The sequence below is a fragment of the Pelecanus crispus genome, chromosome 9 (genome assembly GCF_030463565.1).
Source record: "Pelecanus crispus isolate bPelCri1 chromosome 9, bPelCri1.pri, whole genome shotgun sequence".
Lineage (NCBI taxonomy): Eukaryota > Metazoa > Chordata > Aves > Pelecaniformes > Pelecanidae > Pelecanus > Pelecanus crispus.
In genome coordinates this window covers 9812473-9927733 of record NC_134651.1, presented here as the reverse complement: position 1 = coordinate 9927733, position 115261 = coordinate 9812473, and the positions used below count along the sequence as shown (strand labels likewise).

The following is a 115261-nucleotide window of genomic DNA, read 5'->3' as shown; positions in this document are numbered from 1 at the left end:
ACTTTAACTGTCCCTCATCAGCAGTATCTTAAGCACAAATTTGAAGAAGGAAAAAAAAGCCCCCACCCAAAACTTGCACTATATATTCTGTCATGATGTCTTACATTATGCTATGCTACACAATCATACCTTTCGCATCGTGGAGGGACAAATTCAGATCCTGTTTTATGTACAACAGACAGAGATGAATCAGCCTGTGCAAAGGACACAGTGAGATGTCCCAGAGTGAGCCTTATGAAATTAGTCAGTGATGAAGGAAATGCATTCTCTGCCATCTCAGATGAGGCTTCAGAAGTATTTACTGGAACCAAGAAACAAGTCTCCACCTCTCCCACAAGCCAGTGGCTAGAGCATTCATCTGGAACACGGGACTGTGACACAAGCCACACACCTCGTAAATAATCAAGCATTTCTACAAATTAGAAACACTCCTAAATAAAAGAACAGAAAATAACTGTCTCAATGTCAATACCCTGAGAAACGGTGCGTTTGCCAAAGATGCGTGAGACCAGCAGAGCAAGTTTTCTGATTTTGTACTACTTCTCCTGCCGTTGGTGGCCACGCTTACCACTGGGTTGTCTTAAATACTCAATTCTGCTTCCAAAGAATGGTCTGGTAAGGCCCCACTTCCCCAGTGTCCCTACTACTAGGAGAGATTCAGAGGTGTCCCTAATCCTTTCCCCTCCTTCCCAAATGAGGTGTTGCAGAAGAGCTACACTACCCTTCCAGCTTCTCCCAGACAAAAAAAAAAAAACCCAACAGTTGATGCGCTGATCTCATCCTCCTCCCTTTCCACTCACTGGCAGAATGTCACTGCTGAAGTGGGGAGAGCAGGATGTACTTGGAGCAGTACCCTGCGCTGGCTAGCAGTCCATCAGAGAGGAGGTTTCTTCCCAAGTGAAATTCAGATAAACTTGCATGTTTCAAGAAAAAAGAAAAAAAAAAAAAAAAAACCAAACCCCACAACCAAAAAACTTAGAACATTGCAGACACATCGTATCCTCTGTTCCACATACGCCAGTCTCTCAGCAGCACTTTTATTAAATAATCCTATCAAAACAGAACAGTAAAAAGGGTTATACACAAATTATGTCTTGTCCACTATGTATTTAGAGGGTAGTGTTTTCACATAAACAAATGTTTAACAGCCTTATATAGGCAATTAACAGGTACATCACAAACCTTCTGAAAGAACAACTGTCTATTTCACCTTCTGTCCAGTTTGTGGAAGATACAGTTAAGAGAAAGTACTGCCAGATTTCTGCAGAAGTAGTCTGCTTTAATGGAGATGTTTACTTATGTACTACATACCAGATGCTTTGGATAGTCCAGTAAGATAAAGCCTCCAAAAGAAAAATAAACTTCTCTCATGAGGTATTTTAACTCCAAAGTGGAAAACCTGAAGATAGCAGTAGGATAAAACTCTTGACAGAAGAAGCTACAAAAGCTTCAGGGTTTCTCCTGAAAATAGAAAGGAAGCAGTTTAGAAACACAGTATGCAAAATAAAAGGTTTTATACTCCAACTGAGAGTGTATTTCTTAAACACTTAGTAATTTTGCCTTCCTCCTGATTTCAACAACAGACATTCTGCAGAAGGGATAAAACCTGTAGCGCATCTATTTCATTTGAGCCCATCAGAGCTTATTAATCTTCCCCTGTGAATGACCTTCCATACACCACCACAAGGCTGACGGATAGAACATCCAGAGGAATAAGGTGCTATAAAATGAACTAATCAAGCAAACAGAACAGAACTCTGATTTCTAAATAAATGGAAACTCTGATGGCAAAAGAAGTCACTTCCAACTTTATTTGTGGGAAAAAAAATAATTCTGGTTCCATGAGGCTTTCTGCATTTTCTGTTTTTGTTTGATTTTGATATTCCTCATGATGCCCAATTCCTGCTTCCTATAAATCAGCAGTAATAACTATTATTTCAGCATCGTGCCCCTGCATCTACATGGCCACCAATGTGGCCATAAAGCTCTAGCTGTAGTAGCTTGAAGGACCAAGGCTTCAAAACCATGAAGCTACCTGTTGTGTAACAAGCACAAGATTAATATTTATGTACAGAACCTGAACAAAATCAACATTCAGCATTTGGCAAGACTTAAAACACCATTTGCCAAGAGGGGCATCTAGATGATTAGTTTCTGGAGAACACAACCTATATATAGGTAATAATTCATAAACTTTACGGTTTCAGAAATAATATATCACAGCTCCGATCCTTCAAGCACTTGTTATTAAAACTACTCAGATACATAAGTGCTTGCTTACTTTGTGTGTTGAAATGTGAACTGACATGAACTTAAACACAGCTTTAAACACCCCGTCCCTTTCTGCACTGCATACAGGTTTCCTGAGCAGCAGAGGAGGAAAAAGGAATAGATTTAGGCAAGATTAGAGCAGCTACTTGCAAATTTATGCACAGAAACCTATTTTAATTCTGATACAGACTTGGAAAGCTTAGTGGCAGCATTTAGGTACTGTGGTCAGTAAAGAGATACAATAGCTGACACCCATCACCCATGCCAAGGTACTGTAGAGACGGGCAGGGCTAAGGAAGGGAAAGCAACTGTTTCTCCCTTCAGCTAGCAGAAGGTAGAATATTTTGTGTATCATATACCTCCTAGAAACACATGGCACATAAAGAAGCCCTGAAAAAAAGACCATATTCAAAACATGGTAGAAGTCTCCAAAATATCCTCTTCCTTAGCAAGCGTGGCATTTTGTAACTCTGGCTTTGTTTTCTTCATCCAACATAACATGCCCACAGTGATGTCCAAGCTGGGACACATCTAGCTCTCCTTTAGTTCTGCTAGGGAAGCGCAAGAAACTGTGGGAAGAAACAAAGTTTGGATTGTCTCCAAATATATACAGCGTATTTTAAAAGAATGATGGCATTTCATCTTCGAATGCTGTACTATAAATTATTTCATCTAATAATAAAAATATGAATTATTCCACCTCTAGGCTCAGACAACAGTCTTGTCCAATTGCTGGTATTAAATGTACCAATAATGCAAATCCCTCCGTCCCACCTGAACTCTCGCCAGGCCTTCCCACTTACTGGTAAAAGTTCCCTTTCTCCTCAGTAAAGACGAAATCTCTCTCTTAAGCAAGCAGACGCTTCCCAAGATCTCCATTTCTGGCTTTTCTTTAAAGCGCTGTCCCAGGAGAAGGATTAGGTAGCAGTTATTAACCTGTTCCCAACCCATGTGGAAGTTTGCACATTTCATAATGTCTGTCTTTTTTCTCTAAAAATGAGAAATTTCACAGTAGAAAGAACTACTAAGTATAAATCTGTAAAATCCCCTTTGTGAGTAGAGCTATCAGACCTTCTAAACAGGGACTGGGGAAAACGAGGAAAGAAAAAAACCTCCCTTTCAGGATAGTTTTCTCCTGAAAGCCACTAAGATCTGGATGTAGCAAAAGGCTCTGTCAAGACGGAAGAATCAAACCTCATGTAATTAATTACAGGGAGGGAGTCCCTGCGTCTTACTTTATTGGTTTAGATGATATGAAAAATTAAACACTAGTCATGCCGCAGTGAAGTCATTAGCTTGCACAGCTCTACCCCCACCCCTGTTTTGATAGAAAAGGGACAAAGAGGAAACCATCTTAAAACCAAATCCTCTTCTACATATGAAGAACCTCTAGTTAGCTACCAGACCCATACATCTCTACAGACTTTTTTTGTTCCCCAGTAAAAGACACATCTAGTTGTTTTCCACTTGCTAGCTCCCCTTTCCATATTTGAAAAGATCTTATAGGCTGTCAGGGTCCTTGTGCTCTGCAATGAATGGATTTGATTCCTTTGTCAAATAGAAAAGTTTCCCTTTATTTCCATCTCATGAAACACTTGTACACAGTCCAAGTGCCTTAACCAAAACCTTTCTTCTATCGTCTTTAAAAGGCAGCAGGTTATTTTCTTGTAGTGTTATTTGGATGACAGGGAAGGAAAGAGACAGGAGACCACCTCCAAACGTTATCTCAGAAGACATTAAATCAGGCACTTGAAATTCTAGTAAAAAAACAATTCAAGCTCAAACTGAAATCATGACATATTCAAAGTGAACACAGTGCTCACAGAAACTATGCAGCAGAAAAAAAAATTCTATCTTCCACTGCAAGAGCCAGCAAAATTACAAGCTGCTTAGCCAACGATCAGCTCTCATACTGAACTGCTCACGTGAGGGCTTGTGAGTCCAAGGCCTTAAGCCACCAAAAGCTGGCTGCCTTTGATCACTAGGTCCTCCAGGAGCCCATGAGGACACGCACACGTTCTGCAAGCACAGAGGATGACACTAAAGCTTTTCATTCCTGCAAACTAAGTATCAATCAGACAATCGCACTCAGAGCTTTGAGTTGTGATCAGTTTGAAGCAGTACCTTAAGGCTAAAGGCTGGCATGGTCTCACTGCCGCGTTACTCAGTTTCCAAAACTGTGACTTCAGACTAGAACTGCAGCCAGACGGATGGACACTGAACTGTTGTGCTGCATACGACACCGTATTATTAACAGACGACACTATGTTATTAATAATACTCAAATACAAGTGCCAGGCCTGTAATTCTCCCGCATCTCGCAGTCATCTTCAGCAAGCAAATGACTGAGCTTGTCTATCTGGAGCCAGTGCCTGACTCGACACCTCCGCAGACCGCAGAGCAGTCGTGCCCCGGGCTGACAGCGTGGCGGGGAAGGCCCCATCAGCGCCGAAGCCTTCGGAACTGGGAGTAATGCACAGGGAACAGAAAGGAGACGGCAAGAGCACAGCTCACGGGGAAATGGGATGGTCAGGGAGGGGGAGTGAATTACTAGAATAAAAGACAAGAAAAATGGAAGAAAAAATACTTTTTCTGAAAAACGAATCCGGTGTGTGAGAAGGCTCTAGATCAGGAAGGCAATCGCTCATTTACATCGGGAATAAGATCTGTACTATCATTTTCGTAACGCCGTAACGCTGCGCTCTGTTCCTCTCGCAGCAATCGCTGCCTGAGGCCGAAGCAGGGGCCAAAGCCGGGGCCAAAGCCCCCTCCCAGAGCAACCCCCCCGAGCCACCCATCCGTGCCACCCCGGCGCCGGACCGCGCCATGCCGGCGGCTGCCGGGCACTGCCCAGGACCGGCGGTCCCCAGCCGTGCCCCCGGCCCCCTGACGACACTTTCCGCAGGGAAGTTCCCCGCGGGCTGCCCCGCTCCCCTCCGGCCTGCGCCCACCGAGCCGCTCCCGCCCTCCGGCCGCGCCCGCTTCCCCCGCAGGCAGCACCCCCGGCCGGCTCTGCCCCGCCGGGCCCTGCCCCCGTCCCCTGTCCCCTGTCCCCTCCCGCCCCGGCCCTGCCCCCGGCCCTTCCCGCCCCGCCGGGCCCTGTCCCCGTCCCCTGTCCCCTCCCGCCCCGCCGGGCCCTGTCCCCGTCCCCTGTCCCCTCCCGCCCCGCCGGGCCCTGCCCCCGTCCCCCGTCCCCTCCCGCCCCGGGGCGGTGCCCGCAGCTCCCTCCCCGCCCCGCGCCGCTTTACGACAGCCGGTGGCAGCTTTGCGGCCGGTCCGGGTGCCGTACGGCGAGCCGGGGCCCACCGCCAGCTTGGCCCGGCGGTCGCCAGTGCGCGGGGCCGGGGCCGGGGCGGGGCCGCCATGGTGAGTGCGGTCGGGGGCCCGGGCCCGGCGGGTCTCGCCGTAGGAGCCGGGGGGACACGCTTATGTCTGGGCCGGCAGCTCCCAAGCCCTTCCCCGGGCCGAGGAGCTCGGCTCGTCCTTGGCCCGACCCGGCCGTGGTTCCTGGGGGCCCGGTGCCCTGGGCCGCCCGCAGCCCTGCGCAGGCCGCGGCGGGGCCGCTGGCTCCCGCCTCGGCCCCGGTGCCTCCGGGGTTAAAGCGGGGCCGCCGAGCGGGGCGGTGCGGCCGGGCTGGGCGTCCCTCGGCCCCAGAGCGGGGGGTTCCCGCCTCCGCTGGGCGCGCCGGGGCCCCGGCCCCGCTGCCCGCGGCAGCCGCGCTGCCATCCCTGCGCCGCTGGCAGCAGCGTAGCCGACGTAAATCGTACTACGACCGCTTTTCCGCAAGTCGTGTTGTTTTCAACGTATATACTAGTCCGACCCCTGTAGAGGTGGGCGGTGGGCTTTTCTTCTTTTCCTTTGGTAAACAAGCGCTCTCTGTCTTCCCTGTGTAGGCCAGCACAATGGTGGCGGTTGGCCTGACCATAGCGGCAGCTGGATTTGCAGGTTTGTAGGTGATGGGGGGACACCGAACACCCGGTCGTACTCGCCATTGCCTGCTGCAGTACTGGTGAATTCTGAGGTAGTTTAATAGCTGATACAGGACACTGTTGGGAGAGCCTGTATTGAGAAACACGGCTGTAATTAAACAGAAGGTCAAAGTGCTTACTTCTTTCTGTCCCCAAAAAGTCTATTCCACTTTCTAATCCACAATTTACCAGTTGCACTGAATTGCTAAATCTTTATGGAGCTTTATACTTATCCTTGTTCAACACTGATTTCTTTAAGGTCGCTATGCACTAAAAGCTATGAAGCAAATGGAGCCACAAGTAAAACAAGCACTTCAGAATCTACCAAAACCTGTAAGTTTTTGTTTTATCAGTACTGTCTTTTTACTTAAAAGCTTACTTGGTGAAATAACTACAGGCTATTGTCTCTGTATAGCATTGCTATATTTTCTTCTAATACTAAACATAATTTTGTCAGTCATAACAGAATTAATCTCAGCGATTTCTGGTGGTGGTTGACTAATAGAGAACTTGTTTTGGCAAGTTTAAGTACTCATTTAAATAATGATACTCCTCTTCAACTCAATTTCTTATTACAAGCGCAAAAGAAGCTTTGCAGTATTCTTACGGCTTAAGAGCAAATTGGTGTTTTTTTAAACTAACATGTTTTCTCTTTCAGGCCTTCAGCGGTTATTACAGAGGTGGATTTGAACCCAAAATGACTAAACGAGAAGCAGCTTTAATACTAGGAGTGAGGTAAAAGGAAATTTATTAGAAATGAAAAGTAAAAAGGAGGTTACGTTGTTACCTAGTTGCTGGCCTGGTTTGAAAAGGACGTAATTCTCGGTGCTTAAGGCTGCCCTATGCCCAGCTTCCCCTGGGAATGTCACTGCCAAGTCAGGAAATACGAAGCAGCCTTTCAGGATTTTCTGTACTTACTTGGGATTCTTTGCTGCATGTCAGCTTGCTTAAAGCTAACTCTGGCTGGACTTCCATACATCTGCAAATCCCCAGCACATTCAAAAGCCACGTACAGGTCCAGGTAAATTCACCGTTTTCCAGAAACTTTGGGGTTTACTCAGTGTGGGGAACACAGTTGCGCTGTTTGCTTGTGGTTCCTGTCACTGCCGGTGAATGTCAGATAGATGCAGTGTGAAGGTGCTGCAAACCCAGCTCTTGCATGTGGAGTATATTCATCACTTATTCTAGAATGTCTTGGGTACGAGTATGGTTAACTAGCCCTGCCAACACTTAGAGAGACTTGAGACTAAATATGCAAATTTATCTAAGATGATACAGAATAGGAACCAATTCTCTTTGAAGGCACCTTCCAACTGTGAAGTTTGTATACAAACGGTTGGTTGGTTGGGTTTTTTTAAATAAATCAAGGGCAAATTTTATTTTATTTTTTTCCTCCAGCCTTTAGGAAGTTGTCCCAGTAAAAATGTTACAACATAGTTCTGTTTGTCTTCAACCGTTTGAATGTCCCCCACCGCAGTAGACTGCTATAGCTTGTCTTCTTCAGTGTGCAGTATTTTGGAAAAAATCCTTAGAAACCCTCTCCAGGACTTACACGCTACACATCAATAATAGGAAAGGAAAAACACACATCTAAGCTAAAGAGGTTATGGATAAGACAGAGTGCTTGCTTGTTCTATGACGTCTTTTAAAGATCTGGGGGATTTTATGAGGTTCCCTTAAGTCAGTTTTTCCTCTCTCTTTTTAAAGCCCTACAGCCAACAGAAGTAAAATTCGAGAAGCCCATAGACGTATCATGCTTCTGAATCATCCAGATAAAGGTAAGTAAATTAAGTCACATTGATTAATACATACATGTTTTTAGCACAGATTAATAGAACTGTGTAGGGAAGAAGTGACTGACATATGACTACTTCAGCTACTAAAAAAATCCCAGAAAACTGAGTGAAAACAAATTTTGGGGTGCCTTAATCCTTACGGTTTGGAGCATATTTTTATGCTTGCATGCTCTAAATCAAGCAGACAGGATTCAGCAGGTCAGCTTGTTACTTGCTCTATCTTCTGCACGCATCAGATTAAAATACGATTTGTTAAAATGAGACTTAAAATTGCCTTAATTTTAGATGAAAGCCCAGCGTATATTTGTGCACTTTCTGCGCCATGTGAGTTTGAGTTCATTTGAATGCACTGGGAATTCACCGTACATGGCAGGTAGTGGGCCTTCTGCGTCTGTTGAAGACCCTAATCATGAGGTGTTTCTGTTTGTGGGACTCTGAAGGCTCAGAATTTAGTTATGCTTAAAGTTAATGACCTGAGACATCTGTACCTGTTCTAAATACCTTTTACTTCAGTGAATCACAATCATGTGTTCGTGCTTGGCATTCAGCTTTTTAATTGTCACTTAAAAGGTAAAGTGGCTTCCTTTAAAGTGACTGTTGGACTTAATGACTTTTAGGTGCCAAAACCCAAAATAGTCCTCGGGGATCATAGAATCATAGGATCGTTTAGGTTGGAAAAGACCTTTAAGATCATCCAGTCCAACCATTAACCTACACTACCAAGTCTACTCTAAGCCAATCAAGGGTAGACTGGACTAAACCATGTGCCGAAGTGCCACGTCTGCCCGTTTTTTGAACATTTCCAGGGATGGGGACTCCACCGCCTCTCTGGGCAGCCTGTTCCAATTCTTGACCACCCTTTCCGTAAAGAAATTTTTCCTAATTTCCAACCTAAACCTCCCCTGGCGCAGCTTGAGCCCATTTCCTCTCGTCCTATCGCTAACTACATGGGAGAAGGATATGCCTTTCATAGGTAACATCTAGCAGAAGTTAACTTCAGAATGAACTTTATTCAATATATGCAGAACCTAAAAGACTGCTAGGACCGTTTCACATGTTTTACATGACCTAAATAAGTTGAGTTAAGCTTCAAGTACTACTAAATGGTATACACGCTACAGATCTTTGCACCTCATGGTCAGTTACAATTTCAGTGCGTTTGCATTGTGGATTCTGTTTTCAGTATCTTTGTTAAGTCATTTGTATGTCATGTTTAAAAACTGAACTAGTCCGTTGGTACAGCTGTTCATATGCTGGCCTTGAACTAGGCGGGGAAAGACTTGTTAGTTTAACGCTTCTGTGTTCACAACAAAATTTATGCTAAGTCATTAGTGACCAATTTATTTATGACTGATAAAATTGGAGAGAAAAACCCCACTCCAATAAACTAAAAGCAATGTTAAGAGGAAGGAGTTGTCTGCACATTTAGCTACTGCAGTGACTTTATGTGTAAGCGTACATGGCTTCAGTCATAATGCAGTTTGTTCTGTAACTTGAGTAACTTTCAGACCATACGCTCACTTTTTTTCTTGTGTACTGTGGCATTATTAACAACACAGAAAGAAAATACTTGTTTCATCTGACGTGACATGAGGTTATCTTTCTTCTAGGTGGCTCTCCGTATGTAGCAGCCAAAATCAATGAAGCTAAAGATTTGCTGGAAGACCAAGCTAAAAAATGAATGAGAAAAAATCAGAGGGTTTGTCCATGCAAATGATTATTTTTGATAAATGGCTTAAGGAATGTTCTAATGTCAGTCTTTGACTGACTTAATATAAATGAAGCTGGAACTATGAATCCAGGGAGGTCCTGCCCTCCCCACTCACTTCTTAGTCACTTTTTGGGGAAACGTGAGGGAGTGAGGCTTAAAGGTTTTTTCATAGCTGTTCTTTAGTAAGCAGCAAAATCTGCCACTCTGAAATATTTTCAGTGTAAGAGAGTAACAACACAGTTTGGCCAATGCATGTTACCAGGTACAGGTAGACTTATAAGCTGTTACCTAATTTTTGTTAAACTAGCTATGTTTAAAGGTCATGCTGCTGTTCTTTCATATGCCAGAGTTAGCATGATGAATTTGGGGAGGGGGGGGTGGGAAAAAAATCAAGAGGATTTATTTGATGGGAAGAATTGGGACAGATGTGTGGTTGTCTCCAAATGAAGAAATAAAGTTCAGGAAATGGTGTACTCGGTTGTCTTTGCCTTGTGCAAAACAAGGTTAGCTGAGCTCTTTAAGTGATACTGATAGGCCTGGAATGTCCCAGATTTTTCAGTAACTTTCAGTTTTTAATGGATTTTATAGCCTTTAATAAATTTGAAACTTGTAATATAAGCACTGTAGCTTTATACGCTAGCTTACACTACCAAGTTAGAATTCACATAATAAGGCTTGCGTTAATAGCAAACAGGAAACAGGGCCTCTTTACATAAGCCATTGAAGATACCCGAGCTGGAGTTGCTGTGCTGCACGACGCCCAGTGTACCCCAGCAGATGTCCTTTTAAGTATCTGAATTAGGGCCAAAGAGGTGAAGAACAACCTTGCCAGCCTTTCTGCAGCTGCGGTAAAACTGCTGTACAGCACATGTAATAATTAACACTCATCTGTTCATAAATGCAATGGATGTCAGAGCTTTCATTTTTCCAGAAAATGAGAGAGGCTCTAACAACCCTCTGCTTCAGAGTAGCGTTAAGCTGTCTTACGTCCTCTGCCTGAACGCTGCCCCTCTGTAGCTGCGCTTCTGTAGCCTAGCTCTAGGCCACTTACTACTACCAGACCACAGTAAGGGAGAGTCCCCTGCCTTCAGAGGAGAGGATGAAATCAGCAGCATGGTTATGAAACAGAACATGTTTAGAACCTCTACAGAGAGAGGGATAAGGTGGCTTTACTGCAGATTTTAAAGTGGCCTGAAAAAAACGGCTGGCACATCGCCACACAGCAGCTCCAGCATATGCGTTTCGAGCCATATGCAGAGTGTTACTGAAGTTTTTCTCTGCCAAGTAATACTGTTTAAACATAGCTTTTTTTTTTTTCCTTCCCTGTTTTTTAACTTTTCTCCACTCTTCTGGCTGCCTTATCAGTTGAGATGCTTGTGCACACTTCAGCATTATAAAAACTTAACTTTGTTCTCCAGGAGGAACACTGTTGATGAGTGTTGACACTTAAGTCATATTAAAAACTGCCCATCACCTTAAGTGAAATACGTACCCAAACCTAGTTGGTACAACTCTTCTGTAGCTGTATCAGGTGTAGCAGCTGGAGTCACAGGTGGCTCAGAACACTTTTGTCCTTAGTCACTTCTGACAAAATCAGGTAAGACACAACTTTTTTCTTTCAAGTCAGCACAACTTTTGCTCTGCCTTCTTACAACATCTCCTTCCTACCCAGATATTTTTCCAACCTGTGGTTTCTGCTTCACTGCTCTCGCTCATGTGCCTCAAAAGATGGGTTTGTGTCATGCTTCTAGCTTCTCAATTAAAAACTACGTCTGCATTAATTCCTATATATGTTAGTCAGGTTAGGTGATTCTCCAAGACAAGTCTGTTTTTAGACTTTTTAACTGATGTTTCACATCACCTTCAAGAATGGAAGATTAGCATGTTAGAAAACTCTTACAAAAGAGTTAAAGGTTCAAGCTGCCTTGCAAGTGAGTCTCAATTGTTAGTGTTAACAGCTTGAAAACCTTAAAGTCAATAGTAATTTAAATTTCTGATAGAAACAGTCAACAGATGGAAGATCAAAGTTTATTTTTGTTTACTACCAGCATACAAAAAAAACATATTGCACATCAAACAACCAAAACAAAAATAAAAATACTCTACTAAGGACTAACATATGTAGTTTATACAGAATAAACTTTCTGGAAATTGATCTTTCAGTAGTTCAGGTTATGTCTTAATGGACATGACTAATTCAGCTTAGTGTTAACTAAAGCTATGTTTGATTTTTAAATACTGTACAGTTTAATAAATAAACCAAACAAAGCCTCAATGTAGAACAGTCACTGCCAATGTCACCCAGTATCCCTGCAGATTATGAGAATTTAACAAATGTATTCCAGTGGTCTGCAGATTTTTCCTCTACATACAGCATTTAAAAAACATGTATTAAAACAGACCAGTTTCCAGACTAAACTAATGGAGAAATTACATTTCAGTGCAAAATATTTTAGACTGCATTTCTTTCTAGTATTCCTCAGGTGAAGAAGTGGTTGCATATTATTAAAAATGTAACAAAAGCAGCTAATGCTTTCATAAAGAGTATTATGTTAGGGATCCCCCTCACATCTTTGCCATATTTTGAAAACAAAATAACATTTCCTATAGCCAGCAATTTTGTTTATTTAAATGTTACATATACTATCTCAAGGCACATCTGATGATATATTTATAACACAGTAGGTGTCAAAGTATGTTTAACATATGATTTCTTCAGGATCCCTCCCCTTTCTGTATTCCAAAATGGAGGAACTGAAAGTGCGGTGTCAAGACTGGCGATCCATATTCTATCTTTGGCAAGCTTATACAAGCACTATTTTAAATGTAATGTAGAAGAACTGTAAACTAGGAACTTCAGTTTATGAAACACCATTCAGCACTGCTTCTTCCTGATTATTTCCATCCTCTTGAACGCTAACTTTCTTTTCATCAGGACTGTGCTGTAGTTTAGAAGGCTCATCCCCAGAAGCTGTAGCAGGACCATTCACTGCCTTTTCGGAAGGGCTGTTTTCATCAATCGCCTCTTTTGCCTTGCAAAACCAAAACCAGGATAATGTTAACAATTCTGTAACACACACTGTAATCCAAATTTCCCCTGGCTCTCCCTCACAGCAGCTTTACAATAGGAAACCCCTCTTGTCCGTCTGCGCCGGTATCCTCTCACTTACAGCAGCCCATTACTTACCTTGTCCTGTATGGGATACTTCTGAGGAAATCACACCAGGGTAACCCCATACCCAGAATGCTGTATTTCACAATTTCAATTTTTCTAAGCCAATGAAGAAGTTAACTGAAAAGTTGAGTTTTACACCCCTTTCAAAGTCTATAGTAAGATTAGATTTTGTTAATCATACAGCAATGGATCTTTCTTATTTTGCTAAAGTCAGACATAACTTGCGGCAGTAAGTTCAATGTTGCTTTAGAAGTAAAGGAATTCTGCTTTCTTTGGTTCTGAGTATTATTTTTATGCTATGTAATATCACTCTCATCCTTTAAGGAGAACAGATCTCAAATCTACAATCTCTGTAACATTAATTCTTTCTAAAATCATTTGTAGAAGTCACTAAACATGCTACCTAGTATCCTCTGAAGTGTTTTAAGGATTAGTTCTCAAGACTCATCCATGGATAATTTTCACATTTTATTATGTAATGCTACATTAGTAAGTGTAATATTTTAAAATGTGTAAGGGCTTAATCTGAGCGTTACACTTGGACACCAAAATCTGCAATGCTAGTCTATGAGCCAGTGTCAGTTCTGTATACTCTGGGCCATTTTTGCTTTTAATAATTTATTCTTAAACTCAAATGCATTTATAGTCAAATGAGGGCAATCTAAATGAAGCATTCCTTTACTGTTTTGCTGCAAGGGAAGAGAAAAAACCAAACCCCATACATTTTAAAAAAAAAAAAAATCTTACCGTTTCTTTCTTGGTTTTGGCTAGTGTCTCCTTTGGAGGGTTTCGCTGTCTACTTTGAGATTCAGCTCGTGATATATAATCAGCTACTGTTACTGTTCAAGGAAAAAGATTACAGTGATGCTCACATCAGCAGTCTAATTTAGCATTAAGCTTCATATGTCTTTTCTGTACAAGTTATGCTCTAACTGGGAGACATCTCACAAAAGGCCTTCACACTTACAGGTATCAACTGCATAGCAAGGATCAATTTGTTTGTGTTGTTAAATACAATTTTCACTAAAATCAGTGGTAACGTGACAATCTGAAGGTGGAATCTTAATAAAATAGTCATTTTGGTCCAATTGTAAATTTTTTTGGAAAACAAGGGCTTTCTGTACTGGGTTTGAAGAGATCAGACTGCAGGCTCTTTAAACTACAGACTGAATTTGTCATTGGGGTTTTACTATCTTGAGTAGTGAAGAATTTCACACTAACGAAATGAAAGTTAAGTTAAAATACGAAAAGAATGGGGGGAGGTTCAGAGTACGGTATCACTTACGATAAAGCAGCATTCAAATCTTTGTTACTTCATGAAGCAATTGGCAAGAGAGCTCACCCTCCTCCTGGTATTCAAAATGCAATCCACACAGTTAACTCCGGCTCGTGGGTGGGTGGATTAATTGTGGTGTGTGTACAGACACTTGAAGCGGCGCTGTATGCGCGAGCCCGTGCTCAAAAGCAGGACAGCCATGTTTGCACTGTTAGGGCTATGCTGACTGGATGCCGGCCAGGGGTTTTCTGACCTCTTTTCTTACCACCTCAGCACATGTTCTTGTGGCCTGGTTTTGTCTTATCCCGCCCTCTTGTAACCGCACCAATTGAGAGTCAATTCTATCTTTAGAATACATACTACTACAAATTTAAATATACACTTGTATCTTTGATGAGTTGGCAAGCATTATCTATGGAACCGTACAGTCAATTATATTTAGTGTCTCATGCATTTAGGTGAACTATTTTTCTGGATTTAGGAATGATCATGCATGAAACCTACATGAGAATAAGACAGCACATGAATTTTGTGTTACAGTAATTGGGCTTCTTACAAATGGTCTTGACAATTATGCAAGGACCCAAGTAAGTTTCTGCACAAGGAGAATTACTTCTTTAAAAAGAGGTTCTGTACTCAGCTCCTCTAAGGTAAAGATGAAGCATGTTTTATGCACACAGCGTAAGACACCAATTCTTAATATTCATATATGTAGTAGGAACCCAAAACATATGGTGATGTAAATCAAATAATACAACTAAATGACTGGAGCACAATGTTAGCATTGGAGGGGGGGTGGGGGGGGGGCAGTTCCTTCCATCGTACTTTCACTTGCTATACACTTAGTAAGTATTCATGAAGAGATTAAATTATTAGAGCATTTTTCACAAAGACAGTATAACTACCAATGCTCTTAACGGTTGTATTTAAAAATATTTATTGTGCAAACTGAAAATGGTATCTTGAACAAACCCATCAACAGGAAAAAAGCCTGAGAAATCTTGTTTGGGAAATTTTGTTTTGTTCTGAGAATTTAAAAACTTAGATTAATTAAACTTAGATTTAAAAGAAAAATATCATCGCTTTTGTAGAGATGTAAGTCTTTATGTTGCTGGCTGAAATGAGTTTCTTAGAAGTAAAAGCTGAAATCCATTTTTACTTTTTCCACCCCTTTATAAACTCGCATCACTGTTACAAAACTAGAATGTTGAGAAGTAAGGGGTTACTTTGGGTTTGGTTTTTTTTAGGGGGTGGGGCATTTCGGGTTTTTTCCTTCCCCCAAGTTTTAGTTAGTGTAAAGCAGCAACTTTTTTCTTCTTAATCAAATGCTGTACGAGCACCACAGATATACAAATATGGGTGAAATTTTGAACCTGTCAATCTAGAAGACCTTCTGTTACTACCTTATGCCATGTACGTACAAGCATTTTCTAAATAAGGCATTATATAGAAAATTAGCTAGTTCACCTTTAACATTTCAAGTGTTAGTACACACAAAAGAAATGCAACAAGCCACAACAACAAAAAAATTGGAAACATGCAATTTCATTTAAATTCCTCCTCCTTCCCACCCTCAATTTGCAGATGACTTACAAATATTCACAAAAAGCCGAGGACTGATAGCAGCAGTTTGATACAGGCACGGGACTGGCAGGTCCCATGTGAGTTCCCTCACAGTGCTCTGCCAGGGCACCCACATCCCGCCATTCCAACGCTTGGCTTCTCAGCCAGTGCCGAAAAGGTTGTGTCACATTCAGTGCAAGCGCACAGATGCAAGTGAGTGCGGGTCACGAACTTTCACATTTGTCTTGATCCTGGACCACAGAAGTCAACAGCAGTTTGGCTATTGGCTTCAGTGAGAACAGGATCAGAAGCAGAACTCATATGTCCAAGCAAAAAGTTAGACATTATAAATTAGTTTCATTAGACAGATTAAGAACTTTTATAAGTTCTCCTAGTAGAAATGTCTTTCACCTTTATCTAGTAGTCTTATTAGTTATTGAGTAACCTTTTTATATTATGCAGCTATATGTAAAACAGCAGACACAACATTCTCTCATGCTTTTGACCTGAGATTACCCACAGCTCCACTCGAATTACCTGGCTGTCTATCTTCTGCCTGACCCCTGAAGCGACGCCTGCGGCTACGATTGCGTCGCTGGGGTTTTTTGTCACTATCATCTGCAATTGCAAAGTTTACCATCAACTATTTCTGATGATAAAATGAATGAATAAATAAATAAATTCTTCAGCAGTTTCAGCATGGGGCATTTAAAATTGCTTCTGTTAAAGAGACAGGCTAAATAAGACAGGCTGAAAGAAAAACATAATTTTATACTGAAAGCATACACAATAATGCAAAAGCTAGGTTTTACTTTTTTGCTCTTGGCTCATTAAAACATTTAGGCATATGCTTAATGACCTCAGATTTCATTTATTAAATAAGTAACCATATGTCAAATTTTAGCCACATAACGCATGAAAGAAAAGGGTTTTTTCCTGCATTATTAAGCAACAGATTATATTCTTGTCCCAGTGAGTATCAAGAGAATTTACTGAGGGAAAATTACTTAAGCAGAAGCTGGGTAGAGACAAACGATCAGCTACTTAAGTAGCTTCCCTACACTGAGACTGAGGTTACCAAGGAGAAAATAGAATGCTGAGCCAGCAGTACTAATGGGAAACAAGAAGTCACTCTTTGGTGTCTCCATCAGACACTTTTTACAAAAGAGGCATATGAAAATATAGTGGAGCTTAGTAAACAGGAGGTTTCATGGCAGAGCCATGGAGGAAGTCTTTCTTTAATCAGACAGCAGCCTTTAACAGAACGACCATTCGTCACTAACAAAAATGAACAAGTGTTTCACTACACTTACATGGACAACACATTTTTTCTTAGCTTGTTCTGGGACTATCATCCAACTGTTTACATACCTAAACCATTCTCATTAACAGAAGCTGTATCAGACTCTGTCATTCCATCCATTAGAACAGCATCTTCATCGGTCCTTCGCCGGCGTGACCTCCTACGGCGGTTACTACTGTGGTGAGATTCACTAGCATCGGTATCCACAGTCTGGTCTGACTCTGTGTTATCAAGCAAGCTGTAAGGGTTGCTGTCTGGATCTTTAAGCACTAGACAAACAAAAAGTTTCCATCTAAGATACTATAGTTACACGTAATTTCATTTCCAGGCTGACTTACATCTGTGTTTGAAAGTTTCAAAATGTAAAGCAGCCTTACAAAAAGGTATAATACACATAACTACAGTATTTATGATTTCATACTGCTTCCTCTCTGATTCTAATCCAACAGTAAGTATTCTGAGGCACCACAACAGGAACTTGTATTACTTCATCACAGAGGTTTCCAAGGTGACATTTAGAGACCTTTTACTCAAAACTGCTAAATGCATAAAATATACCTTTCACTTCATAGCAACATGGTACTTTTCACACATAAGATGACTTCCATTCCATGATTTCGTCTCTCATTCTGTATCTAACCACAAGCTTAACTCAGAAGGCAGCCATAGGTAACACGCCAAAGATTTATACGCTTTGATAATACCATTACTGTGCATGTGTAGTAGAGGAAGGAAACGAAGATCATTGTGAGCGGAAGATAAACAAATAAAAATCTAGTGTATGACAAGAAACTATCACACAACTCTCCTGAAATCCCCATGTATTAAGATGTAAATGTAAATATGGAGTATTTTAAAATACTAAGAGGTTATGCAGAAAATTGCCAGAAACAAAAACTAAATTCAAAAGACATCTGAAACACAGTACCAGAGCTAATGGATGACTTGCCACCACGAGGTCCGCCACGCCCACGACCTCCAGATACACTACGTCCTCGTCCTCCAGGACGTCGTCTATTGTCACGCTGATGTCTGCTTTCTCTGTCATCTTCTCCTGCCAAGGACCAGTCACTAAGTTCATCTTTTCTCTCAGATTCTGTTTCAGAGGGGTTGGAGAGCTCAGAGTTCGTACCTTGTACAAGAAGGAAAAGAAAATTGGACGTGAGTATGAAATTTGGGATTAGATTCTGGTTTCAGATTCTCACAGAAGTCTTCCAATCAGCATGGCTGGTTATATATACATATATGACTTTTATATATGTAAAAGTATAAATATAGACATGAAATAAATTTATTAATATTACTTGTACAAGTATAAAACTTTATGTATTATTTTATATATATACTCATATATAAAAAATATATGCACATAAAAAAATTATATAGATAGAGTGTAAGTTACCTAAGTTTCTAAGATTCTCAACTTAAGTTTGTCTGTAGTAACATGAGAAATAAGGGCTCAAAGATTACCAGAACTGTAATTTATGTACACGGATAAATCAAGGATTAAACAGTATTTCCTCTCTTTGTGTATACACTGCAGGCATTTGGTGCAGTTTCTAGGCAACTTCTCTGAAATTCCCAAGGACAACTTTATAGCTGATGGCTGTTGCTAAGCAACCTCTGCTGGCTGTTGTAATGCTGCCTGAACAATTTAACTGTTTATATTAAATGGCATCCATAATATCCCACCATCTCTGAGCTAACCAAAGCCACACAGCTTTTTTACTACTTAAAAATTCAACACCTACTATTTATTTTAAACATCCAGGAACCCTCTCTACTAAGCATTTCAGAATAAAGCAATTTAGACCCATGTGGTTCTGACACACAATTCTTGCCATTAGCAGGGGGAGGGGGAGTTTTCCAAATGAACATCTGTGGATATATAAACAAACTGAACAACCTTCATTACAGTTTAGTCAAACAATTCACTGAGAAATAGCAAAAAAAAAAAGTTACAAACATGAGTGTTATCATCAGAATCAACCTGACCAACATGGCATGGTCCTGGAAGCTACAGTCTGTGACAGACTATAAAATCCAGAAGAACTTGTCTGATTTTGTAGCAGAAGTGATCTACGGGTAGATGATCAAGAATAATTTACTGTATTGAATAAACAGATTTTTTTTTTTTTCTGTTTACAGGAGCACCTATGTTTCTTTGTGAAATACATCTATATTCAAATGCAGACTGTCTCCATTTGGAGAGCTGCTGCTGAATGAAAAGGGGATGTGCCCACCTCTAGGGAACGGAATACCAGTTCCTTGTTAATTTAAAGACACATCAGAACATCTCACTATATCTTAAACAAATCCAGTTAGTTCCCGACCAAATTAAAAAATAAAACCACAGGATTTTGTGCTGTCTCAATTTTAAATTATTTTGCTTTACTTTTCAAAAACACATTCATAAGATGGCCATGATCACAGACAAGTGTTTTTTATCCTCCTCATCAAAACAGAGAATGCTAATTCCAGGTGTTTGGTTCCCCGCTCCCCCAGCCTTTTTTCTCCTGAAGAGTGTCTGTAGCTCTTTCTCCTTCCTAGCCCTATATGATACAATTACTACTGTTGAAGGACAAGATCTTAGAGTTCAGTTCATCCCTGTTTCAATTTAGAACTTAACTTCAACAAAAATGTCAATCTAATTAGGTGTTCTGAGCTATGCAAAAAGTAAAATACCAATTCTAAATTTTCAACCCTACCTTCACTCAACTACGCTGAACACAAAGAAATCTAGAAACAGTCATGATGCAAAAATATACTGAGGACTCACTCAATAGATGCTCAAAAAAACTCACCGTAACCAGATGTGTAATTGGGGCCTCTGCGGCCTCTCCCTCTTCCGCTGTAGGATCTGGAACCTTGCACTGAGGAGAGGGTGCTCTCATCAGTTGTGTAACCCTTTTCTTTTTCAGGAACCCTAGCAGAAGAAGGTCTGAAACCCATACCAATCTGACGCAACTGTTCATCAATCTGGAGCCTTTCCAGTCTTAGTTGTTCTACCTCCTATGTAAAAGGAAACAAAAAAAAGTTGCTGATAAAGAAATGTTCATTCCCCTCACAAAACACCATCGTCTATCCAGTCATCTTACAAACTACCATTCCTGTAGGACAGTTAACCCCACCTTGAAGGTGACTGCATATAACAGAATTCAGCTATGAGTTCTGCAAACTCTAAAACCTAAAACCTTTCTCTTAAATCACCATGCTGAAAGGCTATTTTTAAGATTATTATTACCTTTCTTAACAACACTTCACCACACGTTTTCTAGTCAAATTAAAAAAAAAAAGCAAACTGACACAGTAACATGATTCAAAATTCATTCATTATTTCTGTTAAGTCAACACCACAACTCCATACAAAGCCAACTAATCTAAATGGATAATTGTTCTAATACTACATGGTGTGTTGCTGTTAGAAATCCATCCTACCCCAACAGAACATTAACCTCGGAACAGAACACTAACATAGACAAAAAATTGCCTATTACTTCTCAAATGCCACTTCAGTGTTCTTTACAGTCCAATCCTTTCAACACCAACAATACTAAGTAACCATGATAATGTACTTAAAGGCCTACATAACACCTATGGGCAAGGGGTGGGTTCAAGGCACCAAACCTTAAATTCTGATCTATTGAGGAACAGTTTATCAACTTAAATCCCACCAAAGTTGTTGCTCAAAAATTCTGTTACTTCAACCAACGTTTCCTCTACAGAGTCCTTCTGAAATACACTTACCTTCAGATACGCGATGTGGTATTCTAAAAGAACTTGGACATTTCCAATGCTTTCTTTAGTACCAACAAATACGAACGGTACCATTCCCTACAGGAACAAAATGTCAAATCTTATTTTCAGGAAGAATATTATCATCAAAACAATGCTTTCTGTTTAAATTATAAAAGAATCTGTTTAAATTACAAAAGTGAGCTAAACAAGCAGACATAGTAACTGAATCTTGGGCTGCAAAGATGTACTAGCCATAGCTCAGACTGGGGTGAGGGCAGGGGCTTGTATGTTAAGGACTTAAGACTATCCAGCTTTCCCAACAACCTATTCTGGCAGTTGAGGTAACTTGACATGTAGTGTTTATATTACCCCACACACAACAAAACTGCTGTGCGTCTTTATCACAGTAGGTGTGTAGAAGCATCCATACTTCACCAAGAAGTGTCCAGTGGTTAATTAGCACCTTTAGAAGATTTTATCTTATGTTCTCATATATTTGAAATATGTGAACGCTATTAACACTACCAATCCCAATTTAATTACGCAGTTAAGTACATACAGGGGAAAGATTAAAAAAAAAAGTCTTGCTTCAGCAGAAAAAAAAAAACCACCACCCCCAAAACCAAACTGTCTTGAACTATTCCATACAAAATTTACTGCAAGATGCCAGGCTGAAAAAAAACTTAGAAATTGCTCTTTCTATACCCACAGAAAAGTTACAAAACTGGCTTTGTTAAATATTCACAAGCATCTATCCTAGAAAGCTACCCAAATCACAGACACCCTGTCTTTGTAACATGGACATCACCACCATTACAGGTTGGCCATGAAAAAAAAGAATGCATAGGCCACAAAGGCTGTATTTATGAACCGCACAATAATGTGGAGATGAAACAGTGATCCCATTCTGATGCCGTAAGGTGGCACTAACTCATTTGAGTCATGCCCCAGAAATTCTCACTGTCTGCATTATTTTCGCACACATTCTTTGTTAAAAGATTCAACATGACTCATTTTGAAAACAAAAACCTAATCATAGGAAGAAAGAATAAAGTACTTACATCTTCACGGGGCAGTTTATTTTCATTATCTCCTTCAATTCTCACCCTGACGACTCCAGACTTGTCTACAATCTCCTGAATCACTTTTCCATTTTTTCCAATAACTTTTCCTTCAGAGGGCAAGAATGGTTAATTTTGCACCCGTGTGCAAAATATTTTAAGTTATGTATAACATAATTGTAACAGCCACCTGACTCTCCTTTACCATTCACTGTTTCGAAGTTTTATCTTACTTCACACAGGTACAAAAAAAACCAAAGAAAAGCCCACACTGTGCCAGAAGAAAGCAGTGAAAACCTCCAAAATTAAGCTCTATATATACACGTATGCGTAGAATGACAAGTATTGATGAAGATCACCACTACACAAAAGTTTCAAACAGAACCAGACTAAGAGTAAAATGGCACAAGAGTTTTGCAAATGCCTATTTTAAATTTACTCCAACTTATTCAATCTTTCCTGACGTTTTGACAGGCATATTCAATATACATTCGTTGGGAGCCTCTTAAAAAAACACCTAAGTAAAAATCTACATAACTGTTTTCTGAAAATTAATTTTGCCTTTACAACAAAACATGAGTACTACCCATACTTCCCATAGTACCTTCAAAATATTCATTTTGAGATCATGTGTGGGATGTAAACCAAAAGGTTCTTCAGAACTTCTATGTTTACATCTCAAAAAAAGTGACTCCTTTGCTCCCTTACTAAAAGATTTTAGCTCTTCCTTAACCTAAAGTTATGGAGAAACATTTCTTCATCCCAAATACAGGTATCTGGCACTTAAAAACATTTATGTTTAAATTATGAGTAAAGGAAGACAGAGCCTCTGAAAAAAGGGTGTAACAGCCAAAAGTGTGACAGAGTACTCCATAAAGAAACATTCTTTACAGCAGGTATCAACATGATACAAAGTAAAGTAATAAAAGCATTAAAATTGTTTCTTTTCCTCAACAGTTCAAATAATGCAGCAGCGTTTTTTTTTTTTAATCTTTTTGTCAAAAAAAAAACCAAAACATGCTACAGCTAATCATTCTGTATGCCTACAACTTCATTTTGCACAGTGATCCTGTTACTACTACTAAAATAAACCACACATTATAGTGTTAAACATTTTTCTACAGATAATGGTTAGGCAGTATTTTGGAAAAAGTCCTCGGTCCCAAGGAGCTTCAGTAGTTCAAAGTGGCAATTCAGCAGATGGCACTCTTCTCTCTTGGTACAGAAAGAAATGCATTGGGCATAGTGCGGTGTCTTCAATTTGAGTCATTAATGATCACTACTTTACTGTTAACCTGGGTGTCTTCATAAAGTGTAGCTAAATATGTCTGTTTACATATATGACCATAGGTGATTTGGGCAAGATGTCTGCCTTCATCACAGACTGGTATTCTAATTGTTTAAAAGTAGCATTTTCAGTTAAATGCATTACTATGACTAGTGCCATAATTCCTATATAGGTATATTCACATTAGGTAGAATGCTATCCAAAATCCCCCAAAACTTCAGTTTGTAAAACATTAGATTTAGTGAAGTTCCTTGGTTCAACTAGGTTTACTGAATGAAGTTACAAGAGAAAAAAAAAAAAGGTGCTGAATGTTAAAACAAGCTTTAACATTTGGTAGATGAGAGAATCATCAAATTGCATCAAATACATGATTTGCAGAGGCCCTATTAAAAAAAGGGCAACAAAATGCTACACCTTAACTTGCTCAAGTTATAAAACCTTGAAAGTCTAATTTTTAGGAGTTTGCACATGAATTACTGAAATTACATAGTCTGTAATATGCAAGCTCTAAGACCAAAACTATTGGAAGTTAAAGCACAGCTTGTAATTTCTGCTTTGGATAATCCAAACTGCTGTTGAATCAGGCACACCACCTGCACTCTTAATACCCCCTTCAGGTCTGCACTGCCTGTGAGCTGGTAATGTAGAGGAGGAACCTGCCAGACTCGGAGAGAACAAGGAGCAGGCCAAGAGGAATAGAACAAGGGAAATGGAAAAAGTACCCTGTGAAGACTGGACGAGGGAAAGACATGTTTTTCTCTTGAAGGGCAACAGAGATTAACCCCACCTTTAGGTAGCTTATGAGACAGAAGCTACCACACATGCATTTACAACTTTTGGGAAGCTACACTTTCATAAAACTGAAACATGGAAAAATGCCCATTTCTAGACTGAGGACGAGACTGACAAGCACTGCTGATGTATACAGCAGCTCAACACCATCCAACCACCACCGCTACCAAACCTGAACCCAGGCGGGAACAATAACATGAGAATTGTTTTGCATCATTCCTGCAACTCAACTGTAGTACTTCCATATTGAATGTTGGAATTTAGTTTCAGTACTTCTAAGTAGTCAATTTAGCAAATAATATTTTTTACTAGAATCTGAACTTCAAATATTACCATTAAATTACATCGTACAAGTCTGTAATCAAACCATTAAGTGTTAAAATCCTGACAAAGTATTATTCAACAATAATATATATAATTTCTTACTAATTCCCTGATGCATATAGTTTTAAAAGATTAATCACTTTCCACTTAAATGGAGAAATCAAATACCATACTGACATCTAAATCTTCTTTGCAGAGTCATGCTGATTAGGTTCCCTTTCCCCAAGTTTTCAAGTTTTAGCAGTATTACATACCAACAAGATTTCTGGGAACTTGAATAAAATCCTCCACAAATTCCAAGTAACTTCTAGCCTTTTTTACTGCATCAGCAGTCTGGAAATGAAATTAAAAAAAAAAAGTTTATTTGTGAATATAATATGTTAAAAATAAAACCTTGTAGCAACAGCAGCAAGTCTTCCAAATGTCAAACCTATTTTCAAAATGAGAAGAATAGAGACAAGATTAATGTAGTTTTGAACTAAATGTTAAAGAATAATTGGGTAAAATGCCCAAAAACCAAATTCAGTAGCAAAGCAAAGCATCAGTAATGAATAAAACAACTTTTTCCATGCTATTTTAAGACATTTTAAAATATTATTTGCAACTTATCATAAGTAAACCCCCAGACATAAAATATCTTACAGATATATCTTGAGGCAGTTTCTGGTAGACATTAGTTGGGAAAAAACAGCTAATTATATTCTTTTTCTCCAAAACCAAGACATAATTTTCAAATCTAGAATCCATTTATTAAAAAAAGAATCAATATAACAACTATCACAAAGATTCTGTACTGAAAAGAAGTAAATCTGTAAGAGGTCCTACCAGCATTCATAGAAACTTCAGCTTACAAGAATACTACATTAAAAGGAACTTTGGATCATGTATCTCGTTTCACCTGACCCGCAGTGAATGAGTAGTTACATGGCTATAATTAGATGGGCAAGCCATAAAACTATAGTTTAACCTCTGCATTTTCCTCTAAACTGCTTTGGAAGCATCCAGTTTTTCTCCACAGAAACTGTGCTACCATCGATACTGTCAGCAACATAAATTTGCTTTTGCAATTTTTAACGTCATTTTTTAACATGTAATGCACTATTACATTTCCCAGAGGGCCACATGTGGAAGAATGGGGAGGGAGAAATGAATTTTAGACTCGTTTGTCTCTTGACAGTATCTAAAGGTTATGTCACCTGATAAAGATAAGACATTTTCAAGGTTGAAGGGCAATCTCTCCACAGAACTTTACAGGCTCACTGTAAGCAGCGACTGGCTTTACAACCTTTTCCGTAAGAAAGGTGTACCAATTTTTCAGAACAGCCTAAATAGAACAGCTGTTAGAAGTTCTCTCCTCTATGAAGTTTCTGTTGTCTTACTCAGTATTCAAGAGAACGGAAAGAAAACTCTTACTCAGTATTCAAGAGAACAGAAAGAAAACAACAAAATCAGTCACAGAACCTTTGTTGTAACAGATAGATCCATTTTGCACACAAGTCTTAATACCAAGCACAGTTTGCAAATACCCATTAATCTTCAGTGAATAAACACTGCCAAAATGGCTTGCCCAGGACACAACCCACTTGTATCTTCAGGAAAGGGACTCGCTGCAGAAAGGTTGGGAGGCCATGTTCAGAGCATAGCGCTCTACAGGAAAATTAAGCAGTAGTCAGGCAAACTGGGGATTCAAAGGAGCGACAGCGCTGCAGGAAGGTATAGAAGCATAGAGACACAGCACACCAAGCCTGTTTACAACTGGTTACAGGTAGGAAGTTTTCCGTTTTCTCTCGAAAAATTCTTCTACTTCTGTTTCTCTCCTGTCTTAAGCCTGACAGGAAACTAAGCCTGAATAACCAACACCTTCAGAGAAACTCTCCCGTAACTGCAGGCAAATCACACTAGTGCAGCCTGAACTCTGCAGCGATCACTGAAATGGTGTACAGCACTAAGGAATCTGTCCTAATCGTACCACCTCTGCATTGTAAGTAGTATTACAAGCAAGGCACTCTCCTTCCAGAACGCTGGTTTCTAGCCACAGTTCATCTACAATGTTTTCCAAGATAGGACAGTGTCATTGGTTAGTGGGGAGAACTATAAATGCTCTCTTACAGTTTTATTATTAAATGACAGAAATTAATTGACAGTTAATTGAGATTATACAGTCGCTGAAACAAGAAACAAAGCTTCAAATTAGCAACACCAGAAGTGCAGAATTAAGGGACGAATATCAGTATCTAGTCACTAATGATGGCTTTGGGCACAGTTTCAATTTTACACTAATGTGTCAGCCCTTTCATCTGTCATTTTTTTAGGCAACACATGAAATAAGAGTACGACCAGCTCCCATCTTTCAATCAAATCAGGGAAGTCCTAGAAGAACAAAAAATTTATAAACCTCTACTTCTGGCAGTAGTCAGAATGATAGCAAGAGAAACATGCGTGAATTGGATTTCAAGATAATGAAACAAGCAATAAATATATAATAAAACAATATATATATAATAAAACAATAAATATATAATAAAACAATATATAATAAAACAATAATGAAACAAGCAATAAAGCATGGGAAACAGACAAACAGGAGAGGCAGCAGTCTTGGAAGTTCCTAGAGCATGTGGGGGATAACTTTCTAATGCAGCTGGTAAGCGAGCCTACCAGGGGAGGTGCCCCGCTTGACCTGCTGTTTACCAACAGAGAAGGGCTTGTGGGAAATGTCGAGGTCGGAGGCCGTCTCGGGCTTAGCGACCACGACATGATAAAGTTCTCAATTTTGGGTGATGCTAAGCGGAGGGGCACCAAAACTATTACCATGGACTTCCGGAGGGCAGACTTTGCCCTCTTCAGGACCCTGGTTGGGAAAGTCCCTTGGGAGGCGGTCCTGAAGGGCAAAGGGGTCCAGGAAGGCTGGGCCCTCTTCAAGAAGGAAGTCTTAAGGGCGCAGGAGCGGGCTGTCCCCGTGTGTCGTAAGACCAACCGGAGGGGAAATCGACCGGCCTGGCTGAATAGGGAGCTTTTGCGGGGACTCAGGGAAAAAAGGAGAGTCTACCGCCTTTGGCAGAAGGGGCGGGCAGCTCAGGAGGAGTACAGGGATCTTGTTAGGTCCTGCAGGGAGGAAATTAGAAAGGCAAAAGCCCAGCTAGAACTCAATCTGGCCAGTGCTGTAAAAGACAATAAAAAATGCTTTTATAAGTACATCAGCAATAAAAGGAGAGCCAAGGAGGATCTCCATTCTTTGCTGGATGTGGGGGGGAACATTGTCACCGAGGACAAGGAAAAGGCTGAAGTACTTAACGCCTTCTTTGCCTCTGTGTTCAACAGCCAGACCGGTCATCCCCAGGGTACTCAGGCCCTTGAGCAAGAGGATAGGGATAGGGACCAGAATGGAGCCCTCATAGTCCAGGAGGAAGCAGTTAATGACCTGCTATGCCACCTGGACGCTCACAAGTCTATGGGGCCGGATGGGATCCACCCGAGAGTACTGAGGGAGCTGGCAGAGGAGCTTGCCAAGCCACTTTCCATCATCTATCAACAGTCCTGGTTAACAGGGGAGGTCCCTGATGACTGGAGGCTTGCCAATGTGACGCCCATCTATAAGAAGGGCCGGAAGGAGGACCCGGGGAACTACAGGCCTGTCAGCCTGACCTCGGTGCCGGGGAAGATTATGGAGAGGTTCATCTTGAGCGAACTCCACAGGCAAGTACAGGTCAACCAGGGGATCAGGCCCAGCCAGCATGGGTTCACAAAAGGCAGGTCCTGCTTGACCAACCTGATCTCCTTCTATGACCTGGTGACCCGCCTGGTAGATGATGGAAAGGCTGTGGATGTCATCTACCTGGACTTTAGCAAAGCTTTTGACACCGTCTCGCATAATATCCTCCTCGGGAAGCTGGCAGCTCACGGCTTAGACAGGCATACTCTTCGCTGGGTAAAGAACTGGTTGGGTGGCCGAGCCCAGAGAGTAGTGATAAATGGTGTTAAGTCCAGTTGGCGGCCGGTCACGAGCGGTGTTCCCCAGGGCTCTGTTTTAGGGCCAGTCTTGTTCAATATCTTTATCAATGATCTGGATGAGGGGATCGAGTGCACCCTCAGTAAGTTTGCAGACAACACCAAATTGGGTGGGAGTGTCGATCTGCTCGAGGGTAGGATGGCCCTGCAGAGGGACCTGGACAGACTGGATCGATGGGCCGTGGCCAACTGTATGAGGTTCAACAAGGCCAAGTGCCGGGTCCTGCACTTCGGTCACAACAACCCCATGCAACGCTACAGGCTTGGGGAGGAGTGGCTGGAAAGCTGCCTGGCCGAAAAGGATCTGGGGGTGTTAGTAGATAGCCGGCTGAACATGAGCCAGCAGTGTGCCCAGGTGGCCAAGAAGGCCAACAGCATCCTGGCTTGTATCAGGAATGCTGTGGCCAGCAGGAGCAGGGAGGTGATTGTCCCCCTGTACTCGGCGCTGGTGAGGCCGCACCTGGAATACTGTGTCCAGTTTTGGGCCCCTCACTACAAGAAAGACATTGAGGTGCTGGAGCGTGTTCAGAGGCGGGCAACGAAGCTGGTGAAGGGTCTGGAGAACAAGTCTTATGAGGAGCGGCTGAGGGAACTGGGGTTGTTTAGCCTGGAAAAGAGGAGGCTGAGGGGAGACCTTATCGCTCTCTACAACTACCTGAAAGGAGGTTGTAGTGAGGTGGGTGTTGGTCTCTTCTCCCAAGTAGCTAGCGATAGGACAAGAGGAAATGGGCTTAAGCTGCGCCAGGGGAGGTTTAGACTGGAGATTAGGAAGAATTTCTTTACGGAAAGGGTGGTCAGGCATTGGAACAGGCTGCCCAGAGAGGTGGTGGAGTCACCATCCCTGGAGGCGTTTAAAAAACGGGTAGATGTGGCACTTCGGGATATGGTTTAGTCTGGTCTACCCTTGATTAGTCTAGAGTGGGCTTGGTAGTGTAGGTTAATGGTTGGACTGGATGATCTTAAAGGTCTTTTCCAACCTAGATGATTCTATGATTCTATGATTCTATGATTCTATGAAGCTGTCGGAGGGAGCAGAGGCTATGCTGCATACTCAAAGCAACTGCTAAAATGATATAAACTTCACCACACTAGCAACTTTTCCACCTTCAGTGAACTCTACAAATAGGAGACAATTAACTAAGGAGTTCACAATGTCCTGCCTCAGAGGTGGGTTTATCAATTCTTTCCCAAATAAAGATGAGGGAACAGCAACTGCTTTCACAGAAGCAGAGTCAGGATGAGAAAAACAACTGCCTGTAACTGGAGTTCTCTAGTGCACCCATACGCATATCAACACTTTGCCACAAGCACTCAGAATTTTTGTCTAAGTACAACCTATATGACTCATTCACACCCCAACATGAGATAGCATACAAAGCTGATGTAGACAATGTATTCTCAGTTCCTCACAGTCAGCAATTCAGAAAAGGACAAGAAAAATAATTTCTCTCTCTCAAGAAAAAAAAAAACAAACAAAAACAAACCCAAACCAGTGTGCACATGGATTAAAGACCTCAAAGAATTCCAGTTACTAGTAACTACCCCTCTGACTTTGAATGACAGTCTACACATCCATTCATGCTTTGGTTACTTCATATAGTAGCCCATATAATCAAGACACATCCAGGTTACCTGAAGAGTCTTTAATAGAAAGATTAAATGCCAGCTATTTTTCTAAACTCAGCATTATACCTTCTGCAGCAGGACAGTTCTAAATGAGAGTGTCAAACAAGAACTGTTATGGCTGCAGATTTTAGGGAAAATGTTTCGTAACACAGTCACTAATGTAGATCTAGTGGCTACACGCTGGTGGAGTGCACTCCTATTACAAATGGTGGATCTGTCTCAGAAGTCTCACACCAGTTTGAGACAAGGTTTCAAAAGTTTCTCCAAAGTCCTGGTAGCTCTTTTAGACCTTCCCTAATGGAAAAAACCAAAACTACTGCTGGGAATCATTTGAAAAGCCTTATCCCATGCAGATAAAGACAAAGCCCTCCTAAGTCATGGCAGGGAACAATGTTTTTTCCATTGTGATACAAGTCTTTTTTCAAGAAATAAAATAAAAGGCATATTAGTCTCCTAGTTTAAATGAAACCAAGCTCATGAAAGCTCCAAAGGGAAAACTAGTTTTCTTGTTTTCTCCAAAGGGAAAACAAGAACTAACAGTCTCCTGAAAAAGCTGGGATAGGATCTTCCTATCCTTCTACCCAAAGTGAACGGTTATCATACAGTTAAGTGTCTTAAAAAATGGTGTAAGAGGAAAGAAGCTCAAGTGTTAAGAATTGCACAAGAACTGAATGCAATTCAGTTTAGCCAGTAATGAAGGTTTAAGAAAAGATTTTCTGTTTCTTTTCTATTTCTGATAAGGCTCTCCCCTCTGGGGAAGCACAAAATTTCAAAAGTAGGAATAGCCACTCACTGTCCAAGCTCTGAAGTTCATAGTACTGTGGTCTCCAGAACAGGTAACACAAGCAGCAGTTCAGGCAGAAGGGGAAGGGTCTTGTCTTGGAATCAAAGTGGTCTTGACCAGGCCAGGAAAAAGCACGAACCGTTTAGCTTCCTTCTAATCATACAGCTCTCCAATATTATTTAAAACTTATCTCCCTGTTCCCTCCCTCAAAGATTCTGGCCCTGAACAATGAACTTTTATTTGTATGCAAAACGTTAGCAATGGGAGACCCTCAGACCCTTGCTGCAATGTCAAGGACACTGGATCACTGCTCCCACACATCTCAGCCTAAAATGGTTGCCTGTGTATTCAGCCATTAGGGCCTGTCGGCTTGCCAACTTCAGCTGAAAAAACGGCAAAAAGAGTAGACAAGTATACCTAGATGCTGAAACCCTCATCATGTGGAATATTTAGGTTGCCTGGCTTTTTTAGAAGCAGCTATCGCTTCTAGGAAGGCTGGATGTGTCTAAAGGCATTTTTATTTAGGGGGCATCTGGTATTTATAATCGTTGCTATGCACTACTGTAAGAGGCTGGTGACAGTCATAACCTTTCCACGAGTTTCAGCATCACATCGTTCACATTAAAGAGACTGAAACTAGAATATGCTAGTCATTCTACTGCGTTTAAACTTGTCTGATTCTTCTCCATAAACTGCAAGATGGGATTTACTGGTAGCACTAAGTCAAAGAAGGATCTGTTGCTACTCTGATACCCTGGAAGCATTTAAGTTTTCCAAAAAAAGGACACAAAACTTCAGAGATACTGAAGAATACAGAAGTCTGTCCTCCCCTCAGCAACATCAACTTCATCTGACCCCTGGATCACAACCAGGTTCTACTCCTGACATGCATGAAGCACAATTCAAGACCACAGATTCCCGAAACAGTAGTCAAACAAGGGTTTCTAAAAGTGTTAACGCCAGACTGCAGTGTTAGTGGCACCTGCAGAGTTGGTAACATAGGATAAAAACCCTCAAGAAATGTCCTGACAGGGCCCTGGTGACAGTGGCATCTTTGTCACTACTCTTCTGCCTCCTGAACGGATCGTTTTGGTCCAAAGACCAGCTACATTTCAAGGCACATCAGAGTCACACAAATGGAATTAACTTGGAATAAACCAGCATTATTTTGCCAAAATCAGCATTAAATTGCCAAAATAAAAGGGTTAAAAGTAGCAGATACATGCTTTAACACATCTGGCTAGGTCAGAGGAGCAGACACCACACAGCAAAACACACAGGAACTAGAAAGGGGGAGAACCAACAAGAACAGCACATACAGTCTGAAGAAGAAAAAAAAACTGATCAAGTAAAATAGCAGCAAATGATACTTCTCTCAGGTTGACCAAGATGTACAGTGCAGTTACAGAATTTGTGCATCACCAAATGGAGTGATTAGAACAGAACACGTCTTACAGAAGTCACCACTGCAATGAAGTCTTGTATTTCACACATAGTACAAGCTGCCATAGTGTGAACACACATATAGACACTCAGATGATGACTCAGCTATTTCCAGTTCTTAATTCTGGGTACAGCTCGCACCACTCTAAGGCAGGTAAGAGTGATAACGTTCATCAGATTCATTCCCCCTTACCTCTCCATAGATTCTGAAAGTACCAGTATCCTCCTCAAGTTCAATGGCAGTAACTCCTGGAACCTTTCTGGCTTGTTGTATGTTACTCCCATGTGTTCCTATAGCAAGTCCCATTAAATCTTCTCTGACTACAAATTCCTCATGAAATGCTGCAGCAAGCTGCTTTGTGCACTGAAGGGAAAACAACGTAAGACTCAGCCACACGCACTCAATGTAATGTACAGTTATGTGCTCAGTTTCAAGCAACAAGAATTACAAGCTATGGCTTACTTCTAAGTGTTTTGTAGCTTCTTCGTTTCTTGACATAAGCATAAGCTTCGTACGAATGCTGCGCAAATGCATGTCACTCAGTATATTCACTCGCTTCACTGTTGCTTCGCTGGCAGACTACAGAAGAGAAAGAACATCAAGTTTCATTTTTTAAGCAACTCCACATTTAAATAGGTTCCTAATTTATCTTTCAAACTAAATCATAAACATGATCTAAATTTTCAGTACTTACATGGACATTATTCTTCCTCAAAACAAAGCATGAGAAATTCAGTACCACCTCTGCAAGCCAGCAATTTTCTGTTCTCACAGCATATTTTACACTAAAGATTTTGCTGCTGGATATACACAGTAACTCTTGCCCCTTGGTGTTCCCCACGCAAACAAATGAAGTATCACTCTACCATATACATACTTGTCACTCACTGTATGAATGGCAGAGCTAAGGAAATAAGCAAGGAAAACACAATTCTGGAGAGTGAGGTTGAAGTGGATAATTTTAAGTAAACACAACTGTGAAGAGAAACTAATGCTGGGAAAAGTCTACATAATAAGAAAAAACTGTCACAGAAGAATTTAAGTGAACAATTCCTTAATGGCTATGCTGAACTGGTGCAGTTCTTCATGTGGAAACCCAGCTGTAGGTCAAAGCAGTACCAGGGGCAATCTATTGCTCCAGAGCAGAACAAGCTAGAGCTAGCTTTGAGCCATCTGCACAAACCAGTGAAACGGCACTCAGTTGTGGATGACAAAAATCATAAAAACCATGAGACTTTGCACCTTTCAAGCTGCTCCTAAATTTAGGCTGTATGCAGTGCAGTACTTGTACCCCCTCCAAAAGGCCTACCCCCAAAGATTAAACACATCTACTTATGTTAAATCTCTCACAATTTATATAGCTTGATAAGTTAAACAATTTTCCATACAAATATACAGCTGGCTATATACTTCCCATAAATAATACACTGCAAATTCATGCAACATTTACATAGAAATAATTACTTACCAGTATTATTAGTTGAGCAGTTTCAGCATGATAAAAAATTCTACACGCTCCCACAGCTTTCTTGAAATCTTTATGTGCATTTTCATTAGCGCACCTAAGGAGAGAAAATGTTATTTCAACGAGATGCACCAAAACAGAACAAGTAATATCATGAACAGAACCAAGAACATTTCAGAGTAGTTTATGACAAAGACTAGTCAGAAACTGGAAAACTCCCGTTCTCCTTAACATGGTTCCAGAGCTTATTCCTCTGTGGACTGTGTGCCATCATGGTTATTTGGCAAGTCTCAGTACCAGAGGCCCGCTCTGAGTGCGTCATCTGTACAAGCCTAAAGCAAGACCTGAAGCTCCCATGTCAGAGCTTGTCCCCATCCCAAAAGCTCAGCAGGGATCCCAGTAGTTTCTAAACCAGCTACTGCAGCCATAGCCACCCTTAAGGATCTTCATGGACCTGTAAACTGGCCTCTAAAACATAAGCCAAGTGGGTTTTTTTCCCCCTCAAATACAGTAAATGCCTTATTAAAGTGCGCAGAGCTACTCACGCATCTCTCAGATCCTCAGGAACGTCCACTGTGCACTTGAAAAAGGTGTTCTTTTTGACAGTTTTATTTTGATTCACAGGTCGGAGTCGTTCATAAGTGACAATTTCATTGTAAGTGGCATCACAAGCAGCATATTCAATGACATAGAACTATGGAAGAATTTTTTTTTTTTAAATAGCAACTTCAGTAAGGAACAAAGACAACATAGTAACATTACCAACATCACCAAGAAAGTACAAAATATGAATATATAGACTAAAACATAAATCTGAGTTGAAACAATGCTACAATTCTACACAAATGAGCCTGGACATATTTCAGTACCCATCCGATACCTCAGTGAAGTCAGGGCACCATACCAGCATAATTTCAGCCCCCCACAAAAGCATCTTTGATTGTTCTTTCTCATGCCCATCCCCCTTCAAATACCTACTTTAGTCCAGTTCAAGTTCCAAAACTCAAAATATTTACTGGAGCTCTAATTCTAAAAAATACTTAATAGAGAAGCAAACATAACTCATTCTTCATAGAAATATCTGCTCTGCAACAGTTAAAAAAAAAGCAAATCCACTGATTCAATAGGCAAAATACCTGCGAATCATGCAAGATCAAAACAAAAATAAAAATTCAATCTTTTGGATACACACTACCCCAAATTTAGAAAGGCAAGAGAATTAAGAAGATTTAATGGCTACCAATAATCTACTCCTACACTTCCACCCAATACATGCAAGTATAAAGAAGCTTGTGTGCACAGTATCCCTGAAGCTCAGGTGTCTGCCTAATCATATAAAGCTGCTTTGAAACATATCACAAAACAGGTTAAGTAATAATAATGAAGAATAAATAATAAACAGACAACTAAATTTAAGAGAACTACCCCTACATGCTTTAAAAAATTGACTCCTATAGTTAAAGATAATTCTGGTTATCGGAACAATCACAAAGCTATCATTCCATACATGGGTTGTTTGTGAATTGCACATTTAATTTGAGGAAAAAATTTTGGTACAGAACCATGTTAAAGACTGTACAAAGAAGCAAAAATTGAACTGTGAGGTTTTTTGGGGGAACAATTCCATAAAATAACTGATTTGACAATGCTGTATAAAGACACCAGCCATCTGAGGATGAAAAATATTCCCCCCCGCCCCAATCAAAAATACTAGAAAATTAAGGATTGGATAAAACGAGTTTAAATTCAGAATTTTTTTTTTTTTTACACTTTTTTGGAATAAGCAGCATAGCAAGGTAATTGATAGTAAAATTCCAAATTTCTGTGACATAAGAGAAGCAGATTAGCCCCAAATGACAAACTCTTATCATTTAAATCAGTTTGTCTCCTTTTCTTGTTTTCTTAACAATCTGTTCATCCACAAGGATCAAGACACAGAATCTTCCTTTGATAACTGCTTACCACCACCCTGCCCTTACAGAGGTCAACAGCAGTTACTATTTGTTGACAGTTTTTAAACAATACCAGAAATTGGACAATTTTTTTCTCTCAACCCTGTTTCCTTTGGTTTTAGGAATCTAATACAGTAGAAGCATCAAAACACGGGACCCTTCCTACTACAAAGTTAAATTCTCTTGCTGTCATTTCACAAAATAAAGCATTAATGAGACCACATCAGACACTGCCACAGCTCCATACACTTAAGTGTCTGAATCTACAAGTTAGTTTGCAGCTGCAACTCTTAACAGTCAATGGTAAAATACAAACCTGACATACATAAAAGCAAACCAACCAGTGTCTTTCCACTACACTCAGTAGAAATACATACACAAAAAGAACCCACAGCAACACACATCAATAGCTACAGCATGCTTAATTTATGGAGTTTAAACAGACTTTAACCACGGGTGAAGTGTACCGCTTTAGTTAATTTTTAGCACCAAGTTCAATTCACAAAGTAGGTTTGTTGAAAGTCCTGTTCTTATGCATGCACACAGTCCTCCAGGCAATTAAACTGCTAATAATGGAAGTGACTTGCTCAGCTATAAAAACACAACCCTCAGCTGTGTAATGCAGCATGGGTCATTCCAAAGCGATCTCAACTCACAATTCTGTTTTATCATGTTTTTGTATTTGTAGTACTTTATTCCTAGTTTTTCCATCATAGAGACCTTTCATACTTACTGTATTTAACACAACAGCATGAAATCAGTAGGTTTTAAAATAATTTACCTCTCCTTTCATCATTCGAACTTTTGCCAGCCACCAGCCACAAGGTTCTTGGTCATTTGCCCTAGAATAAACCTGAAAATGAAATTAGTAAGAAACACTGAAAGCACATACAGACATAATTCACTTGCCTGCATGTATAATGAAGGAAAAACACCCCAACTTTTCTAATTCTCATTAAAATGGAACAGTATTCTACACAAAAATTACTTTTGTGTAAGTTATCCAGGCACATGCTTCTTGCACAAATTTTTACTATTTTGCACTACAAGGATTGTGAACAGATTTCCTTTGCATACATTACTGACAATTCAACTGACATTTCTAAAAAAAGATAAAACCTTGGCTCAACGCTTATTCAGGAGCAATTCCTCACTAAATTCAAATACTGTCTTCACACTGAAAGGTCACACATAGAAGTAACTCCACAATTAAGATTTTGGTTTTGTCCTTGGCTTACCTGATATACCTAGGACTACTGAAATGAACCAAGTCATCATCACATGACTATGCATTCCATATTTAACAAACACTGCCAAGTTAATGCAAGATCAGATATAGAACATATAGACTGACTTCTGAAACTTTTGTTTTCCTCATCTTCTGTAGGTTTCCTTTACTCCTTATACATTTCTGACAGGCCAAAGTCATTTGCATGCAGACTAAACACAAAATTTTGCAACAGCAAGGAAGTAGAAAATAATCCTTTACATTTAACCTCTAACAAAGCCAACAAACAGCACGTATTTCATGTAAAATAACAGAAAACCCCAGCACCTATACTATATTGTTTCTTAGATTACTAGCCAAAAAACTATAAAGGTATCCCAAATAAACTCATTACTATGATTTTAAGGACAAGTAAAAAGCAGAAGTTAAACTAATGACTAAAGATACTACAATGAGCTGGCAACAGAACAGGCACCTTTTAAATTTCTGTTTAATACATCATTTCTAATTAACACTGTTTCTCTGTAAAACAGTATAATTCACACAGTTTCCTACCAGATTGTTTTAGAATTAAAAACAAAACTGGGCAATTTTCATTTTTTATCTGGAATGTAACTGTCAGAAATGTTTTGATGTGAAGATGTAATAAAGCTCTTGTAATAACAAGAGTTTTAACCCAGGTGAAATATCTGGTACATTCTCCGCTATTTTAAGTTTTAGATTTTGAGAAAGTTCCATTGGTAGCTCTGTGAAAAAACTGAAATGTTACAGTTTCACCGAAAGCCTAATAAATCCATTACTACAGACATGCTCCATTTTACGTCTTCACTTCAGTCATGTACTTACAATCATCATCACTGCCTTGAACGGACAATCAGTTATGTGTCAGGACAGTTCATCAGGATAAACTCACCTCCACTTCATCTCCTTCACCAATTTCTTTCTTGATATCAGGGGGTGGTGGTAATCTGACTTCATTAAAGGGTACCTGGCGCTCTGGCTGCCAGCTGAAAGTTGAAGAGACATTACATATTATTTCTGCAGTTTTTCTGTTGTTTTCTTAGTTTTATTTTTAGAACTCTGCATTTAGTTAAAACTCACTCTTTCCATATAGTCAAGTCTGTTTATTCATTGCTAGAAAGCAAACCTTATAAGCAAAGGAACAAAATAATCCTGTCAAGACAAAACCAGTATCTGCAAAGGTAATAATGACAAAACAATTTTTAAATTAACTAAAAAATATTTAACTTGACTGGGTTCAGTAAATGACATTCATAAAACCCCAGTGAAAAAATTATTAGATGATGTACTTATATTTCTACTGTTCAAGTCATAAAGCCTTTATACAGATGTAAGCTTATCTTGGCAGTCCACCATAGGGTTCATCCATTTCTTCACCTCATACTTAACATTTCAACTGCTTACCATTGACGTTTTAAGTATTCCAGAAAAATCTGACTCTGATCATTAAGAAAACTTTACATTTCTACCTACAAGCTTCTTAACACTCCCCAATAAATGTCTGGGAAACAGCTTCAGTTCAAAACGTACCTTTATATATGCTTATCAATATCAATTATTACTAGGTATATAAAATTAAAATTTTACCGTCTTGTACAGAAAAGCTACTTATTTTACCACAGCTGGCTCTACAAAGCATTTTACTGGTAGAATTGTATATTTTAGGCGCATTTTGCAAAGACTACTGGAGTAATTCACATCCTCTGTGTTCTCCTGAAATTCCTTTTCCTTCTACTCTGTGAATGTCACAGAATAGCGGCTGTTCCTCACTCTTTTAGCCAGAAGCTCAACTGAAGACTCTACACAGGCTGAAATAAAACCAGGGGGAAAGAAACACCTCCCAAAAAACCTTATTAACTTAGAATATCTGAGGGACTTTGACAATATCTGTCAAAGTATTCCAGTGTCCATCATTTATGCCCATCGTAATCAAAGCTCACATCAGGTACAGACAGGACCCAGAACTAACTTGCAACAGTAAGGATTACTGCAAGTAATTTGTTTTGCTTACTTCCAATACATGCAGACAGAGCAGCCTAATTCAGTGGAGTAAGTCTCAGCCTTGAGAGCAAAGGGTACTTCTGCAACTTTTTACAAGATGGATACTTTTATATGTTTTCTTTGAAAAGACAGCCTATGCTCAAGTACCTCACTTACTAAAGATGTGAGGTATCCATACAGTTTTGCTCTAGCCATTATATACACTTTCTTCTAACTATAGTGGAACTTTGAAAACCAAGAAAAACCCATGAAGATTATGGGCAGCTTTTGTTGAAGTGGGAAGGTATTTTGGCCATAAAATGTTATTTAAATCTCATCCTATTTCTGAGAAATGGTGAAGGGGGCTGCCAAGAAGCACTTGCAATTCAACTGCCCTCATTGCAACTATAATGGTCACTAAATTCAGTGTTTGGGTTTTTCCTTCCCCTCCTCGCCTTTGTGAAGTTACTACTCTCACAGATGCAAAGGCAAACAGTAAGACTTGAGGACAACATACATTCCTTAAATTACGGGGTATATAAATCTTCAGTTTAGAAACAGTGTGAGCATAATAATCATAACTGAACAACAGGATCAAAAGTGTTCCAAACTCAAATGAGCTGCTTAAAGTTCTCTTGAGAATTTCAACTGTGCCATGTAGCATGTAGTTAAGAATCTAGCAAGTGGGAGCTTACAGAAAGTTATCACTGCCCATAATGAGATGCTATGATCAAAGAGACCTTGTACCTTCAATAAAATCCACTTGGAAGTTGCAGTAGGCTAATTTTGGTTCCATCTCTAATCACAGAATGGTTGGGGTTGGAAAGGACCTCCGGAGATCATCTAGTCTAACCCCCCCCCCACCAAAGCAGGTTCACCTAGAACAGGTTGCATAGGACTGCATCCAGGCAGGTTTTGAATATCTCCAGAAAAGGTGACTCTACAACTTCTCTGGGCAGCTTGTTCCAGTGCTCTGTCATCCTCAAAGTAGTTTTTCCTCGTATTCAGATGGAACTTCCTGTTTTGGTTTGTGCCCGTTGCCCCTTATCCTGTCACTGGGCACCACTGAGAAGAGTCTGGCCCCATCTTCCTGACAGCCACCCTTAAGATATTTGTAAACATTGTAAGATCCCCTCTCAGTCTCCTCTTTTCCAGGCTAAAGAGACCCAGCTCTCTCGGCCTTTCCTCGTAAGAGAGACGCTCCAGCCCCTTAACTGTCTTCGTAGCTCTCCAATGGACTCTCTCCAGTAGTTCCTTGTCTTTCTTGAACTGGGGAACCCAGAACTGCACACAGTACTCCAGATGCAGCCTCACCAGGGCAGAGTAGAGGGAGAGGATAACCTCCCTTGACCTGCTGGCCACACTCTTGCTAATGCACCCCAGGATACCATTGGCCTCCTTGGCCGCCAGGGCACATTGCTGGCTCGTGGTTAACTTGTTGTCTACCAGGACTCCCAGGTCCTTCTCTGCAGAGCTGCCTTCCAGGTCAACCCCTAACCTGTACAAGTGCATGGGGTTATTCCTCCCTAGGTGCAGGACTCTACACTTGCCTTTGTTGAACTTCATTAGGTTCCTCTCTGCCCAACTATCCAGCCTGTCCATGTCTTACTGAATAGCAGCGCAGCCTTCTGGTCTATCAGCCACTCCTCCCAGTTTTGTATCATCATAAAACTTGCTGAGGGTACACTCTGTCCCTTCATTCAGGTCATTGATGAGTACCTGAACAAGACTGGACGCGGTATTGACCCTTGAGGAACATCACTAGCTACAGGCCTCCAGCTAGACTCTGCACTGCTGATCACAACCTTCTGAGCTCTGCCATTCAGTCAGCTCTCAATCCATCTCACTGTCCACTCATCTAACCCACACTTCCTGAGCTGACCTATGAGGATGTTGTGGAAGACAGTGTCAAAAGCCTTGCTGAAGTCAAGGTAGACAACATCCACTGCTCTCCCTTCATCTACCCAGCCAGTCATGCCATCATAGAAGGCTATCAGACTGGTCAAGCATGATTTCCCCTTGGTAAATCCATGCTGACTACTCCTCATAACCTTCTTTTCCTCCACATGCTTAGAGATGACATCCAGAATGAGCTATTCCATCACCTTTCCAGGGATGGAGGTGAGGCTGACTGGCCTGTAGTTTCCTGGGTCCGCCTTCTTGCCCTCTTTGAAGATTGGAGTGACACTGGCTTTCCTCCAGTCCTCAGGCACCTGTCCTGTTCTCCATGATCTTTCAAAGATGACGGAGAGTGGCTTAGCAATAACATCAGCCAGCTCCCTCAGCACTCGTGGGTGCATCCCATCAGGGCCCATGGATTTGTGGGTGTCCAGTTTGCCTGAATGATCTCTAACCTGATCCTCCTTGACCAAGCGAAAGTCTTCCTTTCTCCAGACTTTCTCTCCTGCCTCCAGGGTCTGGGAATCCTGAAGGCCAACCTTAGCAGTAAAGACTGAAGCAAAGAAGGCATTCAGTAACTCTGCCTGTTCTGTATCCTCTATCACCAGGACACCCACCTCATTAAGCAGTGGCTGCACATTTTCCCCAGTCTTCCTTTGCTACTGACGTTACTTGAAGAAGCCCTTCTTGTTATCCTTGACATCCCTTGCCAGATTTAATTCCAAGTGGACCTTAGCCTTCCTCACCACATCCCTGCATACTCTGACAACATTCCCATATTCCTCCCAAGTGGCCTGTCCCTTATTCCACATTCCATAAACTTCCTTCTTCCATTTGAGTTTTGCCAGAAGCACCTTGTTCATCCACACAGGTCTCCCGCCCCCTTTGCTCAATTTCTTACTCACAGGGATGCATGGATCTCGAGCTTGGAGGAAGTGATGCTTGAATATTAACTAGCTCTCTAATCCACTAGAAGTGGATGGGCCAATGACAACTTACCCCTACCCCTATCAACTGCAAGATTTTTCAATAAAACACTGGAAAAGTGCACAGAAGGTTCAGTTCTCAGAATATGAGGAGTCAAAGTTTTGATGGCAAAAAGTCCAAAATTGGAGCATCTCACTGGTGAAATGCAAAACAAGATGTTTTAAGAAATTACTTGTGACTCACTACAAATTACCTACTAAGAGGATCTGACAGAACTGACACCTAATAGTCAGAAGGATTATCACAAATATCTGGCACAAATTACAAAAAAGGGAGGTACTTGCTTCTTACATCAGAGAAGTCTTTGTTTCAATATGGCTGCTTCAAACTCCAGTAGGCCTATATGAAAGTGCACCTCAAGATCCAATTTTCTGTCTTATACAATAACAGAAGTTTCCAGTTCCTGAAGCTTCTGTGTTCATTCTCCACCTCCTGACCTCCAAAAAATGTCTCTTAAAAGAATCAAGGATATCTGCCAGAGATTAATTATTCCTATGGCCACAAAATCATCATTAGCAGTCTGTGCTAGTACACCAACTTTGGGAACCTTACAATAGCTGTAGATAAAGACTGATTAACAATAGCAGAAAACGCAAACTGACAATTCAGACTGCCTTCAGCAGAGGAGATGTGTTTACTTTGTTAGTGCTGATCACTATCACAACAGAATGATGTATTCAGGACAGGACACTTGCCAACTTCAGTTCTACGAAAGCCCTTATGAATTTAACTCAGTAAAAAGGGTAATAATTTATCAGATTTTCATCACAGAATAATTTGACTAGAACTGTATACACAATTCCTGATAAGACCTATTTTTGGTCAACAAAACACTCAACATATATTGTAGCCCAACCTTTTTGGAACATGGCTGCTGCTGCCAGACTTTCTTTAAAACACATGGATGGCATGGATACTAAACACTAGAAATACGTTTGACAACAACTGGCCCCCTGCTGTGAACCACAGGCACTTCCTTTAGCTTATGAGGTTTCTGGCATGAAAGTCTATGTTTTGAAAGCAAAGAGCCTTCTACTTTAAAGTAACATGGATGTTGAATATGAAACCTAAGATTTGCCACATCTCCTCAGACCATGGATAGGATGAAGGACCCAATTTGTTTTTTCTGTTTGTTGGGTTTTGGGGTGGGGGTATGGAAACCTAGGAGACAGTAATAACTTCCATAACCACCTCTGTAAGTGTTAGTACAAATTATGATTGCCACCTCATCTTCTAACTATTTTTCATAAAAGAAGGACTAGAAAACACAGGTTAGAAAGGAACAAAGATTGGACTTTGCATGGTAAACCCTAGGATTGCTTATTTTCCTCCCCTAGGATTTAGTTTTATACACACGTATATATGTATACACATATACATGTACACTCATATATGTATACACATACACACCCTAGGATTACATATTCAGGATTACAAAATACTGTTTATAAACACACACTGGCATGCTCCCTGGTATTACCTTTAATACCCAGCAATCATTCTTGAAGAAAGGCTCAAAGACTAATCTACAGGTTGGTGCTGGCAGAGTTTAGTAACAATTTTCACAACAAAAGCTGACACATTTTTGGGATCTCCACCTAGCAACTGGAAGGCAAACAGGAGAGAGGCTGTAGCTCCCAGAATATCTTAAATTAGCCCTGGCATCTCCTAAGTAATCCATGGTGTTAGTCTGAACACTGAACCACAGGTATTCATCTGTACTTTACCATCCCATGGATTACCTTCAACTTGCCACTGCAAGTCCCTAGGAGCACTGCTGTGTTTATACATTAAATGAAGACGGCCTCATGGATAATTCTTTCTCCAGGTTTGCTTACAGATTTGCACTCTTTTCCACTAAAAAGAAAAATCGGGTCCTCAGACTGGATATGTATCTATATTTATTGTCTTAATAATGAAAAAGAAAAATCAATCACCGTCAGGATACTTCTACCTGTTCCTCTCCGGCTGAGAACACTGATCAGCATTCCACAGATCAGACATATAGAGAATTGTTTATTTAATAGAAGTACTTTGGTATTTTCCATCATCTTCTGCTTTAGTGTAAGCGCATCAGGCCTCTGCCACTGATTACTATTTTAATTAAATCTGTCCATCACATCTATGGGCATCTCTAAAGATACCAAAAAAACATAAAGGACTGTGTAAATGATGAGCTGAATTCTGATACAGTGATTCAAGAAAGTAGTTCATGGAGACTGTGACAGAATAGTGAGCCTGTACTTCTAGAACTATAGCTTTTTAATGAAATCTGCTTCCTCTTAATGTCAAAACAACCAAACAAAACTCACCAAACCCACAAAACCAAACTAACGACCTAATACTCAAATGATTATTTTTTAAATAAAATACTTACTTGTTTTCAAATACAACTGTGAGCGAGTCCTCATGAACATCTTTGATAAATCCCTAAAACAAAAACATTTTTGTTGTAAGAATGCAAGTGAAATCAAAACAAGGCAGCAATTTCAATACAGCCTGAAATTAAGCCAAACAGCAGATGACCGCTAATACTATGGTTCCAATTTAGGAAAGTTCCAAGACATGATCCCACTGTTTGCACAAGGTTGCTGATATTCTTAGTTGGCTATTCTAAGTAGTACATTGCACATGGATTGTTTCAAACGACTGCTCAAATCAGACCAGAACATTTACAACTGAAAACTCACTATCAGAGTTTATTATTTTATCTATAGGTGTGCATGACTGTTTTACAGGAACAAAATGAGAGAGATTCAGGCCCAGGCAATTAGTACAACTCACAATACAACATCAAAAAGCTGTGCATAGCACTATTTGCCTTATAGTTGTTCTTCTCAACACCAAACTGCATCCCAAACTGTCTTTCAGAACATTGTAACAGCCAAGTTTGGCTAAAATTTGGCAATACAGGCTGCCCTAGAGCTAGTTATGGTGTCATCTTTCAAGTACCAAATTGAGGACTGCATGAAGCCAAATACCTGCAGGACCTCACAGGGAACCAAAGAAAGACTACAGTATTTCACAGGTTTTTTGTCTCACATTATTATGATCTCAGGAACAATTGAGATGGAATCCCACTTCCCTTTCTTTCTTTTGAAAACAAAGGGCTTCTTTAGGGGGCACCGATTATGTCAAAAACCTAAAGACAAAGAATAACCCAATACATATAGTTGTACGCAAATCTCCATGCAGAAATTAAGTTCTTACATCTCTTGGTTAAGGAAGGCATGCATGTTGCAAAAAAAACAGATAAAGGGACCAGAACAATCTTTCAAACTACTCCTGCTTTTGCTGTAGCCTAGTATTTGCCCAAGCACAGGACATCAAAGAGGCACCTGCAGTTTTAAAGGAGTAAGAGAGTTGCATAGCTATGTTAATCTGCTGAATGGATTATATCCTCATAAGAAACTGCCAACCGAGGAGGATGAAGAACGTATCAACTGTGCAAGGAGCAACTAGCCCACAGGGGTATTATGTGTCAGCTCAGGGAAAGATAAGTTTTGACACAGGAGATCCCTCAATGTAACAACAGACAGTAAAGGAGCCCATACTGACAGCTGGTTGCGAAGTGCCTATGTAAACAAATCTTCTTTCACCTGAACTTGTACTTGGGCAATGCTGTGAAGGCATTTGCTCAAAACCTGCTTTTCTGCTCCCTGAGCTTCACTCAAAACCAACTGCCAGCAGCACAGAAGACTGCTTCTAGCAGAAAGCATACTAGCAATCCTGAACAAAGCAGGTCAGCAGAAATTACCTCCCTGAACCACCTAGTGCGTTCCTAATAAAATGAACCCTTTCAAAGGCTGTCCTGCCACTGCAAGGGAAGGCAGGCAAATCTCTTTCTTTGAAAGGTAAGTAACTGAAAACAGTTGGCAATAAAATACACCTGTAATCAGAGACTTTCAGTTTCAAGAAAGTTTCTGGACAGGTAAACTGGACAGGAATACTGAAGTTATGTCTGTTTAAAGACATAAAGAGCATACAAAGTTTTACTGCCTGAAGTGTGTGTTAGCTAACAACAGAGGTAAAGCAGAACTTTTACTAAATTTATGCCAGCAACATCCCCTTTAAACACACCCCAACATGGGGATGAATTAACATGGCAAGAAGTGCAGAAAATAAGAGTTGTTCTACTACAACTCAAGCTCTATCCAGGGACAGAACACCCAAGTCAAAGCACTGCGCATCAAGTTCATGCAGTCCAACATTCTGCCGAATGACAACTTATCAACAGAAAGCAGTATTTACAGAAAGAGATTTAACTCCCTACTATGGACAGCCATTTATCTGTATTCCAAGAGTCCGTGATTCAATATTACTCTTAGCCCCATTACGCTGCTTTATTTCATAGCTGAACCTTACCTCTTATTTATGTTATTACATGCTCTCACAGTGCTCAACATGGTGTTGGGGGGGAGGAATATATGTTTCATTTCTAAGGGCAGCCTATAGTAGCTAAAATTTTATTCTGCAGATCTGAATTCAGTTATCTTTCCTCTGTTAAAAACCAGAACTTTGGAATCTCAAGAGATATTCAAAATCAGGTACCATAAAACACCTGAAAAACATTCACAACATAATGCTCTGCAGAGTTTAGAAAATCCTGAATCCACTGACTAACTGCAGGTTTCATTAATAAGACAAAAGTAGTGGAAAAAAGGAATCTCAACAACACCGAATTTCCAGGATTTCAGACAATTATTCCATTACCAGGTAAAGTCTGGCTTTCTATGTAATGGTACAAACAGATTTAATATTCACAACTGATTTTCAAGCTAACGTCTGGCTGAAGAATTGGAAAGCTGAAGCAGAACAATAATGCAGAGATACGACTAGCAGCAGACTAACAGCTGACACTGCACAAATGTCAGCTGCATAAACAGAAACATTGAACACTTTTTAATAAAATCAAAAGTACAAATTCCAACAAAGAGTCTGTACATTTTACAACACCATGTGGGTTCCAGGAACTTCTTCGCACAAGGAAGTCTTTCAGTTCAAAGCGTGCACACTGCTCTTCCCCTATGAGAATATATTGCAGACTCATAGCTAGCAGACAGGTATGCAGTAACTTACTGGAAATTATCTGAATAGCATTTTCAGTTGGCATTCTCAAACTCTTTCACTCCACAGCACTTACATATGAGATACACTCAAAATCAAATATAACATTTATAAGGTATGCATCTCAGGTCACAAACGGACATATGCAGAGCATTAAAAAAAGTTACATAATTATTTAATTACATTGGTGTGAGGCCCGAAAAAAGTCTGATCAGAGTCTAATTGTACAAACACAAGATGAATAGTGAAGGAGTAACATAGAAGTCAAAAATCCCAAGTATAATTCTTCCTACTGTTATCAATTTCTCTACAGCTGTGGGGAAAGAAATCACGTTTACAGTAACCGAAGCACAGAGGTCTATGAGGTATCATAGACTGTATGAGTCATTTGTAATACAGCTAGAAATAATCAGAATTCAATATAGGTTTTAAATACAGTCTTATAAGAAATTATTCTATTATTGCCAAGAAACATGCCAGAAGTATCATCAAAACATTTGTCAAAAGTAAAAATTCCTGCATACTACTTTCCTACCTACAACCCTGACCTTTACTATAAGCATTATCAGCTGTCACTTACAACTCCAAGATAAAAACAGAGAAAAATTTCATGTATGTCAGGATGAGATTTAGTGTAATTTTTAAAGAAGTATGCCAAGAACCTAGAGATTTTTTTTTAATAAAAGGTTTTACAAAAACACTGTGACATTAAGATATTTTGCAATACAAAGCAGATTTTTTTTTACATTAAGAGTTACATTAAATCCTATAAATTCACAAGGATTTCTTCAGAAAGGGCATGATGAACATAAAACAGAAGAGTAAATAGCCTGGTTTTCAATTAGGAACTTTGAAGGAGTTCTTCATCAGTGAGGTAACCTATACAGATTTGTACCCTAAGCTTGCACTAGTCATGTCTGATACTGCACCAAAAACATTTTCTACTAAATAAGTAATGATGCATCATCTTAATTTTTGTTCAAATGAACAAGGTACTCCATTACTGAAATTTAATTTAGCACTGCTGCCTAAGATAGATAATGCCAATATCCAAGTTTGAAATGTTCCATGTTCCTTACACATCATTCCATGTGTCCTCATTCCAAACAGAGGTGATGAGGCAGAGCCAACAAGAGACCACCAAACGCATCATCAATAAATATACTGGCATCAAAAACACATAGTGATGAATTGTTTTATCAGCAAGTAAGCTTACACATAACATTTGTGTGTGTTTTACACCGCATATAAAACTGTGGAGGGCGGGAAGGGCAGAAAAACTGATGTGACTTCATCTTGCCAGACCTCCGATGTGGACTGTCCAGATATTAGTGTCAGTCATTCAGTTTACACTGTGAGCTAGATCTCTGGAAGTCCATGTATGCCCTGCTTGCTGCAGCCCAGCTCAGGAGGCCGACAGGAGACTGTACTGTACTACAGGCTATTAATGTCATGCTGGCTCCCCAGGCACTTCGGTACAGACCTGTCTCTGCCACTCACTTGGCAGAAGCCAGGCTCCCAACACTAACTAGCACCTGTAAAACGAGGGGCACTATCACTCACTAGGACTCTTGCCTAGGTTTGGGATCAGAGATCTAGCAAATTTAACATAGGGCCATACCGTGTTAAGTATGAACAAGAGGACTTTTGCCACCAAAATCACTACAGTTGAGACATCTTCATCTCATAACACACACACATACACTCTCTTTCCCTTTTACTTGGGTTTTGCTCATGGATTTAGGATTAGAATCTGCTGATAACATAAACGGATCAAGGCTTACTGAAGTGCCCTTACAGTGAACTGTATGTCTCTGTATATACACACTTTTTTTTTTTTAAATCCTGTTCCAGGCAAAGTCACAAAAACTGTGTAACAGGCAGCTGCAATCCAAGTTCCCTCTTCATCCTGCTTTCTTAGGTTTATCTGACCCCCAAGTAGGATACTCCAATCTAAAAATTAGGTGCTGTTAGTTTAGCTGCAAGCATTCTTTCCAGGGATAGCCACTGTGCTGGCTTTTGAGTCACACATACGTGCACATTAAAAACTATACTAAGATTACCTTACCCACTGCCGAGCAAATTTCAAACAGTAAACGCTTTGGCATTGGTACCATGGACTGTTTCTGAATCAGTGATAGAAAGGTCAAGAAGCCTATATCCAATTACCAATCCTTTCACTCCTTTCAGAAGCAAGAACCCTTAGTATTTTTAATTAACATTCATACACAACTGTTTCATGTAACAAATACATGAAATACTTAATTATTACTAAGGGATGTATCCCATGCTGACCCCCCCCCGGGGGGGGGGGGAGGGGGGAAGCCCCAAACACAAAGCAAACACAGGAAACTTGTAAATAATCAAATCACTGGACAAAAAAGACTGAACTTTATAAAGTATTATTTTCATTAGAAGTGATTAGCGACACCTGCTTATACAAGGAATTTATAAAAGCAAGCAGATTTAGCTTGCTGCAAAACACAAACATTACAAGCAGCCACCAGGTAAGAAAGAGATCCTGAAGTATTATATCAATTTTAGCAACCACAGTTTAATCTATGCCATTACTGCTTATTTCCATTCACAATCATAATTATCATATGTAAATTCAAGGGTCTTTAGAATCATAGAATCGTTTAGGTTGGAAAAGAACTTTAAGATCATCCAGTCCAACCATTAACCTACATTACCAAGTCCACACTAAACCAATCAAGGGTAGACTAGACTAAACCATGTCCCGAAGTGCCACGTCTGCCCGTTTTTTGAACACTTCCAGGGATGGTGACTCCATCACCTCTCTGGGCAGCCTGTGCCAAGGCTTGACTACCCCTTCCATGAAGAAATTTTTCCTAATTTCCAACCTAAACCTCCCCTGGTGCAGCTTGAAGCCATTTCCTCTCATCCTATCACTAACTACATGGGAGAAGAGACCAACACCCACCTCACTACAACCTCCTGTCAGGGAGTTGTAGAGAGCGATAAGGCTCCCCTCAGCCTCCTCTTCTCCAGGCTAAACAACCCCAGTTCCCTCAGCCGCTCCTCGTAAGACCTGTGCTCCAGACCCTTCACCAGCCTTGTTGCACTTCTCTGAACACGCTCCAGCACCTCAATGTCTTTCTTGTAGTGAGGGGCCCAAAACTGGACACAGTATTCCAGGTGCGGCCTCACCAGTGCTGAGTACAGGGGCACAATCACCTCCCTGCTCCTGCTGGCCACACTCTTCCTGATACAAGCCAGGATGCTGTTGGCCTTCTTGGCCACCTGGGCACACTGCTGGCTCATGTTCAGCCGGCTGTCGACCAACACCCCCAGGTCCTTTTCAGCCAGGCAGCTTTCCAGCCACTCTTCCCCAAGCCTGTAGCGTTGCATGGGGTTGTTGTGACCCAAGTGCAGGACCCGGCACTTGGCCTTGTTGAACCTCCTACAGTTGGCCTCAGCCCATCAGTCCAGCCTGTCCAGGTCCCTCTGCAGGGCCATCCTACCCTCCAGCAGATCGACACTCCCACCCAGTTTGGTGTAATCTGCAAACTTACTGAGGGTGCACTCAATCCCCTTGTCCAGATCATCGATAAAGACATTAAACAAGGCTGGCCCCAAAACAGAGCCCTGGGGAACACCGCTCGTGACCAACTGCCAACTGGACTTAACTCCATTTACCACAACCCTCTGGGCTCGGCCACCCAACCAGTTTTTTACCCAGCGAAGACTACGCCCGTCCAAGCCATGAGCTGCCAGCTTCCCAAGGAGAATATTATGGGAGACGGTGTCAAAAGCTTTGCTAAAGTCCAGGTAAATATGACAGTTATGCAAGAACTTCAGCATCAAATCCCCTGGTTTAGGCTTATTCATAAGCATAACTTATACTGCTTTCTTTGTATATGTATTCCCAAAGGGCAAAACTTCTGAAAGACACCTCCACTGATTATGTACATCAGCAAACAATAATCACTGCCTGGGGCATCTCCATTTTATCAGCCTAGAAGGGTCAAGCAAATGGCTTGTCAACAGCAATAATGACTACAGATACTTCTTGCACCAGTCTACACAACTTTCAAGAGATCAGTAACAACTTGAAAATGTCTGAAATCACCCACCCGTTAGGGCTAGATATAATAAATGCATGCTGACCATTATAAGACTGTTGAGATCTTTAAAGAAAAAAAGTCAATCCATTTACCATGTTTCCTGCTGTAGTAATTGGGCACAAACAGCTGTGTAAGCTATACTCTTAATGAACAGTTTGCTATTTTAATAACCATCAAGCTGAAAACCATTCAGAGAAACTCAAAGAGCTGTTTTCAAAGCCACTAATTAAAAATTGTAAGAAAAATTAAAAAGCCATTATATTTTTTATTGATGCAACTTTTTCTCACGGAAAACTGCTCATCATGCTTTGACACTGTACATGTGGAGAAATGCTGTGTACTATTCTTTCATCATTTTTTCCCCTTAGTAATATTTTGGCTAGTCTCTGCCTTCAGGCCTATGTAAACTCCTGCTACCAGCACTTTGGTTAGTCCTGTTACCAGAACAACTGCACCTCTTGAAAGAGGAACAGACCAAAAAGGAAGCACTTAAGCACCTTAAATTAAAGGTTGAATTTCATTCTAATTCACATTTTTATCTACTTCATGCCCTTGCATAACATAAACAGCTACTACTCTAGAACAGAAAGAGCATAAGGGCATGCAACACACCAGAGTCAGTTTTTTCAGCACATGTAAGCCCCTATGATGAAGAATGCAACGGATTTTTCAGGAGTTATTCAGATGCCACCGAAAGATTCAGGTAGAGGAAGTTACCTGGTGTTCAATTTACATACCTTGGTCTCATTTTATTATGAAGCCCAACCTATTTCACGTAAGCTGACATGTGAACTCATGAATAACGTGCAGTACCAGGGCTCTGGTTTGCACACAAGTGAGCCTGCATACGCAGGCTGAGAGAGATACTGGATAAAACAGAAGCTTTCCTCTTGTTCTTGCCAAGACCTGCGCAGACACCTTTCACAACGGGCAGGACCAGAGGCAACAGGCACAAACTGAAACACGAGAGGTTTGTTTTTTTTTTTTTCTTTTTTCCACTGTGAGGGTGACTGAGCAGGGGCACAGGTTGCCCGGGGAGGTTATGAAGTCTCCATCCTCAGATATACTCAAAAGCCATCTGGACACAGTCCTGGGCAACTGGCTCTGGGTGGCCCTGCTTGAGCAGGGGTGTGGACCAGATGACCTCTCACAGTCTCTGCCAGCCTCAACCATCCGTGATTCTGCAAATTACTTAGTGATCTTAATGACACAGAGAATCATCATCCTGCAAACACTGCGGTCAGGCCAAGATAAGGCTGGGAGTATTCAACTTTCATTCTCTCCAACCCACTTGGAGCCCAAGGAAATCCAGATATTTTTGGCCATTTCACATTAAAAAAAAGTCTACTCTGATGTCCCAAAGATAAAAACTAACCTGCAATCTAGCACTCACCTGGAAAGCATCAACTGTTCTGCTCTCAGGAAGTCCTCAGCACACCTCTAATATATGCAAACCCTTAACTAGTAGGGTTCATCGATCCTGTCCATTCTCCTCCCTGTTCCATAACACAAACCTCATCTTTTTTTCAGAAGACCATGACCACTTTGAGCCCCATCAGTGCCATCCGTTCTCTAAAGACAATTGGTGCTCAATATTATGATATATGCAAAGTCTTCTGAGCTGCAGGAAGTGGCTAAACATTGGCTCTGCTGCATACCGGTTGAGAACCTGGGATAAAACACAAAATGCTGTCCTGTTCTCCAGATTATATTACTTACTTAAAGCAAAAGAAAGAAAAAGCATAAATTAGTTTGGAGATTTATAAATAAAAGGTTCAATTTAGATCACAATATTTTTTTGTACAGGACAGAGCATTAAAAAAAGTTATCTTGGGCTGCCTACCATAACCACAGTTACTGTCCACCGATTCATGCATCAAGAAAAACGCTTTGACTTTCCATGTATTTTAATAAAGAACATAATTTTCCTTACTAATTTATAGCAACCTTAGTGTATACATATAAACACAGTTGCGAAGAATTCCCTGTTAAAATTGAATTTTACTACAATGAAGAACAGTTATTAGAGGAACAAAAGGACCTACAAAGAATATAATTTACCATGGCCACATCTCTAATAACTACTGAAAACCCACTATAATGCTCCAACAGATTTAATCGCTACATTTGTTCTACTACATCTAAGTTGCAGATCATATTAACAACTCATTAAAAAAATCTGTCATGTAATTGTTTACATAATTATTTTGTTTTTTATCTCTGTTGGCATAGCAGGATCCTTCTCATCTCATTTACCAGGAGGTGTGCTGTGCTAATGAATTCAGACTGTTCTGAGGGCAAACCTCAAATTTCATCCCATCTTACAAATTCTGCTTTTCTCTTCAGAGAATTTTTGCCACCTCCTATACAGTGACCTGGGGCTTAGACAAGATGAGCCTATTCTCATTATCTTACATATGCTAATATCAATGCTACCAATGTCCAAAATAGGATACTTTCTAAATGAGACTTTGCTTCAGAAACTTTAAACAGAAAGTTACTAGTAGTGTTACTTAGCTCCAAAATGCATGCATAACCTCTGCCTACCTTAACAGTAAGACTCACAAAATGGAGTCAGTGACACACACATTTCACTGCATGTAGCTCACAGGAATAATCTTTTGAAATTGTGCTTCAGTTTGGTTTATTCAGTTTTGGCTTTTTGCAGGGCTCTGTGGCTTTTTTTTCCCCCTCCACATTAACAGTGGATTATTCCAAGTTGGGGCTTTGGTCATTATGGGTCCCATCACTCTAACCTGACTTCATCCACCATGAAGATGCCATCACTGGACTTAATCCCCATTTCACTGTTCTGAAAGCCATTAACACCATTTTTAAGTAAAACATCTGCTTTTGTTAGTCACTGTTCACAGGGCTAAAACACACGATGGTGCTAATCCAAGCCTGACAATTCTCACCGACTTAGGAGGAAACGTCATCACTGCAGGTTTGAAATCAGGCTTATTATAATAAATTCTGTGTACACAGATCCCTTCAGCCCAAGAATTCAGTACACCTCCTAATACTCCCATTAGCCTCACATTCTTCTTAAGCAGAAGAAACAACTAATCCATCATTTATAAATTTGTCCAAGATCACAAGGTAGAAAATGAAAGCTGAGAAGAGTGTCTCCAAGTTCTAGGCTTCCTAATGGGCAGGGGAAAGGGAGGGGTGGAGGAAATCAATTCTAGTTAGGAATATGCTGTTCTAAACGCAAATGATTCTGATGTGGGTTTCTGTGTGGTATTTCAAGTCCAACTAAAATGTATCTGATGTACAAAATTTATTATCTACTGATTTTGGTAAAAATTTAAGAGGCTTACCTAGGAAGGGGATATAGCTTACCCCATTACATTCTTTCCTCGTAAGAGTATCTCCTATTTGTCTCTTTTAATAGACAGCCAGTTGAAAAAACTAACTCCTGAAGTCAGCTGGTTACAATCCTTTAAACACCAACTGCCTTTACATACTGTACAATTACCACATGACTTCCAAGCCAAATCCACAGCTGCATGCAGGAAATTCAGGAAGAAAAAAAAAAAAAAAAAAAAAAAGACACCCCCACGCCCCCCAGTGTAACATTGCATGTGCAATACCACACTGTGTATGCGGTTAGGCACAATAGCTAAAGAGAGTCCCGAGATTAAACACTCCCAGAACATAGCTACACTGCGTGCCCACAATACTGGCTGGAATCAGTCCTCCTGGAAAGGAAGACAGAAGGCTCTTGCCATAAAAAGAGCTGGGATTCTTAAACATCTGAAGCCAGGCTTAGGGGAAAATGACTGACGGGCAACAGCTGAGAGTATTTTGCATTGATCCTGCAACATCCTGACATTCCAGGGAGGGTGATGGTGAAGGAAGCTTTCTGACGACATAAATAAACTCGAAATCTTTAAAGAATTATTTAAAATATTTTAGAATTAGTATTTTCCGCTCAGTTCACCCCATCCCACCCGAAGCCCCTACTTCTTCCAAAAACACCCCCTCACGCACGCCCGCCCACCCACCGCTTCCAAAATGAAGACTAAGCAAATCCCCGGGCTGCGCATCTGCTCCCCCCGGCCCTCCCAGCGCTCTGCCTTTCCGACACACCACCCTCCCCCGAGAGGAGCCCGCATCAGCCCGCCCCGGCACCACCTTCCCCAGGCCCCGCCGCCCCTCAGGCCAGCCCCCCCCCCCTCCGCCGCAGCCCCCACCACACCCAGACACCTTCCCCCGGCGCCCTTCCCCCCTCACCTTCCCCTCCTCCGCGGCCCGGCGCCGGGGCTCCCCCCACGGCCGCCAAAGGCCGCCCGCCTCCGCCCGGGCGCACAAACCGCCGGGCGGGCTGCCGCCCCCCGCGCTGCCCCCGCCGCGCCGGCCCCGCCGCCACACCCTCCCGGCGCCGGTACCTTGTAGAAGGCCCCGTTAGAGCCGCGCACTTCCACCGTCAGCTCCTCCATCTTGAGAGCGCAAAGGCCGCCGGGACGTGCTTCTAGAAACTGTCACCACGGGGGGGACCGCCGCCGGGCTGCCCCGCCCCCCGCCCCGCCCCTCCTCCCCCCGCCGCGCGCCGTGGGCCGGCCCACGCCGTAGGGCGGGAGGAGGGGGGCGCTGCCGGGGGCGCGGGGCGTTCCCCGCGGGAAGGGCAGCCGGCCGCCGCCTTCCCCCCCCGCCGCCGCCCGCGGCAGTGGGAGCGGCCGGCCCCGCGGCGGTGCGGCGCGGAGCGGAGGGGAGGCGGGGGGGTGCGCGGCGCCGCCCGGAGGGGCAGCGGGCCCGGGAGTCCCGGCCCGGCCCCGCGGCAGCGGCCGGCGGGTGGGAGTGGAGGAAGTGGCGGCGCTGGCGCTGCAGGGAAAATGCGGTGGCTTGTTTGGTTGGTTTGGGTTTTGTTTTAAATGAATAACGATTCAAAAGGCCGGGCCTTAGGGGACACCGTCCGTTCCCGAGCCGCCTCAGGCGGCCTGGCGCGCCGCCCTGTGCAGTCAAGATGGTGCCCGCCACCCAGCCCTGCAGCCTGCCCCCGCCTCCTCATCGCTCGGCTTTGTCCCTCCCTGCTCTCGGCTTTGGGGGCGGGGAGCGGCCCCCCGGGCGGGCCCAGCCCCGGGCGGCTGCCCGCCGGCCTGAGAGGGGGGAATGCCCAGGTGCAGGCCCTGTCCTTCCTGCCTCCGTGTGCTGCTGCAGAGGGGAAAAAAAAATATAAAATGACTCTGCTATTCGATGACACGACGCAATCAGGCCCGAATTTCACTGTGAGCTCAGTGCTCGCATAAGCTTAGTCATGCAGAGCTTGATGCTGTATTGTTGCCAAATGCATTTTTTTTTTTTTGCAATAGCTTTAAATATCAATAACAGTACTTTCAAATGTCCTTCCTGCTGACCTTTCCTGTTAGATGTCAGCCCCAAATGAACAGGAGTACACGATGGTATTTTGCCCATCAAATGTTTTCATCTTTAGTTTCTGCATGTTAATCTCCTGCTGTAGCTTTTTTGCCAGTTTTAACCAAGTCTGTCACAGGGTGTGGATTTCAGATAATACGGGCCTAAAAGTTTTGAGAAAGCTGGCTGGTGGGTAAGGGGACTCCAGTGTGCCACAACTGCAGCAAAGATGGGGGTCCAACATCATCAGCTTAGCTTGCGTGCTGCTGGCTGACCCCCGCGCCTGCCAGGTGCTTCGCAGCTCTTTGACCATTTATGCTGTGCTTCTGCTGTCCAGTGAGTAAGCTGAGGGGATGGGGATGAGCTGGGAGGGTTCTACTGGGGAAGAACTGAAGACCATAGGTGGAGCCGAAGTTACAGGCTCTGTGGACAGTAGAGCCTTGAGTCATTGTGGTGAAGTATGAGAGGAAATGAGACACAAATTAATTGGAAAAAAACCCAACTGGCTCTGCTTGTTCCAGAGAACACCATGGTTTTTCCACTCAATATCTTTGTTTGGCTATGAGGTAGTGTTTAGAAAAAAGTGCAGTTATGCGATCTGCTCTTTTCCCATGCTGTGTGCATGAATATTCTCATTCTTGCATAATATTTATTCCATAGGAATGTTGGAGGGTATCTTTGATCATAAATACTGTTTAAATCTTCAGAAATGACCCACAATTTATTCTCTCAGTGGTGCCTAGGCCACACATGGGTAAGAGAGCTCTTCATGCAAAATGGTAGGTGCCCCCTTTCCTATTGACAGAGGCCACTCAACACTTTCCAGGATAAAGTATGAAACCTGGTAGTAGGAAGCAAACAGTTGTGCTACAAAAATTCTACACCAAAAATTTTCGTTGTCCCAAGATTGCATAGCCTGAGATTCATTTATTCAGCTTCCAAGGCAGACACTCTCATGTCAACTGCTAAAAAAAGGTGTTTGGGGGTTAAAAAAAAAAAAAAGCAAAACCAAAACCAAACTATGCATGCTGTCCTAAGGAGTAAAAACAGGACACAGATAAAAATTACTTCAGAACTGCGTGAGGTGCCCGGGTGTCCCCATTTGCAAAACAGGGGACGGTTGTGGTCAGTAATGATAACGAGAACTGGCTTGAGCCAATGCAGTCTGCGTCTGAATTTCCCTGATAAAATTTGTTTTTCTGGAAGTATGCACATGATAGGAGTTAAAGTGACAGGGTTGCTTATAGATTAGGATTGAGGCAGATTGCTATACCTAAGTGAAAATGGGGGTAGAAGAGGGTTATCATTAGGTTGTGGGCCATAATAGTTCGCAGCACATCAGCCAGACTGGCAAGGAAAATCTGTTCTAAGTTTAGTTTTCACTTAATGTAAATTAGAGGTAACTGCTAAATTAAATTACTTTTAAGTATTTACTGAAATAAGAAAAGGGAGGATCTTTTCCCTACTCAGCTTTGGGAACTCAAGAGTCTTCCTCAGATAGTAGCTACTCTTAACTTTTTTCACAAGACTACATAAGGTGATTGGGTTTTTGTTTTCATTTTGCAACACACAGCGTGAAACTGCCACCTACATTTCATAGAGCAGTTCTGGTCAGGGAGATGCTATGAGTAAGTCTAGTTGAGCATCTCTCTGTCCTCTGTTGAAACTGTTCGACAATGCAGGAGGGAGAGCAAGCTTCATCATGCCAAAAGGACAGTAAGCAAGAAATAGCAGGATTCTGTATCCTTGGGGCCCTTGGTGGGAAAGAGCAGAAAAAGGGTTTGCTTATTTAAGTGAGAAAAATAAAGGGTGGAGGATTAAACACTGAAGGATTAGGATTGTTGTCTTCAAATATATCAAGGCACACAGAGGGGATAATGATCAATGAGAGACTAAGGCTATAAAAGACAGAAAACAAGACTAGCCAAAAGACTCCCAAATAGGTATAGGCTGACCATTAATAAATTTAGTCTGGAAATTAGAGTTTAAAATGGGAGGTTGAGGAAGTTTCTGGAACAGCCTTTCAAAATGAAATAATGGAAGTTAATAAAGCCTGCCTACATTTAGGATGGAAAAAGCATTTATGATGGTGATGTATCATGAGCAATATAAATCATATTTTCAAGATAGGAGACTTTGAAAGTATTGATTCCAACAATTTCCAACAAAATGACCAACCCCCACTGCCATCCTTCCAAATGTCGTTGTCTAAAATTCGGGAATTGTATGGACAAACTGGGAAGGGTTCAGGAAAAAGCAACAAAAACAAGGATTGAAAATGTAACTCATAGTGAAACAGTATCATAGCAGAGTTTTAATATTTTGAAATAATGATTTTTGGCCACAATCTGCGAGTACCCAGGGTAGGAGAAAAGATTATAAAGGCCTCTTTAGATTCCTATCACTCGCAATTTTAAAATCAAGATTGGATATGCTCTGGTTCATACAAAAATGAATTCATGGAAATCTTATCTGTGTAACTGAGGGTCAGAATGGAATTGTCATTCTGGGACCTTCTGATATCAGACTCTGTTAAATGTTCATCTTACCCAAAAGCAAACAAATTTTAGCCATTTTCAGGGACTTGAGCAAGAGCGAGACAACTATGAAATCAACAACGTTAACTCCTCAGAATACTGATCTTTTTAACTAAGATTATATTTAGTTATGAAAAGCTTCACAACTTGATAGCCCTCTTAAACTACTGTTAGGCTGAAGACTACTAGTAGTTTATTTTTGAAAAATTTTTGTAGTTTTAACTAATCAGTTACTTCTGTGCCAATTAACTTTCGCATCTTTGCTGATACCGAAACAAGGGGTATTGCTGTGTTTTACTGAACATATTCCCTACCCTTCAGTAAAATAAGAACACAGAAGCATAATTTCTTAGCACATTTTGTAAAAAATAATTAGGCAAAAATCAAGGTCAACTACATTCAGACTTGTGCCTTTACTTACAAATGCAGAGTGTAATAACCTGGGTCTTACATTGCATTCAGTGAAGGGAAATGCTGACACTTAGCAACTTGTGCCATAAAAAAATAAAATAATGATAAAATATTAATCTAGCTTTGCCTTTAAGTGGGTAAAAACCTCTTTGGTTCAGTTGCACATTCTGAAATTTTGGCAGAACGCTGATACGTGTGAGAGGTGTCCATCCAGAAACTTCCAACCTTAGCAGAAGCTTAGGCAACTGGCAGCACTTAGACCCTCTGTAAATTGCTGCGCATCCCTAATCCTTAGTGGAGACAAGCAACACAGATGAATATTTGAAGGATATTACGAGATAAGATCATATTGGCCTCATGGCTTACCAAATGACAAAACTACATTGCAACTCAGAAAAAGTCTTGGAGAAGTTCTTTTGAAAAATTACATGCTTCCAAGCATGGGGGTTTTACTCATTTACGTGTATGTTTTCTTTACTCCACATATTGTACTTGGGTAGCAGAAGGAAGTTTGTGAAACATGTAAGGTCAGCTCCAGTCGACTTGTGCAAGTATAGCGGGGGACCTAATATTCTGTGGCACAAAATTGGTGTTAAGGACTTGATACAGGTCACCCTGTTGGGGTCCCACTGTATAAAGGGCCAGTGGTTCGTTGTAAAAATGAAAAGTCCTAAAGAAAGTCTTGTGGTTTGTTTTATTTTGTCCTTCACTGTGATTTTTGCACTATTTGCATACTGAGCTGAAGAAGAACCTCTACCAATTTTCAGCAGCCCTTTACAAATGCATTCCTGACCTTTACAAATGAATGAATATTTGTCTGGAGGTTAGCTGAACTGAGTGTGCCATACCCAGATACATCTGCAAGTACTGTAAGCAGACACCGCTTCTGAAAATAGGATCCACAAAAGGTGTTGCTAAGTGAGGGTATGTAAAAACATTTTTGTGCGGTGCACTTTAAAACCCTCTGTCTGGTATGGAAATAAGAGAAAGAAGAAATCATAAGTGTTCCTATAATTGCAAATAAACATTTGTAGTTATTTACACCTACCTTGAAAGGGAAAAATCTTTAGAGCTAGTTTATTTTGTGTGTATTACAGCTGATAGCACTCACATTTATCTATCTTTGTCTAGACACAATGAACTTAAAATGTTTCACAGTTATAAGGTTAACCCCCCCCTTATGCTTAGTAGGATAAAAAGTGTTAATAATCCACAGAATGCAGTAGGTGTTTACTATTATGTTCTATTTCCTGTTACTGCAGTCTAAAAAAGAAAAAGTCCCTGAGCTAATTAAATTATACAAGGAAGACGTCAAGAACCAATATTAAAAGAAAATTGGTTTTGACTACAGTCTGTATTTATGCTGAAGTAATGATGAGTAATATGATTCAGGTTTCATTTGTTCAAAGTCCACAATATAATGTGCATGCTCAGCAGAAGAAAAATATACATCCAGGCAAAAGACTACTATGTGAAAGTAATTTCACACTGAATGACAACATACGAAGCTTGTTTTTCCACACTGGATGAACTTCTGGATTACCATTGCTTGGCTGGTCCTCCTATTTTTGTCAGTAGCAGCACAGGAAAGTAAGCAAAATAGAACTAAAAGTTTGATGTCATTCTAAAAGCAAAGAGAAGCACTAGACAATGCCTGCTGTAAGCGCAATGTTAATTCTGGTACAATGCAAAGAAACTGCAAAATCATTTCTCTGAAATTTTAATGAACTTAAATGAGAACACTGCTGTTTAATGGACTTTATGCAATGGTCTGAAGCTCATCCATTCACAATACAACTTTTCATGGGGTTGGCTTGGTTTGGTAATCTTCATTATCACTTTACATCTGCCGCTTTTGAATGCTAGTATGGATGCAGCTGATCAAAAATAACCTGGATTGTGCTTGGCTTTGTTCCAAGCCAGAAAGTGAAATGCAGTGAGCACCAGAGGGACCTCTGTGGTAGTGTGAAGTCATGGTGAAATAATGGCGTGGAAAGGCCTGTCATAGTATTAGCTTTAGACATCCAAGCCTAGAAGTTCCCATCCGCAAGTGTTAAGAGTTACATCCTTCCTATCACTGTTGTTACCCACACAAACCCGTATGAATAATTTCTGTCTTCTGAATGCTTTACATGGAAACCAGGAAAAGGGAAGTATTATTTTTTCTCTATTGCTGATCCAATTTTGGTCCTTGTTTGATCCTCAGGCAAGTCTAGACTACCTTTGTTTTGACTTGACGGCTGGATCAACTTTTAGTGTCAGTGTCGTGTAAAGAGATATCTGCATTTCTAGTATTGGACTGGACCAGAGCAGGGTTTCAGGTAATGTGGATTTATATGATATGAATTACTAGCTACTTCTTGCAAACATCAAAATGTGCATGTTTAATCCCTGGTTCTGAGTATTAGTATTTAATTCCTTAAAGTCAGGGACTACTCTAAAAAAAGGGCAATGAAGTCCTGAGCAAGATTTGCAAGAGACAGTGGACAGTGGGCATGTTGCTGCCATAAATACCTGATCTGAGGTATAGGAATTTAGTGCCACAGGACATCAAAAAACAAAACAGTAGCACTTAAGCAAAGCTGTGTCTGGAATAGCAGAGGGATGCACAGCAATCCAAGTGAAGAAATGCAATATGGAAGAGCAAACAAAGAACTCACAGGTAGGAAGAAGTTAGCAATGCATGTGTGTGAAACTGTAAGCAAACAAACTGAAAAGCTTATTTCTGTTCCTATAGGATTACCTGATGTAATCTAAAGCACAGAGTAGTCCATTTGAAGGAGAGATCGGTTGTCAGCTCAAGGTACTCTTGAGAGTACCAAAAGCAGGTTTCTGTCTTGCCACGCTTTACTTTTTGAAGGCCCAAATACATTAAAGTACTTAGGTACGTACTTTGTTTAGTATCTGAATGGAAGTGATATAAGAGTGCCTTTAAATAGTTGGCTTAATCTGTGCTTTTCCAGAAAAAAAAGAGATGAGAAGGAAGTTTGCTGTTAATTTGTTGGCAGAATAATAATGTAAAACATTCTGAATATAGATATTTTCAGATTCCTCTGAAAAGTCCCACCTGTAGAACAACAGATATATTATCTATATTAAAAAATATATATATGTATTGTTATTATATATATGTGTGTGTGTGTACACATATATATATAAAGAAACGGCAGATAAATACTGAGTCTCAGTGCCCTAGGAGCAAAGATAAGCATTGCACAGGCAAAGTACTGAGAACGTTGATATGTCAATGTCAGAATCTCAACATCAATTGTTCTCTCAAAATGGATTGTACTCAACTCCCTCAAAAAATCAGCGGAACCTTTTCTACTACTTTAGTCTTAGGCACTGACTTTAAGAAATTAATACTCAGCATAAGGGATTAAACATGCACATTTTGATGTTTGCAAGACATAGCTAGTAATTGATGCCACGTAAATATACATTACCTGAAACCCTGCTCTACTGTTAAGATACAATGAGGCAGTATGGTACAGATCGCATTTCAGTGAAAGGAGTTATCAAGAAGTTAAAATATGTTTTCTGTGGCTTTTGTGATTGCTGTCTTAACTGAGATGACTTTCCTCTGGTACATGTGTTCCAGTTGTATCACAAATGCCATTGAAGAGGGTGGGATAAAATCTGGACTCTTGCCTTTTTCTTTTTTCCATCTTTCTAAAAATACCGTTCCATTAATAGCATAGTATTTTCCCAGACTGCCTATCTGTTGAGATGAAAAAGGGAACTGATGAAGCTACTTTGGTGATAAAGTAGACAGTTCTGATAAATACAACAAAACTGACCATTCTTTTGATCTAATCAATAATATTATCGCACGAATGCTCAGGACGTCATGTCTTTGGCATACTTCCACTTCCTTTTTTTCAGTCGTTCGATACCCTGATACCAAATGCTCTAGGCTGTCTGGTGTGTTTGACACTGCAGTTCCTGATTTCACCAGTGATTTGTTGCCACAAGACTCATCATCTGAGCCCTAAAAACTGAGGATGCTTTAACCTGCTCTTTCCACAACTGTACCTGCCCGCTTGTTCTGGCCTGTCTCAGTGGAGTTACACCTCCAGCCCCAGACTTCTCCTGCTTGGCTGAATTGGTACTTCAGAAAGCAGCTCCTCTGCTCAACGTTTAAAATGCTGCTTTAGTCAGTGAGGAAGTGGCTAATTGTCAGAAACCAAATACATTAAAGAGCCATCAAAGGGAGGAGCTGGGAGGATTAATGCAAACAGATGAAATATGCAAGAAAAAAAAGAGGAAGAAGGAGGAGACAAATGATAACAAAAGTCAAGAGCAGCAAGAAAAGAACAGCAGAAGAAAGAAAGGTTCAAACAACAGAGAAAGAAAGGTTCAAAATTTAGGCTTTGATGAAGAAAGGAAAGTTTGATGAATGAAAAAGATGAGGTAAGAGAGGAAGATAGATAAGATGGGTGATAAATGAGGAAAGTCAAGAGAGAGAGAACAGTTTTAGGGAATACATGAAAAGACATGATTGTCACCTCTGACACTCACATGCTTTTTCTCACTAAAAACGGGGCAGGAAGGGATGGTAGAAGATGTCAACAATGTAAACCCCCAAGACTAATACATATCTAACATAATGTTTACTGGCATTTGGGAAATCCAGTTCAAATCTATTTCCTACTGACTTGAAGCAGGAATTTGATTGCAAGTCTTTTACTGTCTGAGCTGTGTGAGCATGTCTGTACCACCCAGTCAGTGTTGCACCATGCCAGGATACTGGACTAAGCTCTGAGTGAAGTAGTGTTTGCATGGGAAGCAATGTAGCCACTTAACATAGCGTCGCACCCAAGCTAAGGTACCCTGCCTTTCGGTAGGCTATTTAGCCTCCGTGGAACGCCAAACAGGTATGGGCAAAGTGTTTCCAATGCCCGAGGTAGCTTGTTCTGACATCCTTGTATGTTAGCACCTTGTGAAGTATAAATGTAATTCCAGCTTCTTCTGTTGAAGCTGTTTCACTTCCCAGAAATACTTCAGTGCTCACAAAGCTACAGAGCGTGTGAGAACAACAGTTTAGATTTTGAACCAGTGAATCCTTGCATACCGATAATAATCACAAATGCAACGGCTTTTTTTGTATAAAATAAAAGTATGCTTATCCAAATCAGTTTGCAGGACTGGAAACTTTGAAAAAAATTCCTAAGTTCCACTTTATGGAACCATTTTGAACAACTTTTAATTCACATGACAAATGTTTTAAGAATTGAGCATTTTCATCGTTAAGTGACATTTTATTTTAAATTAAAATAAAATATGTTTTCTAAATGCATGACAATAAAGTCTGATATCTTAGCTACCCATAATTGTTCCTCTGAGAAAATAAAAGTCTCAAATACCCTAAATTCCACACTCTGGAGCAATTTAGGTCTCCTTAGAGATCACAGTTTGAACTACAAATGCAATAAGGGCTGCATCCTGCTGTAACTGAAATCCTTCCTAAGTCTACGTCTGCTTTTCAATCTCTCTAATTTTTCATTAGATCAAGAGTCACACATTTTTGTTGGCAGTAAAGCAATTCCAATTTGAACTGCCTTCTGTCTTCAATAGGAATTTTCCCAAAGTACAGAAATAAAAATGTAAAACTTTGCTGTGTTTCATTACTTTCATTCTTTTGAACATTGCTTCTCTGAAAGCTCTGTGTGAAATTATTAGAAGACAGGTTTTGAAATGCTTGTGAAAGTAGATGCATATATGGGACTCAAAGGGCCCTATTTAAAAAAGAAATTTGCCAGTTACCCCGATCTCTGGTTGGTTATGCCCATTCAAGGATACAGAATCCATCATTCGTATGATTATTTTTACATCTGAACTTTTTTTTATACTAGATAGACTTGAAACTTTCAGGGTCATTTGCCCAGCATGTAGTTGAATGTCCTGTGCTATAGATTCCAATTAGCAAGACCATGTTCAATGGTCCTACACCACCAATGCTGTCTAACTGCTTTCCACTTGGCTTTATATGTTTCTTCTTTGTTGCAGCTGCAACCAGGTCTATCTACCCTTTGATAGAAAAATTTCAATTACCCCAGGGAGACGCTTTTAGCTTTATTAAGCATTGAAGTCTACACAGTTGTTCTTCTGTTGAAGAGCAGTTCAAAAGGAGAGTTTCTGAGGAAGTAATCTGATAAATTAGGATAAATCTTGTGGACTTTCACTGCTAATGTTTTTCCTGTAACCTGAGCCTAAGAATCTGCCAACTCAATGTACGGTTAAGCATTTCTTTAACACTTTTAGCCCCTGACAGATGTTTCTTATACTTTACAAGTAAATGGCTCTTCAGTGTTTTTTGAGACTGCTGTGCTCTCAGCATAAAATTGATGTCACAGAAGGCTGGGTAGCTGTGCTCTAGCCTTGATAGGTAGTGACAGAAAACTGTTCCCATCTGGTAGCTTTGTATTGGCCTCTGAGTAAACTAATGGTTTCCTTTCTTAGATGATGGGTGTCAACTCATCACCTCCTTGTTGCCAAGAGTAACCTGAGTTATCTAAGAAAAAGCAAGGACTGCATACACCAGATCTCTGATCTGCCCTCACTGCGTTGTGATTGGCCTCTTAGGGGAGTGGGGTGGCCAAGTGACATGGAAGAAAGCTAGCAATAACACTGTTGGAAGTCACATCTCTTCGTAGATAAAAAAAAGAGCTTCTCTTCCTAATGCTGTCAGTCTTGTATTTTACTTCACTGGTGGGTTCATTTACGCAAGTAAATAAGGCTGTCATTTATGCTTTTTAATGTTTGAAAATTCCACAAAAGTTTCACGTCAGTGGTTTGAAATCAAATCTTTCATTATTGTCTCTATCTTGCAAATTAATTTATTACTGTATTTGAAGTCCTAAATGCCTCTTGAGAGAGCTGAACATACAGTCTAACAATCTACCCATAAAGAGCAAACATGAGTTACACATTTAAAGAAGATAATCTTTCAGTTTTACGGAAATCCTGTCACTCTTGCTTTTCTGTTTAAGCTTCATATAATAAAGCATTTCTTTCTATTTTCAGAAAAGTTTTGGTTCTTCCTCACTCATTCCTGTTCTGTGTGACAGAGGAAAATGGCACATCTGTGAAAAGCGTGTGGAACTAAATGAAATTAATATCACCCAATTAGAAGAACACAAGAGTTCTTGGATGGAATATATTGTTTTAGGAATCAACAATAAAGAGTGAGGAGGAAACAAATAACCATGGATAGAGTGCTCCAAACCCACATTCCCACGTAAGTCTGAAGCTACAGCATGCCCTTTTTTCAGCACTATTAAGTAACAGCCGCTATCAGTTTCAAACTCAGGTGGTAGAATTTACATAAGCAAATCTCATCTGGCTAAATACTGCCCTATAAATATACATATTATAATCTGCCATTAGCACACAAGATTATATTGTCATAATACATCAAAATATTACAACCAGGGATTTTGAATGAATTATCACTGTTCATTTCTGTGCATCCATCATAAGGCCAATGTGCCACCTACCTCTCTCTTACAAGACATCCTCTACCATCCCTCTGGACAGAGGCATTTCACTTTTTTCTCAGCAACTCAAATAACAACAAATATTCCTACTAAAACCGAAATAAAATTGAAAAAAAAAAAAAAATCCCTAAACTGTTTGCTCTCTCTTAGGAAAACACTATTTCATGGTGCAATAAAATATATTAAGACAGGAAAAATAATTAAGATTACAGAAATTAATTCTGTATCAAAGTCCACAGAAGGACTCCTGTTGACATCAAAGCTTTGGCTTCTCTTTGATAATGAGATTACACTTCATACTTGATTTTCTATGTATTCTTCTCTGCAGAGTAGATGTATTACCACTGTCTGTCAATGATTCTGCACAGAATTCAATGAGTTTAAAAGCGAAGGATATATTTTTTGTACCACTGGGTTTGGAAAACCTGCAACCAAAGACCTGACACCATAACACTGGAGTTGAAACTGTAGTTAGAGCTTGTGTTTCCAGTGTTTCATCATGTTGTGCATACATAATATTTTAGGCTTTCACTTCCAGTCAGTCAAGACCGCTGGCTTTCAAATTTCAACTTATATCATCTATCAAGCTTCATTCAATACATTTGTATGCACGTAATTATATGAAACTTAATTAACAGGATAAAGAAAGTGGAAAAATTGCTGTCTCTCTCTCTCACCTGCTTGGGTCTGGAAGAATGAGCTGGTGTAAAATGCAGTTAGAAGGCAGTAGGTAAGACTGAACATAAAGAAAGGGTTAACTTGTTTATGAAATAACCATATCTCTGCCTATCCCCTTATCAGAGTAGAAATAGTATCATAAAACAAATACCAGATCTTACTTTGATACTCTCCATTTTCTGAATAGTCTGGTGACATTTTGACATGTAACCTTTTAAGAGAAGACTTGGTAAGCTATAAGGGAGTATAGCACTCAGGTGCCAAGTCACTATTCCAAAGTTCAAGGTGTATGTTGCTGAATCAGTCATTGCTAATACTCATGTTTACAGCACTAAGAGAGAGAAGGTACTGGAGGAAAGTCTTGCAGGTGCCAGACAGAGAGATGTCTATATTAAGTCTTAGGCTGAATTGTTAATTTTTAGTTATCAGCAAAACCAAACTAAGAATCTGCGTGCTCAGCTGCAAATGTTATTGGTGCAGCTTGTTCATGCCTCAAAGATAACAGTTGCTTTCAGCATGAAATGCTGAGATTTTTTTCTCCTAGGTTTGAGCTCTTCAGTTCAAAATACACCGCTCAAACTTGCTTACTAAACAAGCAATGAAATTTTTGATGTTTACATCAGTGTAAGATCTGCTGAATTTTCTGGGATTTGGAGTGACTCAGTGCTGTCTGTGTGCATCGAGAGGAGAGGTTTTCTTTAAAAAGCATTTAAAACCCACTGAGTGGAAACCATAATGTTCATTAATACGAACCCAAGCTGTGAAGCTCAGCAGAACATGGTCTGAAGAAGATCATCATCTCGGTCAGGGCACATCTGACCTGTAGCTGGAGAAGGCCAACTTCGTTCTTTATATCTGAAAACACTACAGTCCGTTGTGGTATAGCAGACAGCTCTTATAGTGGAATTGGCCCCTAAGGTATTTCCATCCTAGCTCCAGCCTTTCCTCTTCCCTGCCCAGACCTTTTGCCTACTTCCTCCTCCTCCCTTCTGCAGCAGCCTTCTACAGATACAGAAAATGAGCTCTAGGAGCAGGGACTTGCAGGGGAAATGAAAGCTGACCGATCAGTGAAGAGTATCGCTGCTGACACAGTGATGGTGGAGGTGATGATAAACTGCTGAGGAGATGAGCAAGGTGCAAGGTGCTGCTGTCTGTGCCAATGTGTCGAAGCCTGCTTGGGCAGGTTAGACGGGGCAGGAGAGCTGCTGCCGGATGGGGCAGTGAGGGTGGCTTTGCTGCACGAAAGAGGCTGACAGCTGCTTGCTGGGAGAGGGGGCGCAGGCTGCAGCGGCAGACGGGAGGAGGGGTTATAGGTTACAGGGCTTTGTAAAGCAGAGATCCAACTCACAACTACCAAGGCTGCACACCTCTGCTTTGCATTATCACACAACAGCAAAAAGCAGGTGAAGTAGACGTCAAATGAGCAGAACAGCTCTATCAGAAACTGTGCTGATCAATACGACAGATTATTTGTTTCAGCACAGTGCTTTCACCCAAATGGTGCTGCTTCTTCCTGACACAATGATTTATAATTTTATTTGAGCAACTTTTATTTCATGGACTTCTAATGAAAGATCCTGTCATAATCATCTGTGCCAGGGAACAGTTTCGATTACCTGCCCAAAAGTCCTCCTCACTACATAACCTTCACAAGCTATTAAGCTAACATCTCTTTATTAATCAAATATTATTTGGGGAATTTCCCTGCTCTTAGTGATATTTCCAAGGCACTAACATTAGAGAATGTCCACCAGAGGCAGATTGAGGTGCTGGTGAATCACTTTCTTTAGGATTTATGGTTACACTGTGTGAGACTGTGAATGGGGGTGCCTGTGTGTTAGAAATCAGAGGAATGATCTACAAAGCCTAAGAAAAAAAGTAATTTAAAAAGTGCTGGAGAACACTTCAAAGAAGCCAGGTTCTGCTGCAAGGATTCTGTGACAATCTCAGCTGGTGCTTTTCAGCATCTTCAGTCATTGTCTCATGTCAGTAAATTAAGACACCTCTATGCTTGATCATTATAGTAGTTCAAAAAGCAAGGAGTAATTTATGTCTCTCTGGCTAACGATGGTACCTCACAGGCTGAGAGGACCACTTCAGTGAAGTGCATTGTATCAGTGAGCCGGGCAGTCGTGCACATGCAGGAAATGTTTGTGTCTTAATGCATTTTTTTCCTCTCTAAAACCCCCATACATTCTATAGCCTTCTTGTATCATTCCTCTTCCTGCATTACTCCACTTCAAGATATTCTTTCTAGAACATGCCTTCAGTCCTTTCTCCATACAACTAAACAGTAGGTCGGACAGTAGGTAGGTCTATTACAGTCTCAGGCACAGGAACTCCCCTCTAAAGAAATATTCAAAGTCATTGCAATAAAGAGGAAATAAACAAAACGATGAACCCTGCTGAATCGTCTCTTGCAGTATGTAGCTGCTGTTCAGCTGACAAATTAAATGGTGGACAGAAAATAACACTACTACTATTACTATATATATATTAATATTACTCTGGAGAAGGCAGCAGCAGTCCTTGCCCTCATCCTGTCAGCAACATGAGCTGGCACCAGCTAATGGGATCTCTACTATCAAGAGTTGTCCAAACCTTAAAAGAATCTATTCAAAGCAGAGAAGGAACAGAGAGATGTTACCCAGGTGAAGGATACGACGCCCTTACTTTCACTCTGCTTTTTCATCCCACCAGTAAAGCAGCTTTATCTGTGAATCTGGCTACAGCACGGAGGGAGTAAAAGAGAGAATGTGCACATACGCATCTTGCAAAATTAATGCCACGGTGTTAAGTTCAACAGGAATCTCATTTTAACAGGAAAAAATATTATTTCCGTGGAATCACTATCTCCCTGGAACAACCTCCCCAGCAGGTACTTGTACCTACAAGACAAGTGGCTAAGCTATGTCTAATCCTCAGAAAACTCTGATCTCATACACATCACTGGCTTGCAACCATGAAGTTACATAGGACCACCGAAGACATAAAGCTTGTGGCATGCTTCACAGTCCAAGTGGCACCTGGTATTCACCAGAAAATAGAAACCTCAGCACATCTAACTGTAGAGCTTCAGAGCAGTCTGTGCAGCCCAGTGCACGGGCTGCTTTCTGCGTTGTGAAGAAAGCCCTAGTGAGAAGCCCAGTACCAGCACCACCACTGGGTTCTGGGATCACTTCACCTCTTCTTCCAAAAGACTATGAGAACAGAGAACAGAAGAGTGGCAAAATTTTTGCAATCTTCAATATTTGCTTTTTCCTATATCTACTTTAATCCTTGCTTTTCCTTGGTGAGAGACGTCCAAAATATTTTTAATTTAATTTTAGGATTTGAAAATGCATTTAGGCTGGTTCATTATAAGCAACTGTAGTTTATCTGGGAAAAGTGCCAGAAAACTTTGTGGTAGTTTTAAGTAGTCTGAAATAATAGTTGGATAAGTGTATTTTTGAGAAAAGGAAGGTATTAGCCACCATAGAGGAATTGAAATGAAAGGAGACCTTCATATCTTTGTCAGTTTTGTTCAGGTGCTAAAGGTTTGGGGTTTTTTTTTTTCATTTTCCTGTCAAAATATTAGCCACTTCTGAGTTACAGATTCAGCAGATGAAATTGTTTAGAGTTTATAATAAAAGAGCTCGTAATGAATTAGAGTTCATAGTCTGTGGAACTGATGATCTGATGATTTAATTAGTTTCATGATTTAATTCCAATCTGATACATCAATAGCTAACAAACATCTATTTATATAACAAAATACTTCCGTTACTATTCACTTAGTAAGTGGACTGCCTTAGCTTTCACTTTAGCTTAATACTGGTGATATCAGCTCAATTTTCATTTCCTGTTTTCATTTTTTTCCCCAGAGAGATTTAATAATTTTTAAAACAAAATAATAATTTAATTAAAAATCCTTTTTTTTTTTTTTTTTTCAGTAAGCAGCACAGACCAAGAACCTTTCCATATAGAGTGAATATTAAGTGGTCAAGGAACAACCTGATGGGCCCCCAGTCAGTGTTTGGGTCTTTCACATAGTCCTACTCATAGATCGTACTAACAGATCACAGTCAGTCATCTCACTCAGCATACAGATTTGTACCGTTGAACAAGGCACACTCCCAAAATATGTCAAAGGAGTCACCTCCATAGTGTGACCCTACCATGGCACTGAGCAATAATCTGTGTCTGACAAAGTGTGCTCCTAACACAATTAAAACTGGACCAGGTGATACCCTTCTTAACCCTCAAGAAGCCTCCGAGACTGAGGGTAATACACCAGCCAGCTAGAGAAAGTGAGTGCCCCATCCCCATTTTCCTTAAGTCCATCCTCTATGTCAGCAGTAAACTCAGTTCTTTTTTCTCCCCATACTGAAGAGAATCTCTTCATCACTGGATTTCCTTTAATATGCAGTGTTCCCACTTGGTGATGCATTACACTGCCTATCACACAATCTCTGGTGGATATTTGCTCTTTTGACCATAGCAGCAGTAAATTTACGCAGGGTAGACACCTGCAATGATCTGAACAACAAACTTGCTATACGTAAATAATTCTCTGTAGGATTTTATGTAACCTCACCCGGCAGGTAATGATTTGAATATGAAGGTATTCCTGGACTGCTTGAGCATCCAGTTGGGACTTTGTCTCCATCAGGAGAGGAAAAAGCAGGGGAGCTGAGGTTATGTGGTTCCACCTCCAGTTCCTCCTACCTCCAGATCAGCCTTCTGCTGAGCTGGCATCTATGATGCTTTCTATTCAAACAATATTCCACATGGGTTTTACCAAAACTTTGCATAATCTAAAGCAAATGCTGCCTTCTCGCCTCAAAGTCCTTTGACCAGACTTCCACATACAAAGTCCTTCTGAACTGATACATGCAAAACCTTGTAATTTAAAGACTAAATACATGATATGTTTACTGTTATTGCCTTCTTTTGCAAAAGCTGTAATTCTCCTGACACACAAAAGCAAGATCCATGGCAGGTATGCACAGGCACAGATTTTTAAGGATCAGTGTACCTGCTCCCAGCTGGAGAGGTGCTGTCATTTACATTTTCTGCAAATCAGTTCTCCATTAGTAAAACCCAGAATGTTCTAAGACTGGTAAAATGTAGCCTTGCTTCAGAAGTGATTTACCTCTAATTGCACATGATATTTAACAATCATTGTTAGGTTTTTTTACTCTTTTGTGGTGGGAAAGTGCCTACAGGAAATTGCATTTTGACCTCTCCAACTTTAACCTCCAAAAACTTGAAGGGGCTGCATATTTGGACACAGCATGAACACAATGAATCTTATCTTTCTGTATTTTGTGATGCTGCTGCCATCTAGAGTATAGAAGTAATATTGTGTCAAGAAAGAAACACCATCAGCAGTATTTAATTAATGGATTTTGTATTAACAGCAAGTATAATCATAATCATACATTTTTCTCTATTTTGTTCCACTGCTGCCACCTAGAGTTATAAAACAAGTTTATGATTTTTCTAACCACAGCTATTTAATTAATGACTATTTATATTTGTGGGTGATACCTTACTTTTCCACAATTTTATCATTGCTTTGGCTTGTCTCTTTGTCCTAAATGTCAGTATAAGCCAAGTATTGCATCTAACGTTCTCTTTTTGAAAAATTAGCAAAGTGGTTAAGCCAAATAATTAATTTATTGTGATTTTAGGTTTTTAAAGATAATTGTTAAATAAGATTGCATATAGAGAAAATATCTTAGATCATCCAGACATATTTTTTCCCCTGGTTGCAGGACATCATCCAGCATAAAAATTAGACTTAACATTCATATGAGACCCCTTAATCAGAATTAGTAGGGGAAAATATAGGCTGCCATTGTCATTAACAACGACAGACAGCTGCTGTTACTTCTGTAAAAAACCACAAGATTTTTCAGAACCTTTTTTTTTGTGTGTCACAGAAGGCAACACACATGCCTTGGGGACTGTAAAACAATCAATAAAAGAAAATAATGAATAATAGGTTACCAAATCTGCAGTCACTAGTGCATGTGACCTCCTTGTATATTCGAAGGTTCAAAAGAAGTCTCCTTTGATACCTAGTAGGTAACTACAGAAATTCCTGGAAGAAATCCTAGGCATTCTTGTTCTTTTAGCCTATTTAATTTTTAGACAGCTTTGGATGACTGCACTGGAGGTAACAGCAACCCTCCAAGATCAAACATCCACCAACTCTTTACCTGGATTGTTCCTTCCTCTTTGCTGATGTAATCACTTTCATTATCCCTCTTCAGGTGGCCTCGACAGCTTACTTTGTTGGGAATCCTTAGCTTGTCATGTCTAGTGGAAACAGTAGCACTTTCTATATCTTTGTTTGACAGCTCTATTACAGTGCCTCAAAACTCAGGAATTTAATACATAGGCCTCCTCAATATCTCTAATGGCAAATTTCATGAAAAAAACCCCTTTTCTTGGACTTTGATCACAGAACTTTCTCTAGCTGGCTGTTCTTGGTTCCTAGTTCCTCTAGCTGTGCCCCTTGCCTTCTTTCACCTACCTATGAAGTAAAGCCGATGTCCTGGTTTGGTCTTTTCAAACTATCTTTATGAAAACTAGTCACTGCTCTTGTCACAATGGCTTCACCTTAATAGCAACATGAAAGTCACACATGCTTCTGTATATCCTCCAAATAGCTCACCCCAGGAAAACTGCTGCAGATAACACAGGTAGCCAAATGAAGCAAGGTTTTATTCTCAGGTTGGTGTCGTTTGTCTTTTTGGTTGTAACATGGAAACTTTTGAATAATACATCCAATCAGTTCCACAATTTCTCAAAGAATGTCCTAGGCATAAATGCATAGGTATTTACAGATTTAAGCAGAATCAAATGAGAAAGCAAGCTAAACAGGGAATATATGAAGCTCAGATATAGAGCTGGCAGAACCAGAAGCTTCAATATGATCTGTAATTGTCTACAGATCAAAGCTATTAGCAGCTTGCAGTAAAACAACAAAATATCTCATCTCTGCTTGTCTTCTCACTGTAGGAATAAGAGAATTAATAATGGCGTGAAAGATATGACTGGAGGAAAGAGCCACAAGAGTCCATTATGTATAAAGGATGAAGAGCGAATGGTATGGGGATGGAAAGAGCCCCTGTGAGGCTGGAAGGAAGAACTCACGACTAGTGATGTCCGGGCATTGGGAGGGCACCCATAGTGTCTGACACAATGAAGGAGAGGGGCACCTCAAGGCGTTCCTGAAAGTTTAATTGAGTGGGAAAGTGGTGGATAAGACCTTTGCAAGCTAGATAGACAAATATAAAAATTGCTTAGTGCAAGGAGAGGCCTAAAAAGCAGTCTCCTGAAGTATTCATCACCCTGAATAGTGATTACCATATGAGATTATACAAGAAAAATAATCCCATGCAAGCTTAGAAGTAGCCTTTGTGTTAAAGGTATAACAAAAGCATTGGCAATAGGCTGTTGTTATCTTCTAACCTCAGCTACATCTGAATAATGATGAAAAAAGGAAGATGTGTAAACTACATAATCGCTACTTCCAGTAGCTATTATAACCTCTTGCTCATACTGTCTATATCCTTGTAGACTACCCTGAGTTTTGTCAAAGGAGTTTCGATTCTTCCTGTAAAATTGACCCAGGAGTGAACGATAATACATGACTTTTATGAGAATGGACTATCTGTTATCTGCCTGGGTTAGCAACCACTGTCTGAAATTTATCTTTTTCAGTTTGAAATAGGGGTCGTTTATTATCATGTTTCGTTTGGTCTGCAGTAACAATCATTTTGGGACCTCTTATTTGTGTTAGGTATTGGCAACATTTTTCTTTTCCTTTGGCCTCTAAGTCTCAGATCTGGTAATTCTAATAAGTGATACACTCAGTTTAAGAAAAAGGTATTATGTTGTTGATACTTTGTTTTTAAAAAAATCAATTTCTCTGGTATTTATGCTTATTTTTCTTCTAGTGCTTGTGACCATAAAAGCCAGGGTGTATTATACTTCCACTGATATAACAGAGAATAACAAAAATGAGGCAGTTGTAACTTGTAAACCATTATCTATGAACTTGCATGGAATCCCATCTTGGCCAAATTATGATAAGCCTTTGTTATTCAGCATATTCTATTCTAACTCAGTATTTAAAATGAGAATTGATCAGAAGATTGCACCACTGGGTGATCATCTAGCAGAAAGATTAATCCTATATAAGCTTCTTGAGGGGTTTTTTTTGTGCTTCGTTAGACTTAAAAAAATAATCAATAATTTGCTTCTGTAACTTCCATAAGCTTTTTTCCAGTGCCAGTCCTCCTCGTAGCATATCAGTCATACTGTCCTCAAGCTCCAGCCTGGGTGGAACGTGCAACTGGTCGTTGCCCAGGGACCTCAGCATGTAATGGTCCTTTTAAAGGCTCACCTTGTTGTGTGCAATTGTCCCTTCTTTTTGGTGCTCTGATGAATGAGTGAATACAAATTCTATCGAGTTAGTATAGTTAATCCTTTTCTGACATCTAGTCCCTGTTACGTGTAGTACAGTCCGTCTCTCAAAGTATGGGACTAATTAGTTTTACTTCAGATAAGCACTCCAGAGATAATTACTTATTCTTCTTCTAGAACCCTAAAGATTCAGGTCATGGCATTTTGATGGCTTTTAATTGCTGGGCTGGGTTAAGGCTAAAGAGAAAATTTTGAAAGAGGTGTCTACTAACATAACACTTCTGAACCTCGTTTACGAAGTTGGTTCTATTCAATCTAATGGCTTTTTTTTTTAGTAAAATAACAATTCCTCTGCATTTCAAAATGCACTCATGGTATCTGTCACTATCTTTGGATCCTCATCTTGTTTTTTCAACAGTGAGCTTATTATTACCTTAGTAGATGCCTGAATTTATTCAGTAACCATTATTTTAACCACTTAGCCTTCTTTTGGTGTTAACAGTTCAGCACAATGGAATTTATATTAATATGTTACCTTTTGCTAAGAGCACACAAAGAACGTAACAAAGTGCTTAAGAGATTTAAGAAAAGCATTTGAATCCTGATCAGCAGACAAGGTCTACCCAATACACATAGTTGATAGTTTGATTCTGCAGCCTGCTCTTCAATCTAAATTCACATGGGATCCCTGTTGCGTTGTTTCAAGTCCTATTTTCATCTTGTAATGTGATTCAAAATGGTTCAGACATAAGGAGTTCCCATTCTGTTTACATTATTAAACAAGCATAGTTTTTGCTTTGGCAGTAAGTGGTCAGGCTCGTAATGCCTCTAGTAATTATCTTTCACTGAATACCAATATTTATTTCGAAATTTACATCCAGGAACTAATCACGTACAAAATCCTGCTTTGAAAATGTATTTAGAGCCTCAGAGAGAACTGCTCCCATGTGATCACAGCTTTGTCCTCAAGCTGTTTGTTCATATATGTGTGTTTGCTCTTACACCGTAACAATTTTTCCTGAGTGGTGCAGGTTTGCATTGTATAAGCAAGTCATAGAAAGTGGAGAAAGGTAGTACAATTTATTAGGCCAAATGCTATAAAGGGGAAAAAGACAAGCTTTTCAATGCATGTCCCTGTCTTTGAGTTTGAAATAGACACAGCAAAATTTAAGCTGAGGTTTAATACAATTATGCCAGCTTAGCTAGACACACTATTGCATCCCTTTTCATGGAGCAGTTTTGAAATATTTTACAGTTGTCCTACATTTATGAAAACCAATTTGTCCTTCTTTTTATTCTTTTGCTAACTCTGTTTTCTGTAATTGTGCCAAGGCATATATTTCTAATTAATACAGTTCAAGTCTGTAACTGTTTGCTAACACTATCATTTGGAAGGAAGACTTTCTCAGTAGCTCTCAAAATATTCAGTCAATTTACTGCAGCAATTGTTTTGGCCTCTTTATTATTTCTACCATAAACATTTGGTCTGATTAGTCTCACATTATATAGATTCATTAGCTAAGTCTGAACCATAATGATCAATGATCTTATCCAACAGTTTATTATAAAGAAAAAGTATTTTTGCCAAATAATGTTGTTGATCAAAGCAGTCTTGAGATACATTCCCTTTAAAAACCACTGTACAGCAAAAAAAAAAGTTCCAACTCCCATCCCTGGGATTACTTTGGTATTTTATCCCATGACTGATTGCTGAAAAAGACATTGTTGGCTGCAATGGGTTGAGATGTAACCACAATCATCCATCCTTTCTCTGGCTCCATAAATGTCTAAACTGCAACAGCCTCCGCAGGAGGAACCAGCCCATGTGCTCCACTTGTCTTACCTGTGAGGCAGCATAATGCATAGGCTGAACTTTAGGCAGAACTGTAGGCATTTGGAGAACTTTAAAACATGTACAGCTGCAGGATACATGCATCTCTAACGTTAGACAGCAACTACATGGAGCATCTGAGGAGATCTGAGGAAATTTTGGTAATTAAGTCCCACTTTAAAAACAAAGCCCTCTATAGATCTAATACTACAATAAATAGATTATAAATTCCACCTGAGATTTTTCATCAAAGTAACTAGTCACAGCTTGTCCCCCAGATTTTATCAGAATTGCACATCTTTGGTTTTTACTGTTGGGTTTGTCTCACAGAGAAGAGCAAAGTTTAACAGCAGGCAGTGTGGCAGGGAGGGGTTCAGTATGCACATTAGCTTTGAATAAACTGCCAGTCTCCAAAAGAAGGCCTTTCCTGGTTTATTGCAGTATTCAAAACTTCGGATTTTGAACTAAATATCTCAATTTTACTATATAGGGTCTTAGCGTGTGTCTAGGTTTGTCCACTTTATCAGTGGATATTCTGTGAACTCTATCTATGATTACCTACGATTGTGGGGGACTGGACTCAGTAAACTAGAGGACACCTTCCAATTCTATGTTCCAGCTATCTTGAGGTTCAACAAAGACGTAAAAAAAAAAAAAAATCTAGGGTCAAAAAGGTCTATAGTTCCAGTAGTTTATCAAAAATATTTCAAAGGCAAGACTATAAGGCTTACAGAATTTAGTTTTGTCTATCCAGCAAAAAATAATCAGTCAATTCCATCTCCAGGCAAAGGTAAACTCCTTAATTTAAACACAAATCCAGTCTAAAACATTAGGTGCAGGACTGTATCATCATATTGGTCTCCCTAAATGGTTCTGTCAAGATGAAAACAGAATTTCGTACAACACTCCCAGCAAGCCTGTAATTTACCCTCATGTTTCAGAACTACTGAGACCATGAAATGTATATATTTATCAAATAGCATCAATGCTAATTTTTATTGATTGGCAACTGCGTTACTTCTAAAGCAGGCCACTAACAGTCGTGCTTTTCCAAGCAGTGCTATGTATTTCAGGAATAGCCAGGAATTCAAAATAACAGTCTGGAAAGCCAACTGGCATCTAAAACCAATGATTGGTAGATGTAGGAAAATCCTCAAATTTCTTCCTCTATTAAATTAAATAAAGAGACAGTGCTACTTCAGGAAAAAAAAATGCTTAACACACTTATTTAAAAAGTCCAGATTCTGAAGTTTTGTCTAAATAGGGGATCTACCAGATACCTATCATTTAGGTATTCCAATATATTTTCTGTTTTAGGGAATTTTATTCTAAAATAATAATAATAATTTTATTTCAGAAAAATTATTGTTATCTAAACCAGAAAAGTTATTTCAGAACAAAGTCACTTGTAATTGGAAAGAAACTACTTACATGGGGGTACTACTCCAGAATAGCAAAAGTGAAATAATTCTTCTGTAGTGGTTAAGCAAGCTGATTTCAAAATGTAGCCAAAGTGCGAATCAACAGAATATGCCCCAAATGCAGGCTCCTACATGCTTGAGGTGTTAGGTAAACGACAGCAGTGAAAACTCAGAAAATTCATTGAAGTCCTTTGTTTGGATGGCTATTTCCCATGCTATTAGCTATGTTTACAATATCATTATCATAATTTTATCATTATTTAGTTGTACTATAGTAAGCCCAGAGACTTAAATCAGGCCACTCTGCTAGGCAGAGTTCAAGCAAGCTTGATGTGGTCATCCCTTCCCAAAGCAACCAGGGAAGCCAGGTGAGTAAGAAAAGTGGTAACTTCAAAAGGTGCTCGTATGGGGAGTTATCCCACTGAAGTCAAAGGTTTTAGGCCTGAAATTAGAATCAAATTGCTTTTGTCCTTAAACAAGGGCTTTTGCCCTATTGCCCATTTCTTTTTTTTCTGTCTGATTTCATCGTGAAGACACAAAGCTGAATTTGCAAAATCACAGCCATTTCCATGGCAACAGATTGTGATGTTATGATGTCCACTGTTGGAGCAAACAAACCAAGCGACCAAGCTGTTGGGATAAGGAGTGAGTAGGTGTACTTTATAACCTTAAAGAAGCATTTCTAAAATCATTGCTGGTTGATATCATATCCATTTTGTAGATATCCACTACCACCGTCCCCCCACCCCCCCCAGGCCATGATTCTTTACAGAAGTTAAGATGATGAGTTAAAGGGCTGATCTAATAAACAGTAAAGTCAATGGGAAGTCTGCTGCTGGTTTTTTGGGAACTGGATTGGCCAAGAGAGCATGCCACTATGAATGCGATGTACGTAAGTATTATTATTCTTATTTAAAGGGGATATAAAATAACTTCATGTCATGTGATTTATCCAGCATCATGTACTAGATCTCTGAAAGATCTGTCATAGGACTGATAAATTACAGAATTCTTGTCCTATTTTTAATAAATTACAATCTAGCATTAACATTTAACATTAACGACTCTTCAGGTTTGCATCTGCCCAGCAGGATGAGTTCTACTTAGCAGCAGTGAGTTTCTATTTTCTTTAGGAGAGACAATCATTTTCAATATTATGGAGTTAAATTTAAGATTTGATTTAAAGTTCAAGGTTAAACTCACATTGATGTTCCAAAAAATTAGGATAGAGAAAAAAAAATAAGAGGGGAAAAATGAATTCTGATTCCATATATTAGCACCTTACTTGAATATAACATTATTTGTAGAAATATAAATGTTATCTTTAAAACTATGGAACTCAGTTCTGCTGCCATTGAAGCCAATGGAGATTTTGTTTCAATCATCCCCACCGTCAGGTTTATATTTTAAAAAAACATTTTATTATAAAGATATATATATTTTAAAAGTGCCCCTTTGATAAATGGCAGCAGCAGAATGGAATCTTTGAATAAGCTCTTTGAAGCCTGCAGTTTTATGAGCTCAGTGCCTTCAGAAGCTTCTAAAGTAGTTATAGACAAATGGAGACAGCTAAGGCTTTGCACACTTACTTCAAACACAAGTGAGTGACTAACATAAAATTGTAGTGGCCATTAAAACTTCAAAGGAGAAGTGTGACCTGAATATTACTTGTGATAGTACAGAATTTGTTACTGGAAGATGTGATCAACTTTTAAAATTACAGTATCTCCACCAAATGCCAAGATCATGACTTAGATAAATTATTCTGTCTCAAATAAAATTTTATTCCTGAGATTTCACTTATGATACCAGTGAAAGCAAGCAATAGCTGGATGGTCACATGATGCTGGCTCCCCCTCCTTGCTTCCAGCTAAATCTTGACTCTATCTTGCTAAAGCTGCTGTGCTCATAACCTCTTCTGTCTTCTTCCTACCTCTCATAGTATCTTTGCCCAGAAAGCCTTTCCTTCTGCTGCAGGCCATAAAATTGTCCTCTTTTACAAATTCCTCTCCACAACTCACATTTCCCCCAGTATTTCTCGAGCTATGACCAAACTTTCTAGCCATCCTACAGACACAGTCATACAAATACTTATGATAGTTCAAGAAGATTAAGAAGTAAGTCACTGTTACCAACTCATCTGTTGATTATCTCCCCCCATCAGAAGTGTGGTTACTGTGTAAATTGTTAATCCTTTGAAAAATCTAGTGACCTAGTAGTCTGGTATATATTTGTCTTCCCATTCTTGCCTGCTAGATGTCATCTGTTTCCTTGTCAAGTCCTGCTGTATCTTGCTTAGACTGTAAGGTCCTCAAATGTAATGACTTCTTTAATTATATTAAAGAAAAAAATAAAAATATGTGTATATGTACAGTAATATGTAATGGTATTAACATCTTAACCATTATGCTTCATTCTCTGGAAAACAATCAGAAACAACTAGAGAATCTGAGTGATTGACCTTTATATATACAGAGAAGGAAGATACTCTTGTCTTTTACTATTCCTTTAGGTCTCAGAACTAATTGTAACTTTTTATAGATCCTCTGTTTATGGATAAAAAAATGATGACCTATATTTTATCCTGTTTTGGGCTTTTGAGCTCACTGTAGTGAAGTTATTTGGATAACTTATTTGCATGCATAGTTGGATGATTGAGCCCAAAAGTTATTGCTTACTACTCATCCAGAAAGGTGAAAAAAAAAAAAAGTCATAATGCTTGCTACTCATCTGGAAGGCTACCGTTTTGATAGACCAGTCACAGGGCATCTGGAAATATCAAACAAAATGTAAACCAATTGCTACTGAGGGTGATATTTGGTAGAAAACAGTCCGGGAACCACTGCCACAGCCAAAACTAACTTCTCCAGAATCTGCGAATCTTTCATTTTTAAGTATATTATTTAGAAAACTACATGACTCATGGTTGCATATACTGTTGTAAAGAAATATGTTAGGAAGCCAAAAATACAGGATATATAAGTGGTTTTGAAGCAGAATTTAAGGCTTGTTATTGCAGACTTTTGTTCCATTATTGCAGGAAGCTTTCAAGGTGAGCAGAAGGCTCAAAAAAGTTTTGAAATCTGCAATCCCCAGTTCAGAGAACATAAACTGTCTTTAGAACGAAATAGGACCCTTCTGTCTTCAAATGAAATCTTAGCCACTCCCAATAGCTGTAAGAAGCCTTTTAGCTTGCCAGAATATCTGCAGGAACGTCAGTCATAGTTCTTGTAGCTACAAGCAATGATAAATGGACGCATTTCTCTTATTGTTTTAGCAAGCAAGGTTCCCTATAATTAGGAGAATTCAAATGCAGGTGCAATGGCATGAGTCCCGAAAACTCATGAAGAGTAGAGAAAAGTAGTTTAGACAAAACACTCAAAATACCAAGCTTTTCAACTATTTTATTAATATAATATGTGGATCACAGGAGGAAGATGACTATGAGTTTGATAAGATGTAATGTAGAGTGAGCATTATGTCATACAAGTAATAAAATAGTACTATAACTTTGAAATATTGTTTAAAATTGTCCCATGTGCAACTCCTGATTATTACATTGACATTGAATAATCCTTAAAACCAAGCTGCAAGTTTCATGTCCATTAGTCAGAAACCAATCTCCAGAGATAACACAAATAATACATAGTAGAGACTTGAGTCAGTAAAATCACATTCTTATCAGATTTTTTAAAAAAAGAAAATTTTTAAACAATGAAATTCATCATGGAAATTCCATGAGACAAAAGCAATAACTAGCACCTCAGAGAAGCAACTACATGTAATCTCTGAAAAGTACTTTCATGAGGCAAAATACAATGAAGTCAGCCCCTGTGGCTAAGTTGTCTGAAAGTTCCTATGTGAGAAGTAGGAAAGGCCTGCATGCATGATCAAGGGGGAGTTCTCTTCTTTGTAACTGTATTTTCAGTTTTGCAGTCAAGAAGCTTACCTTTTCCTTTGCTAGAACTTCTGCATTATTTTCACAATTTGGTTTGCATAATGTCAAGAGTAAATTTAGATGAAACTGGCAATCATGGAATACATTGTTGCTTCTCTAGAAGAAACCCCGAATCTCTAAAAGTTAATCAGAAGTGAGCTTAATTACCCCTATGGTATTCTGCCAGGAGGCAGTTTCATGGCTCTTATTTACAAATACCATCTGCAATAGAAATCTGATATAGTGAATATAAACCAATGATCTAGTATAAAGAATGCAGCAAACAAATAGACCACAATGTTGACTGTCCTAAGTTTCATAGAAGACAGTAAGGCATTGAAAGAAAAGTTAGTGAAAAATGCTCTAATAAATTACTGAGGATGAAGAGAATTTTGCACTTAGTGGGAACTCTTTGATATTGCTCAAATGAGAATTTGTTTTATGAAAGTACAGCTCTACATACACATATGTATTATAAATTAGTTTATAGCATTTTCACAAGTCCTCCATGATGGTATATTTTGAGCAACCTGCAGTGACTAGTCCAGCAGAAAGTGCTGAGACCATAAGAATTGCCATTCTGGACCGAATCAAAGGTCTCTCATGTAGTTCTGTCTCCTGACAGTGGCCAACAGCAAATGTTTAGGGAATAGTAAGGACAGGGCAAATACAGACAAAGGCAAATTCCCCTTAGAACGGCATTGGTGATCTCTAAAAAAACACTTGGAAGAGAAAGGAAATATACATTCCACTTATTCATCAAATGTATGCTCAAAAGAAGGTACTAAGTCCATGCAGTTGTCTGATTATACACTTATGTTAAAGGTATTAAAATGCCAATAGCAAGCTCATGAAACTAAATCAACAGGCAATAATGGTAAAATTTTGTAGAACAGGCCTTTAAACTATAAATTCTTCAAGGTGTTTGCCTTCCTGACTGCAAAATATCTGTCATGCTCTTTTGTTTGTTTGTCCTATACATCCCTCAGGGCCTGATCTCCTCAAAGCTTTTCCTGAATGCTCTGCTGAGTATAGAGCTGGGAGCACAGAAGTGAGAAGTATTCTGATCTTCAAGAATTAGCTACAGGCTTACTCCCAAATTCCAGTAATCTCTCTGGAAATTGGAGGCTCAGAGGCATTGCTATAGAGTAGTCTCTGCACTTTCCCCTCTGCCCCACTCCAGCTACCACTCTATGCTACCCAGTAGCATGTTCCATTGGAGGTCTGTGAACAGACACTTGGCCATGTCTCTCTCTGTCTCAGGGAGTAACTGCAACCAAATTTTACAGAACGGGTAATGTACCTCCATACTATTGTTTTCCAGAGGAAATGGAGTAGAAGCAAGGGGCACCACTTGTTCTCTGGGCCTCATATTCATCCAATTTGCAGCCCTTTACACTTCCTTCTCAATATAGGAACCCAAGAAGAGGAGAAAAAGCAGCACATTTCATTGGCAGAATCTCTTTATGAGAAACAAGAATTTTTCATCTTAGGAATATAGTCTATCCTAAAGTTAATGAATTACTAGGTAATTTGGATCAGCTATCAGTTTCAAGTGTCTATTGAGAGTTATTGCTTTAATAACAACTAGCAGAACCTCATTTTTTTAAATCTAGGAAATAACTGTGTTATTTCAATCATTCACCACTTGATGCACCTATTTACGCCCCTCTTCTCATGCCTGAAGAACAGCTACCTCCACAAATCTCCATAATTAAAGGAATTTTCCATGGAGATTGGTACTTTCCAGATAAGTAAAGACCTGTCTTCCTTTCCTTCAATACTCTTTCAAACATTCTTGTATTCATTTAACCAAAATACACACACATATCATGGGTGTTATATTTTTTTATGTGTGTGTATATACAGACACAAATTCATAGTTATGTAAATATACATACATATAAATGTACAGAGATTGCTTGAGATGCTTGCTTGGGCCATGCACAGTAGCTTCTGTTGATGTATAATGAAGCACCACTAGACAGAACAGTCACTTGTGGCAGGTAGCTAAGAAATTTCAATAAAGTAAACTCTCAGTATTATCAAAATTATACATTTGGGGCTGTTAGCATGGCCTAGAAAAAGATGAGGACAGGCTCATCTCATTAAATGAGAAGAAATAGTGGAATTAGCTTGAATCTAATTACAAGCCACACTATCTAATGTAAAAACATGACTGTTTTTTCACTCCCATTCATTTTGGCTAGTAATTAGTTTTGGCCTCTAAAATGCCACCCTTTAATCATCCAAACACAGATGTGATTTGCCGTGCAATTTAATCTTGCTTTAATGAAGAACTAATGGACGCATCGCAAATTACTTTCCCTGTTGGAGAAAAATTCTATTTCCTGCTTTTCAAAAGATCAAGAGTATCTTGTGATAATAGCCCAAGCGGCCCTGGCAGCCTCGTCACACAGAGCAAACAAGCTCTTTTACTCAACTCCCAATTCAATGGAGAAAAAGAGGCTACAATTAGCAACAAAGCAGGGGAAACGCGGCATTACAGCCGAATCACTTTCTGCAGCTCAACCCCCAGCAACCACTGCCTTGTTAGAGCCAGGTCTAAAGTGTCAGGAGCGAACAATGTGCTGTGATAAATTACTCTCTTCAAACAGCTGCACTGCTAATTTTCAATTATACACACAAATGGCTCTCAGATTGGAAGAAAATGGAGTGCATGGGGAGAACAGTAGTAGATTTCTATGTTTGTTTGGTGGTGAGTGTGGAGGCGGGAGAGTGACATCCTGAAAAGAAAACTGTAGCATGTGGAGTCGGTATTTCAACACCGGATGATGAGCCCTCCCAAATCTTGCAGAACCTGGTGGCTTCCTTTTCACATCTCTGCTAGGCTGATGGAGAAAAAGAAGCAGAACAAGTTAGATCCATTTTTAGAGTAAAAAGCTTTGACCACTGGCCACATCAGTAGCCTTGGCAGCAGATGTAAAACAGCTGAACAACTTGGAGACAGAGGTTCAGATCCCAGAAGAGCTGATTCCCTTTCTCAGCTGTTCAACAGAGAGGCAGTGGATTCCATGTGCTTCTTTAAATGGGAAATGTGTTGAAGTACATAAACCCATCATTCTGTGTGGACACTGATCATATGACGTGTTTGGTGGCAGCACCAATTTCCCCATGATGAAGGTAAAACTCATTGCCATACAATAATCAACTACTGTACCACGTCCTGATGCTGTTGGGTTCAGATTACAAATTGTACAGAACTTACTGGGAAAAGGTGCTAGTGAAAATGATTAGGAGTTTTGTTTAAGTCACAATTCCTATTTTTAAGAATTTGGGATGAAAAAGGCAATACAGGGATTCAATTAGGATTACTGTAAACAAGATGTGGCTCAGCTTCAATAAATTACAAAGAATTGATAGTGATTTTTTTTCTTGTCTTAAAAAACTTCATAGTCCCATTGAAGTCAACAGATATACCTGAATTTGGCCCAATATAATAAAGTTTTCATTGATGCTTCATCATGATTTGTTTTTTAATAGAAGGGAAACAAGTAACAGAACTCTACAAAATCAAGCAGCTTGCACTGAGGTAGAACAATCAGTTCAGTACAAGTTTCAGAAAAAAAGGAAAGATGTAGCTATTTTTCCTTGCATTGTTTTGCTTGACCTTAATTTCAGTGAATGATAGCACTGGAGGTGGGAGGGGAGGCAGAGGTGGTTTATAAGCACTGGAGGTGGGAGGGGAGGCAGAGGTGGTTTATAATTTTTTTACCTGCCCAAACTGAGATAACTTAAAAACAGCTTTCTTTAAGATTTGATACTCAGATACAATGACTTGATTATTGCTATAAAATTTGATGCCTAGAAAGTAAACATTCCAAATCCTTTCAAAATCTTGGGTAATTTTTACATTTTCATAAGGCTAGAGAGAGAAAAAGCAATTTTGGCTGATGGGAGAAGGGAATCTACAATTTGAAAATGGCAATACGTTCCTCAACCAGTGACAAGGTTCCTAAAGTTCTTTATTTGTAGTATACTGTCAGCCATTTGCCAAAAATGGCTACTGAGCGCAGCTCTCATAAAGGTGCAGCAGAGAGAGGAGCCCAGTATATAAAGAGAACCATGCAATGGTAGATTCTCAACAACTGTAAGTTACTGTAGTTTCTTTGATTTCATTATGAAGCAACAGCACTGTGATTTACATACTTTAAAGTTCTGGTTCATGATGTTTTCTCCTTGCACACCTTCGTTAGCTTCATACTAACCCTAAGTTCAGAGGGAGTTTTGAAGCAGATTTTGTGGTAATTGCAGTCTATAGTATCCCTGAGACAGTCAAATATGACATACGTTATTAAAATGTTTATGGAAAGGGTTGGCAACGTCATCAAATTTGTTTTATAAATAGCTATCATTTCAAATGATATGGGCAAAAATAATCTAGTTGATTTTAATACTTTTCAGCCTAGTTTTTTTCTACTTCCAATAAATGCTAACATTGTGTCTCCTAATTATGAAGCGCATTACCATACAAAAAGGATTATTTTTAAATTTAAAAATGCCAGTCACAATTTAAAATTACTTTTCTCAAATATGGCTCCTCAGAGAAGCTAAAGAGAGAAGAGAAGAAAGTAAGGGGGGTTGGAATGAGAGGGGGAGAGAGAGGGGATGCAATATTGAATTGTAACAAGACACTTTTATTTTTTTGCTGAAGTGGGATTTCACTCCCTCTAGTTTATAATCGTTACAGAAATTTAAACCTCAAACCATTTCAGTCCAAGCTTATACTAAGCTTGTTAGTGGTTTCTGATGCTGCATATGATAGTGCTACAGCATTACCATAAATCAGCAGAATTAACTATGATCTTCAGAAGCATGCCTGAAAGTGGGTGACAGAAGTCTGCAATTTGGTGCTCTGAATATTATGATAACATTCTATATTAAATGTTTATAATCTACTTAGAGCTGAGCTTCAAGTATATTTTATATTTGTGCTTTACCCAATATTAGAAATCATGGGCTATTACGGCTTTACATGCCTATGTTGTTTGTAATACCCAAAATTAAAGAAAATATAAAAACACAAGGTGAGCAAGTTTGTTTTCCTACCAATGCAATGTTATTAATATTAAGAAGTTAAAGTTTACCTACAGGTTTGAAAATTTAAATGCACCTTGCAATAAATGTACTTTACTCCTTTCCATTCACATATAAAATAATCTACAGCACTGACCGGATTTCAGAAACTCCATCCTAATACAATTTACAAACTCTCTGCTGGTGTTGGAGATACAGACTCAATTTTCCTTCCAGTCTTCGTAAAAGTAACATATCTAAATTATTCATCTAGGAGTAAATAATGATAATGATTCGCAGAGAATAAAATCACAAACTCAACAGTTTTGATAACCTGTACAAAAATCAAGGTTGCCATATTACACAAAGAAATGTTCTGATCCTAAGCAAGCATGATCCAAAATTTTAAAAAATGGCACTGCCTGTACTAGGTGGGGGATCACATTTCTCCCCTATTCCCATTGCTATCCTCCCAACTTAAAAAAAGAAAAAAAAGAATTGGAGTAGCTAGTCTTTTCCTACATGCATATCTAATTACAACTGGCTGCAGGATGCACTTTTATCAGAATGCCATTGATGTATACAATAGTCCTGCTGCATAAACAGTCTTGAGAGACAACAAATTATATCCTCACTGACATAAATCAATATATCTCTGTGCATCCCAGCAAAAGTAGGTTGAATTTGCACCAGCCGATAATCTAACTTCATGACTGAACATGAGCTACTAAACAATGCTGATTTTATTGTTGAAAACTCTGGTTAAGAGCAGCCTACTTCAGATGTAGACTAACAGAAATATGAACAAAGTAGGTGAACCTGCATATTTTTTTTCTGAAAGGACACCACCATACAAACATCAGCAGGCTGAACCAGGCGTGAAAGGTGAGACAAGGATACCTGACAAATTTTATTGTGTAACAAGATAATTCAATCCTGATTTTACAAAAGTTTTATAATTAATGGACAAGAAAAGCAGAAGGTAACCTACCATCTACAAAGACAAATGGCAAACAGAACCAAAATGCAACCTCCATAGCATACAAGTCCGATGTTCTCATGTACGCCTGGATTATTAGCACCCTGCCCGCACGCTCTTACACGCAGCTCAGGAGGCAGGTGACCAGACCAAAGGAGACATAAGGAGTGCGTCACCTTGGGGGCTGCTCTAAAGGTCGCTCTTTCAGAGCACCGCAGGGCAGCAGCCAGGAGTCTCGGTGACTCAGTTTTTCTGTAAGTAAGCACATTCACTTAGCTCGCACTGAGCTGTTCAATATGCACAGGACTTTCTATGATGTCAGAAGTGACCTCACATTGCTGCTGGAAAGATACAAAGAACACCAAATGACACAACGTATTTGTTAAAATATGGAAAAAAGGGAATTAAAGGCATATGTGTCAGAAAATTGAAAAATACTATTTAGTGACTTGGGTTGGTAACTGCTGAAAAAAAAAAAAATTACCTTCTGCAAAGGTTGCTTCACAGATTCTAACAAGGCACTAAGACCTATCGACCTGCTGTGTAAGTGCTGGTCGTGCAAGCCAGAGCTGCCTAGAGACAGCCTAGCCACATTTTCAGTCTGTCTCAATCCTCTTGTTCTTTCACATCGGCCCACCCCACACTTGCCGCTAACAGTTGTGAAATTTCGTCTAAACTTTTTCTGCCACTTATGGTGTTAAATATAAGCCAAAATAAATCCATGTATCTGCCTAGTCCATGAATCTTCAAGGTGAATTATACTTGAAAATAGGGACAAATCAATATAGCAACATCTGTGGATGAAGGTTTCACACATACATGTCAAAAAGTGAAAAGGCACCGTGTGGCTGGTCCATCCTTAACAGGAGAGGGTTTGTAAATAGTGTATTTCATATTTTGTCTACTCAGTACACTCTCTTCTCTCCCAGCCCAGATTTCCTGCCTGTGTGGTACACTCCCCGCTTGAAACTGCACACAGATGCCTATGGGTTCTGCCCAAACGGACTGGCTTTTCTCTTTCTAGAACCATACACAGTTAAATCATGTTGATTTTTCTGTGGTTCAGTACCATTACAATTAGCAAATGACCTTGAAGGTGCAGGTGCGCCACTGTTTAAGATGAACTACACCAACGGAAAAAGAACTGCACCCCATAATATATGGCAGGTAAAAGAGACGAAAATGCAACCTGTTCTTTCATTACTTTAGTTCCCATCTAGACTATTTTGAAGGCACTTTTTTTTTTTTTTTACTCAGAATACACTGAAGTGTAGACGAACACTCCAGCAAGTTGGTTTGCTCTAAGTTTTATTAGGGCTTTTAAGTTTCTTTAAGCTGCAGCATTTTCCAAGTGAAGGACGAGAGCAGGGATTTACCCTCACGACATCCACTGAAATATATTTTTTGTGCTAGTATGAAGACTACGAATTAGCATTTTGTGGTGTTCCTGAAATTAGAAGCTCCATGAACTAACCATTTTATGATATTTATGCTTTGCTTCATAATGCATTCTCCACAGATGAATCAAAGGGCCAAATGCAATTGCTGTTGTGAGATAATAAAGCATGAAGTGCTGTGTTTGGAATTAAATTTACATAAGACGAAAGATAGTGCGAAAGTTTATGATGACAGTAACAATCGGTGAGCCTACCATGGTGCTGGCTTCTCAGAAACTGCTGAACAAAATACCGCATCATGAGCATGAATAATTAAAGCAGTGTCTGGGGATTCAATCAATTTAGAAAGGAGGAAGAAAAGTTTTCCAATATTTTCCTGAGTTTTATGATCAGAGCTATGTCTAGGACCTATATCAGAGTTATTTCCCCAAAATAGTCTCATAATGCTGTGTAGCTTGCTGGTTTTGTGTTTGCCTCTCCCTTAGAGATGTGTTTTATAGTTAGCAGATAGTCTGTTAGATTAACCCAGGCATAATCCTGCACAGAGCCCCTGAATTCAGGTGAACCTACAGTTTCAGCATTTTGTTTTCCACCTTTCTACTCCCTGAATGTCCCTGACCCCTCTCTGCTGCTCCAGAAAGTCACTGCAAGGAGGCAGCCCCTACCTTGCAGAATATAGTCATTGCAATTGTGTCATAGTGTGGTACAGGGACTTCTGCCTGGCCCATTGCCCAATGCTTTGTGAGCCCTCAGAATGGAAAAGCACATGGTAATAATTAGTATCATTCACATATTCAAAGTACCTCACAGATATTAATAAATGAGTATCCCTCTTACCCTCACATCATAGGCTCCATCTCATCTTGCTAGCACCTGGGGGAAACGGAGGCATGGAGAAATTAAAATGTTTCAAAACCAGCTTTTGTTTTTTGGAACATCTGAGGCACCTGGTTTCAAAGACTTTGCATGTCTGCAGTTTTAAGCTGAAATGATTTTTGAGGCATGTGACTACTCAGGCCTTTTAAAGGTATGGATGGTTAGGCACAAAAAATTAGACATCCCTTCAAAAAGCAGACGACACCACTCCTCCCAGTGACACTTCCCACTTGGGGTCACAGGCCACTTTGGTGGAAGAAGCAGGACTGGAATTCAGGATTTCTCAACTCTTAAATCTATTCAGCCATAAAACTTACTTAAAATAGTCATTATTATCTAGGAATGATACTTTTCAGTACCATTCCTAATCATGCTGTAGCCATCTGCCAAAGCAGAGGAAACCATAAAGACCACAGTAAGACATTCCCACAAAGAGGAGAGCATCTCTATATAGCGGCCAGTGCCAGGTCTTATCTGCCCAAGTTGAGTGGCTGGTGACAGCTGTAGGGATCATGACAAAAATCAGAAATTAAACTTCTGAAAAATTTTAAATACTATCAGTTGCCATATGCTCAAATTTTCTTAAACAAGCAGCACTAAATTTCTCTAGAGCATGAAAGGAAGTGTACATAATTGCAGGCAGTAAGTGAGTATTTCTCCCCTCCCCTGCGTGCGCTGAACCACTGCTGACTGGGGACGGCACACAAATACCGATGAGAGAAGGGGAGGAGAGGAACTCACACTTCCAAGGAGTTTGAAAAAAACACTGCTATGTTCAAATCACATATAAGCTCAATGGTGAGGGGTTCTTGGCCTCAATGTTGTTATTAATTATTATCCTGTGGATAGTCTCACTGGAGGATGGGCACCATGAGAGCTCGTCACGGCACAGTTTGTAACCTCTAAGTACTAAATTAAAAAAGAGAAGGGATTCCTTTGGCTGATGAGAACAAAGGCAGACTTTTTCAGGATTTTACCCTGTGCCCAGGTTATACAACCTTTAAGACAATGACAAAACCTCACATCTTATTCATTAAGGTCTCACTGAGTTTCAGAACACTCTGAAGTTGGAAAATATCTTCAAATGTATGTTTCTTAAAGAGATTAGAAAGCAGAACTCTAGTTAGCTTTTGTCTGTCTGTTTTGCTGAGGGTATTATTCTAAGAGCATGCAGGAGATGAATGATCAACACTGAAAACCTTGACGCTTCTTTAAATGCCTTATTTTCATTTTTTTAAGAAATATGACAGCAAGAATTAGTACTGGCTCTTCTATTTCAACAATGGTAGTCATGTTGAAATGACAACAAATATCATTACATTTACATGCACATTTATGTAGACAAAAATTGTCATTACTGATTTAGGTGTAACATTTTATAATTTGCCCTATAAACAAATAAAATCTGTATAAGCTGTTTTTAGCCTTCAGCAGTATGTCAACACAAGCAACTTAGAGCTAGACTTACTGACACTTACTGGAAAGTATCTCCTTCCATTTTTAAAAAGCTTAAGATTAAAAATATAGTTTTTATTTTTCAGTTTTTGATAATACAGTAAAAATACTTTTTGCTTGCTGGCTGCAAATAAAAAGCAGATGGTTGAAAGCCCTCAAATGTTGTATATTTAAATGAAAATGGGGGAAAAATAAAGACATATCCATGTGCCTGTTTTGACTTTAATGTTCTAACTAAGTAGGAAGTAAAATATGACAAAAAATAAGATGCAAACTGAGAAAAAAGTACACCTTCTTCTAGTCCATTTGCAACAAAAAAATATTCTAAAGTTCTTCCACCATATTATCTACTTTCTCTGTTCTCACTTGCATCTTTGTCTATGCTCTAATTGCTGTTACAATGAACTTAAATACTTTGTACTACCCTACAGAAGTCTTATGGTTAAGGCCATAAGTGCTAGAGCACTTCATATACATATCTGTTAAGCATCAAAGGTAAATGGGAATATTGCATTGGAAAAAGCATTTCCTAGCACTGAAGGAGCTGAACTGGCTTTTCTAAGAATTACTTGTTTGAATCTACAATTGGATAATGCCAGAAGGCTCAGGAAGTATCTGGGCAGACTACGGAATAGCAGGACAGACCTCCAGGTCTACTGTGCAGGTCTTCCATAACTAATATTGGATTTAAAACAAAGATAACAAAAGAAGGAGATAGCTAATTAAGCTACAGAAGACAGCAGAAGAACAAACTTACTGTTACTTTTGGTTTCTCATGAAAATTTTTCATGGAAGGAGGACTTGGATCAGCTTTCCAATAGGGAATGTTGGGGCAGAGAACCTAACTTGCTTTAAGATGGAATTTCACACATTTATTATCAGAATTACATGATACATCTGTGACTGCAAGAAACAGATTGAGTGGTCTAAGATGCTCTAGATAGTCTTGTCCTAAGTTTCTATGCTAGGTTTTAGCATCATAGCAAAATTAGCACTGGTCAGACCATTTGATAGAGAGGTAGGTACAAGATGACACAGAATGGAGAAGGGTTGATCCAGAATGGGAACATATGCCTGTCCATATATTTCAGCTCTTCCATGCTAGCAGGAGCCATATCTCAGCAGATGGTGGCAAAATGTCTGTGCACCTCGGTACAGAAGTTTCAGGTTTTTTTATATTTCCTCAGTTATTTCTTCTCTCTCTTTTACACATTTGCTAACAGTGGCAAGTGAATGCAACAGGGAAGGACTTTATGAACCAGAGTGTGTAAAGGGCCTTGCAATCTATCTGCTTGAATGTTACCATTTGAATTCTAACCATTATCATGTAACACACTAGCTGAGTCCATGTCACAACAGAGCCAAACTGTCCCTGTTTATGCTAAGCAAAGTCTCAAGGAAATCTATTGACTTCAGCAGAACTATTTTGCATTTGCTTCAGTATGGCCAAGACCAGCATTTTCCCCCGAGAAGAGAACTTATGGTTCTCTTTAATATCAAGTCTGTTTTCAATATTGGTTACATTGGGCCAAACTCTGCTTTTTTAGGTAGAGCATTATATACGCGGATTAGCTTCACTGAAGTGAACATAGTCATCCTATGTTTATACCCATGCAGTTTACCTCAGGATTTTATTTTCCTATTTCTTAGGGCCTTTAGTAGTCAAGATAGCTCTGTAAAAGTACTGAGTATGGAGGACAATATAAACTTTGCTATCAGAGTAAACCAAGAAAAAGGTCATGTAATATAAAAAAAGTCATGTAAGTGTGACATACATGAGTGCTGATACAAGAAACTGAATAAGCAGCTGAAGAACAGCTGGACACAGTCACCTCACATGGGTCTGGGTTACAAAGGACTATCTCTGTCATATGACTTGGGTCAGTGTTATTGGTTCCAACAACACAGTGATATCTTCCCTCTTTTTTGAAATTCAAATGTGAAGAAAATATATTGCCAACTACAAAGAATCAGTACAAACGAATACAACCCATCAAAGGAGTAGTTACTGCTAACTTCTGGTAGCTGTTATTATTGCTTCTTGAATTAAAAAATAAAATAAAATGGAAAGTTTCATTTTGAGACAAACTACCTCGCTGCTCTTCATCCTCATTGTGAAACATTACATAATATTATATGGAATATGGATATAAGAGTGGAAAAAGGCCTTATGCAAGATGTACCTTTGGGTATCATAATTAAAAAAAAACCTTTCAACTGAGTTTTATGAAGTAAGAAAAGGAAAGCTCCATTTGGTTAATTCAAATGGTTGTAGCATGTTTGTTTCTGTTTTAAAAAACGTTTGAACAATATGTGCATAGATCATATATTTCTGTTAATGAATACTGAAGATGCAGCAAGTAGAGAAATATGTGGTTTTCTTCTCTGTCCTCATTTAGATTAGAATAATATTGACAGTACATTTATTTAGTTTTAGTGTTGTTTTCTTCATAAAGATCTAGCTTCTCTCAGGTGATACAGGTGATAAGGCAGGCATATACAATAGATTTTTAGCATCAGTGGGTGAAATAACATGAGGAATAATTTAGGCAGAAGCTTTATTTTTAATCTTGGGGGAGGGTGAGGGAAACCTAAAACTAAAACATATTCTTATCAGGAGGGAAAAAAAAATCATTTAAAAGCTTGTCATAAATGAAAACAATTTACTTGTGCCAGTGTCCTTAAGTGCGACAAACTCTTCTGCTTCTGCTGCTACATCCTCTAATGATATTACTGCATATAGCACATCTCATCTAATCTGTTAGTAAAATCCTAAAGTCACTTATGTCAGTCTCTAATGCAAGCCAAATGAGTCTTCCCAGTAATAAGAAGCTTCGCAGAATTAGTTTTCGTTTTGCAGAAAATTGCCATTGGGGCTGGCACTTTTATCTAAAAATTTCACTCGTGCATAAGCAAAAAACTCATATATTATTTGGTTACATTCCATCAGTATGAGAAATAACATTGTGAGAATTCTATGCATGCTAATGATATATAGAAATCCACCTGCTTTCAGATAAAATGAGTTTAATTTTCTGTTGCCCACTGCCTGGTTGGCCTTTCATAAATTACTTATGCACAGCTATTATTAAAATAGAGGGAAAGCAAATTAGAAAGTCCTCATATCTCTCCACTGGATTTAACCAAGGCAGGGCTGTGACAGCTAGAGTCAGCGTTTTTGAAAAAATTCTGCTCTCTTGAAAAATTTTGCATCTCTATACAATTCTATGCCACTGTTGTAAACGTTCTGACCTGCCTTCTTACCAAATTAACCTAAATCCTTTCTATTTTTCAACATTAATGGAATCCTCTAGAGTCCTGCTGATATATATTAAAATATATTTATTGGTTAATTTGAATTCCAGCATTTTGTACCTCATTTCCCAGTCCTTCTGTTATATCTGAACAGCTTGGAGCTTTAGCATTAGAAACTTACAAATTAAGATAAATACATCTGACAATTATCAGATCAAAACAACTTAACTTTCATTGGAATATATGATTGCAAATTTGCCTTCCTGATGAAAGAGAAAATGAGGACTGTCTGCTTGAAACAGTTAATTGGATTTGAAAGTACTGTACGTTTCAGCAATCGGTGCAGCTTTTGGTTGGTCAATGACTACTTGACCTCCTGGTTTTCCAACAGACAATTGGTTTTCTTTTCTTGAGGGTCTTTTAAGTCTGTAGTTCATGGTGACTTTAAGTTTAATTTTCTGTTAATGATATTATTTTGCTCTTTTAAGATAAAACTTTCTTGTGATGTGATGAGCAGCAGTGGCAATCCCATTACTGTGTGAGGAAGGACACCTTCTCAAATTGCATTCTTTTAATATTGTCTGTATTGTTATGCTATTTCTAAATGTCATTTTAACACTTTGGGTCTGTATTTCATGTGCATTTAAACTGATAGCTACTCTGCTCCTTGAAAAAAATACAAATATAAAAAAAAAAAAAATCAAAGTGCCATTGTGGTCACCTGCCCAGTCAAAGATCCCTTTTAAGTAACTGGGTCCCGCTTCTAATCAGCTACTGGTTTAATGCCTTCCATTTTGGTAGACTGACTCCTGATTAGAAGTGGTGTGGGTTAGTTTGGGCCAAGGACATGCCCTACAGGTTTCAGGCTCAATCTCTCTGTTTGCAAGCCCATTAAATTTGCATCCATACCATATAATAGTGCATTAAGCCCATCCACACAGCAGGCAATTTTCTAATGCTAACAACAATTTTGTCCATAGCTGATATCCACAGCGCTTTGCTAAACCCAGCCAATCAATGCTGGCACTGCTAAGAAGTAGTCTCTGCAGTTCTTATACTAAAGCAGTTTTCCTAATGACTTGAAGCAATTATTTTGGAGGAGTTTTTCACTAAATTTACATAAAATGCATATTTATTTGTTCTCTGCCATAGGTATTATTTTATTCCATATTGCATTCTCAGAGGGGACTAGAGACATACAGTACTGGCCAGCTCCCAAGCTGTTGTTTCACATTAAAGCCCTGCAAATCTAACAGCTACCTGCCGCTAAGGGGGGCCGTCCTGCTCTTCCTCTACCTCCATTGCACCAGCTCCCACAGTGAGGCAGTTCACAGAAGGAAACCAGGAGAAAACCATCCACTTTTTTTGTAAAGTTAGCTTTCTGATAGTTGAGCTTTCTTCACTGATTTAGCAGGGGACTGAATAAATGCCAGAGTGGGGTAATAGAAGCAGAGAAAGCATACAGCTGGCGAAGGGAAGGGGGAGCAGACAGCTCTGTTAGGCAGCAGGTAGCTATTAGACTGACCTAGGTATGATGCAAAACCAGTTTTCCTGGCTCCTCAGCAAATTTAAATTCCAGTGAAGAACAGGTGGTTTATCAATGAGGTATTTCAAATGTCCATCTATGAAAGAAGGCTCTGGATAGATAGGAGAATGAAAAATTATCAGGATGTGTAAAACTAGACATAGATTGCAGAGAAACTGTGGAGCTCTGAAAAATCTGCTGGAACCAAAGCTAGGAGTCTGGGCTCTTTATAAAGTTGAGCAAAGAAAAAGAGAATCAGCTGAACAGTTTGTTTATGTAAATTTGGTTTCCAGGTCTTAATTTCATGTAAACACAGAGTGAGTAGGAGGTGCTCAGCATTGGGTTCTCTCTATGGCAGGTGGCACAGAGCATAGTGCCACGGCTTTGCTGGTTTTCTGGACTTGGCAAGCTTGCCCTCTGGTGATGTAATCCCCTGGGCCAGCACTCAAGATCTTAAATTAAGTTTTAAGCCACTTCCATGCACAGCCACCAGAAGTACTGTCTGTGGAGAATGAGAGTGGGTCTACCTTTGTGGGCAGATAAAAAAGAAATGTGACCATTTAAGCTTTACTCATATCAGTAACTTATGCCTCAGTCAAGGTAATCACATGAGAAAAGCCAACCCAGAGTGCTTGGGACTGGGATCTCAGAGAACAACTTCTGACCACAGGAACTCATGTGTTTATCATCCCTAAAAGTAATCTAGAAGTTTTTAATTCTGAAGAGTGCTTCCTGATGTTCAGTAGTGGTTGCTAATGCGGAGACCGGTTCTATTAAATAATTCACATTCCTATGTATGTAGCTCTATAAAAATGGGATAAGTCAAACATACCTTGTAAAAGGTATGTTATGAATCTTAAAAATTTTTTATTTGGATAGAATATGCAATGCAAATGCAAACGCTTGCACATAGTTTTCACTAGATTCCTAGCAAAAAGTATATAACTGCCTAAAATGTTTCTAGAATTGGTTCATATATACACATCCAAACATTATTGTATACTATACAAATTTAGAAATCTCAGAATGAGTCACATAAAAGTTGAAATCCTTTCTAATACAGAACATCCTCAAATTCCTTTCCCTATTAATTTTAGAACATACACATTTTCCCTCATTTCTTGTAGTTCTGTTATCTAAACAAGAGGACAGGAGGCTAACTGATTAAACACCAGTTTTTACCAATATCAAAAATATTTAAAAACTCATTACTCAGCTTCTCCAAAATAATTTATTGTTTTAGCTATAAATATTGTTAATAGCTACAAATACTGGTAAATTTGTCTCTGTTTTTGAGACTTTTAGACTGTGTTTCCTTCATAGTCTCCAGAGTTAAAATTTCACGTCCATCTCCCTCCACCTTTCAATGACAATTTCAATTATCATAAATTCATGTGAATCCAGCAATGTTCTTTAATGGAATGTATATGTTGCAAAATTTGTGATAAAATTGTAAAAATTAGCAGGTAGGGTGTAATACTGTGTTTCACACATAAAAACACATATTATATGGTTGTATGCTTGAATAAATTGAAATGCAGTGTACTAAACATTACAGAACACTGCTATTCACAATATCTGATTATTCCCTGCAGTTTTCTATCCCTCCTGACAATTCAGTATCTGTAAATCACACCATACATTTTGACATAACTCTTACCCTATGCAGTCAAGGCCTAAGCAGTTCATCTTGAGGCCTTAATGGAACACACATAATGCAAAGGGTTTAGACACAGTGATACAAATCACCTGTAATGAATTACTGTAATTTATGGCTTACATTATGGGTGCACATAGGAATTCTGGTCAGGACCCCACTATGATAGATGCCAGACAAACAGAGAGAAAAAGGTCCTTACAGAAATTTGCAATCTAAATAATATAAGTTGTAGACGTATCTGTGAGCATAACGCAATATGCTACACAAATAGCTTGTGAGAAATCCATAGACTGAAATACATTCTCTTAAAACAATGACAGATAATTTTCAACAATAATGAGCAACTGCATTAAAAAAAAATTTAAAAAATCTGTTTCCAAATTGTTCTTGAAAACAACAATTAAAGTATTTGCTTCATATAACTTACCTAGATGCAGCAGACAACACTGAGTAAAAGCCTGTCATAAATTAAAAAATGTTCTGCACATAAAGAACACCAAAAACTATGACTTCTTTCTGTGCCCTCTCAAGTACAGAATGTCCTGTGCACTAGTAGAGGACATCCTATACTATAAGACTGTTGAAATGCTATAATTAAAGGTCTGTCAGAGTTTCCATTAAATCACTGATTTTCAGGGTTTAATTAATAATAACAGTGAAAATTAATGTGAGTAGAATTAAAGCCACTGTCATAGCTCTACTGCATATTAATTCCTGATTTTAAGTCTCTACAACATGTGGGACTGATCCAGCTTCCTCTCTTCAGGCAAAACTCCTGTCACAGGGGAAGCTCTTTGAATGTAAAATTCCTCATTGGAGACAGCGGATATTTGTCTGAACGCAGGCAGTGCACTCAGGCTCTGAAACACCTATAGCATTTATATGGTAAGTTAAATGAACATTTCAGAAAGTCAAAAGAATTACTGAATCGCATAAAGTTATGGAAGAAATGTGTTAAGCGCAGTTCAAACTTATACACCCTAAACCCCATGAACATTCAGAACTCTTCAGTCAATTCCTTCCCATCAGTTGACTCAATGTATGCTTATGCATTTATTTTTGAAATATTAGTATTCTTAACTACTTCTAATTTTTCCTAAGTAAGAACTAAAGAATTGGCCCCATAATGGAAAGTGGAGAACATATGTAAGTATTGGGAAATGGGCTTTCTCTGGCTGGAAGCATGAGAGCAAATCAGATGTTCTGTTACTGAAACAAAGGCTACTGGCATTTTGGATTTGGGTACAAATAATTTCAAACACGTAACTTTCCATAAGATTATTCCCTGAAAATAAGCACTGGTATCTCACCATACAACACAAGGAAATTTAAGCTTTGGCATAAAAGGATCAAATAAAACTACCTCAGTGTGGAAGTCTAGAGAGGGACCTAGCAGAATACTAGAGGATATTAATTTCTCTTCGAAGTAAATAGTATTACAGCTGAAAAATGTGAAAGCATGAAATTTTCTCAACACTGCTGTAAGAAACAGACCCAGAAATACCATACATATGCAAAATACTACAGTGAAGGGTGGAGACAGTACATTCAGAAGTTGTTAAAAATGTTAAAAATATTTTGTTTCACATAAAAGCACCTATTATAAAATACACATTTTTTGTCCAGATTCCAAACTAATAGGTGGCATTATTTTCTCTTACATTAAAAACCTATGTTGTAATGTAAACCTATATCACACACTTCTGGGGTTAATAGAGAAAAAAGGGTTCAAAACTAATTGCTGTTAGGACTGCTAAGTAGGTCAAGGCAGTTCACAAGTAAAAAAACTTCATGTTATAAAGAAAAGTGGGTATTTATATAGCTAATGAAACCTATGCTTTCAGAAGAAGCACTCGGAAAAAACAAAGTCCACCTAATTAAAAATTCACATATCATAAATAATAAGCTGAAATATAATCAGCAGAGAATGTAATCTGTTTTCAGTAAAGCTGGATAGGTTTGCAGCACAACCCCAAAATTGTGATAGAAGATAAGCAATCAAAGAAAGCATGCTGCTTCTATTGTGATCTTATATCAGTACTGTCTAAATGTGGGGATCCACTGTGGTTGTCACTGTGCAATTCACTAAAAGACACAGTCTTTGATCTGGAGAGCTTAAAAACTACACAGATAATATGGACAAAATGTAGGAAAAGAAAGTATTATCATAGCTTCATCAAACTAGAATTGAGGCTATAGTTCCACAGCCACCTAAACTAGAAATGTAACTGCCAGGCCCTGCCTCTGTCATAGAATCATAGAATCGTTTAGGTTGGAAAAGACCTTTAAGATCATCCAGTCCAACCATTAACCTAACACTACCAAGTCCACACTAAACCAATTAAGGGGAGAGTAGCAATTTCGTGTTTCCTGGCTTGGTGGCTGCATTATTTTTAATGAAAGTAAACACTAGGAATCATTAAGGTTGGAAAGGACCTCTAAGATCATCAGTCCAACCATCAACCCAACACCACCATGCCCACTAAACCATGTCCCAAAGTGCCACGTCTACATGTTTTTCAAACACTTCCAGGGATGGTGACTCCACCACCTCTCTGGGCAGCCTGTTCCAATGCCTGACCACCCTTTCCGTTAAAAAAATTTTCCTAATATCCAATATAAATCTCCCCTGACACAACTTGAGGCCATTTCCTCTTGTCCTTTCGCTAACTACATGGGAGAAGAGCCCAACAGCCACCTCACTACAACCTCCTTTCAGGGAGTTGTAGAGAGCGATAAGGTCTCCCCTCAGCCTCCTCTTCTCCAGACTAAACAACCCCAGTTCCCTCAGCTGCTCCTCATAAGTCCTGTGCTCCAGACCCTTCACCAGCCTTGTTGCCCTTCTCTGAACACGCTCCAGCACCTCAATGTCTTTCTTGTAGTGAGGGGCCCAAAACTGGACACAGTATTCCAGGTGCAGCCTCACCAGCACCGAGTACAGGGGGACGATCACCTACCTCCCTGCTCCTGCTGGCCACACTGTTCCTGATACAAGCCAGGATGCTGTTGGCCTTCTTGGCCACCTGGGCACACTGCTGGCTCATGTTCAGCCAGCTGTCAACCAACACCCCCAGGTCCTTTTCAGCCAGGCAGCTTTCCAGCCACTCTTCCCCAAGCCTGTAGCGTTGCATGGGGTTGTTGTGACCCAAGTGCAGGACCCGGCACTTGGCCTTGTTGAACCTCCTACAGTTGGCCAAGCCCATCGATCCAGCCTGTCCAGATCCCTCTGCAGGGCCATCCTACCCTCCAGCAGATCGACACTCCCACCCAGTTTGGTGTCATCTGCAAACTTACTGAGTCCTTCCCTCTCTGTGTGCTTCCTAGGCCACTTGCTGAGCTGTTTTAGTTCGCTATTCCAGCATAAAACTATCCTCTCAAAGCTGAGTGTACTTTTGCCAGACTAAGGTACTGATACAGATCAGTAAAGGAATTGACAATTACCTGAGACAGCAGGGGACACAAATGTGTGCCCAGGTGGGAGACGATGGCAGGGAAGGACTCCTGCTTTGGGACAACAGTCAAGCATAGAGGTAAAGTCATTTACCCAAATTCACTTAGAAACTCTATGGCATGTATCATATAATATTTCGATTATCAGAATAAGTAGCTATAAACAGATCCTGAATAAGTTTAGGATGGACATTTCAAGAGACATTTTAATCGCTAGAGCACCAAAAGTTTATGTCAGCCATCCTGTGAAGTTAATAAGAGCAAAAATCATAAGGAGATTTTAGATCTAATATGAGATGGTCGACAGAGATGATAAAGGGTTACGACTTGAAAACTCAGAAGTGTCCTTTCAATTCTATGCATTTTGAAATGGTTCAACTAATTCATAACTAAGAGAAGCTGGAAGAAGCTCCTTCAAGTACACTGTATTGGAGGAAGTTAAATCAAATGAATACCAATGCTAAAACCAGGAAAAAGATAGGAATGCAATTCTGCAGCCCTTAGGAGCCAAGAATAGTACCCCCTATAATTTACTAATGTCACTATAAACCAGGACACACAGAACAGTTGGGCTCTTGATAGAGACAAATTACCAAGCAAAACAGAGTAATCTGTACTATTAATCTGGAGTGTACCTTGCCCTGCTTACATAGTCGTTCAGAGTTTAAAGAATGAAGAAACCAAACCAAAACTTTGCATAGGGACATAGTTTGCTGTAATCCATGTAATTATAAACTGAGCAATCTCTCAACCAAAATGGATAAAGCCAGTAACTGTTTGTGTATATCTATTGCTGAGCTATGAGCTCTTGTGTTAGATTTAAGCTAAGCATCACACTATCCACTTTCTCCTCTCTCGTATTCTCTAATGCTGAAATCACATGACAAACATCTGGTGATCAAAGCGAAATCACAAACTGGATAATTTCTATTTGGATGCTACTTTTTGGCTCCACTTATTCCTGCAGATGGAGCATTTCCTTCCAGCAGCTCTATGCTGTTTTGTGAACAACGCTGGCAAAATGTCACAATTTTATGAGAAACTTTGAAGGAGCTTAGTGTTAAAGACTTCTACTTTCAAATCAGTACAGCTTGAATCAATAACACTGCTACTAAACATAAACAGGCATAATGGAAATTTTACAAAGCAAAACCATTTGTATGTAACATCAAAACCAGCACAAGGTCCTCTTTCCATAAGAGTGCAAATCACAGTTAGAGTAAGGCCAAAGAGAAAAGCGAGATTACTTTGTGATGATTTGCTGCAAAGTTCACTACACTATTTGCTTGATAATGAATTTCAGTCATATTGTCATGTACTTCAGGCTTCATCAACAGAGTGCTACACTGCAAAAAAAATTATTTTAGCACATTGGAACAAAGGTGAAAAAAGGAAAAAGAGCACACATTATTATTTGATTTTCTGCAAGCAATAATTCATAAAAATATTATTTTACTATAAACTAAATTCCTGTTTCTAATGCATATTAAATATGGAATCAGAACTCTTTCACTGGATTTTGAGCTCTTAACTTTCATAGTTTTATATTCATTGCAGCAGATTTTTGGTTTTATTTCACTTCCATACCAGCAGACAAAATACAGTATGCATTTTCTGGGGGAATAACAACCAGGAAGAGATAAGACTGTTTTTAATGCAGTTTGAGAAAACACCTTGCTCTGTCTACCCACAAATTCCATAAAAGGGAAAGAAGGGAGAAAAGAAGAAGGGTGCTTTGGGAAGAATTAACATGGATTCAGGTGTATGAAATATTGGTTAATTATGCGGTAAGATTTTGCTTCCATCAGAAATAATAAATAGAAGAGATTACTACATACATTTCCACGGCAAAGGGAAGAAAGCAGTTTCTGGTATGTTGCACTTGTAACAATCTGAATTTTTTTGGCTTGCCATTATTTACAGTATCTTATCTACATTAGTAATAAATAAAAGACAAACAGCATCTTCTGTTGCCTCTCAAGTCACACTTCAAGACCAGACATGCTATTCATATAAGCATGGCTTCAGGCACACAGAGAGAAAGCCTTATGATCAAGTACATGCAGTGCCTTCGTATGTTGGATGGCCTTCCAAACACGACATGCATGTGTTGTCTATAGGCACTCCAGAGGGCAGTTAGCATGGATGGGAGATGAAAAGCTCACAAAGCACATCATGCTCGTGGCTACTCCAAGTGTGCTTTTTAAGAGCTGTACGCACTAACAGCAACTGGTGAATAGGTACAAGCAGTCTTCTCCTGGCTTTTGTACATGTATAAAAGCATGGCCCCAGTTGTAAGTAATTAAAGGATTTATTGGTCAGGTCAGGTTACAGAAGCTGTAGCACACAATGAGGGATAGCTAGGTTTTGTGGCTCAAATTCCCTTGTGATATAACAGTTACAGTACTACACAGCTCTCGGTCCCTCTCCTCTCCTCTTACGTTTAGACTCTGGCTGCTTCTGCTTATACAGCCACTCTTCTCAAGTCCATGGCTATGCTTTTGAATTAGCACAAGTAACTGGACATGGAGGCAGAGAACAGTTGCTTTTACCACAGGCCTTGTAAAGAACTTGCTGGGAATTCTTTAAGAAAACTGTTCTTCTCAGAATTGAAACTTTTCACAGGAGTTTACCAATTTTAGTGAAACTTTCAGAAGGAAAAGTATCTCAAGTCAAAGACTGGATTTCTGACAAAGGTAAGAAAGAAAGGCCTGGCCAGCATCCCAGGATATAGGTACTAGCCTGGAATGTCAAAGACAAGTATTCAAGTTCACATTCAAGTGAACCTGAGACAGCGTTTGTAATGTTTTAAATATAACACTGTACTTACTAGAATACCTACATCTTCCAGATTGTTACCAATATAGAAGCTGCTTGGGTGCATGAGGCTCTCGGATGTTGACTCAAATTACAACCTTTACAACACTGACACCATTGATAGAGAGCTGTCTTTCCTGAGAAAGTCACAGGTACAGTGCTGGTTGAATGCATAGCATGCCTAGAAACCTCAGGCTTAGAGAAGATGTAAATAGGAGCTTATAATGAGCATAGAGAAGTAACAACTGGACCTGAGGACTGTGAAAGTGCTCTCGCAACATCCATTTGATAATGACATTACTCCAATGAGTTCAGTGAAATTATCCTTACTTTACACAGGGGTCAGAGAAAAATGAAGCTGCTTAAACTGTAAAAATCCACCTTGTACATCTTATCATGCAAATTAAATTAAAAAAGCCCATGGAAATAGTCCAAAGACCTTTCTCTGCATGTGGCTGTAAGTCATTTAAGTCACTCAGTGAGATGGGATAATGGCCATTATTTCTCATTTGGCCAGTTCATATTGTGACACTAAGAGAAAGACTGTCAAGTTTTTGTCTGCAGTGTCTAATTTTTCACCACACTGCTCCTGCCCTCCCTCCATTGTGTCAGGAGTGCATTAGGTGTTGGAAGGGCAATGAGAGACTCAACCAGTAGGTGGAGAGGCTGGAGAAGTGGGATTGAATTATAGGCAGCCCGCAGAGTCTGTCTGAAAGGCTGTGCTGTTTCTCTTTATGGTTGATATGGATCTATGTCCCCATGCCATATTACATGGAAGGGATTAGAAATAGGATTTCTGATAGTTCAGCTGACATGTCAGGAGAGATCATTTCATGCAACTGTCTATGTTGCAACCTAAATTCAAATATTCTACCTTTTAAACGGATTGTATTTATTTTCATCTGTACTCCTAGGCTCAGAACCTTATTCTGTAGTGACTGATAGCGCAATGAAATGCACCTCAAAGAGCCTAATTCATAGGTAATGTTTTTTATCTGTAGGTGCACCTTACTCACTCCCCGGTGACATAAATGACTATGTGAAATGGGAATAAGTGTTAAAATAGCTCCAAAATCTACATGTATCACAGTTTGTAAAAGTTTGGAAGCTCTTTCATTAATCAAAAATCAAACATCAGTGCCTTGTTTTGTTTTGTTTTAACCAAGGCCAAGAAAATAAAGAAACAAAGTAACAGAAAAATATCTCAACTTAACTATAAGTGCAAGGTTTCAAGGTCACTGACTATAAATGTAAATAATGCTGCTGCACATAAATCTTAAACAGCTTACTGCAACTACTAATACAACTTTACAGTATTTACAAGATTAATCTTTTTAAAGAAAATTACAGGATCATAATGTCAAACAAGATTATGCTATGTCCTATATACTATTTTACTATACATACAGCAGTAGCGTGACAGCAAATATGCACTTTAGAGATATCAAGTAACTACTGCATGAAGATGGTAACACTGTGTACCAAATCCTAAGCACAGCAACAAGTCTTAGGCCCATCTGATCTCCCCATACAAAATACATTATTAAATTCTTGATAGCCTCATTGTATGCCTAATGGCAAATGTATCATTTTTCATGCCTCCATAGAAACGTGCATTGAGTATTCCAACTCTAATATACCGATGTAAGATGTTCTAACGGTTGGCTGCTGAGACAATAGAAATTCCAAAAATACTACAATGCAGAAAGAATCCTTGGATCTTGCCCTTGTGACAGAATGAAGGTACTTGTGCTAGGTTATATGCATTTCTAGCACTCTTGCAATGGCATTTTCCATGTTGAATTCATGCAGTCCAGTCTGCACTAGATAAAATCTAGCATAGCTCTGTTGGTTCAGATGAGCTGTGTGCTTTATACTAGCTAAGGATCTGGTTCAGTGTTTTTAAAGTTTGTCCAGCATGAGAAACAGATCTCCCAGTGAAGGCAAGCAATATCACCATAAGAATCCATTTAGTAGTTTAGACCAAGACACCCATCTTCTGGAGCGCCCATAAAAAGATTAAACAGAAAGTTTTGCTTGTTCGAGGTAGTAAGGAAAACCAAGCTCCCTTTCCCTTCCAAACATCTAAAAACATTTGATTTATGCCAGTATTTTAACATGGCCATGTAATGACCTTGCACAACAGAACAAATACATTGAAGAGAAGCCCAGTTTGGGCCTGCAATTATATACCTGCATATACATTAGAATGTTTTTGTTAGAAGCATAAGCTCCATCTCATTATGTTGCACTGTGTGTAAGTTCTACTTTCACTAACCTGTAAATAGATACTGTTTGCAGAAAAGGGACCATGCACATGTTTATATGACATACAACAAAAGACCTTGGTTCTCTGGAGGACGTTCCTGTCACTTTCTCTTCTGCGGCTCCCCAAGCAAAAGCCGTTGCCTTGACAACTCTGGGGCATTCTCTGGCTCCACATATGCTGGTAGGAGGAAGGCCAATTTCCTTCCACAAAAATCAGAACTGCTAAGAAATGAACAATTAACAACTGTTCCGATTCCCTCAGTACTGCCAAAATGAGGAAGAAAATTAAGAATCTTATTACAGACACAGGATTTTCTATGCCAGAAGCAGAAGGATTCAAGCACTGAGGATTCATGGACACAAGTGGGGAACAGAAGAAACTGCAGTTACTTGAGACTTCAGCAACACTGGGAATGGCTATGGCTAAGATCAGGCTAAGGCTCTTCTCTTTGATCAGCTTCCTATAACTGCAAGGCCGCTGGCCTTCCATGGCATTGCCCATGCTTTGCCATTACACTATAAAGAAAGTGATAAAAAACAGTATAAAAAGGATCCATTTGCAATTTCTGCTACTTTTGCATATAACTTTTGATAATATTAAATAGGACTAACTTTAGCTAGAATTTTGTGCCCCATTTTTCTTTCTTGAGTGCAACTCCTTCAAGTAAGTGTATTTCTGAAGTAAAAAAAAGACATGGGAAAATTGGTGGTCAGGAAAGAGATCACAGTAGCTGCACTTCATTAGAAAGAACAGTAGACAGAGATGCTGTTTATATTTAACACAGAGAAAACTACAAGCATGCTGCCTTGAAGCTCTGGTCTTTTCTGTATCCTGTAACTGAGCCTGTAACAGCTATGGAATATTCAGCTGTGTGGTCGTTCTATCCCAAAAATCACACCACATGCATGAGGAAAATTACATTCATTGGAAGTCAAAGCTTGTACGTAGAAAGACAGATATGCTGTTGTAATCTTTAAATTCTTCATTACCTTAAGCACGTATCATGGCTTTTGGCATTTCTCTCGTATAAAACCTTCCCCTCCTTTAAGGGTTAGTCAAAGCACAAGCTATCTGTATTGCCAGTCAATATCTAATGATAACAGGTTACGCATGTCCTTTACCGAAATGAAATTATTTTGGAAAGTATCCACTAGTAATTAGAGCTGGATTTTCAGAGTCAATAGAAGCTAAAAGTACAGGAGAAGCTACTCAAAATTTCATGATGCCAATAGAATCTGTAATAAAAAGCAATGTACTCTGTATTCCAAAGAGACTACAGTATATCAACAGACACATCTGCCAAAAGCACCTAACACCACTGAAGGTCTAGCATGCATTTTATTTGTTTATTTTCTTTTATTCAAGAAAAGGATAGACAAAGGCTACTGTAGTAATGCTTCTGCTGGCAGTTAAATTTAACATGCAACCATGTATGGCCTGGCTTCACAATACACCAACCTGTTGTCAAACTAATAGCATTTCTAGTTTAAGTTAAATGGAAGGGGGTTAGGGTAAGAAAACTGCCTCTATTGACCACTGACATTGTTTATTACATAAAAGGTAATTGCTTAGCAAAGATTCCCTCTGCTTTTGCTGCAGAAAATGTCTTGGTTTGCTGTTAACCCTTCTCCCATTACAGTGTAGCCACATACGTACCACTGCTCACAGAAGCATAGAGAGCCTTCTGCGTGATTGAGGGCAAGAACTTTGTAATGCACTACCTTTATCTGCCATATTTTGGACTACAGCAGTAAATTTTGCACACTTCTACTGACTACTCCCTGGAAATATGGTAAAGATATGGCCTTTTATACAAAGATAAGGTACACAGAAATGATATCCAGAGAAAATATTGTAATAGAAAAGAACAGGCTCAAACAACAATAAACAGCTCACAGTCAAATCCAAAAGCATTAGAAGATTTCAGGCTCTGTTGGTAGAGTACAAATCCATCTTGGATCAAATTATTCACCCATTTACTGTGGTCCCTCGCTTGGCCTGGCAATTAGTTCAACTGTGGAATGCTACTTACAGGTACATTCACATTCCCTACATACTCTCTACAGCACAAGTGGACTTTAGAAAGGAAGAACTGGATACAGGCTACCCCATGTAAACAAAATAGCAATTACTTTCATATAGCTGTTTGTGTCTGAAAATAAAACGCAAGTAAAAAATTCTTGTCTCCTACTTAGTATTCTGAGCAATCTGAGGCAAGTCGCTTAACCTCTTTGTGCCTCTGTTTCGTCATCTTTAAAATAAGGATCATACTACTGCCCTTATGGGACTTGCTGCCTATTTTTTGGATCTGATAGGGTCATCGGTTTTCCTGTTATGTGTAACACACATGTGGAGCTTGGTAATTCTATGCACTTTTGTAACACAATGCTCTCTTGGTAGGCCATCTTAACATGGAAAAAACTGATCTGCCAAGCAAAAAGTTATGTTAGCAAAAGCCACTTAGGCAAAACAATATCCACAAATAGGGAAAAAAAAAGAATCTGATCTTTAACATGTCCTTGAGGAACCCACCTGAGCAGACTGAAGGCAGAAATTAATGTCACTGGATAGGCCTGATCTGCAGAAAGAGATTTTTTTCATTCTGTTTAAGAAACAAAGAGAAGGAAAATGCTATTTTTAGAATTGCAATATGAAAAGCAAAAGTATGTTTTACCCTCTTTTTTCTTACCAGTTCTGATTCACTGTTGCATGGCACAATTTTTACAATAACTTACAGTGAAATACTGCAATTAATTTAATCCTGTAGGGATGTAAGCTACTTTGTACATGCATAAATAAAACTGCTTTATGCTAAGCAGTAAGTCTCAGTCTCTTCCCCAAAACTGTTTAAAGTAATTTTGGTTATAATTAGCAACCCCTCAGAACGTAATTATTCTATGACTGGCAATTTTGCAGTAAAGACTTCCTTCCTGTCAGATGAGTTTTAAACAGAAAGGTAATTTGGGCTAATAATTTCTATGACTTTATCTCCCTCTCACCCCCAAAGTTAAAAGCTTGCATTAACGCATGTTCCTTTAGATGTTTTCTATGTACTATGTTTTCTATGTATAGAAATGTACTATAACCTTGATCTACACAAATAACTTCTGGAGGCAAAACTGCAGTTTGGTGTCTCAGAGTAAGTCCTTGGCTTTACTCCCAAATTAATCAGAAGGCTGCTAATCACAGCATCAAACAAAAGGGTGATTTTTAACAAGTTTTGTGCTTGAGTGTGTAGGATTTGCTCACCTAAAGCACAGTGCTGCTTTTTCTTTTGCACTTGCCTGCTTCCACTCAGCGTAAGCAGGTCCTTAGTTACCTTTCAGCTGACTAGTGTCAATGATAATAACAATACATTTTTATTTTTAGAACGCTCAAATCTAAAGACAAGTTAGCTCTGCACACGTATGCACGCACACACAAATGTAAGTAACATCTGAACATTTCCAAAGGGCAACAAGTCCTTTTGGAATAGTAATGAATAGAGAAATCATCTTGTGCCCTGCATGAGATAGGTGCATTTCAAGATTTTCCTATATAGCTTCCATGAAAATTGGCCCCTAAGCAAGGGTGTGAGTCATTGATGAATACAGCTCTAAGGCTTCATGCTGTGCAGCAAGAGCTGTAAAAGGCATTAGAGGAACACAGGGGAGGAGGAGGAGAGAGAGAGGGGGTTAGGAGGTTATTAAATAAAACCTAGTAATGGTTTTACATGAACATTTTCTGAACAGTGTTTTGAAAACGTACATCCTAACCCACTGGGCACCATTCAGAGTGCTGGCTGCAGTGCCCTCTGTTGGCTGATGCTCAAAGGGGCTGTACAGACCCTTCGCCACGGACGTAAAATAAGCTTTTGTCTCTACTTAAAGGGATTTCGTGTTACAGCTACCCTAGCAGTCTCCCAGTGAAAACTCAGGTTGTACAAGTAAGATAAATCATCCTATGTTGGTATGGCTTATAGTAATTTTTCAAGTGAATATTGCAGCAGAAGGATGTTTTTTTCTCCTCTGCCCCCACCTCTGCCACACAAAAGCCCATGCCCACAGCACTGTACCAGCAAGTCACAGTCTTCACCAGCACAACTATGGAAAAAGTATAGAACAGGCCAATGACAACCCATTGGTGACAAATTTAAACTTCCTCAAACTTCAGAGGTATTTGTTTTTTGCTTCTATTTGTCTTTTTTTTTCTAAGACCAATGTATTAAAATTGGTGTCTATTTATATCGTTCACTGGTTAGCAATAAACTATATGTAACTGATAACACATCAGACCCGGATTATGAGCAATTTTCCTTTTTATGCAGCGGTGTTTCTCCTAAGTCAGGAGATCCAAATTTCAATAAAGACATCAGATTTTTAGTCAATGCATAAGTCATTATCATGCCAGATTCTTCATCCTTCAAACTTCCTCCATGTTCTGATCGCATACTCACTTGCATGGTCCCCTCGGTCTCTCTTCCCATTTTTGCTTCTTCCATTGTGTTAGCAGTCTTAATGCACCCATCTGAAAGAAAAGATACCATGTGCCCCATTACCTCCCATTATCAAACACCCTGTGACTTACAGAGGAAAAGGTTCACATGTGAAATTTATTATAAACAGTGATTAAATGACACTAACTGGCTACATTGGTTTAGTTACAAATAATCCAATAACCCTTTAAATGAGTCTTTTTTCAGTAGGCGGCTTATATGGACAGTCAGGAAAAAATGTTTTCCTATATTTTAGATAACAAAAGTATCACTTGCTAGAAAGCAAATAATAATTGAAATCTTTCTTTATTTTCACACAGATAACTACTTAAGGAGCTTGGGCATAAACCAACAAACAGATTTTTTTTTTTTTAACAGCCACAAGAGGAGCTCTAAGTCTTTTAAAGGCCAGAAAGAGTGCATTTATATTTATGTAATTTGAACAAATGGGTACAATGGTCTAAGAATTGAAAATTCAATCCAAAAGGAATGTTTACAGAGGAAAATAGTTTGTCGTGTTATAACTACTTTTGTTTCTCTAACAGCTTTAAAAATAACACACATCATTTTGAAAAAAAACCCTTCTGTGTGTATACATATATTTAAGAATAGGAATTATATTTTCCCTTTTAACTGAGGAGTTGATAACTGTTGTTAAAAAAGAAAACAACAACAAAAAAAAACCCTGAAATACACAGACGTGCAGCACCATCTGCTGGATTCGCACATCTGTCAACCATTTATGCACTCGCAGAATATCACCACCAGCAGAAGAAGGGAAAAGCCGTACAAACAAAAGCATATCATGGAGATTTGCTCAGTCAGGATCAGGCAAGAGAAATCAAGGGGTGTGGAATTTCCATGAAAATTGTGAAATACTCCTCTTTACTCATATAACACTTTATGCTTTTCAGACACTATGTATAAATACTGTACTCACAAAAACATATGAACAGAACACTTATGATTGCAAAAATTCAAAAGTTTGGTAGGTGTTTTAAATAACCACATCAAGATTGATTTAATTTTGTTTCTTGCATGTATGCATTATGGTACATGATTATAAATTACCATTTCTTCACTGGATGCCTGTCTTGCTTAGTGAATAGGACTGACTGTTCACCTAATAACAAACAACGGTCCAGTAATTTGCTTCCTTCTTAGAATGCGCTATGTGGCCTCATGTGTTATTTAACACACAAGCTCTGCTTGGATAACACCAGATTATCAGGTGTTCATCATTGCAATGCCACATTGCATTACAGATGTTAATTTAAAATCCCTGCAAAGTGAGTTGCATTTATTTTTCACATACAATGAGTAAAAGGAGGTTCTCATTTAGGGTAGGGAAGGAAGGGGCCCCTAATACGTACATGGCGATGTGCCATTGTAGTCTCTGCTGTCTTTCTAGTAGCTTGTAGTGTCTTTGGAATTCAACCTTTTCATTCAGTCGGGTCACCTAACTGCACTCTGCAATACCTGGCTCTTGGCACGCTACCCTCCGGTGGGTCAAAAAGCTCAGTGCTTAGCAGGCAGCCCTTTCACCTGACACCTTCCAAACAGCTGGAGCTTCTGCCTTGTTATCACACCAATGCATCACCCCTGCACTGATCCCTTTTGTGCTTATCTCCATTTCTGATACAGTGCTGAGAGCTGCTGGTCCTAAGGATTCATTTTGAAAAGCCAGCTGTCTACACATGTCAATCTTCTAGAAGTCTGCTCCACATATACTAGAATCAAGAATACGTATATCTTAAGAAGCCTGATTTTTTTCTGCCTATAGAAATTTCCCCTCTTCTTAATGGCCTTATACCTCAGCTATCTTTTATCCTTCTGCAGATGACCATCTTTGTCTTGTCCACACTGGTAACATAGGTCAAATCATTCCACATTCCTCTGGAAGATGCTAACTGTACTCTACACATCATTCTCAGCATCAGATGGACATCATCACTGAGCTGCAGACTGTAAAAGCGTATGGCAAGGAGATCAAAACAAAGGACTTTGGCCATCACAACTTCACACATCCCAGAGGGCAAACAGGAAAGCGACAGGAGGCTGCTTGCTGCCAATTACTGTCTCAAGCCACTACATCTTCCTGCTGTTTACTAGGACTGCCAAGCTTGCTGCTTCAAAAATATTATTCAGCACACCTTAGAAACATCCACAGCCCACCGTGCCACGTAAGGCAACAGAGGCAAAAAAGATCTTCCTCGTAACCTCTGTATTTGTTTCTCAGGTAGCTTGAGGCACTGAACCCTGCACCGTTCCTCTGTTTTTAAGAAACTAGGTTGCCTCCTCACATTGTTCTTTTTTCTTTCAATACTTTGAAGAAAAACTGAAGACTTTTCTCAGGCTGATGATCAGCGAAGTGACCAACAACTGAAGACCAGCAATAATCTGCACAATACTGCAAGTTGCCATTTTGGTGCATCCTCATCGGGCCTGACTTTCACTGTTCTTCAGCAATCTTTTCTTCTCTGAAAATACTATTTCATAACATATGCAGATATCTAGCAAAATCAATGTCTCCTGCTATGGTCAGTGTTACTACTGTGCCGTTGGCCCATATTTTGTAACAAACCTCACTGCAAACTCCTTGCTCCTCCAAACCACCTCCAACCATTTGTCAGTGCTTATGGCTGTTTTGCTCAGGCACTTTTTAAACACGCTTTGATCAATTCCTTTAACATCTTTTCATATGTTTCAGCCAGACAGTAGGGCAAATAGTCACTGAGAGAGGGTTTGTGCAGCAAGACTACACTTCCTGCCAAGACTGGTGTGCCTTCCTCCATCTATGAACGATGGTACTCAATAGCACGGGATCATTTGCAACCCAGAAGTACGGATGGGTTCAAAAAGGTAACAGCCAGGTTTATAAAGGATATGGCGTTAGTGTTTATGGTTACCTGAATGCAACCTCTGGCTCAGGAAACCCACCTGTTTGTCACTGGGAGATAACACAGAGGCCTGTTCAGAAGCAGGGCAGGTACCACCTACCCTCCTAGAAACCTGCTGTTAGGTGTTATTGGCACCAGGTGAGCTGCCCTGCCGGGTCCGAGCCCAGCCTCGGTGCAGCTGTGGGGCAGGCTGCCGCTCTGGCAGGGCGGCCATTGCGCGGGGGGGCCCTGAGGCGCTGCCTCAGCCGAAGGCGCTGGC

General features: G+C 39.6%; 2 protein-coding genes across 4 annotated transcripts; one reads left to right on the top strand and one right to left on the bottom strand.

The window, feature by feature from the left end:
• Positions 1 to 5614: 5614 nt before the first annotated feature.
• On the top strand, positions 5615 to 12014 carry DNAJC19 (DnaJ heat shock protein family (Hsp40) member C19). Its single transcript, XM_075716568.1, has 7 exons — positions 5615 to 5637; positions 6165 to 6216; positions 6499 to 6572; positions 6898 to 6974; positions 7947 to 8017; positions 9646 to 9734; positions 11165 to 12014. Exons 1-6 carry the CDS (start codon positions 5635 to 5637, stop codon positions 9714 to 9716), a joined length of 348 nt encoding a protein of 115 aa, XP_075572683.1. The 5' UTR covers positions 5615 to 5634; the 3' UTR covers positions 9717 to 9734; positions 11165 to 12014.
• Positions 11761 to 55320, bottom strand: FXR1 (FMR1 autosomal homolog 1). Of its 3 annotated transcripts, none has more exons than XM_075716565.1 (17): positions 55210 to 55320; positions 44038 to 44090; positions 37687 to 37780; positions 36327 to 36398; positions 34139 to 34287; positions 33597 to 33690; positions 32591 to 32707; positions 32321 to 32491; positions 24521 to 24599; positions 21863 to 21972; positions 20811 to 20897; positions 19868 to 20075; positions 17992 to 18195; positions 17132 to 17332; positions 16298 to 16378; positions 13669 to 13760; positions 11761 to 12778 (listed from the first exon to the last, which is right to left on the bottom strand). In XM_075716565.1, exons 1-17 carry the CDS (start codon positions 55258 to 55260, stop codon positions 12608 to 12610), a joined length of 2034 nt encoding a protein of 677 aa, XP_075572680.1. In that variant the 5' UTR covers positions 55261 to 55320; the 3' UTR covers positions 11761 to 12607. The 3 variants fall into 3 exon arrangements, with proteins under 3 accessions (XP_075572680.1, XP_075572682.1, XP_075572681.1); XM_075716567.1 differs by lacking the exon at positions 16298 to 16378 and having other exon boundaries at positions 19868 to 19936; positions 20018 to 20075; XM_075716566.1 differs by lacking the exon at positions 16298 to 16378.
• Between the last annotated feature and the right edge of the window lie 59941 nt (positions 55321 to 115261).

What these genes read in the sequence shown, in the direction of transcription:
- FXR1 (XM_075716565.1), bottom strand. Translation starts at nt 55,260, where the DNA reads ATGGAGGAGCTGACGGTGGAAGTGCGCGGCTCTAACGGGGCCTTCTAC. An exon ending in ACAGTTGTATTTGAAAACAA is followed by an intron (nt 37,781 to 44,037) that starts GTAAGTATTTTA and finishes TTCAACTTTCAG; the next exon opens with CTGGCAGCCAGAGCGCCAGG. An exon ending in GTGAAGGAGATGAAGTGGAG is followed by an intron (nt 36,399 to 37,686) that starts GTGAGTTTATCC and finishes TTTCATTTTCAG; the next exon opens with GTTTATTCTAGGGCAAATGA.
- DNAJC19 (XM_075716568.1), top strand. An exon ending in AGCGGCAGCTGGATTTGCAG is followed by an intron (nt 6,217 to 6,498) that starts GTTTGTAGGTGA and finishes GATTTCTTTAAG; the next exon opens with GTCGCTATGCACTAAAAGCT. An exon ending in TTCAGAATCTACCAAAACCT is followed by an intron (nt 6,573 to 6,897) that starts GTAAGTTTTTGT and finishes TTTCTCTTTCAG; the next exon opens with GCCTTCAGCGGTTATTACAG.